The sequence below is a fragment of the Poeciliopsis prolifica genome, unplaced genomic scaffold (genome assembly GCF_027474105.1).
Source record: "Poeciliopsis prolifica strain line A6 unplaced genomic scaffold, Auburn_PproV2 SCAFFOLD089, whole genome shotgun sequence".
Lineage (NCBI taxonomy): Eukaryota > Metazoa > Chordata > Actinopteri > Cyprinodontiformes > Poeciliidae > Poeciliopsis > Poeciliopsis prolifica.
The window spans coordinates 1-137,500 of NW_026562464.1; the positions used below are offsets into that span (position 1 = coordinate 1).

Genomic DNA, 137,500 nt, shown 5'->3' on the forward strand with positions numbered 1-137,500 from the left:
AACCCTAACCCTAACCCTAACCCTAACCCTAACCTAACCCTAACCCTAACCCTAACCCTAACCCTAACCAACCCTAACCCTAACCCTAACCCTAACCCTAACCCTAACCCTAACCCCTTACCCTAACCCTAACCCTAACCCTACCCTACCCTACCCTAACCCTAACCCTAACCCTAACCCTAACCCTAACCCTAACCCTAACCCTAACCCTAACCCTAACCTTAACCCTAACCAACCCTACCCTAACCCTAACCCTAACCCTAACCCTAACCCTAACCCTAACCCTACCCTAACCCTACCCTAACCCTAAACCTAACCCTAAACCCTAACCCTAACCCTAACCTACCCTAACCCTAACCCTAACCCTAACCCTACCCTACCTAACCCTAACCCTAACCTAACCCTAACCCTACCCTAACCCTACCCTAACCCTAACCCTACCCTAACCCTAACCCTAACCCTACCCTACCCTAACCCTAACCCTAACCCTAACCCTACCCTAACCCTAACCTAACCTAACCCTAACCCTAACCCTACCCTAACCCTAACCCTAACCTAACCCTAACCCTAACCCTAACCCTAACCCTACCCTAACCCTAACCCTAACCCTAACCCTAACCCTAACCCTAACCCTAACCCTAACCCTAAAACCCTAACCCTAACCATAACACCTAACCCTAACCCTAACCCTAACCCTAAACCCTACCCTAACCCTAAACCCTAACCCTAACCTAACCCTAACCCTAACCCTAACCCTAACCCTAACCCTAACCCTAACCTAACCCTAACCCTACCCTAACCCTAACCCTAACCCTAACCCCCTAACCCTAACCCTAACCCAACTACCCTAACCCTAACCCTAACCCTAACCCTAACCCTAACCCCTAACCCCCTAACCCTAACCCTAACCCTAACCCTAACCCTAACCCTAACCCTAACCTAACCCTACCCTAACCCTAACCCTAACCAACCCTAACCCTAACCCTAACCTAACCCTAACCCTAACCCTAAACCCTAACCCTAACCCTAACCCTAACCCTAACCCTAACCCTAACCCTAACCCTAACCCTAACCCTACCCTAACCCTAACCCTACCCAACCCTAACCCTAACCCTAACCTACCCTAACCCCTAACCCTAACCCTAACCCTAACCCTAACCCTAACCCTAACCCTAACCCTAACCCTAACCCTAAACCCTAACCCTAACCCTAACCCTAACCCTAACCCTTACCCTAACCCTAACCCTAACCCAACCCTAACCTAACCCCCTAACCCTAACCCTAACCCTAACCCTAAACCCTAACCCTAACCCTAACCCTAACCCTAACCCTAACCCTAACCCTAACCTTACCCTAACCCTAACCCTAACCCTTACCCTAACCTACCCTACCCTAACCCTAACCCTACCCACCCTAACCCTAACCCTAACCCTAACCCTAACCCTAACCCTAACCCTAACCCTAACCCTAACCCTAACCCTAACCCTAACCCTAACCCTAACCCTAACCCTAACCCTAACCCACTCTAGTGAGGTTCCCCCAACAACCCCAACGTAAACACTTAGAGCAATTTCACCCATTTTTCAACTTGCTCCCACCCAAGTACATGACCTCTCCCCGCACTCAGGGCTTCGCCCTGAGCACGGGGAACCCGCTCCCGGCTCGATCCGACCTTCCTAGCCGGAGATGAAAATGAATGGGGGTCTATGGCAGCTATAGGAAGGGAGGGGCTAGGGCCACCAAACTCACAGGGAACCTGGGGGGGCCCATGGGGAGTCTACACACCGAGTTTGGTCCCCTGAGCACTTATGGTTTTTGAGTTATTGAGCGTGAGCACTTTTTTGAAATGAATGGTGTCTATGGCAGCTATGTCTTAGGAACCAGCCACTTCCACCAAATTCACAGGTACCTGGGGGACCTCCTGGGGATCCTCTGTGCCAAGTTTGGTCCACCTGGGACTTTTACTTTTTGAGTTATTGAGCGTGAGCACTTGAGATTTTGGCTATCATCCTATATCCTAACCCTAACCCTAACCCTACCCTAACCCTACCTAACCCTAACCCTAACCCTAACCCTAACCCTACCCTAAACCGATTTTCACACATCACCCCAGCACGCATATGACACATCCCCGCGCTCAGGGCTTCGCCCTGAGCACGGGAACCCCTCTCACGCCTCTCTACCACCCTCCCAACAACACACCATATCTCCAAAACACTCCACCCAGGACCACCTCCAGACACCTCAGCGGGCCCCGAAACGCACTCTAGTGAGGTTCCCCCAACAACCCCCAACGTAAACACTTAGAGCAATTTCACCCATTTTTCAACTTGCTCCCACCCAAGTACATGACCTCTCCCCGCACTCAGGGCTTCGCCCTGAGCACGGGGAACCCGCTCCGGCTCGATCCGACCTTCCTAGCCGGAGATGAAAAATGAATGGGGGTCTATGGCAGCTATAGGAAGGGGAGGGGCTAGGCCACCAAACTCACAGGAACCTGGGGGGCCCATGGGGAGTCTACACACCGAGTTTGGTCCCCTGAGCACTTATGGTTTTTGAGTATTGAGCGTGAGCACTTTTTTGAAATGAATGGGTGTCTATGGCAGCTATGTCTTAGGAACCAGCCACTTCCACCAAATTCACAGGGTACCTGGGGGACCTCCTGGGGATCCTCTGTGCCAAGTTTGGTCCACCTGGGACTTTTACTTTTTGAGTTATTGAGCGTGAGCACTTGAGATTTTTGGCTATCATCCTATATCCTAACCCTAACCCTAACCCTAACCCCTAACCCTAACCCTAACCCTAACCCTTACCCTAACCCTAAAATCCACGCTCGGCCTACCTACCATGGTCTCGGGGTCAAATTTTGACCGATTTTCACACATCACCCCAGCCACGCATATGACACATCCCCGCGCTCAGGGCTTCGCCCTGAGCACGGGAACCCCTCTCACGCCTCTCTACCACCCTCCCAACAACACACCATATCTCCAAAACACTCCACCCAGGACCACCTCCAGACACCTCAGCGGGCCCCGAAACGCACTCTAGTGAGGTTCCCCCAAAACCCCCAACGTAAACACTTAGAGCAATTTCACCCATTTTTCAACTTGCTCCCACCCAAGTACATGACCTCTCCCCGCACTCAGGCTTCGCCCTGAGCACGGGAACCCGCTCCCGGCTCGATCCGACCTTCCTAGCCGGAGATGAAAAATGAATGGGGGTCTATGGCAGCTATAGGAAGGGGAGGGGCTAGGGCCACCAAACTCACAGGGAACCTGGGGGGCCCATGGGGAGTCTACACACCGAGTTTGGTCCCCTGAGCACTTATGGTTTTTGAGTTATTGAGCGTGAGCACTTTTTTGAAATGAATGGGTGTCTATGGCAGCTATGTCTTAGGAACCAGCCACTTCCACCAAATTCACAGGGTACCTGGGGGACCTCCTGGGGATCCTCTGTGCCAAGTTTGGTCCACCTGGGACTTTTACTTTTTGAGTTATTGAGCGTGAGCACTTGAGATTTTTGGCTATCATCCTATATCCTAACCCTAACCCCTAACCCTAACCCCTAACCCTAACCCTAACCCTAACCCTAACCCTAACCCTAACCCTAACCCTACCCTAACCCTAACCCTACCCTAACCCTAACCCTACCCTAACCCTAACCCTAACCCTAAACCCTAACCCTAACCCTAACCCTACCCTAACCCTAACCCTAACCCTAACCCTACCCTAACCCTAACCCTAACCCTAACCCTAACCCTAACCCTAACCCTAACCCTACCCTTACCCTACCCTAACCCCTAACCCTAACCCTAACCCTAACCCTAACCCTAACCCTAACCTTACCCTAACCCTAACCCTAACCCTAACCCTACCCTAACCCTAACCCTAACCCTAACCTAACCCTAACCCTAACCCTAACCCTAACCCTAACCCTAACCCTAACCCTAACCCTAACCCTAACCCTAACCCTAGCCCCGAAACGCACTCTAGTGAGGTTCCCCCAACAACCCCCAACGTAAACACTTAGAGCAATTTCACCCATTTTTCAACTTGCTCCCACCCAAGTACATGACCTCTCCCCGCACTCAGGGCTTCGCCCTGAGCACGGGGGACGTGGTCCCGGGTCGCTACGACCTTCCTAGCCCGAGATATGACACTTTGAAAATCCACGCTCGGCCTACCTACCATGGTCTCGGGGTCAAATTTTGACCGATTTTCACACATCACCCAAGCCACGCATATGACACATCCCCGCGCTCAGGGCTTCGCCCTGAGCACGGGAACCCCTCTCACGCCTCTCTACCACCTCCCAACAACACACCATATCTCCAAAACACTCCACCCAGGACCACTCCAGACGCCTCAGCGAGCCCGAAACGCACTCTAGTGAGGTTCCCCCAACGACCCCCAACGTAAACACTTAGAGCAATTTCACCCATTTTTCAACTTGCTCCCACCCAAGTACATGACCTCTCCCCGCACTCAGGGCTTCGCCCTGAGCACGGGGAACCCGCTCCCGGCTCGATCCGACCTTCCTAGCCGGAGATGAAAATGAATGGGGGTCTATGGCAGCTATAGGAAGGGAGGGGCTAGGGCCCAAACTCACAGGGAACCTGGGGGGGCCCATGGGGAGTCTACACACCGAGTTTCAGCCAATGAACCCCTTCCGTTCGGGAGTTATTTTGAATGAACCGTTTTTTGAAATGAATGGGTGTCTATGGCAGCTATGTCTTAGGAACCAGCCACCTCAGCCAAACTCACAGGGTCCGTGGGGGACCTCCTGGGGATCCTCTGTGCCAAGTTTGGTCCACCTGGGACCTTTACTTTTGAGTTATTTTGAATGAACCACTTCGATTTTTTGGTTTTCATCCCTATATCCCTAACCCTAACCCTAACCCTAACCCTAACCCTAACCCTAACCCTAACCCTAACCCTAACCCCTAACCCTAACCCTAACCCTAACCCTAACCCTTACCCAACCCTAACCCTAACCCTAACCCTAACCCTAACCCTAACCCTCTCTACCACCCTCCCAACAACACACCATATCTCCAAAACACTCCACCCAGGACCACCTCCAGACGCCTCAGCGAGCCCCGAAACGCACTCTAGTGAGGTTCCCCCAACAACCCCAACGTAAACACTTAGAGCAATTTCACCCATTTTTCAACTTGCTCCCACCCAAGTACATGACCTCTCCCCGCACTCAGGGCTTCGCCCTGAGCACGGGGACGTGGTCCCGGTCGCTACGACTTCCTAGCCCGAGATATGACACTTTGAAAATCCCGCTCGGCCTACCTACCATGGTCTCGGGGTCAAATTTTGACCGATTTTCACACATCACCCCATCCACGCATATGACACATCCCCGCGCTCAGGGCTTCGCCCTGAGCACGGGAACCCCTCTCACGCCTCTCTACCACCCTCCCAACAACACACCATATCTCCAAAACACTCCACCCAGGACCACTCCAGACGCCTCAGCGAGCCCCGAAACGCACTCTAGTGAGGTTCCCCCAACAACCCAACGTAAACACTTAGAGCAATTTCACCCATTTTTCAACTTGCTCCCACCCAAGTACATGACCTCTCCCGCACTCAGGGCTTCGCCCTGAGCACGGGGAACCCGCTCCCGGCTCGATCCGACCTTCCTAGCCGGAGATATCACACTTTGAAAATCCAGGCTCGGCCTACCAACCATGGTCTCGGGGTCAAATTTTGACCGATTTTCACACATCACCCCATCCACGCATATGACACATCCCCGCGCTCAGGCTTCGCCCTGAGCACGGGAAGCCCTCTCACGCCTCTCTACCACCCTCCCAACAACACACCATATCTCCAAAACACTCCACCCAGGACCACCTCCAGACGCCTCCCCGCGCCCCGAAACGCACTCTAGTGAGGTTCCCCCAACACCCCCAACGTAAACACTTAGAGCAATTTCACCCATTTTTCAACTTGCTCCCACCCCAAGTACATGACTCTCCCCGCACTCAGGGCTTCGCCCTGAGCACGGGGAAACCCGCTCCCGGCTCGATCCGACCTTCCTAGCCGGAGATGAAAAATGAATGGGGGTCTATGGCAGCTATAGGAAGGGGAGGGGCTAGGGCCACCAAACTCACAGGGAACCTGGGGGGGCCCATGGGGAGTCTACACACCGAGTTTGGTCCCCTGAGCACTTATGGTTTTTGAGTTATTGAGCGTGAGCACTTTTTTGAAATGAATGGGTGTCTATGGCAGCTATGTCTTAGGAACCAGCCACTTCCACCAAATTCACAGGGTACCTGGGGGACCTCCTGGGGATCCTCTGTGCCAAGTTTGGTCCACCTGGGACTTTTACTTTTTGAGTTATTGAGTGAGCACTTGAGATTTTTGGCTATCATCCTATATCTAACCCTAACCCTAACCCAACCCTAACCCCAACCCCAACCCTAACCCCAACCCTAACCCTAACCCTAACCCTAACCCTACCCTAAAGTCCAAACCCTAAAGTCCAAACCCTAAAGTCCAAACCCTAAAGTCCAAACCCTAAAGTCCAAACCCTAAAGTCCAAACCCTAAAGTCCAAACCCTAAAGTCCAAACCCTAAAGTCCAAACCCTAAAGTCCAAACCCTAAAGTCCAAACCCTAAAGTCCAAACCCTAAAGTCCAAACCCTAAAGTCCAAACCCTAAAGTCCAAACCCTAAAGTCCAAACCCTAAAGTCCAAACCCTAAAGTCCAAACCCTAAAGTCCAAACCCTAAGTCCAACCCTAAAGTCCAAACCCTAAAGTCCAAACCCTAAAGTCCAAACCCTAAAGTCCAAACCCTAAAGTCCAAACCCTAAAGTCCAAACCCTAAAGTCCAAACCCTAAAGTCCAAACCCTAAAGTCCAAACCCTAAAGTCCAAACCCTAAAGTCCAAACCCTAAAGTCCAAACCCTAAAGTCCAAACCCTAAAGTCCAAACCCTAAAGTCCAAACCCTAAAGTCCAAACCCTAAAGTCCAAACCCTAAAGTCCAAACCCTAAAGTCCAAACCCTAAAGTCCAAACCCTAAAGTCCAAACCCTAAAGTCCAAACCCTAAAGTCCAAACCCTAAAGTCCAAACCCTAAAGTCCAAACCCTAAAGTCCAAACCCTAAAGTCCAAACCCTAAAGTCCAAACCCTAAAGTCCAAACCCTAAAGTCCAAACCCTAAAGTCCAAACCCTAAAGTCCAAACCCTAAAGTCCAAACCCTAAAGTCCAAACCCTAAAGTCCAAACCCTAAAGTCCAAACCCTAAAGTCCAAACCCTAAAGAAAGGTTTTCCCAGGCCCACCTATTCCTTAAAATTGATTAAGTTGAATGTATAAATTGATTTAGAAAAAAATTTCTAAATCAATTTATACATTCCACATATAATATACAAGCCATAATTTACATTTCTGTAGAGATTAATGTTATAAATCTCTACCCACTTGTGTTTAAAACCTTTAGCTAAGTTTTTAGCCATTTCATTTAGAAGTGCATAGAAATTGAACTTAACTTCCTATGAACAGGAATCCACATTTGGCATGTACTCCACAATGAAAAATTCTTCATGTAATTTTATGTCCTGCCACATTACAGCTAAATTTGCTAGAGGCAATTTGGCTAAGGTAAGAGAAGCACTTGATCCTGAATACTTTCTGGTGGGGAAAAAAAAGACATTCATTAAGTCATTTTTTTCCAGATTGGTGCATACCTTACTTAGTTTTAAAATTTAACCATTCATTTACAATGCTCCTTAAAATAATTTGCCAATTTGCAGAAATAAGGACTTTAAGATTTACAGTTAGCACTGGGAATTCTTTTTGCAAAAACTGTTACGATATAAATTGCTGCCTTTGTAAATGGTTACTTTCTGTCACTGAACTTTAAATTGACTTCTCAATTTAAAACTGAACTTTAAATTTAATTAAATTAAATATTGGGACTCTACTATATAGTAACATTTTATTTAAAAATCTACAAATATTTTTACTAGGTTTTTCCAGAGAACTACTCTTTAAAGAGATGGAGCTACTGGGGTTAAATAGTGACCAAAAAATTAACATTGAACGTGCCAGTTACAGATTTAAGATTACCAAAATGCACCGCAAAGATCTCTGTGGCACATGAAGAGCATCATGCTCTTTTTACATGGAAGCAGCTAAAAGTGTGTTGGCTGAGGTTGATAATTGACTTTTCAGAGTAAAAATTGGACCCTGCCATTTTACTCCAACAGAAAAAGTGTCCATTGAAGGCCAGATGCCCATATGTAAAAGGTGGAAAACTTCAACAATCCAATGCACAGTTAAAGGGCATCACAAAAATTAGGGTGCATTTTTATTTGCAAGATGCTCTTCTAACAGGAAGATTACAATTGTTACAAGGCTGTTTACACATAACTATAAGCATGATCCCATAAGTGGAAAGTTATGGGAAACCAAACCATCCAAAACATTTTAAGTAGGTTTGGAGTGAATAAAATTAAATGTCATAATATATTCAGAGATTAAAATTAACTGTTTAGGACAGCAGCAATGAAATTGGCTTAGAGAAATGTTACCCTTTAGGGAGATAGACATTAGCCTACCTGTTAGCAGTACTTTGAATAGGCCACATTGCTGAAAGAGTTACAGCTATACTGTGTATCGTTTTGGAGCTCAGAATAATCCTAATCTGAACAGACACTAAAGAGTTTTGGATTTCATTAATCAATTGTGTAACTGCTATCTTTTACATTTAAAATGAATGTCCTGATATGTTAATTTTTCTCATGTCTAAAGAATTTTATTTGGGCTGATTGGGACTTAACCCTGCAATAATAATCCATGCCATGCTAGAGCTCAGGTCATAGGAAGTTAAAGCTATGACTTTAAGCTGAAAATTTTCAGTAATTAAAATTCTTCTGCATTTCTAAGCTGTAGGACTGAATAGAGAATACTAGCTGGGGTGCATGTTGCTGTGTGTGTGTGGCTATTCCTCTAGAAGACTGGACTGCATTTAAGACTCCCGAGTCCTGGAGTCACCTTTCCCACGTGCTGTTCCTATAGGCGGAACCTGGGAAGGCTGATACGTACCGCGCCCCTGGTTTCAAAAACACACTGTCCGTTAACACCGCAAGGTGGAACCAGCATGCCCAGGAAGCAGAAGAGTTCTCCGTTGATTCTCTACTGGTTTGCATTGAAGCCTTGCAACCTGCAAGTTTACTGACTCACCTTAGCTTCCCAGTGCAGAGTGAACGGCACACCAGTAGATAGCAAGGTGTTGCTACCCAGTCATCTTTCCAGGGAAGAACCTGGACCAGCTGCAGACACCTGCTGGGATTCAAACCACCACCCCTGAAATGAGAGGAAAGAGCAATTCTAGTGCCATCATACACCGCAAGACCTCTAGAATGCTCAGTATATGTTGTTGAAAAGGGTTACATAATAACTTCAACAAAGAGAGGAGACTTACCCAATGCAACAAACAGGTGATTTTTGGAAAGAGCACTTCAACAATTCACAGCCATTTCTGACTCATGGTGCTGATTTTTTAAAAATATTTCAAAAGTCATCCTAATTTACCAAGTTTGAAAGAAAAGCTCATCCTGATCACAAGTGTATATGGTTTAGGGTTAGGGGTTGCAGCAAAAAAAAAGCTGATCTAGAAGCTAAAATCTGAAGGCCCACCATGCAATGTATTCTGGGTAATGCTGACAGAAATTTGTAAAGTCATTTCTAAAGTTCAGAATAGATTACCACATTTCTGGCACCTAGCAGAAATTCAGTAATTAGATTTGAAGTTGAGCTGTGATTTCTGTCTTAAAAATGGAGTTTGAAGAAAAATAAAATGAAATAAAAGAGATTTAAAAGAGCAAATTTTTAAAACCAAATTCCAGCCTTCAGGGCAGCATTGGGATAAAACGCCTTCATCCAACAAATTCTCAGACATGACATATAGCTGAGCTGTGGCTAATGTGAAAAAAGAAGCTAAAACATTATTTATGGCCTACTGGGAAACATGTGCAATGAGTGCCTGCAATAAGCCTTTGCATTATTTCAAGTATTTGGATGACATTTAGGGTATAGGGTTAGAATTCAGAGGAGGACTAACCTTAGCAGAGAGAAAAAAAGCAGCTAAAGAAAGTAGATGAATGACTGACTGTGCGCGTTCATAAGATTGTGAGTTTAATGTTGTTCACACAATTCTGTTTCAGTTGAAATATGAGTGTATTTAGTTGATTTATTAGTTTATCTCACTGTTTTGTATTTAAATGAAGCTATGCATAAGCAGCAGTTGAATAACATAAAAATGTTATTACTGACGTGTTCATATGTCAGTTATCATGTGGTTAATGTGATGATATTGAGTTCATAAGATAAGATTAAATAGCTTAAATACATAAATGTTCATGAATAATTTTGATCAGTCTGTAATGTAGGATCAAGTTAGGCTGAAGCAGCAGTATGGAAGAAAAAATAAATACTATCACCTGTAGGTGGCCAGATCAAGAACTCATACAGTTATTAGAGATTAATTTAAAAAGAAATGTCTTTATATTTGATGGCCAATTTTTCTTACAAATTAAGGGCACAGAAATGGGCAAGAAATTTGCACCGGCCTATGCAAATATTTTCAGGGCCAAGTGGAAGGCTGGAGCCCTTAGTACGTGCAGAAAGGCTCCTATGCACTACTACAGGTACCTGGATGACGTCTGGGGGGGTCTGGACTCATCCGGAAGCAAAACTTAAGGAATTCCTCCAGCACCTAAATGCACATAACCCATCCATCACAGTAAAGTCCACGACCAGCCTTAAAGCGGTCAATTTTCTGGACACCATAAAGGAGAAAAGTTTGACACAACACAAAATTGGATATTCAAGTTTTTATCACATCTACAGAGACACAAATAAAACCAGCTACCATCCGAGACACACTTATGCTGGTCTTATCAAATTACATCTTGTTGAATAGAATTTTAAGTTAGCACAATACTGCACAGGATAGTTTTGACACATATGAAATATAACATAGAAAGTTAAAGTACACTCCAGGTTCATATAAATTTAGATGAAACTAAAAACAACGGCTCAATCTCTGAAACGCAGATAAATTCTTAAAAGGAGGATCAGACAGAAAAAAAACAGAAAACACAGGCCTAGACTCCTTGGATCTCTTTAGACAGGGAATCTGTCTGCCAGGCAATTAACAAATTCCTGAGCATGGTTCAAAAGTTCACTAGGATCTTAAAACTTTTTATAAATAATTTTATCTATATTAGAATTAACTATATTTCTTTAAGTATGTTTTTAAATAGTTACTTATTAGATCCAAACTTATAGTCATTATTTAGCATTACATTTTGTGCAAGCTTGTTTAAAATACAAACTACTTCTTGTGGAAACAGTTTGAGGCAGAGATAACACTGCAGCTGCAATCATATATCAAACTGGACAGCGGCTGGTACGAGAAGGGTAGGCCGTATATCTGCTTTTGGGGCTCTTTAGCAGGAGGTGGTGAAATTAACATTAAGACAGCCCACACAAAGGAAAAGAACACACCTCCTAATGCATATATTTAAATGAGGAGAATACGCATTCTATAAATGATTTGTTTTACAGCAGAAGTTCGAATCGCTTGGTGCTGAGTGAGTGGTTCCCAAAAATGCATTTTTGAATCAGGTAATATTCTGTTTTGTCATTGGGTGTTGGCTTCATGATAATCTGGGTGTAAATGGTGGTCTGTTATTCTGTATGTATTTGTATTCACTTTTGGATAAAGTTATGGATATCTGAAATCTGACGTATGATTGCTCTTTTCTCTCTGCACACTTACACAGACACAGGAATTCGGGACAAAGAATTTATTAACGAGCTAAATCAAGTTATTCCTCTTTTTAATTCTTAACAATCTCCTCAGATTCCACAGAATTAGCACAGAAAACAGACTATGAGGAGGCAACTAGGATTCTGTTTTCTGCTTTTTGTAAGGGTTAGGTGGGTGGGGTTAGGGTTTCATCACCTATTCATCACCTATTCACCGATTCATCACCTATGATCACTACATTCTCCTCCTCAGTAGAAAATTTTGTGTATAACATCAAATAGAATTTTAATAAATTCTGATCTGATACATCTGCTTCAAAATTATAGAATAATTGCGGCTTACAAAATAAATATAAACCTGAGGGATTTTCTCATCCATGCTGAAGTAAGACCTTTAAATACACCAAAGGTCAAAGGTAAGGGTGGATTCTTCAAGCAGCTGCACTGGGTACAAAACAAATTTAACAACTGCCAAATCTGTAAGATCTATTATGTGGGTGAGGTGGGAAACAGCCTCCTTACCCGTTTCACTGAACATAGATATATAAAAAAATTTAAAAAACACACATGTACCCCTAGTGCAGCACTTCATACGCCATGGGTGGGATGCAGTTGTGGCTCTGGTGCTGGAATGCAACCCAGCCTGGTCCTCAGCCCAGAGGAGAAGGGCTGAAAGGCTGTGGATCCACACGCTGGACACACGGATCCCCAGGGATCTAAATGAGAAGTAGCTCCATGTGGGGCTCCATGTGGGGACTCCCTGCAGGACATGCCCGTACACCTGGGGGAGGGCAGAGGGTGAGGGGGAGAAGAAAAGAGAAAGGGGTTCAAACTCTTGTATCCCTGACCCTTGACCTTGAACCCAAACCCCAATTCTAACCCCCTAACCCATGGAGAACCGGCTCCCAGCTCCGATCCTACCATTGTGGAGAATATAAGTTTGGTTAGCATAACTTTAGAGATAGTCAACCTTTGCGCATATGAAATATTAAATGTAGCATGAACATTTAGAGTAGATTCTAAGTTAGGTAAATTTAGATAAAGATCCAAACTAAAAAAACAGTTGACTCTCTGAACTCACATATATTACTAAGTCTGGATAAATTACATAAATTACTGTGTCTGGATACTCCCCTTCAGACGGGGGAGTATCCAGACACAGAGTGTCTTGTCTCTTTTCAGGAGTCCAATTCTTTAGTGTTTGTTCAAGACTTCAGTAAAACACTAAAACTTTAAGAAAAGTCTTCTACAAGTATAATGAAATGTATTAAGATAGTTCCTTTAAGCATTAACAGCATGTTCTGAACTAGTTAGTCTCTAATCATACTATTTGCATGCATTTTATATTACTGAAATACAATAGAATTAGGAAACTATTTTACTTCTAAAATATTTCAGGTATTCTAAAAGAGCTTTTTTAAAAGTAGACAACCCTGAAGTTTTTAGAGCAAAACTCATAGTTATTATTTGGTATTGGATTTTTGTGCCAGTTTGTTTAAAATAGAAATCAGTTTCTTGTTGAATCACTGAGACAGGTCATAAATTCTGGTCTGGAATAAAAAGGAGGAGACTGGAACGGGACGACTCTAGTGGAGAATGACCTTTGTTCTCTCCATATTTTGGATTTTAACAGGTCTCAAGCAGGGTAATAAAATTAACATTAAACAGCCATACAAGGGGAGAACCCACCTTCTAATGGATATATTTAAATTAAGGGAATTCACATCCTCATAAAAAAGTCTGTTTTACAGCAGATCCTGAGAGCTGATAGCTGATATTCGATGAGTATGATTACCAGAGGTCACGAGGATGAATCCTATGCCCCCATTTAAATTGTACCTACCGGATCTTTGTTCAGTCTGGGAATGAATTGTCCAGAGGCATACATTGTCACGCACAAGCACGAATGGCTTTGTGAGCAAAACCAGAGGTAACTACAACATTCGAATCTATTGAAACTCCTCAGGGTACAGTACATACTATATATATATATATATATATATATATATATATATATATATATATATATATAGTATGTAATACTCTTGATTATCTAACATATTGGCTTCACCAAAAACAATAGGCTGCAGTGAGCAGATTAGCAGATTTCTAAGGAATGTTTATTTTGGGGGGGGGGGGTAACTGGACACTGGAAGGGGGGCGGGGGAAGTCATTGGGGTCATTAATCACTCATCAATCACTCCTCCGTTAAATTTTGACAGAAGGGTGTCTACATAGTTTTTTTGACATATGGGTGGATTTCATATCAGATATATGGGAGGATTCTAAGCACACAAACCTCTATTAAGACCCAACAAAACAAGTAAGACAATAACTCATAAATTGAACACTTTTCACACAATTAATAGCTATTATTTCTTTCTTTACAATTCAGCACCTTCATAAAACTCCCAAGCTTGCATATTTTACAACATATAAAATGAAACACAACATTCAAACCACATTTCTTATAGAAGGTACAGATGCACCAATGAGGAAGTATGTTATACTGCTGTGTGACAAAACAAACTTTGAACTAGCTTCCTCTTTCTTGGTAAACTGGACGCAACATATGTTTCTAAAAGCCTAAATTTTAAACAGCATGGTGCAACACCTGCTACCCTAGTCCTGCCCCACCGCTGCCTTTACAAAGCTGTTTGGTCCAAGAGTGTGTTTGACTTATTTCATCAAGATGAAGAAACTCGTTGTGTTTGCTGCTCTGCTTGTTTGCTGTTCTCAGCAAGGGAGACTTCCATGGGTAAGTGAGCCAGAAAACCTTCTTCTGACCATTGACTACACTGAGTTAGGCAAAATACTTTTATTTTTGCTTAATTTTTTTACCAGTGTGCAAGAAAGAAGGCACACAGAGCAAAGTCTGCTTTGTAATAATTATGAATGTGCACAATGTTGAAAACATTCAAGTAATAAGTAATATTGCTTCAAGATCAGAAATATACATTATTAAGCAAACATCAGTGGTGTTTTATTTTAATTCTGTTTGCACCAAAACAGAAGTTTAACTAATAATTTCAAGTAATTCAAAAGAAAATGCATTTTAAATTTTTAAGTGAAATATAATTGAGACATTTTTAAATCAGTGTGTTCTGGGTTGATTGGGCTACCACACTGTTATTTCCACTTAAAATTGCCAAAAAATATGCATAGACATATCTAGTTGGAAGCACATTATTAGAACCTCATGACTCAGCATTCTGAAGGAGGTTTGATAATTAGCTTGGTCTGCTCCTGAAGAAATGTAGGCTACTCCAAAACTCATCATGGGGGCCTACAGCCAACTCTTACTGCTGGTTATATTAAAGTCCATGTTTGCACAGTCAGAGACAGACAACTTGCTTTGTAGGAAAAACATGAAGCCAGAAAATAATCACAGAAGCTGTAGAAAAAGACTGGGTCTGGAATAATGTCCGTGGGATAGATGAGTCTAAAACAGAATGATTTTCATACAGAAACGGAGGACATGTTTGGTGGACATATTTACCCCTGACAGTAACCACATCAGTTGGTTACCATTTAAAAGTGTAAATAGTAACCAACTGATTTGCAAGAGAATAATTACTTGCAGGTGTACATCATGTATCCATATTATAGCTGGAAATAACCCAGTCTGTGGTCCAAGACAAAAAAGGCAGAATGACAAAACGGTGGTGCTATTTTTTCACCTCTTACCCTCGAGCTGCATTTCCATTCTATTTGTGTACTGTACTTTGTCAATATTCCGCTAATGTGAAGAAAACAAACTCTTTTGCGATTGCTATGTTTCTAAGTTTCTTGCCCACATGCCCACAGGAGATATCAGTAAAAGATTTTTATTGAAAAAACACAGATTAAGTGAGTAGAGAACAAAGGATTCCAGGGGAGGGCTCACGGTGAGGTCGGCACACTAAGGAGTAGCAGAAGAGATGGCAAGATCAGGGGTAATCGGAAATGGGAGATGTAAGACTAAATGAACTGAAACTACTTGAGAAAATTATGATCTCGGTCTGGGAGGGGAGACTGTGGGTTCGGGGTATAGGTTCACTATGTGAGTCTGATGAAGATCCAGGTTCCAGAAGCGGGGTTTGTTTGTGGAGGCTGTGGTGGAGGGTGGACAGGTAAGCTCAGACATAGAAGACGAAATGAGGAGCGGTCTGACAGTCAGGTGAATAATCCGGAAAGATGAGGATGGGACTCGGGCAAGCAGTGGGTTTGATCCATGGTGTCACAAGGAAAGGAAATACAGAATGGGGTCTTCTCGAGGAGGAAACTCGGCGTCACAAAAAATACATGAAGAGGGGAAAACAACAAGAATAATTACTTAGAGAATCTCTCAGTGAATACACAGAGGAAGCTCGCTTTGGGGGCTCAAGAGTACCATGTAGACTAACACTCAGATGACAAAGTACTGGTAGTCGGCTCCTCTTAAGCTCCAGGACTGATGAGATGATTAAACACTGGTGCACTAAACCATGGCACATTCCTCCAGGGAAAAGCACCCCTATGATGCCATCTGGTGAATAAGTGGTAAGAAGCAGAAAAGCCAAAGAAAACCCAAAACCCTGATTCCCAACAAAAACACAATTATAATCATGCATGAATACTTTTAAGTCAAGCGATTACCTCATCCTACCTGCAAAAACCTTTTAAAAATTGGTGTTTTAATGAAGCAAACTTAATTTCAAAATGTCAAATTGAGTAATTAATATAATATGGTTGATGGAAACACAGCTTCTGTATTTCTTGCATCCTTGCTCAGTCATTTGGATAACTCCAGGCAGTTCATCATGCATTTGTCCTTCATATTAAAAAAAACATCAGTTAATCATTGAGAAAATTGTATCTCAGTTTTCAAAGGTAGCTTTAATAAAGCCTGCACCATAATTTATGGAGGAAAAGTAAAAATGTTTTCCCAAAGCAAAATTTTCAGTTGTGATCTTGGGTGCTTGCAATTCACAAAGAAACAAAGATTAAAATGTTCATTTCATAAGTAATATTACTCTCTAAGAGTGGCACACAGTTTTTCAGGTAGTAGGGTTATGTTTATTTCACTACCTTCATATTGGGCTTTTATTGCCATAAAAGGCCATAAAAGCCCAATGTCAGAGCAGCTTGGCACAGATAAATGTTTTTTTCAGTATCTAACATCTGCAAAAGCAGAGCCACACAACTTACTTTTTCATGTGCTACCACCTCGATAAGTAACTTACTGGAATAATATCATTGTGTTTCTTTTGTAGGCATCAGGTTTTCCGGATTGTGCCGAAAGATGATGTCCAATTGGCCCTTGTCAGAGTTTTGGAAGACATATTGGATTTGGAGGTTATTTTGCAATTTAAACTATTCATTTGACAGTGGAAGTTAAAACAACACAGACTTATGCAGCATGTGAAACATCCGTGTGTTTTTACAGCTGGACTTCTGGAGACGGGTGACCCCTGTGGACATCAGAGTTCCCTCTCACAGCCTGCAGGTTGTCAAGAGTTACCTGGAGAATCACAGCATCAAGTACTTCACCATGATTAAAGACCTACAGGTGTGTTACAAAACTCAACAATATATAGTGTAGCCTTCTATAGGGTGAGGTTTGTGAAACCGCATTGGTGTTCCATCACACTCTTTGTTTCTGAGGCATCACTTAATCAGACAATGTTGCAGGCTTTGCTGGATGAGGAGCAGAGCCAAATGAAGTCCGCTGCTCTGGCTGGAAACACTGACAACTTTGACTACGCCAACTACCACACCCTCAGTGAGGTTAGTTTAAGTTAAAACACCTAGACAAAAATGTCTTCGTTATATGACAACTTGACATTAACCAAGACGTCATGATCTGACATAAGTTTGTTATAAAAGTATTACTGATTAAACTTTAAAAAATATGTAGCTTTATGTTATTAAAGCTAAAGTAGAATTAGTAATATTTTTATAACAAATTTATATCAGATCATAATTTTTGGTTAATGCCAAATTACAAATACATTTTGAATAATGTCAACTTTGTATTAAAAGTGTCATGATTTACCGAATGATACTTTATAACAACAGTCATTAATATTCATGAAGACTTGTTCGTGTTTATTACAAGTGTTATGACATGTTTATGATGGTGTTATGCCAGTCTTCTTCACAACCCGTCAAATAAAGTGTTACCATAATGAGTTTAATTTTTTACATTCGGAAGCTCATTACCTTTCACATTCCCAGAAAAGCCAGTTTTTAACATTTCTCTTACATTTGAAAAAATATGGTTTACTTATTTTGGCATAGCTCCAGTTTTACTTGCCCTATTAACACAATTTAAAACCTAATGTGTAGTTTATAATGTGCACTTCAAGCAAAAGTTGAAAGTGAGACTGGGGGAGGCGGAGTCTTGCTGCTGCAGCATCACAAATCAGACATGTTAAAAGATATGATGCCTCTGGACCCCCATGATTTAATGCATTGATACCCACGAATGAAAAATCGCTACTTTCCGAGGGGGAAATGTGTTTTTATAAATATATATAAATATTGTAGAATCGATATAATTATACATCCCTAGTTTTATGTCGCATAATAAAAATGGCACCAAAGATTCCAAAATTCAACTTCACAGTCAGGATGAATCTTTTTGACTTCCTTTCAGATCTACAGTTTCCAGGACATGCTAGGCTGAGAATCCAAAGTTGGTCAGCAAGACAGTGATCGGTCAGAGCTATGAGGGTCGTCTGCTTAATGTTCTCAAGGTAGAAGACGTTTCTGAAAATCTAGTCTCTTTCTAAACCAAACCATGACTTCAAATGGAAAAGGAAATCACACAACCAACCCATTTATCATTTGCACTTTGTTGTGCCTAAGTTCTTTCTCTTTCTTGTCTCTACAGTTCAGCACTGGTGGAAGCAACCGTCCTGCTATCTGGATCGACACTGGAATCCATGCCAGAGAATGGGTCACTCAGGCCAGTGGAATTGTGTTCGCCAAAAAGGTAGTTTGATACTTTACATTTTACACCTGTAAATGCTGTAATATTTATTTGTTGCTTTTTGTTTGCAGATTGTGACAGAATATGGAACAGACTCTGCTCTCACTGAAATTCTTAACAGAATGGATATTTTCTTAGAGATGGTGGTCAACCCTGATGGATACCACTTCACCCACACCAACGTGAGATGGGCACAGTTAAACATAAACCATAGGACACTGTTATTCTTAAAACTGAAAATATGCTTCTTTTTAGGAACTTTATCATTTCACTAACATGTGAGATCAGGTGCACATACGAGAACAACTAAAAAGAAAAAAAAAAAACATTTGATTTGTTTCCAGAACCGAATGTGGCGTAAGAACAGGAAGCAGAATCGGGGCTCCAGGTGTGTCGGTGTGGACCTAAACCGGAACTGGAATGCTGGGTTTGGAGGTAGAACTTTCTGTCCATAAGGAAAATTTAAACAATCGACGATGAGCAAAACTAAAAAGTTAATTGCTCTATAACAATATAACTATGGTTATAGTTTAGGTTTCAAACCTAAACTATAAAATTCAGCATAAGACATGGAAAATGGTGGTCAGTAAATCAAATGAACTTTCATTTTAATTCTTATTTATTTTATGAGTTATTCTTCTAACTCTAAATCTGTGCAACACTTTGATCAACTTTAATGTTGTGTAGTGTCTTATCAATAAATTGGTGTGACATTCCTTTCGACCTTGTAAATTCCAGGATGCATTCATTTACTTAATCCAATTTAATCCACGTAAAATAATTATCTCAAACTCTTTGTCTTTCCTTTTTTTGTACTCTGATGCTTAAAACATTTAGGACACGGTTCTAGCAACAATCCATGCTCAGAGATCTATCGTGGAACCAGGGCTCATTCTGAGGCTGAAGTCAAGTCCATTGTAAACTTTGTGAGGTCACACGGCAATATCAAGGCCTTCATCTCCATCCATTCCTACTCACAGATGCTTTTGTTCCCCTACGGATACACCAGGAAACCTGCCAAAGACCAAGCTGAGCTGGTAGAAATATTTCTGCTCCAGTCCTTTGCACAGAACTCTGTTATTCTTAATCAAACAAGAAACAAGAAAATTTAGAAGGTAAAATTTATATACCTTTGAAGCTCTTTTGTTTGGTAACTATGGTCAGTTTCATTCTGCAGGACCAAGTTGCTCAAAAGGCCGTCACTGCTCTGGCGTCCTTGTATGGCACCAGCTACAGATATGGCAGCATCATCACCACTATCTGTGAGTCCCCAAAGCATTTAGGCTCAGTAAACTTCATTGTGCATTTGCAAGAGATTATTTCCTCTTCAGCATGGTGTGCTGTTTGTAAAGTTACATCTTAAAAAATTAACAGCACTTTCTAAGTTTGGGGAAACAAAGCAGGAGTTCATTTTTCAAAGTCATATTTTCACTAAATATTTAACTCAGAAGCTAAATTGTTAGTACGAAAATTTAGCTTTTAAATTAAATATTTAGTTTACAGCTAAATACTTAATTTAGCTGTAGATGTCTAATTCTAGACTAAATTTTTAAGTCTGCGTAAATATTTGGCTAGCGATCTAAATACTTAGTTACAAAGCTAAGTATTTAGTTTGTAAAAAAAAGTTTGGCTTGGAAATTAAATATTTAGTTTACAAAATAAATATTTAGCTCAGACTTAAACATTCAATTGGAAATTAAATACTTATTTTACAAACTAAATACTTAGCCTCCTAACTAAATATTTGAAGACAAAATAGAATTTGAAATACTTAATCAAAAGATTCAGCTTGTGAATTAAGTATTTAATTTGAGATTCTAGTTTTTACAAATATCTGGATAACATGTTGACTTTGAAAAACAAACACCCACATTTGTTCCTCTATGACTGGCTAACAAAACCAAAACAGTGCAGTAAAAAAAATTTTCACTGTAATTTTACAAACAGATGTACACAACAATTCAGACTCACTTACAGCATAAAAGTACCTGTAGTGTTTTGGTGTATCAAAATAAATAATATAACCTCTTCTTGTTAAGCTAGTTTTCAGCAACATAACTTAATTTGGGTATTCAGAGGAAATCAGACAACAATTGTGTAAAGTACCTTTGTTTTCACTGCAGATCAATCTAGTGGAGGCTCCATCGACTGGACCTACAACCAGGGAATCAAGTACTCCTACACCTTTGAACTGAGGGACACCGGCCACTATGGCTTCATCCTTCCTGCCAATCAAATTGTTCCCACTGCCAATGAGACGTGGCTCGCTCTGAAGGTCATTATGGATCACACCTTCAAACCCTTACTAAAAGAACAGAGTGAAAGCCTTGAGGCCTTTGATGTAGTTCTATTTGTAAACATAAAACAAAGAAAATAAAAATGCAAACAGGATTATTGTTGTTTTATGTATGGAACAAGTACTGTGAAAGTGATTCTGCATTTTATATCTGGATTAGTTAAAAATATATAGACATGGATTTACATGTGTCATAATAAAAAAGTTGGTTTTCTATCACCTCAAGAACATTTCCAATATTGAAAGAGTGATGGCGCATAAAGATCTTGAGCAATTCATCCATCTGTTTATCTTCAGATAAAAAAGAGAACATTTATAAGTGTACTTCTAATGCCGTCATAATACAAATTTGACCTCAAAATACTGATTATAGTGTTGAACAGGGGAAAATGATTGTTTTCTTTTATGGTTTATTATTGCTTTTTTTGTTTGCTTTGCATGTATATTGTTTTGGGTTGTTGCTTTTCTTTTTCCTTTTCCCTTTTGACAATCCAAACACCCTGGACTGAAGGTGGTTGTCTCGGGAGGCGGGCGCACTAATTGGCCACCCAGACAGGTGTCAGCAGAGGCTGATTAGAGCCAAAATAAAGGGAGCTTGGCTGGGAAGAAGAGAGAGAACTGGTTCTGCAGCCACGGGAACTGACACACTGTGGGGAGCAGACGGAGCCCGCTCATCCGGCACAAGCCATCGGGAGTTTGGACAGACGGCCCAGTACAGAGAATCAGGGCAGAGGGTAACCTCTGCCCGCGCCTGTAAGTAAAGTTTCTTTCTGGTCGAACTGATCCTGCAGAAAGCTGGCAAAAAGCACGTCTTCCGACGGAGCAGTCAGGTGCAAGGTATTTTAATCAAAAGAGTCACAAGTAGTGGCACAATAAAAACTGTTCTTTATAAAATCCAATGTTCCATAAAAAAAAGGTCACCCGTTGAAGGCCACAGGTTGGGCTCCGCTTATTTTCTTGTTCGTGGGCGGTGATCTATGTGTAGCGCGCACTACAGCCGGCCGCACAGCGCTCCACCACCGCTCCACTCCTCGGCGTGCCACACCCCCTTACGTTTCGGTCCAACTAGAAGGAAAGAACAGGAAAGCGCCAGCATCCCCGCACCAGAACTCCGTCGGAAGACGTGCTTTTTGCCAGCTCTCTGCAGGATCAGTTCGACCAGAAAGAAACTTTACTTACAGGCGCGGGCAGAGGTTACCCTCTGCCCTGATTCTCTGTACTGGGCCGTCTGTCCAACTCCCGATGGCTTGTGCCGGATGAGCGGGCTCCGTCTGCTCCCCACAGCGTGTCAGTTCCCGTGGCTGCAGAACCAGTTCTCTCTCTTCTTCCCAGCCAAGCTCCCTTTATTTTGGCTCTAATCAGCCTCTGCTGACACCTGTCTGGGTGGCCAATTAGTGCGCCCCGCCTCCCGAGACAACCACCTTCAGTCCAGGGTGTTTGGATTGTCAAAAGGGGAAAAGGAAAAGAAAAGCAACCCAAAACAATATACATGCAAAGCAAACAAAAAAAGCAATAATAAACCATAAAAGAAAACAATCATTTTCCCCTGTTCAACATCCCCCCACACTTTACAATGACAGTCCCTGTCACTCATCTTCTGCTCTGTAGCGAGCAGGTGGTCGTCCTAGGTTTTGCTCTGGCAGAGCGCCGAGGTCCTAAAACCTCTTCCTGAAAAGGAGCTGAGGGGGTAAACATGACACCATAAAACGGGGGACTAATACAAGTCTCTGCCACACTCTCCTTGCTAGCTACCAGCTGGGGTTCGTCCTTTAAAGGCGTGATACAAAGTTTCAGTGCATTGCGGTGCAGCATCTTTTCACGGCCTCCCTTCCCTGGTGCACCTTGGGTGCCCAAGTACAAAGGGATTGAAAGTGAACTTAAATATGTGGACTGGAAAGAACAAGTGCATGGACTTTTAAATGCTCAAGAATTACAGAGGCAAGGAAAGTGGACATTTTAATAGGGGCTCTTGCTGGGGAAGCGAAGCAACAGGTTAATGTTTTAGATGAGGCTGAGCGAGACCAGGTCCGCAAGATTTTAAATCATTTGGACACATTGTATGGTGATAATACTCCAGTTGCTGTGTTAAGGTCACAATTTTATGGTTGCATTCAGAAACCTGATGAATCTGTAAAGTCTTTTACTTTAAGGTTGAGAGAACTGTGCCGCAGGTTGCGGCAGCGCAGCTCTGATGATGCACCTACGGATCCAAATTTATTGGACCAGATGCTACTTGGCCTGCGTGAAGGTCCCCTGTCTCACACACTCCGAGCCTATGTGCGACACAATCCTAGAGAGGACTTTGTCGCTGTTCACCGAGAGGCATTACAGCTCGAAGAGGAACATAATGGCTCACAAAGACTACAGAGTATGTGTTTTGCAGTAGGTGAGTCAACACAGAACCGATTGTCTGACTCCAACTGGAAAGAAGATTTCAAAAAAGAAATAATGCAGGATGTTAAAGAACAAATGAAAGATTTGGCAAAAGAAGTAATTAATGAGATCAGACCTTTTTTACAACAAAGTCAGGGAGCTGTTGCTGCTTCAGGGGTGTCAAGACCACCACAAAGACGGCCTGGGTATTCCCGTGGCTGGACCAGGGATGGACAACCTATCTGCAGGCAGTGTAAGCGGGCGGGGCATTTTGCCAGGGAGTGCCGAGCACCTGATGGGGAACAGCCAGCTTTAAACTAGGTAACCCTACTGCTGAGGCCCAAGCAGTGGGACTGGTTGTATAACAAATGACCAAGGGCCCACAGCACCCTTCATTGGTAAATGTCCTACCATAGAGTTATCTATGGGTGGAGTGAGAATGACAGCTTTGCTAGATACTGGTTCTCAAGTCACACTGGTGCAACAGCAAGTAATGGATTGTCATTTCCCACAAATGAAAAGTGACAGATCCTTGGTGTTCACATTAAAAGCTGCAAATGGCCTCACCACCATCCATACTCGGGGTATGCTATCATGGACTTTGAGGTTGAAGGGTTTAAAATACCCGAAAAAGGTGTTGTGATTGTAAAAGATGACTGTTCCACTCACCCACTTATTGTGGGGATGAATGTGATTGGTGCTTGTTGGGACACTGTTTTTAAAGGTGGAACGTCAGCTTTCTCCCTCAGAAGTGGAAGTCCCACCAGGTCTGGGAAGAAGCATTTACTATCTGCCAGAGGATTTCTGCTACTAAGATGGAAGGGGGTTCCCTAGGGTACGTTCGACCTGCATGCCGCCAAGGAATACAGGTACCCCCTAATAGTGAAATAATTATTTGGGGCCGTGCTCCTCAGAAGATGAGGTCCAGAAAGGGGTTGGTGTTGGTGGAGGCAATACCTGGATTGGAACAATGGGGGGTGGCAAGAACTTTGTCAGTGGTTGATCAGGGTCGGCTTCCTGTCAGAGTCTGTAACCCCCACTCGTACCCAATAAAAATAGGACGCTACGAGAAGTTAGGCCGACTGTATCAAGTGGAGGAGACTGAAATCCAGGGCACCGGCGACCTTAGTTTAAACTATGGGATCTGATGGAGTGGTTGAAGTTGGTGTAACAGAAGTTGGTGTAACAGAACAACAGCTGTGTTGCATCCCAACACAGCTGTTGGATGCAAGAACCCAACAGCTGTGAAGAGGTGAACAAACTCCTAACTTCTGTAGATTTAACCCCACAGCAGAAGGGGGAGCTCCAGGCCTTCCTGCAGAGGTGGAAAAAGGTGTTTTCTGTGGATGAAGAAGATATTGGCCGAACAGACTTGGTCCAGCATAGCATACACACAGGTAATGCAGCACCTATCAAAGAGAGTATCGACCCTTGCCTCCTTTAATGTACAAAGAAATGAAGACACTTCTGGCAGATATGCTGAATAAAGGAATTATCTGTGAGAGCAAGAGTCCATGGGCTGCACCTATCGTTCTAGTGAGGAAGAAAGATGGGAGCCTGCGGTTTTGTGTAGACTACAGGAAGCTTAATGCTGTCACTCATAAGGATGCTTTTCCCCTTCCTAGGATCGAGGAGACCTTGACATCTTTAACAAGAGCAGAATGGTTTTCAACGCTGGACTTGGCTAGCGGCTACTGGCAGGTGGAGATGGACCCCAAAGACCAAGAGAAGACTGCATTTACCACACCACTTGGCCTTTTGAGTTTGAACGCATGCCATTTGGGCTCTGTAATGCTCCTGCCACATTTCAGCGTTTAATGCAACAATGTTTAAGCGGCCAACTTACAGATTCTGCCTTGGTCTATTTGGATGACATCATTATATACTCACCAGACTTTTCCTCCCACTTGCAACACCTTGAAACTGTTTTCCGGAGACTTTGGCAGCATGGTCTGAAACTCAGATTGGACAAATGCAAGTTGTTTCAGTCTCAGGTAAAGTTTCTTGGCCACCTTGTGGACAAGAATGGGGTGAGACCTGACCCTGAAAAAATTAGTGCTGTTAAAAATTATCCTGTGCCAAGTACCATTCGCCAGGTAAGAGCTTTCCTGGGCCTGGCTGGGTATTATAGGAGGTTTGTCCCTGGTTTTGCCAAAATGGCCCGCCCTTTGAACTCTCTGTTGATTGGGATACCTGCTAATAAGAGGTCAGAGGTAAAGATTACTTGGACAGATGAGTGTCAAGAAGCATTCGAACGATTAAAGACTGCACTTACACAAGCCCCTGTTCTTGCTTATGCTGACTTCTCCCTACCATTTGTCCTTTACACTGATGCCAGTAAACAGGGCTTGGGTGCTGTCCTAGCCCAGGTGCAAGGTGGGAGAGAACATGTGATCGCCTATGCTAGTCGAAGTCTGCATCCTGCTGAAAGGAATGATGCAAATTACAGTTCATTCAAGCTGGAACTTTTGGCCTTAAAGTGGGCCATCACTGAAAAGTTTAAAGACTACCTGACGGGAGCCAAATTTACAGTTTTTACAGATAACAATCCAGTGGCACATCTTCAAACTGCCCACCTGGGGGCAACAGAACAACGCTGGGTAGTGCAGTTAGCCTCCTTCGATTTTATTGTGAAATATCGGCTGGGAAGGAAAATGTGAATGCTGACGCCTTGTCCAGATTTCCTGCAGACCTGCCATCAGAGGACCAAGCTGTCTATGTCACCAATGTAGCAGCTTCTTCAAATCCTCAGGAGGGTGGACTACAGACACAGGATTGGAAGATGGCTCAAGAGTTGGATGTGGACCTGAAAGTTGTGCAAAGGTATGTGAGACAGGGGACTCCACCCGAAGCACAAACCAGGAAGAACTTGTCAGTCATCACATGCAAGATTTTGAAACAGTGGGGGAAACTCGTACTCCAGGATGGTGTTGTTTGTCGAAAAGTAACAGACTGTAAAACTAATGAGACTTTTTTTCAAGTTGTATGCCCCACAAGTAAACGCAGAGAGGTGTGGGAGAAGTATCATCAAGCAACGGCCCATGCAGGAGTGGAGAGGACATTGTCCAGAATCCGTCAGTTCTTCTATTGGCCCAATATGGAGAAGGAGGTGCATCAGTTTCAGTTGGGCTGTGCTGCCTGTAGCTTGCAAAGCAGGGCGGAGCCTAAGGCCCCACTGCATCCTATACCAGTGTCTTACCCCCTTGAGGTTATAGGCCTAGATTTTCTTTCTCTAGGCAGGCCTACAGATAGGTACCAGAATATTTTGGTCATGACAGATTGGTTCACACGCTATTCGTGGGCTGTCCCAACAAAAGATCAAACTGCCCAGACAACAGTTCAGGTGCTGTGGTCACATGTGATACAGATATTTGGTTGTCCAGCTAGATTCCATACAGACAGAGGGCCAAATTTTGAGTCTGCTTTAATGCAAGAGCTTTGCAAGTGCTATGGTATCACTAAAGCAGGACCACTCCTTATCATCCGTCAGGGAACGGAAGTGTGGAGAGAATGAATCAAACTCTCCTGAATATGTTGCGGTCTCTTGGAGCAGAGAGACAACACAGGTGGCCAGAGTATTTACCTGAACTGTTGCAGGCTTACAACAATACTGTTCATGGCTCTACAGGTTACGCCCCTTCATTTTTGATGTTTGGCAGGCACCTGAGGCAGCCGGTGGATGTGAGTTTAGGAGTGGGACAACTCCAGCCTCAACATGACATGGGAGGATGGGTTAAAGACCATCATGCAAAGCTGTCCTTTGCTTATGAACTTGCTAAAAAACATATGGAAAAAGCTGCTTTTCATAGCAAGAAGCAATATGACAGGAAAGCGCAGGCCCTGCCTTTGGCACCGGGTGAGAGAGTGTGGGTGAGAGACAGAAATAGGAAAGGACAAGGTAAATTGCATCCAGGATGGCATGACGAGCCTCATGTTATCCTTGAGCAAGTAGGTGAAACAGGGGTGGTATATAAAGTGCAGCCAGAGAAGGGAGGCCGTGAAAAGATGCTGCACCGCAATGCACTGAAACTTTGTATCACGCCTTTAAAGGACGAACCCCAGCTGGTAGCTAGCAAGGAGAGTGTGGCAGAGACTTGTATTAGTCCCCCGTTTTATGGTGTCATGTTTACCCCCTCAGCTCCTTTTCAGGAAGAGGTTTTAGGACCTCGGCTCTGCCAGAGCAAACCTAGGACGACCACCTGCTCGCTACAGAGCAGAAGATGAGTGACAGGGACTGTCATTGTAAAAGTGTGGGGGGATGTTGAACAGGGGAAAATGATTGTTTTCTTTTATGGTTTATTATTGCTTTTTTTGTTTGCTTTGCATGTATATTGTTTTGGGTTGTTGCTTTTCTTTTTCCTTTTCCCCTTTTGACAATCCAAACACCCTGGACTGAAGGTGGTTGTCTCGGGAGGCGGGGCGCACTAATTGGCCACCCAGACAGGTGTCAGCAGAGGCTGATTAGAGCCAAATAAGGGAGCTTGGCTGGGAAGAAGAGAGAGAACTGGTTCTGCAGCCACGGGAACTGACACACTGTGGGGAGCAGACGGAGCCCGCTCATCCGGCACAAGCCATCGGGAGTTGGACAGACGGCCCAGTACAGAGAATCAGGGCAGAGGGTAACCTCTGCCCGCGCCTGTAAGTAAAGTTTCTTTCTGGTCGAACTGATCCTGCAGAGAGCTGGCAAAAAGCACGTCTTCCGACGGAGTTCTGGTGCGGGGATGCTGGCGCTTTCCTGTTCTTTCCTTCTAGTTGGACCGAAACGTAAGGGGGTGTGGCACGCCGAGGAGTGGAGCGGTGGTGGAGCGCTGTGCGGCCGGCTGTAGTGCGCGCTACATAGATCACCGCCACGAACAAGAAAATAAGCGGAGCCCAACCTGTGGCCTTCAACGGGTGACCTTTTTTTTATGGAACATTGGATTTTATAAAGAACAGTTTTTATTGTGCCACTACTTGTGACTCTTTTGATTAAAATACCTTGCACCTGACTGCTCCGCTGTTTGGGTTTTTCGAGTTGTTTGCTCCCCCTTGTGTCGAAGACGGACTGTGGGCCAATTTGGCCTAACAATAGTAATATAGCATTCACCTTGGCCATTTAGCTTTTTTCAACACTTCACTTTTATCTAAGTTCTGATCAGATATATTTTCAATCTCTTTCATAGGACATATGTCCGCATCCTCACTTCTGGTCTAAGTTATAGATATTTCTGTAAATAATTGTATACATTGTTTAGTTTTATAACACTTTGAGATGACAGTTAACTTTAGCTAAGCTTGATTCCTAATAAACGAGACGAGCATCGACTACAAGATGTTTTCCCAAGTAACATTTTTATGTATCAATTAACTATGTTATTTTATCATTCGAAGTGCCGTGATGGACCTCGGAAATGAGGATCTGGAGTGACTGAAGTGGTTTTCCCAGGTGGTTTTTGTTAGTTTATTTCATGATTTCTTCTTGTTCGAGTCAAGCTAATAAGTCTTTGAGCATAATAGATGGCGGTATTTACAGAATCTTTAAACAGCTAGCTCAGAAATTGACCCGTACTTCTTCCCTCCTCACGTGTTGATAAAATTACTTTGCATAAATTCACACCACATGATTTATGTCACTATGTCACAGCGTCTCCCCTTAAACTGCAGCAACATTAAAAACGTACAGAAGATTAGACGCTAACCAGTTTTTTTCAATACCATAATGCAATATTTGATATCTGTCTTTTATTACTTACTTACAAAGTGTATAAACATTACCCTTCTTACCTTGTTAAAAGTGCTTGCTGCAAATCCGTGGATACACCCGGGGCTGTCAGTCAACCCTAACCCTGACTGCTACAAGCCTGCTGCTTGAAAAGGTAAAACAATCACTTGATAGGGGGCAAATCACCGGTGCAATTTTCCTTGACTTGAAAAAGGCTTTTGATACAGTGAATCAATTTACTGATCTCAAGGCTTTCATCTTATCATTTCTCAGAACGATCATTGTCTTGGTTTCAATCATATTTGAAAGATCGTGAACAATATGTTGTCATTAATAAAAGTAAATATGTCTTCTGCAAAATAGCAGCAGGGATTCTACACGGAACTATCCTAGGTCCGGTCCTTTTTAGTCTATATGTTAACAGTCTTCCTGAAATTTGTCCTGAAGTTAACCTGCAAATGTATGCTGATGATACCATTGTTTACACATCAGACAAGAGTAGTATTGTAGTCAGTGAAAAACTTCAGAACAGCCTGCAGAGATTATCATCATGGCTAAATGATCCTTGCTTAACTCTCAATACAAAGAAAACAAAGTGTATTTGCTTTTCTATCAAGGAAGCATCATTACAGCCATTGAATATGCTGATTAATGGGAATCCTATTGAGCAAGTATCACAAGAAAAATATTTAGGAATAATTCTGGATGCCCAGTTAAATTTTAGGAGCCATGTTGATAAAATCAGCAAAACTATTAGATCAAATATAAACTGTTATAAAATTATTTTAAATTGTTTAACACTTCACTATACAGAGATGTTTCTGAACTCAATAATCCTCTCACATTTTTTGTATGGAGCTTCTGTCTGGTCTTCTATAAGTCAAACTATACTTAAACCATTAGCAAGTCTCTATAATCGGGCTTTAAAAGCTTATACTGCATCACAAGCTACAGAAAACATTTCATTGTGCAAAATGTGAATGTTTTAATATGAACAAACATTTATGTCTGAAAGGTGTAATGTCTCATTTCTCACCCTGGCTGAAGCAGGACTCTTACTTATAGCATGCATCTCATGAACAGCAATGTTTTCTTTTTTTTATTTTAATTGAGCAAATCACTTAAATTAAAAGCAAACGAATGAAAATTGCTGATGTAATTTGATTTTTTTAATAAGCCATGCAACTTTCTATGATCCCAGATTTATGATAATTGTGCGTGGCTACGCCGTGTACACTGATGATGCTCACAGTGGTCCTCAGTGTGCCCAGGAAGCTTGTGTGTATGCCCAGACACATGAACAATTAGAGATTAGAGGGAACATTGCTTGAGACCTTGGAGAAGGAAAGAGAAAAGTTATGGCTTTTGAACATGAACTTTGCTCAACTAAAATATTGGTTTACAATCAGGGGGATCCGATAATTAGATGAAAGCAGTGTAAACTGAGAAATGGAATGAAAAAAATAATACTTTAAGGAAATGCCTGCTCAAGAATTGCTTAATGCTGCATGTTCATGAAAAAAGGAACTTGAGAAACAGCTGCTGGTTATTGATCATATTACCCACATTGTCTTTTACAGCATAAGAGATGATGAAGATAACTCCTTTTTTTTGCTTGGAAATTATTCATATTTATGTCTAACTCACTAGTGTCAGGCAGCCTGACGGTGATAGTGTACCAGCACCTCACATGATCACATGTCAGACTTTTCTTTACTAAGAGACTAAATGTGCTTCTGCTTGGTTGGGAAAACTGCACAATCATTTCCTGAAAAGCTGTTTTCTCAACTCACTATTCAGTGACAAAAATGTCTAAAACAAATACAGAACGTCTGCTATTTAATGTGTAACTGGACATGCAGGTAGAAAAAAGAATTGCTTAAAAAACTGATAAAGATGTGAGAGAGAAAAGAAAAGTGGGAGTGTGTCTTTGCATTTGACACCTTGTCAGGACTATTTTAAAAACGCATACTATCTTGTGTGGGACCAGATGCTTCTTGTGGGATGTAGCAGTTGGTGTTTGGGGTTATCAGCTAGGGTTATAGTGAATTCACACAAAACGCATTATGCACATCAAAAAATTTATCCTAAGCATGTGCACTTTGAATGCAGAGTGCTTGACTTTAAAAAATATATATTTTATTGGCTCTAGTAGGCTTTATTTGATTGTAAATTGACAAAAAAGTGGGTAATGAAAGAAGGGGGAAGACATGCAGCAAAGGTCACCAAGCTGGGAATCAAACCTGCGACAGCCTACTTATGTAACCCCTGTCCCACCACAGCACCCACACTTGATATTTTGCTCTTGACCAGAGTGTCAAACTCCAGTCCTCGAGGGCAACTGTCCTGCAGTTTTTCAATGTGCCAGTCCTCAGACAGGGAAAAGGCTTCCAACACTCTCTACAAAGGGAGGAGTTGAAAGCGTTATGGCCACATTGGTTGGAAAACCTGTGTGTTACACTCTCCAGCTGCCATTTCTTAAACAAATAAATGAAAAAATTGAACTCCTGACCAAAGCAAGAGAGTCTTTGTCTGTCCCTTTTGAGGAGATGCCATCAGCTGAACTACATGTCACCATCAATGTGTGTTTATCATCAGATGAAGAGTATGCAAAAAGGCAGGAACCAGTGATCATGGCTACTCAGTATTTGTACACTGATGGAAACTCATTTGCAGTAGCATCTGTGTTTCTTCCCACACAACAGCTATCCTTTTACTGCCTTCCATGGGTCACACATGTATGTTGGTTTAAAGCTGATGACACACAATGGAGAGATACAGGCTAAAATGACATTCCTGTCACCTGCTCAGCAACTGTCTTACACAACACTTTTGCTCTCTCAACCTCATTTATTTATACTGATAGTCAATATGCATTTTCTACAGTTTTTCTTTTTGCTAAACAATGGCCACTAGTACAGGAAAACCTGTTACACATGCTACACTTTTGTTATCTCTGCTCCAAGCTATACTTTTGCCATCTATATTGGCCCTTCTCAAATGTGCTGCTTGTTAAATGCAAATTCGCTGCCAGAAGACCCTCTGTCTCCACAGGATCCCCAGGGGGTGGAACCAGGCGATTGGGCTTTCATCAAGGCCATTAAGAGACAGAGCTGAGCCAGCCCACGATGGGAGGGACCATTTCAAGTTCTGCTGACCACTCCCACTGCAGTCAAAGTCACTGAGAGACCATCTTGGATTCACCTCAGCCACTTTAAGTTGCAGAGAGTGTTGGAAGCCTAGGTAGGAGCAGTGGGAAAGTCCATCTACAAAGGGGTTTGGCTTTCTAGGGCCATTCGTCTCAAAGATGGTGAAGAAATCATCTAACCCCTGTTCTATAGAGTCCTAGGTAAATTCTGGCATCTCTGTAACCTAGAAAAAATGGGTTCTCCATGGAAATGGGGCCACTTTTGTGTTGTGGCTGCTGTGTGTGTGTGTGTGTTCTGTTTTTTCAGTTCAACCCCGCTGATTCATCTGGGGAAAAGGTGTGTCCACTTCATAGCTGTGAAGACCTGGCTAAGTCATCTTCCAGACGATCACCATGATAACATATGGCAGAGTTATGGAGATGTTGGCTAAAGAGAAGAACATGACTGACTGCTACGTCTGTTCGGTGATCCCAAAGTCAACCAAGAAACCTACACTGTATGTCAGTCCCATGAATAAGTCCCAGGCCACCTGCTTCGCCTCCTGTTCTCTGCATTTTATGCCTGTGACTCCAGACAACACTTCAGATGGAACCATCGTGATGAACAGGGTGTGCTCAGGTGTGACACCTCTCTTCACCTCCAGTAATGTTACTGGATATCCATCGAGAATGAAGGCTGTTTTGAAACCAGGGATGAAGCATCCAGTTTGTATTCATTCTCCTCCAGGAAACTGGACTGTTCAGGTAGGCCATGTATTTGGATGCCAGCAAAACATTACTGATTTATTTCCTAACTCTGTTTGTCCATCCCGTGCTGAGATTTCTATTCCATGTTCCACTTGGAGACCTCAAGGGAATTATCCCACTGAGGGCGGCTGGTTCCTGTGTGGAGGACACAATATCTATCCCTCTCTACCTGTGAACTGGTCAGGTACCTGTGCACCTGTGTTTGTGTCTGACCACACCATCATTGTCTCTACTGCAGCAGTGCAATCTCAACACCTACGGTGGAGAAGTACAAGGATTATTTTCGAATCCCATGATCCTATATGGGGCTCTAATGTTCCTAGTGAACACAAGCATTGGAGTACTGCGGGAAAGGTGGGACTGTCCCTTTTTCCCTGGGTTGGAGTAGGAAAATCCATGTTAATGATTGAGACACTGGACTACAGAATGAAGACTCTGGTAAATCTTACCATGGACCTGGAGGAAGGACAAAACCAACAACTTGGCGAAATGCATCTGATGGTTCTTCAAAACAGAATGGTGTTAGACATACTGACAGCTAGGCAAGGAGGTGTGTGTGTAATGATAGGAACGTCATGTTGTACCTATATTTCTGATGCCAATGAAACTCATGTTGATGAAGCGATGTCTGCCTTAAAATAATCTGCAACAGGCCATGTCACAAGATGCTGTTCCCTCACAATAAGGTTTTTTAGCTTGGCTCTCATCTGGGCCATAGTGGCATCTACTGCTGAAATTAATAATGCCTCTTTTTGTTATTCTTTTCTTGTTTTGTGTTTTTACTGCCTGTATAATCCCATGTTTAAAATCTATGATAGCTAAAACTGTTGGAAGTGTTATGTATCAACATCAACTTGTTGCTTTCATCATTGCTAGTAACTCTGATGTCTAATGTATGATGGATGCATTGAAAATGTGTTAGCAAGTGATGTATTCCTGATGTTTCTGTTAGACGTCATAATATGAAAAACAGTTCTCGAGTGATCCTGATGCAAAAAAGTGGCAAAATAACCCTTTACTGAAGTTTCACAAATCACAAACATGGTTTTAAATATTTTGCTACAGAGCAGAACAATTTAGTTCTGGTTTCATGAGTCTATGTGTTGTAGTTTTGTAGACTGTTGTACAAATACTGAACCAATAATGTGCCCAACTCTGTCTAAGGCATCTTGGGTTGTGGTGCAAATCAACGTTAAAAAGGCACATCGTTTGTGGATTTAGGATAACTACACCTAAAGCCCTAAATGCTTCACAAACACCAATGTTTCACAAAGTAAGCCTACGTTTTAATTCAACAACCATACCCCTAGACACACAACCGTTTCCATCTACAGAATAGCACACTTCGATGCAGAAGCATCTTTAATCCCTCCGCATCGATTAAAGATGCGGAAGGAAGTGAAAAAATTGTTGGAATCTCCCTTTAGCGATTTCCCAAATCGAAAGCTAGAATTGGAAGCCAACTTCAGCTTTGTTATGAGGATAAAGTCAACAGTGACACAGTGATACACAGTATTCAGCTACTGAATACTGTGTATCACTGTGCTTTAAGGTTTGTAACTGGTAGCAAACGTCTTACACGTCATTGTGAGTTGTATTCAAAAGCTGAATGGCCTCCTTTAAGCGTACGGACAAACAATTTATAGGAGCTATTTCTCCATTTTCAATTAAATCTTAGAATTTATAATATTTAGTTCAATTTGTTTAGGCTCATTTTCTAGTTTATTCATAATTAAAATTTTTGTTTAATTTGTTATTTGAAGATAGGTTCTTTGGTTAGTAATTCACTTAGTTGGTTAATTAATTTCAGTTTGGGACAGTTTATAAATAGGTGGATTTTAGGAAGGTCATTTTGCAGGTGGGTGGTCATAAGGCTTTTTGCCAGTCTATTCAGTCAGTCAGACAGTCTATCATCTTATAACTTGCTCAGTTTTGCCTGAGCTGTAGAATAAAACAAAGAACTGCATTTTTGGCTTTTTTGCTCTTTTTGGACTGCGTAAGCAAGAATCCACGGTGCATCATGGTGACTATTTGAGCTGAATTCACCGTTTGCTTTTGAAGTTGAGTTGTGGGACAAATAATCACTACACAATCACCTGATGATCCTGATTTATTAATCTCTATTCGGCTTTACTCCAGCATATTCTCTTACGTAAATCTGTTGTTTCCTTTTCTTTGCGATCTAATAACATTTTTCTTTTGCATGTTCTACGTGTTCGAACTGAACAGGGGAAGCAAGCATTCAGTGTTTGGCTCCTGCAGCGTGGAACCAGCTCCAGTCAGTGTAAATGACCTTATTAGTATTTTGTGTTTCCTCATTTAAAAACGAGTATTTGTTAACATAAGAATTTATGCTTTTATTTTGAAAGGGTTTTAAACGGAAGAGTGGTGAAGTGTGACGCCAACGTTAGACAATTAACTGACAATTAACTGCTGGTCATCGGGCAGAAAGAGAGAGCGCTCAGGTTGGAATAAAGCTAATAAAGGTGTGGTTCAGATTAGGTGTAGACAGTCAGTTGGTTGGCGCTTGGTTGATGGGGAACAAGGTGAGAGTTTTAATATGTAAATATATATTTAGTTTTACTGTAAATGTGTAATTTGCTTTGGGTGTGACGGTTGTGTTATTATACGGCACTAATATTCGTTGATTAACCGTTAATAGTTAATTTGTTGCACTTTATGACAGGTTTAATTACAGAATGTAAGAAAAATGATTTATATGTTAAAGTAAAATGTGAAAACAACACTGTTTGAGTTATTAATGTATTTTATTTGTATGTTCTGTAGCTCTTACGGTGTGTTCACATAAAAAGGCATTAAATAAACGTTGTGAACCATCAGTTTGAGAGACCATCCATTCAACCGGGACGCTACAGTCAGAACTCAAGATGTCAGAATTGATTTCATTGGATTTATTTCCATCGCTTCTTAAAACCAGGCAACAAGATTCAATTAAACAGTGTCACTGCTTTTAAATAGTTTTCTATTGTTTTACACTTGTGCATATGTATCAATTGGTTTTATTTTGTAACCAGGTTGCTGTGTGTTGCAGACTTCTGCCCAGGTCCCTCTTGAAAATGAGATCCAGATCTCAACCGGGTTTACCTGGATAAATAAAGAAAATAAAATCAAAAACAAAAACGGGAAAAACAGTTGCCCATTTAGTCTCCTCGTGACTCTTGTCGTATTTCAGTTTTTTTTTTTTTCTTGAAATAGTTTATATAAAAAAAGACAAAATATTGTCTCATGCTCTTCAAGGGAGGATTTATTTTCCAAAAATCTCATGTTAATATCTCTCTTTTTCTTATTTTATCTTTTATAAACTTTATTTATTACAATAAGCAACCATACAATTGTACTGTGGATATAACACAAAAATACAATAATAATAATTTACTAGGGGGAGCATAAAATAGAGCATGAAGACAAGAAAATTATAGTCAAAATAAATATGCATGAAGCATGTTAGTATCTCTCATGTACAAATGAAACACTACATTTACGCATGTATTGCGTGTGAGATGTAAATATTTAGTTTTACTTGGTGTTTGGTTGAGAAGTTTGCTCTGCTTAGCCAATCAGACAGACGGGCAAGTGTGAGGACCCATAGCTGCCTTTTCTTTCTGCCCGAATGTAATAAAGCGATAACCAGCTTAAAAGATTAATCTGTAGATTTTATAAATTTTTCTTGTAAAAATATTTAGTTGATATGTAATTTAGGTGAAGATATGTATATTGTTTCATACTATGTTACCGATTGTAAACATTTTTTTCACAGGCATTGAAAGAGAAAGTCTGTATCGGCTTCGATCACCCTCCCGTTGACATTTCTTACCAAACTTCGCTTGTAAGCACAACATGTTGGCGCTAGAGTGATGAGGTAACGAAGCAAAACAGAATACTGTAATTTCTAAAAGCTAGAAAGTTTTCTGGGGCCACAGAGAGGATGTCTCAGCTGCTAAGACTTCTCTCGGCGGCTGTTTTGCCTCTCTGCCGGGCCAGAGGAGCCCGAGGTCGCACACTGGGTTCAGTTAGCTTCGCGGTTCGGGTAGGTAACTGCTGACTGTTTCTCATTCTCTGCTGTCAACATCACTGTGACCCTTTCAGGGACGCTTCAGGAGTTGCATAGACACATTTTACTGTAATACAGCTAAATCGAAACATAATTTTGCGTAACAAAAACATCCCTGAATTGAACATGAGGCCAGATTTAGCAGATTTTCTAAAATCTTTTCTATTTTGTTCTACGATTCGACCTCCGCTGTTTTTTTTAAGCTCAAGTTTCACCTCACGTGTTTAAGCAACAGTTAAGATTTTGTTTTCATATCTATTCCATTATTATGTCGGAAACTGATGCTTTGTTCGGATATTGCTGTTTGATCAAAGGTTTTAAAACGATGCTGAAGTTGACATCTGATCAGCAGCTTCATATTCGGCACGAGACGAAAGGGCCATTTACCAAACCGAGGCAACGTTTGATTAGTTGGAGTTTCAAATCTAACACACGTAGAATGTTCAAACACGAGGCGGGTTGCATTACAATAACTATAAACGACATTAAACACAGTTTCTCATTATTTGAAAAACGTTAATTGTATTGTGAAAACAAAATGTGTAAATTCTATAACCTTTTAGCTATCAGACCACCTTTCATGGGTTCCTGCTAAAAATATCAACTAAATGTAGTTTTTTGAGGACGTCAAGTTAGCTGTGATTAGGATTGAATCATGGTGGAAACATTACATCATTCATTCAGAGATGCAGTCTCATGCTGTGAAACTGATGGCCACTAATAAGAAAAGGACCAACTCAATAATAAACTGAACTTGACCACATTGTTTAATTACCAGAATCAAATGATAATATAGCTGACTTTGAAACTGTTATAATTAGATGCTTTCTTTTATAACGTGAATTGAGATTACATTTGTTTGACAGTTGCATTTGTCACTATATCAACAAAATAAAGAAGTTGATGTAAATAGCTTTACAGATAGAAGCTGTTTCATGGAGAAGCTGTGTTACAGAAAGGTTAAAAGTTTAGTCTTCATAAAAAAGAAAACAAAGATGGCTTAGATAGTTTATGTCTTGTTAACAATTAAAACAGGTTAATACCAGAAAGGTGAATTAATCACTCTAAAGAGCAAAACCTGCTGAATATGCGTAACGTCCATTTTGCTTCTCCACTGATCAGTGGCATTAAGTGTCATTAGACTCTATTAAAGAATAGTTCTGGGACAACAGCAAACAATATTTTATTGTTTTATTTTATTGTCAGCTTTGCTTCTGCAGTCCAGAACTTATTCTAACTTATTTTGGATGAATGCCTGGATGAAAACATGAAAACAATTCTACATTAGAATGAAGGTTGCTAAAGGTTATTAAAACAATGACAGAGCAGATTTGTGGTGTCATCAAAGCACTATCCCGACCAAAACAAATATATTCTTTCCTCATACTGTGGAATCTGAAGGTGATTTTATCTGAGTCTGTGTGGTTCCTGTTGGTAGAGTCTTATAACTTTTTTTTTTTTTCAGGACTATAGTTTTTTCAGTCAAAGTCAAGCTAATTTCTCTTCTCGTCAAAGAACCTGGTTAGCTAAGCGACGCGTCTATTCTACTGAGCCAAAAGGTGAGAGCTGCTGGATATGATCATCTGCTCAAATAAAAGCTATTTCTTTTGATTTTTCTTTGAAACTTTTTGTGAAGCTATTTTATTGCTGTTATATGCAGTAATAAACCATTAGAAAAAAAGATTAGATGTGTGGGATAGGTATAGGGTAACATGTTTTTATGTTTTAATAATCCTTTATTGATATTTATAGATACACTTTCTATAAATAGTATGGAATGCATTGTTTTATGTTTTCAATGTAAAGTTGTGGAAAGGGCCTGCAGATGGAAATTAGCTCCAGACCTAAAACCTGTTACACCGCATCTTTTCATATATATATTTTTTTACTAATACTCCTATATGTGGTCCTTGTCAAATAAATCACTGTAACAAACCGGGAGCAGAATGCTCATAAGTTTTCTTTAAAGGGGGAGAATTATGTAAAATTGACTTTTTTGAGCTTTGTGTTATGTTATTCCCTCATCAAAACATACCTGGAGTGTTGCCTTGATCCTTTCATGCATGTTTGATCCTTTAATCTCCCATGGCAACCATTTTGCTCCTTTAGACTAGCCAGCAGCTTTAGCAAACACCTGGTAGAACAACTCATTTGCTACTTCTCAGTGCAACACTAGAAAAAAAAGTCATTAAAGGGTTAATAGAGGAGCCATGTTGTGATGATGTACTGAAGGTGAAGTTAGAGAAAAAGTCGAAGTTTCTTAAAGAGACAGAGGCCCAATTTCAAGGTGTTAAAGTACAAAGTCAAATTTCTCTTAAGTCATATTTGACACATGGAACATTCTTATAATAACTAAAGTTAACATAGTTACTTGATTGTGCTGCAAAAGGGCACTATGTACCACTGCTCCTTTAATCAGGTGACAGGATGTTGAGGTCTTTTTGCACGTAGCAGTAAAAGTCACTGCTGCATGTGACTTCTACATGTTTTCCTGTTCAAACATCCCTGTATATTGCACATTTTGAAGCTACATCTCATTTAAATTATTTCAATAGAATATATATTTTTATTGCAAAATCAGTCAATGCCATTTTATAACACATGAGGTTTTGCTGTGAAATATTTGTCGGCTCTTATATTTTAGCATTGCCAATCATGGAAAGAATTGCCTCTTAGTGGTGCAATAAATCTTCTTGTCTGCATTTCAGATGGAAAAGAAGGAACCAGCAGGAGATGGGGAGGACGACCAGGTGGAGGAAAGAGAGGAGGTGGAGGGAAAGACTGGTGGAATCGGATGCAAAAGGTTTGTCAGAGGAAAAATAGCAGTGAAGATCCAACAATAAAATTATAATATTTGTAAGGTTTACAAATAGCTTACAAAGGATAGATCATTGCAGAGTTCCTCCCTGTTGGTTAAGAGTAGCTTGAGGCTTGTATTCTACAGATGAAGTAGCACCTGCACAAGTCTTCCCTTCTGCATCTTAAAAAAAAGAAATTTTGCTTTGGAATCTAGTGAGAAAACTGTAAGATGTCAAACAATGTGTGTCTTGGGGGTTATTTATTTTTGCCTGTGCCAGTAACGGCCTCAGATCATCTTTAGTTGGTGCTGGATTTGTGTGTTTTCAGGGCGACTTCCCCTGGGATGAGAAGGATTTCCGCTACATGATGCTCACTGTTGCTGGAGTCAGCTCGGTGCTGCTCTACTTCTACTTCCGAGACACGGGCCGAGAGATCAGCTGGAAGGACTTTGTGCACCGCTACCTGGGCAGAGGCCTGGTGGAGCGGTTGGAGGTGGTTAACAAACAGTTTGTCAGAGTCATCCTGGTACCGGGAGCGGATGCTGAGGGGGTGAGGTGATGTTAAAGTCTATTAATGGTTGTTGCAACACAGCAAAAAATACATCAAAAATATTTCTCATCAATACCTTTGATTTAACATTGAACAGCCATCCTCTAGTTAACCTGCTTCTGTTTCAGACCGTTACATTCAGTCCTTTCTGTGTTCCTCAGAGTTATGTGTGGTTCAACATCGGCAGCGTTGATACATTTGAGAGGAATCTTGAGGCTGCACACATGGAACTAGCCCTGGAGCCGTCACACCGGACCGCGGTCATCTACAGCTCTGAGAGTGACGGGTGAACTTAACCCTTCTATACCCAAAGAACAAAGTTTGATCTTCACTATGGAGGAAAAAATGAGAATTACAATTTATTTGGTCAATTTAAAAAACAAAAAGATGATTCATTAAGTTTGAAGAATACTGGGCTGCAGAGGTAACGCTTCACATCAGCATGTCCACCTGAAAACGTCTTTAAAAAATGGATTTTATTTCAGTTATTCCTTCCATTAGTTGAACTGAATGTCAAGTCAAAATAAATACAAGTTGTAAAACAGGCTTGTCAAACAAAATGATTGTTCTTGGTGGGTTAACATCGCTATGGAGACACAGGAAGTACATCGTTGAAAAAAATTTCAACTTCCAGATTTTCCATATTTAAATCTTAAATTTGATCAATTGTAAATTTATAAAATACATATATCAAAACATAAATTGTAGCAATTTATCACCCATCCTACTATGAACATCAGCGCTGATGGTCATAAAGGTTGGAACAACTTATTATGAAAGTAAATTCAAGATTTGTCCCATTCCATCCACATGCAAAAATATACAGAAAACTTGTTCTTTCTGGGCTTTTTGTGTGATAGAGGACAAAGTAATATGAACAACAAAGTTGCTTTATATTCTGTGTATTGGTGAGTCAGCTGAGCAATAAACAGGTCTGATGAGATTTCTGTAACATCTCTGAATGTTTTGGTCACTTGAACAGTATTATTTTTAGATTTCATATTGCTACATTGAAATGTTACGATATAGTTCAGTAGATTTTGTTTTTCTTACATCCTTACAGCTCCTTCTTGATGAGCATAATTCCTACTCTTTGCTGATTGGCTTTCTGTTGTTCACACTCCGGCGTGGACCAATGGGAGGAGGGATTGGTGGGGGAAGGAGCCCCTTTAGCATGAGTGACTCAACAGCCAAGATGATGAAGGACAACATAGATGTCAAGTTCAAGGATGTGGCTGGCTGTGAGGAAGCTAAGCTGGAGATCTTGGAGTTTGTGAACTTCCTGAAAAACCCACAGCAGTACCAGGACCTGGGAGCCAAGATCCCCAAGGTGTGAGCAGCCAGGACTGTCAGAGGGGAAGTCCCCCGTCCTCGTTCTTTAGTTGGCTAACAGTCGGTTGATGAGTGTGTTTTCGCAGGGTGCCGTTCTGTCTGGACCTCCTGGCACAGGAAAGACTCTGCTGGCCAAAGCCACAGCAGGAGAGGCCAACGTCCCCTTCATCACAGTCAATGGCTCCGAGTTCCTGGAGATGTTTGTCGGGGTCGGTCCAGCAAGGGTGAGTGGAACAGGCCCCGTTGCTGTCCAGTGCAGTGCTTCTCAGAAAATGAGAGTTGAACTAACATGGCTTCTGTGAAGGTGAGGGACATGTTTGCCATGGCGAGGAAAAATGCACCATGCATCCTCTTTATAGATGAGATTGATGCTGTGGGGAGAAAGAGAGGAGGAGGAAACTTTGGGGGACAGAGTGAACAGGAGAACACGTTAAACCAGCTGCTGGTTGAGATGGACGGTACAGCCACATTCTACTTTAGAGGCTGCTGCATTTTTTTTTTCTGTTTTAAAATGTTGTTTTTTTGTTTCTCAGGTTTTAACACATCTACTAATGTAGTGGTCCTTGCTGGAACCAATAGGCCGGACATCCTGGACCCCGCTTTGATGAGACCAGGACGCTTTGACAGACAGATTTACATCGGTACACTCAGTCTTTCTGTTTACTGCAGCTTACAGTTTGTGTGGGATTCTGGTTAAACATCAGGCTGTTATGGAAAGCTGACATGTACCACCAGATCACTGAAAATATTCAAGGTGGTCTTCAGATTGTCTGCCTCAGAGGACATGTGTTGAAAGACCAATGTACAGATACTTGATGCAGATCACTGATGGTTTTTCCCTCCTCCTCTCAGGTCCTCCAGACATCAAAGGCAGGGCTTCCATCTTCAAAGTTCACCTGAGACCAATCAAACTGGATCCCAGTCTGGATAAGGATGCTCTAGCAAGGAAAATGGCAGCTGCCACACCAGGATTCACTGGTGTGTAACATCTACTTGATTTATGTGAAGCTTTAATTTATTGTTCTTAAGCTTTTGAATTACAGATGAAATTGAACTACTTTGCAATAGCTGTGAAGTAAATTTCTAAACGTTGGTCAAAGACTAATGTATAAAAATTGCATTCGTCAACATTATTGACAAATAGATTGATACATTCAATCCAATCTTAGATGATGCTTTGTATTTTTTTGTCAATGAATCAGGTGCTGACATTGCCAATGTGTGCAATGAAGCAGCATTGATAGCTGCCAGGCACCTGAGCCCCGCTGTCAACCCAAAGCACTTTGAGCAGGCAATCGATCGCGTCATCGGAGGTCAGTCACCAACTTTATCTGTGTTGCTAGCTTTTTTTCACATTGCCAGTGAAAACCTTGTCTTTTATGTCTTTTATCATGTAAAATAGGAAGAGCTAAGAGATGGACTGAAAAGAACATTTACTAGACAGTATATTTCATATTTATGTTTCACATTATCTGCCTGTGTTCAGGCCTGGAGAAGAAGACTCAGGTCCTGCAGCCGACAGAGAAGAAGACAGTAGCATATCATGAAGCCGGCCACGCCATCGTGGGCTGGTTTCTGCAGCATGCCGACCCGCTGCTCAAAGTATGGAGTCTGAACACGGCACAGTCACATCATGGCATCAAAATCAACTTCAAATTGTATACCAATATTAAATGAAGGCTGAGGAGTTTGTCATGAGTTTCTATTCAGAGTAAGCACAGACTGTTATAGACACCAAACTGAGCCTTTGCTCAATAATTAACTAGAAAGAAAATAAAACCATCAGAATCATCATCCAGCAATGCAAGGGTGATGCTGTTCTTCTTGTCATTAGAAAATCAGTTTTTCTGTGTCGCCATGCTGGAAAGCACTTAAAATGGATGCTATGGCTAGAAAAGTAGCGCACAAATTCAGCCTGTTTACCATTCGGTCTACTTCTATAAAGTTACTAGCAGAACATCTGATGGACTACTTGCTGCATGTAAGACCGTATGCTTTGGTGTTTCAACACACGTACACAGAACACTGGGTCTTAGAAAGAATGGGATTTATTTGTATGGGTCACAGAAGAACTCTTCAAACTATTAGCGTCCAAATAAACAGACAGGAGTAAACATAAACCACCCCCAAAACTTCATTTCATGCTAAAAAGCAGGAGCTGGTATTGGTCCTTGTTGAGCTCTTTTAAGAGATTCACCAAGTTTTTATTTTGCAAGTCCAGGTCTGGAAACCAAGGTATTATCTTGGTATTCTGCTAGAAATGGCTGCACCTGATCATCAGCTAATAGTTTTTAGTAGTCATGTCAAGTTTTATATTTGAATATAAAATCATATTTTATATTTCCAGATATGAAATATGCCTTCTGGACAGCAACAGTTGGACACATGTAATTCAGGAACAGAACCAGTGAAGGAGGAATTTGTTCTCTCTATGAAGTAGAGCTGGAGGTTTTACCGTGCTTACACCCAAGGGGCAAAAATATCTGGGTTAGTTTTTCCATGGTGGAGCAGATGTATCCAAATTCAAAGGCCTAGTTTCACATGAAAAGCTTTTACTTTGCACAGAGGATTGTCATGAATCCCTTGTGTAGTTTTGCAAACGTTGGTGTTGAGCACATGTGTTGTGTTGTAGGTCTGTGTGTAGATAGAGGATCTTCACAATATTCCAAGACAAAACAATTGATAGTGCCTCATGTAACTGCACAGTTGCTCCTACTGCAATGTATTTAAAGAGCCTTGTCTTGTTTTCAGGTGTCCATCATTCCACGGGGGAAGGGTTTGGGTTATGCTCAGTACCTGCCCAGAGAGCAGTACCTCTACACCAAAGAACAGCTGTTTGACAGAATGTGCATGATGCTGGGAGGGCGTGTGGCCGAGCAGGTCTTCTTTGGACGAATAACCACAGGAGCTCAGGATGACTTGAAGAAGGTCACACAGTCGGCCTATGCGCAGGTACACACACACACACACACACACCCCACACACACACACACACACACACACACACACACACACACCACACACACACACCACACACCCACACCCACACACACACACACACACACACACACACCCTTGCAGGGTACAAGTAATATGGAGGAAGGGGACTCTGTTGAGTTGTGACACTTCTCTCTGTTTGCTGATGTTCAGGTGGTGCAGTTTGGGATGAGTGACAAGGTCGGGCAGGTGTCGTTTGACCTTCCCCGGCAAGGTGAGATGGTACTGGAGAAGCCTTACAGCGAGGCGACAGCTGAACTCATTGATGAGGAGGTCAGAGGACTGGTGGACCGAGCGTATGACCGCACCCTGCAGCTGATCACCGACAAGAAGGACCTAGTGGACAAGGTGAGATGTTTATCAGGTGGCACAGGAGGGAGGTCATTGTTCCCTACGTTTAAAGAGGTAGGGACATAGTTTCATATTGTAGCTGTCAAGTTACTGTGTTAACTTCAGTTGTTAAGCACATGCTGTATGTATCAAACATAACTTAGAAGAAATTTGACACCTTGAAATTGGGCCTTTGTCTCTTTAAAAAGCTGACATTCTTCCTGATATTGCAGCTTCATCATGTTGTCACAATAAAGCTCCTTCATAATTCTCTTTACAACTGTTCTGAGTATTTGACTGACATGTAAGTCATAAGATGAGCTCGACAAACAAAATTACAGTAGGTGTTTGTTAATTGCTGCTGCTAGTCTGGAGGAGTTGATTAGGGTTAGGTTAGACAGGTGCTCTGTGAGGGACAGTAAAGCCTGGTGGGTTGCAAGGCTTATAGTACACTCGGCACCCTGGAATAACTACCAGCTGTTTAAAGACGTTGGAAAGCTTTAGAATTTTTACACTGAAGGGATTCTAATGCTCAGAAAGATAGTGTTGGTTTGCTCTTAGCTGGTTTGATTTTGAATATATGTTAGTGAACAGTTCTAAGTGAGGCTGAACCACTGGTTTAAATGTTCCCATTTCCTGATTGTATCAATGCTGCTACTCAGTGTAGACGTTTGTGGGTTGGACTGATACAGAGATTTACAGAGGTTGTCTTTGTCGTCGTGCTGAACCCACCTGTGGATTCCCACAGGTGGGTTGGTGTAATTTATTTGAGCTTTTTTGTTTATCCTTGGTGTCATCCTCAGGTAGGGAAGCGTTTGCTCGAGAAGGAGGTGCTAGACAAAGCAGACATGGTGGAGCTGCTGGGTCCTCGGCCATTCAAGGAGAAGTCAACCTACGAGGAGTTTGTAGAGGGGACAGGGAGCTTCGAGGAAGACACAAGCCTTCCAGATGGCCTCAGGGACTGGAACCAGCAGAGAGGGGAGTCGGAGGAGACAGATCCAACCCAGGACAGGCAGCAGGCGGTGTAAGATCTGAGGAATCTGGAGAAACTCATCCAGCTGGACAGAAATACATGAAGCTGCTGACTCTGAGTTTTGGTGCTTTATCAGAGGGCTGTGCTGCAGCTAACAGTCAACTATTTCTCTTCAGAGAGGAATGATCTTTACAGAGCCACAAGATTTCCCGGCTCTAGAGCCTGCAACATTTAACTACATTGGGACAGAACAGAGTGAACATAATGCTTTCTTTATTTCTTTTACAAAATGTCCTTCCTCCTGATAATGAGGAAGAAATACTCGACTCGAGGAATATTTATGTGGCCAAACAAGGCTGATATGTTTTTTTTAGAAACGAATCGGATGTTTTTTCATCAACCTGGTACAACTCGTCTCAACGTCCTGCTTCACAACAACACAGCAATTTTCATTTGTATTTTACCTGAGCTTGGACTTATCATAAGGATATTTAATGATATAAACTGTGCGATCACAGGTGCCTGTAGATTTTACATTCAGGTAGAACAGTCACATCACATTCTGCTCAGTAGATGAAACTTGCTTTATTCTGTGTTGTCTGTAGTTTCAGTGGTTTTCAAGGTGTAAAGGAACTTTGTTAACTTTGTTTTGGTTAATAAGGTTAACCAGAACTTAATCTTGTTGTGGTCAAGTTTAGTCTTTCTATCTTGAGCATCTTTAATGTCATCTTCAACTTTTAAATGCGATTGTGTTAAAGATGCCTGGATGCAGTTGGAAATGCAAAAGTTTCCTCACCTTGTTGCGACACATTCAACACATTCAGAGATGACATGTTTTTGTAGCATCTCAGATACAGTCACATTCTCACACTATGGCTGACTTTAACAAGGGTGGGAATCAGACTTGTGCTTTTGAGTTACTGCAGCTGGAAAAAATCTCTTGATCTTGAGGAGTTTAATTCTGTAGATTATTTGTACAGTAATGCTTGAAAGTTTGAACCACCCAAACATGGTCATTGTTTTTCGAAAGAAAAATCATGTGAAATTATCATCCAAATCTCAAATTGTAAAGCAGACCTTGCAAGAAAGATACATATTTTCATTATTTATTCAACAAAAGTATTTTATCTGTCAAAAACAGATACCTATTGGCCATTTGTAAATGATTTGTCTTACAGTGGATGGACGAAGATGGAATCTTTTAGAGATGGTTTCGTAGCTTTCCCCAGACTGATGAGCTGTCACTACCTTCGTCCTGATGTCCTCAGATGTCTCCTTTCCTCTCGGCATTGTCAATCTGTTCTTTATGCAGATTGACAATGCTAACCAACAGTGGTTTGGTTAGTTTTCCTCTTGCGTCTCAAAACGTTTCCCAATGATGTCTCATTTGATTGGTCTGCTCAGATTACTTGAGCACTCATGTGTTTCACCTGAGCCTTTTAGCTAATTGACCTTACCAGTTCAGCTGTGGTTCAATTACTTTAGTAGATGCTCTGATTCCAGGTTTTTGAAACATGTTTAAAGTGCACTGTCATGGCAACAGATCCAACATCTGGGTCATTCCTTAGACACTGGGAGTAAAGGACGCGTCCAAACCGTGAAATTCACAAAAATTCTTGATCTATAAAAAATGCAATTACAAAGACGACAATAAATCAGTTTTACAAGTCCTTTTTCCTTTGTTCCAAAAAAACCCCACAACTTATACAGTTAAAAACTGTATCAGGCTTTTCTAGGTAAAACTTATCTAAGCAATCTGTCGATATATGGCCCTACAGGAAGTAAGCCTTTCAAAATAAAACTAAATTTAACAATAAAAGTGGCCTGAACAAATATCAGTCTTCTTAACTAAATATGATTTAAAAAATCATACAAATAACTTAAATATGTACTATTTATGGCTTTAACATGCACCTTTATTTTCAAAAGATTTTTTCTTACGATGTAAATCTCAAGGCATATACAACATTACTGTATGAAAAGGCTACAAGAATGCTACATCTGAGTACAATGGCAACACACTCGCACGCTGAAGCTGCACTTCTTAAACCTGACCAGCAGGAGGCAACAACTTCCCTGGTATCAAGTCAGCTCAGGAGAGTTGGCTGCTGTTTCTGCTTCTAAATATTTTTGACTACTTATTTCAAAATATTCTAAATTGAATTAAACAAAATATTATGGATAAAGAAAAAAAACGTAATTATCCTACACACCGGTAGCAAAAAACAAACACACAATGCTTATTTAAAACTGACTACAGCAGAAAAATGCTTGGTGTTTTCTTGTCTTCTGGTGGTTTGATGGGTTTTTCCTGGTTTATTTCCACTGGAGGACCACTGAGAAAAGCAGAGATGCAGCAAAAAGACAAAGGGACACGAAGATGGTAGATGCTCCTCCACAGTCCTTAGCATCCTCCTGGTGCACCCAATCACACATTTTGTTAAAAATATTTGCTAAAACATACCAAGATTTTACCTACATAGTTGCTCAGCACTTAAAAATATAATCCTACAACAAAATTAACATGTTCATTTTCAGCGCTGACCTTTGGGTGGTAGGAGTGACAGGACTCTGGACGCCTTCGCACCTTCTGAGATTTCATCCTGTTGCACTTCACAGTTGCATTATGTTTATAGATATTAAGAAAAGCTTTGCACACACAGGGCCAGTGCTGACTAGATCTCAAGGCACGGCAGCTACTGACGAGACGATATCAGAGATTTCTCTCTTATTTATTTATTTTTTACTTTTTCAAAGGCCAGAACAGAACCTACATATGCATTTAGTTGGGAGCCATTTTGTTGAACAGCAGAAGGATATATTTAATTTCCTTTGGCTGCAGCAGGATGGGTCCAAACTGACGGGAGCAGTCACAGGTGGCTTGTGTCACAACCAGAACCAAGTTACTGTCAGGGACCTGCTGCACCACAAACATCCTGAAACATAAACAATGATGCCAAGTGAATTTAAAGCAACAAAGACCACAGTCAAGGCATTAAATTAAAAGCCACATTTCTTTTAAATCATATTTGATACATATATTATTCTTATAAAAACTGATAACACCATAGTAACTTGATTGTGCTATACAATAGCACACTGTATCTGGAAAATAGGTACTACTCCTTAAAAGCTGCTTCTTTTATTAGTATCATCTATATGCCACAAACCTTAATCGCCTTTATGTTGATTAAGATTAATAGGAGGCTGAAATGAATATCTGGATCATATATTGAATAAAGGTCTATTTCATTGCTTTTAAGGAATTTAATTTTTTGTATTTGAATGAAGTTATATCAGATTTCTTAAAAGCTTGAACAGTAATTGAATGCAAACTTCAGAAATTCAAAATCGGTGATGTTGATAAGGGAACAAAACAACGAGGCGTTTTTAGTTTTAAGCATATCTTTTTTTAACAAAGTGATTTTAATTATGTGTTTTACAGTTTAATAAACCATAGAAGAAAATAATATTATTAAAAAATATGTCACCTAGAAATGTTTGAACAGAGATGAGTAGAAGAAAAAAAAAAACTAAAGCTGATTATTATCCCACAATGCAGCCTCACTAAAGCCTGGACTAAGTGAAAAACCCAGCCATAATAATAATTCACAATTCAGTGGATTTCCCTTCAAAACTGTGTTGACAGACAACACATTGAACATGCATAAGCAAGATTATCAATAAAACCGTTAGCTCCTTTGAAAAAGCATTTCTGCAATAAACTAGCAAAGTTGAACTGCCTCCAAGTCCTTTATGGCTAGTAATAATCAAGTGAAGATGGCAATATGCTGCAAAAAAAATAAATCCTGAATTGTAAAATACCACAATTCCACAACACCTGCTATGAATGCAGGTGTTGTGCTGTATCAACAGCAGCATACGTAATATCTGAAGGCTCTCATACCATAACTCTATGTTACACTCTTATGATAATTTGTCTTCATTGTAGATTTGTTCTTGGATTCTTGGAGCCATTTTGCTCCAAGAAAATGGCTTCACAACTGTCGTCCCTGAAGTTCCAAATATTTAGAAATGGCTTTTCAAAGTCTGTTATTTTGTTTTTCATTTATTCTTAAATGTCACTAGATCAGCCTACTTCAGATGGGATCTATTTCAATAGTTTCTTGATTGTACAAGTAACCCTGTGTGTGTGTGTGTGTGTGTGTGTGTGTGTGTGTGTGTGTGTGTGTGTGTGTGTGTGTGTGTGTGTGTGTTTTTAACATCCTTACTTCTGACAGCGTCCACACTTAATGAGACTGTTGGCTTCCCTGACCGATGAGTCATACATGAAGCCGGGGTATGCAGTGTCACAGGGCTGCAGCGCATCCACTTTCTTTTGCTTATGAGCTGAAAATACAAAAGCACAACATGCAAAAGTTTACATTCCTGATCAGTTCAGATGAGATGGATTTAAAACAAGATTTTCTTCGTAGTTGTCCTAATACCACCACACACTCGGTCATGTTGTACTCACATGTGTGATAGCCAGCTTTGGCTGAATGCATGGAGAATGGTAGTGACCACACAGAGTGAGAAGATGGTGTTGGAAATGATGATGATGATGATGATGATGATGATGATGAAAATGAAACAGCGTGTTGCATTTGAAAATGAGAGATAAAGCTGTCAAATGACGAAACGTAGAGCAAAAATATCACATCTCCAGACATCATAATTATCACTCACAGTTTCAGAATGAGTTTGGTTTCTGGACAAAAAGAACTAATGAATGAAGCAGCACCTGTCATTAACTATGAACACTCTATTGAAATGATTCCAGAAGCAACAGATGAGCCTAACTGTACTGTAGCAAGACAACAAACAGCTGCTCACTCAGTCTCCTCCATATCTTACCGCGCCCCCATCGAGCATGGGGAAAAAAAAACTTTTTTATGCATTCCCTTGCAAAAGAAAATTTTGCAGGACCTATTGTGTTACGCTAAATAAGTTTTGAATTTTGTATACAGTCATAAATGTCAATTCAAAATTTCAAGTACGACATACATATAAAAGAGACTCAGTGAACACGATATATTTTTAACTCTTTGGTGCAAAAAAACTGAAAACTGATTTATTCATTGCATGTTTACAAAACAAGGTTAAAATGACTTAACTTCATGAATGTTTGTCAATAAATCCAATTCAAACAAAGGAAGTACAACACAATCATCAAAAGTACCAGAAATAATGAAAACTAATCTAATCTTTGATCTTGTTGACAAAATACAAATACAAGACAGGTTTCACTGAGTTTGGATGCAGACTCATCTAAATACTTTAGAGGAGCTTATTGCTCTAAAGCAGCTGGTTTTAGAGCATAAAGCAGCTCGAGATAATCACAGACATTGTGTTTCAAATTCAAAATAAAAATAAATAATAAAATCATTCCAATCGAGCCTAATAGAATGCAGTTCATTCAGGTTCTAATTATGAAAAAATTAGTTAAAAAATGTTTCTGTTTTAAGAAATCCAGCAGATTGCATCGAGTCATTGACTTTCTGCATTCACTCCTGGACGGAGCAACATCAGATAACGACCTGCATTATGTCAGTAACTTTGCAGCAATCCACCGACTGGTGGTTTGAGAATACACAGCACACACACACAAAAAACCACATTAGCTCTAATTCAGGAGTACCGTGTAGAAGTCAAAAATAAGACATTAATGACAGTTGTAGCTCTCTTAGAGGCTTCATCTAGAAGAGAAGCACATCTGAGATGAGTTATGAGATGGATTTAAAAGAAAAGTATGCTTATGCATTTACAGCAAAAGCTTGACCAGCACCTTTACAGGAGACCAAGCTAAACACTGAAAAACAGGATCTGCTTTATCATATTTTTCATGAAAGAAAACATTAAAACTGCCAGATCAGAAGTGGCTACAATGAAGAGTAACAGACAGAGAGAACAGGAAGCTTAAAGTTGAAATAACAGCAACTAAAGTTAATTTTGAGACGAGCGGAACATAGCAGATCCAGAAGAAGTGGTCAATTTGTCCTGTAGACTAGATCTGCAGGAGGACAAACTTACATAGCTACAAACGATAGCCTAAACTACTATAACCATCCTATAGCTACTATAGCCTAAGCTACAATGGAAAGTTTTACACTTAGTGTTAAAACAAGACAGGTTGTCTGTGTCACAGACTAAAACTGAGAGCTGGTTCCACAGCAGAGGAGTCTGAGAACTAAAGGATCTGACTCATATTCTACTTTTAATAATTATAGGAACCAGCAGTGAACCTGCAGTCTGAGAGCAAAGTGTTCTGTTAGGAATATATGGACCAATCAGGTCTCTGGTGTATGATGGAACAGTTGGTTATAAAGAGAATCTTATATTTTATTCTGGATTTAACAGGGAAACAATGAAGAGAAGCTAAAACAGAAGAACATAGAATAGAATTTTTTATTAAGAGAGCTTAATAACTGAGATTGATTACCTTATTAACGCCATCTTACCATCAACAAAGTAGTCAGAGTGCCAGAGACCACAGAAGTTGAAGTCCAGCACAAACCTAAAGGATAAAAAACAGTAGTTTGATTTACCAGGAGTCACTGATTGTAAACATTAAAATGCTGGGTTGGGACCCAAAAGTTGAAACTTTCTTTAGTACCAATGTTTAAGTGGTGGAAATCAGATCTGTAGTAATCACAGAGTATACAGCACTGATCCCCCATTACAGATACAGATTCAGATACTTACATCAAAGCGTTGGAGAAGACCCATCTCATCAAAGCCAAAATCATGTAGAACGGCTAAACAGGAGGAAGGAATTTTCAAAATTTCAAAAGAAAAATATATGTTGAACTACACACAATAATAAGAACAGTAATAATAAATGATTTCCTGTGATTCATTCTGATCTATGCTGTCAGAACTCTTTTATTTTATATCAAGTTGCAAAGTGTTCTAAGAGACTTACACTAAGCAAAGGTCTAGCACTGCTGGCATGATGGTGGCTGTTCTTGCACATAGCCTGGTAGTCAAACAGAGATACTCTGCAAATAGACATTCAGGTTGGGTTGAGGTTGGCAGCAGACAGAACGGCTCAGCTGAAAGGTGTCTGACAAAGTCCTACTTTTTAAACATTCCCATTTTGATCAGTGAAGCCATGACGGACCCATCCACCTCTCCAAAGAAACGACCAACCTGCAAAGAATATTGTGTTTTATTATACTCCCATTACATAAACATATAGAACTGTTCTATTTAAATTAATGTTAGCGGCTCAAAAACAAGTGCTTCATGTATCCTGTACATGTACACTGAACTGCTGTTCTGACTGGTTTCTGTCAGAATGTAAAAAATACAAATCAGAGCATAATAACGCAGAAGATTCAGTTTGGCGTTGTCACCCATAACAGTACATATGTAAAAAATGTGATTATGCTTGTGAAAAACAATGGAATACCATTGGGATGCAGGAGAGGTCATATTTTTCTTGTATATTAGAAGTTTGACAACATCAGCCTGTGAAATAATTTCCTGTTGCAGAACTCTTATAAAAGTCACCCTAAGTCACAAGTATAAATTAGAAGGAGTTAAATTAACCTATAGAAACAACAATTCAAGATAGATTTTCCTGAGAGCAGCCATGATGGGCAGATGGGGCTGTCAAAGGAAGCCTCTAAGTTTTTAGAGTTGGCCAGTAAGACCTTGTGTGATGTCACTACATGATTCTCTGGTCGTGCATTTCTTACACAGCCACAGACAGATTGGCCTGTTAACCCAGAGAACTTGCAGGACTTCATGAAGACCCTGAAGTCAAAGTGTCTACTTCTGTTGATGTTTCCCCTGGACAAGATGACGATCATCCTTTGTCTCTTTTGATTCGTCGTGCTTCATCCTGGACTCGTCTCGTCAGAGTGATGGGTTGGATTTTCAGATTTAAAACATTGCTTTTGCATCACAAAATAAACAAGACATATTTTCAGTCAGCATCTGAAACAACCCAGTTTGAAGGTGCTCATCATAGGGTTGAGCTACATACTGGATTTCTTTCATTGGATGCTGAGATGCAGATAAGTTCTGTCAGAAGGAAAGATATTCTGAATAAACCTCCTATCTCCAAAACGGAGACCCTAACCCTCTTCAAACCAAGGAGTGACATATACAAGTTAAATCCTGTTTTGGTGGATGATTTTGTTGGAGGACGTCTCAGAATCATGTCAGACATAATTCTGACATGATTTTAAACATCCTGTCATTGTAGCTAAAGATCTGCACATTGCTTATCTTATTCTCCAATATGTCTGATCTTTTCTGAAAGAGATGGATTAAAGAATATGTGCCTCAACTTTAACAGGGTAACCTCTGGGGTATGACTGACTGACTATGGATGGATTATTTTGAAAAAAAACTTTCATGGAGTATTTGAATGTAATGTCTCAATGTGAGTTTTGATGCAGCGCATATCTTAGGTTATGTTGTTGTATGAGTAATTATTACTGTGTAATGATGTAATAATTAGGGGCCGGAATGTTGTGGACAGGAGCAGCGCTGGATCACGTGGTGTTGTCAGTGATTATAGATCACCTGTTGCTCACCTGGGTGACGTTAGTGAGTGGGTGATGGGGAAGGTCTACTTTTTGCTGACCGCCTTAAGTTAGGATATCTTTGTCTTTAATCACTGTTTAATCTTATGGATCCATTTTTATGCTGCTTGGACACTGCTCTTCCTTGGATATTGTCCAAAATAAATCATCTAAATGCATCCTGGATTGCATTTTGATCAGCTGGCGCATCAACAAGGATTCCCCTATTCAGCTGCTCGGCAACTTTGTTTGACAGTCGCTAATAGTCTGTGTTTGTTCTCTGAAAATAAATTTCAGATCTATTTATAGAAAAATGTTTAATTCCTTCAGTTTTCTAGTTTCTAATTTTGAGGATGAATCACAGATATTTGGAGACCATAGTTAACATTTTTGCGACACAAACTTAAAATTCTCTGCTCAAGCCTTTTTTGCTTTTTGCTGGATCGCCATGTTCCCTTTCAATTTTCTCGGCTCTTGTTTATTCTTATTAGAAATTATGTAATTTCTCTACTGTAATAATGTTTGTTGTACCAGCAATATTCTATAGGCCTAATCTTTACAGAATGGTGGTGTAGCGCTCGGTAGATTCTTAGTGTTTCCACACCTGCCTGCAAAACTCAGAGCTCAGCAAACATGTCAAAGTAGCACTTTGTCATATGCTTAGTAATGCCACTGGGAATACAGTCAACATGCAAATGAAAAATGAGCTTCTTCTGTAGGTCACATTAGATCAGACTATTTCTGGGTAGTTGTATTTTCTACATTAGAACACCACTTCGCTGGTGAATCTAAACCTTAACAATTAAACCTTTTTTATTTATAAAAGGTTCAAATAGAATCATTATCTGTTTTGTACAGTACAACCGACGTGTTGGATGTGTGTGAATGTGGTGAAAGTATATTAATAGCAACTTGGAGGATTAATCCTCCAGCAGTTCGCTATGACTCTTAGCAGTTAATCCAGATCTCATGTGGACGTCAGATTTCTAATCCGTTTCTGTCTTCCACACAAACTCCTCTGGAACTTAAATTTTTACAAATCCTGTCCCACTCAGCCTCATAAAAAGTCTACTGACATAATTTAATAAGTCTAAAAACAGGCAACTTTGGTGCATCAAAACTGTTTGATGCATGAAAGAAATGCAAAATGTAAATGTAATAATTTCTATGTCATTATAATATTAAAAACACACAATTTCACCATGAAGTGATTTGTTTTTATAATAATATGTATTTGATAACGTATGTAGAAATAATTTTATGGATAAGAAGGAAAAGAAATTGCTCTTGGGGGCCCCTGGTGGCCGCGGTAGATACCGCACGCGTCGCTGGTAACATGAGCTGCAACGTGGAAAGCTCCGGTCAGAAGTTAAGTTACCAAAACTATGTCTCAAAAACGGACTTATTCTTCAGGGACAGAGAAAAGAAAGAGGAAAAATAGAAAAAAGTCAAGATAAAGGTTTGTTTTAATGTGTCTTGGTAACGTAATGTAATGTAAAAGATTAGTAAAGCTGCTAATGGAAAATTAGCTTGATAGCGACCAGGAATAGACAAATTTACGCTGGGGTCTTTGTGTTTGTATGAAACTGGGTTTAAACTTTCAATGAGTTGATTTTCATGGTTGGCTTAGTATATTTCTGAGGTATTTTGGCTTGAAAACGGCGTATTTCATAACGTTTGATAACAATAATTAAAACATCTCAATGTCGAGCAAAATGTCATTACTTCAGGCTACATGATGAGCTGCTACATGATAACATGATGAGCTGCTATATGATAACATGATGAGCTGCTATATGATAACATGATGAGCTGCTACATGATAACATGATGAGCTGCTATATAACATGATGAGCTGCTACATGATAACATGATGAGCTGCTACATGATAACATGATGAGCTGCTGCATGATAACATGATGGGCTGCTATATGATAACATGATGAGATGCTATATAACATGATGAGCTGCTACATGATAACATGATGAGCTGCTATATAACATGATAGGCTGCTACATGATAACATAATGAGCTGCTGCATGATAACATGATGGGCTGCTATATGATAACATGATGAGCTGCTGCATGATAACATGATGGCTGCTATATGATAACATGATGAGATGCTATATAACATGATGAGCTGCTACATGATAACATGATAAGATGCTATATAACATGATGAGCTGCTACATGATAACATGATGAGCTGCTACATGATAACATGATGAGCTGCTACATGATAACATGATGAGCTGCTATATGATAACATGATGAGCTGCTATATGATAACATGATGAGCTGCTACATGATAACATGATGAGCTGCTACATGATAACATGATGAGCTGCTATATGATAACATGATGAGCTGCTACATGATAACATGATGAGCTGCTATATGATAACATGATGAGCTGCTACATGATAACATGATGAGCTGCTACATGATAACATGATGAGCTGCTACATGATAACATGATGAGCTGCTACATGATAACATGATGAGCTGCTACATGATAACATGATGAGCTGCTATATGATAAATGATGAGCTGCTATATGATAACATGATGAGCTGCTACATGATAACATGATGAGCTGCTACATGATAACATGATGAGCTGCTATATGATAACATGATGAGCTGCTACATGATAACATGATGAGCTGCTACATGATAACATGATGAGCTGCTACATGATAACATGATGAGCTGCTACATGATAACATGTTGAGCTGCTACATGATAACATGATGAGCTGCTACATGATAACATGATGAGCTGCTACATGATAACATAATGAGCTGCTGCATGATAACATGATGAGCTGCTGCATGATAACATGATGAGCTGCTGCATGATAACATGATGAGCTGCTACATGATAACATGTTGAGCTGCTACATGATAACATGATGAGCTGCTACATGATAACATGATGAGCTGCTATATAACATGATGAGCTGCTGCATGATAACATGATGAGCTGCTACATGATAACATGTTGAGCTGCTACATGATAACATGATGAGCTGCTACATGATAACATGATGAGCTGCTACATGATAACATGATGAGCTGCTGCATGATAACATGATGAGCTGCTATATGATAACATGATGAGCTGCTACATGATAACATGATGAGCTGCTATATGATAACATGATGAGCTGCTACATGATAACATGATGAGCTGCTACATGATAACATGATGAGCTGCTACATGATAACATGTTGAGCTGCTACATGATAACATGATGAGCTGCTACATGATAACATGATGAGCTGCTACATGATAACATGATGAGCTGCTACATGATAACATGATGAGCTGCTGCATGATAACATGATGAGCTGCTACATGATAACATGATGAGCTGCTACATGATAACATGATGAGCTGCTATATAACATGATGAGCTGCTGCATGATAACATGTTGAGCTGCTACATGATAACATGATGAGCTGCTACATGATAACATGATGAGCTGCTACATGATAACATGATGAGCTGCTACATGATAACATGATGAGCTGCTACATGATAACATGATGAGCTGCTACATGATAACATGATGAGCTGCTATATAACATGATGAGCTGCTACATGATAACATGTTGAGCTGCTACATGATAACATGATGAGCTGCTACATGATAACATGATGAGCTGCTACATGATATAATGAGCTGCTGCATGATAACATGATGAGCTGCTGCATGATAACATGATGAGCTGCTGCATGATAACATGATGAGCTGCTACATGATAACATGTTGAGCTGCTACATGATAACATGATGAGCTGCTACATGATAACATGATGAGCTGCTATATAACATGATGAGCTGCTGCATGATAACATGATGAGCTGCTACATGATAACATGTTGAGCTGCTACATGATAACATGATGAGCTGCTACATGATAACATGATGAGCTGCTACATGATAACATGATGAGCTGCTGCATGATAACATGATGAGCTGCTACATGATAACATGATGAGCTGCTACATGATAACATGATGAGCTGCTATATGATAACATGATGAGCTGCTACATGATAACATGATGAGCTGCTACATGATAACATGATGAGCTGCTACATGATAACATGTTGAGCTGCTACATGATAACATGATGAGCTGCTACATGATAACATGATGAGCTGCTACATGATAACATGATGAGCTGCTACATGATAACATGATGAGCTGCTGCATGATAACATGATGAGCTGCTACATGATAACATGATGAGCTGCTACATGATAACATGATGAGCTGCTACATGATAACATGATGAGCTGCTATATAACATGATGAGCTGCTGCATGATAACATGTTGAGCTGCTACATGATAACATGATGAGCTGCTACATGATAACATGATGAGCTGCTACATGATAACATGATGAGCTGCTACATGATAACATGATGCTGCTATAACATGATGAGCTGCTGCATGATAACATGTTGAGCTGCTACATGATAACATGATGAGCTGCTACATGATAACATGATGAGCTGCTACATGATAACATGATGAGCTGCTACATGATAACATGTTGAGCTGCTACATGATAACATGATGAGCTGCTACATGATAACATGATGAGCTGCTACATGATAACATGATGAGCTGCTACATGATAACATGATGAGCTGCTATATAACATGATGAGCTGCTGCATGATAACATGTTGAGCTGCTACATAACATGATGAGCTGCTACATGATAACATGATGAGCTGCTACATGATAACATGATGAGCTGCTACATGATAACATGATGAGCTGCTACATGATAACATGATGAGTTGCTATATAACATGATGAGCTGCTGCATGATAACATGTTGAGCTGCTACATGATAACATGATGAGCTGCTACATGATAACATGATGAGCTGCTACATGATAACATGTTGAGCTGCTACATGATAACATGATGAGCTGCTACATGATAACATGAGAGCTGCTGCATGATAACATGATGAGCTGCTACATGATAACATGATGAGCTGCTACATGATACATGATGAGCTGCTATATAACATGATGAGCTGCTGCATGATAACATGTTGAGCTGCTACATGATAACATGATGAGCTGCTACATGATAACATGATGAGCTGCTACATGATAACATGATGAGCTGCTACATGATAACATGATGAGCTGCTACATGATAACATGATGAGCTGCTACATGATAACATGATGAGCTGCTATATAACATGATGAGCTGCTACATGATAACATGTTGAGCTGCTACATGATAACATGATGAGCTGCTACATGATAACATGATGAGCTGCTACATGATAACATAATGAGCTGCTGCATGATAACATGATGAGCTGCTGCATGATAAACATGATTAGCTGCTGCATGATAACATGATGAGCTGCTACATGATAACATGTTGAGCTGCTACATGATAACATGATGAGCTGCTACATGATAACATGATGAGCTGCTATATAACATGATGAGCTGCTGCATGATAACATGATGAGCTGCTACATGATAACATGTTGAGCTGCTACATGATAACATGATGAGCTGCTACATGATAACATGATGAGCTGCTACATGATAACATGATGAGCTGCTACATGATAACATGATGAGCTGCTGCATGATAACATGATGAGCTGCTACATGATAACATGATGAGCTGCTACATGATAACATGATGAGCTGCTATATGATAACATGATGAGCTGCTACATGATAACATGATGAGCTGCTACATGATAACATGATGAGCTGCTACATGATAACATGTTGAGCTGCTACATGATAACATGATGAGCTGCTACATGATAACATGATGAGCTGCTACATGATAACATGATGAGCTGCTACATGATAACATGATGAGCTGCTGCATGATAACATGATGAGCTGCTACATGATAACATGATGAGCTGCTACATGATAACATGATGAGCTGCTACATGATAACATGATGAGCTGCTATATAACATGATGAGCTGCTGCATGATAACATGTTGAGCTGCTACATGATAACATGATGAGCTGCTACATGATAACATGATGAGCTGCTACATGATAACATGATGAGCTGCTACATGATAACATGATGAGCTGCTACATGATAACATGATGAGCTGCTATATAACATGATGAGCTGCTGCATGATAACATGTTGAGCTGCTACATGATAACATGATGAGCTGCTACATGATAACATGATGAGCTGCTACATGATAACATGATGAGCTGCTACATGATAACATGATGAGCTGCTACATGATAACATGTTGAGCTGCTACATGATAACATGATGAGCTGCTACATGATAACATGATGAGCTGCTACATGATAACATGATGAGCTGCTACATGATAACATGATGAGCTGCTATATAACATGATGAGCTGCTGCATGATAACATGTTGAGCTGCTACATGATAACATGATGAGCTGCTACATGATAACATGATGAGCTGCTACATGATAACATGATGAGCTGCTACATGATAACATGATGAGCTGCTACATGATAACATGATGAGCTGCTATATAACATGATGAGCTGCTGCATGATAACATGTTGAGCTGCTACATGATAACATGATGAGCTGCTACATGATAACATGATGAGCTGCTACATGATAACATGATGAGCTGCTATGATAACATGTTGAGCTGCTACATGATAACATGATGAGCTGCTACATGATAACATGATGAGCTGCTACATGATAACATGATGAGCTGCTACATGATAACATGATGAGCTGCTACATGATAACATGTTGAGCTGCTGCATGATAACATGATGAGCTGCTACATGATAACATGTTGAGCTGCTACATGATAACATGATGAGCTGCTACATGATAACATGATGAGCTGCTACATGATAACATGTTGAGCTGCTACATGATAACATGATGAGCTGCTACATGATAACATGATGAGCTGCTACATGATAACTGATGAGCTGCTACATGATAACATGATGAGCTGCTATATAACATGATGAGCTGCTGCATGATAAAATGTTGAGCTGCTACATGATAACATGATGAGCTGCTACATGATAACATGATGAGCTGCTACATGATAACATGATGAGCTGCTACATGATAACATGATGAGCTGCTATATAACATGATGAGCTGCTACATGATAACATGTTGAGCTGCTACATGATAACATGATGAGCTGCTACATGATAACATGATGAGCTGCTACATGATAACATGATGAGCTGCTACATGATAACATGATGAGCTGCTACATGATAACATGATGAGCTGCTACATGATAACATGATGAGCTGCTATATAACATGATGAGCTGCTACATGATAACATGATGAGCTGCTACATGATAACATGATGAGCTGCTACATGATAACATGATGAGCTGCTCTATGCTGGTGTTGGGATTTGTTGTTTGCTGCTGAGCATAATCATTCATGTGGCTAAAACAAACATTATTTTTACATCAACTTCAAAGTTATGTGAAACTTCTGTTAAAATCATTTGAAGGCTCAGAAACAGTCCTGTACCGGTCCACATTCTCAATGAGAAAAACTCACCTGGTATAAATTACATTTTTAGTGATTGCAGTTTTGCGTAAGAGAAATGTATTTAATCAAATAATATGAATATGTGTGTATGATGTAGTCCATCTTAAGTTGAGCTGCACCGATTGCAGTTTTCTGGCCGATCTCTGGTTAATGGTCTTTAAAAAGCTCGGCCTGCTGATTTTGATTTTGGTTGACATTGATTTTTTTTTTGTATGAAATGTTGCTTAATGTAGCAAGAAAGTCGCTGAGTTGGCAACAGTGGAGTGAATATTGTTAACTGTAATCGTGCAGACCTGATTTAGTGGGCCAGTTTGTCAGTCACACCTCTCTCTGTATAGCAGAAAAGTGACAGAGGCTGATTTTTGAACCTTTGCTGTCGAAGATAAGATTAGGGGATAAGATCAGCTTCACATGTAAGTATCGGCCAATCATGATCCCCCAAAATTAAGGGAATTGGCGCCGAGATATCAGCTGGTCAATAAATCAGTTGGCCAATAAATGTATCCTATTATACATGTATATTATGTAAATAGCACCGCCAGAGATGCAATACGGTTATTGTAGGTGTGTGAATGGTCTAATGATCGCATTGCTGATTGCAGCCATCCACATTGTTAGCAGAACTAGAGGGCAGCAAAACCACATGATGCTTAGGGCTCCATGGAGGCTTGGGCCTGGCCTGCTCTTCAGTCTTGTCTGACGGACACATCATCATACAGTTTTTTGATCAGCTGGCTTGATGAATTTTCCCTGCATGGATATCAGCCATCAGACCTTTTTCAAATTGGTACCTCTCTATAACACTTCACCAAGGTCACATGATGCAAGCAGGTGCAACAGCTGCTGTAATCTCCTTAATGCAGCATAAACACGTGGGTTAAATCCTAATCTGCATTTAAATCCCATGAGCCATCCAGATGTTTTGATAAGACCATAAAATGATCCAAAGAGTCACAAAACCCTGACATTCCTTTCATCCAAAATAACAGTCAGAGAGATGAAGAGCAGTTTCACAGCTAAATCTGAATAATTATAAAAGATGCAGCTTTGGGATTCCAAGTAGCCTGGACCTATGGGTTTATAAATAAATAAAACTTAAATTAATTTCATAAAGACTTTGCTCAACACCATAAGGAAAAATATCTTTAAAAAGAATTTAATCAATATGTACCTTTTGCTTAATGCAGATCTTTGAAATACAATGCAGGACTACAAAGCATTGCAGATGAAACTGATGCATTTTATGACTTTATTCTTATGTTAGATTAAATCCCAAACTACTAAAGTCATTGGGAGAGTTTGGTAAAAAGTCATTTTATCAGCATGTTTCTTTTTACTGGAAGAAATATAAAACATCCGTTAAAAAATTAAAAAAACTAGTTGTTATTTGATAATTGCATTGAAAAATCAGCTGAATGGGAGTAACTATTTAAATGTAACAGATCCACATTGATGTGATTCCCACTTACTAGGAAAATTACAATATTAATAATAATCACAAGAAAGTCATCATGTTACTTTAAATGTTTTGTCATATTTAGGTGGGCTTCTATGTGTTGGCCTAGTCAGTGACATTGCAAATAAGAAAGATACTAAGACACTTTGAAATACCAACAGAGGAAAAACCTAAATAAATAAAAAAAAAACATATTGATCACAGTAATTTGTCAATATTGTCAATATTTGTCAATATTGTGATTTTATATTTTGCTTTCAAAGGTTTAGATTAAGAAATCAAAGGTTTAGATCAGGGGTGTCAAACTCCAGTCCTCAAGGTGTCCTGCAGTTTTTCAATGTGCCACAGGTATAAAACACAGGTATAAAATGGCTTAATTACCTCCTCCTTGTGTAGATCAGTTCTCCAGAGCCTTGCTAATCACCTAATTATTCTATTCAGGTGTTGCAGGACACCGACCTTTGAGGACTGAAGTTTGGTTTAGATTAAGAGATTAATAAATCCAATTTCTGATTACAATTTGGTTTTGGTGTAATTACATCTTTCCAAAAGTGTCCAGCATAAAAGTGATTGGTGTTTTGGAACTTTGCCAACTCTGGACAAAAAAAAAAAGAAAGTTGTTTGAAAATGATCAAAAACTGTGATTAGTGTTTAGATGCTGAAAATGAAATTGATGAAATTTGAGTTTAATGCAGTTACTATCTAGATACAAATGAGATATTGTTTTTATTTGAGTGTTGTATTGAATTTGTTACTCAAAGAATCAAAATAAACATTTCATTGCCTGGTTGACAATGAATCCAGAGTATTTGAAATAGTCTTCATATAGTGAAGACTATTTTAATGAACACAAAGCTGTTGTCTTTAAATTACTACATAAGACAAGATGTCGAAAGCTAACGTGAACTAAATAACTAAAAGGCTAATAAAGTCTCCATAATCAAAGTTGTATTAAAGAAGAACATTACAGTGTTTTAACTCCATTATGACCAAATGTATATGTAAGACTAATTTTGATTTTATGGCTGTAAAATTAAAGATTTCACACAGATAGGCACAAGATGTTACTTCCTTTTTAGCTGCTTTCATGTTTTAATTGTAAATAAAATATAACTTATCATTTATTACACAACTGTGGTGTTTGTGTAAAGCTACATCAAAGTTACAGCAAGAGCAGAATTGCCAGTGAAACTTACTTCATTTCTCTCTTTGGACAGCAGGATGAAGCCATTGTTGTCGACTAGGTAGCAACTCAGGTCCTGATAAAATATGAGAAAACTAATTCTTGTAGTTATTTGTTGTCAAAATTAAAGGGAATAGCTTTTGTGAAGAGCATGATATAAAAAGGCAAGTCATGTACTTACATCACTTTCACAGCTCAGAGGACACCCCCCATTTGAGCACTGAAAGCAAACGAAAGAAGGTCACTTTAGCTTGATGAGATTAGTAAAAATAATCAGAAAAAAACCTGTTTACTTACATCTGTGTCACTGGGCTAGAAGAAACACACACAAAGAAAAAGTGATGAAGACAAAAAAGCTACAGATTTAAATCCGTTCAACATTATCACGCTCCACACATCCTTCCTAGGGTGGGAATAATTTGAGGAAATGGGAAAACAAAAGTATTTTCTGATATCTTCATGTTTTGAGAATCTGGGCATTTTGATGTTGAATATAACATGAAAAAACAGAATCACTTGGCCAGGATCTATGGCATGAGTGACAATGAAATTTAACTATTTGAAATACAAAAAAATATATATATATATTAAAAGTTTCAGTTTGGAGAGTTGATGAAAAACAACACTGCAAGCCAGAAGCCAGTAAAGCTGATGATTCCAAACATTTCTTGTTACTCAAAATAGGCATTCCACTGAAGCCTGATCCTGAACCTTTACCTGCTGAACACAACAGGTAAAACACATCTAACAGGGATCTATTTTCATCAAATCCTTTGTCACCATAAATACATATCATCTGCATGTTATCTGCTCCATGCAGGAAATGTGAAGAAGAATCATGCATCCCGTGTAGGATGATTTATTTTAGTTAGAGATGAAGCAGCTTTGCGGTAAATAGTCGCTCCCACCCCTAATCAACAGAGCAAATCACTGATTTCACTACCTTCTTTTCACTTTTCCTTTATCTTATCTTCATGTTTGCACAGGTCTGGTTATGGTTAATTTAGGAATGTCTTCATTAATAACAATAAAAAGATAAATATTTTGATTGTATCTTCTATTTCATATTATCTTAACGTACCAAGTTCAAATATAAGTTAACATCTTGTTCCACGATTATCTTTCATTTTCCATTTTTGTGATCCAAACAGTTCAGAGCAGTGAACAGCAATACACTAAGCAGATAACTCCCCCTAACCCACCCCCCCCCACAAAAAAAACAAAAAAACAACAAAAAACAAACAAACATGTATGAGTCTTTTGGGGCTCTGTGAGCTATCTGCTGTCGCTCAACAGACATTTAGACTGAGTTTCAGTTTAATTGAGGACAGATACTACAGAATATATCCTTAGCTACAAAAAAAAAAAAACTGCTGGAAAAAACTATCTTTAGCTTGCTTTATTTTTATTATTGAATGTAAGTATCAGAAATTAAAAAGAATTTTTTCAAAACGTTAACATTGTGGAAAAGAGTCTTTGTTGTGTCAATAAGCACAGAAATGTTTAGTTCTACATAGTGCAACAAGTAGTCTATATGAAGATGTTTTTATGTTTACAGAATGATAATCTCAATTTATCACTTTTTCTCACAGATTGAGGATTATGCACCAAGGAACACAATAAAATAAGGAGGGTTCAATGGTACTGTGAGGTCTCTGTTAGGAGTGCACAGTTTCAGTTTTCTGGCCAATTACCAATTTTTAAATGCCTGAGCTGCTGAGAGAAATGTCGCTAAACACAGCAAGAAAATTACTGAGTTGATAACAGTGGTTTGGACATGACCTGGTAGGTCACGCTGTCAGTCAAACCTCTCTCACAGCAGAGCAGAAGAGAACAGTTGATTTGTAGACCTTTGTTGAGGTAGATAAGACCAGGTAGATAAGTATCAGCCAATCACCAATCGCCCAGAATTAAGGAAATCAAGGCTCGGCTGGCCAATTTATCGATGCACCCCTAATAAATATGAACGTCAGCAACGGACGGCACTTAAAAAAGAAAAAAGACGACTAACAGGCAGCATCATTCAGTTTATCAAACATCCCACAAAGTGCTCATGAGTGCTTTCATCTTGCATTCACCTGCTTGGCAATGGCCCAAAACCTTTTTTCCAGCCACTCCAAGGACATCTGTATCCCGATAGCTAAAAATAGGAGACACAAACACACACAGTGTAAGAACAGCTGCAGGACAAGGTGGAATCTGCAGAGGTAACACTTTGTTGTGTTTGCTGAAAAAGGACTAAGGGCAGGAAATCGAAATCGCTCAAGCCTTACCTCTGTACAAAGGATGGAGCTGTTAGCACTTTTGCTTACAGTGCCGTCTTTCTGCTTAGAAATGAGCATATACATGCGGATTCATGGCATGTATCCTACCATGGATTGGTAGGATACATGCATGTATAGCAGGTTTCTTCCCCCGCCCAAAAGCATTATGCCTACTGGCCTCTTGAGTTGCCATTAAGTGTGAGGGTGTGCATGTTTTTTTTGTCTATTTTTTTTGTGTCTCTAGGTTGCCCGGTGTTGGACCTGTGACCTGTCCAATGTGGACTCTTCTTTTCTCATAGGAATAGAAAATGGATGGTTGGATTTATGGAAATAGGATTTCAACCTTTGCTCAAATGCCTGTAAAGCTTTACTAATGTGTCCTGTTTCCCTCCATGATAAATACAGAAGCTGTCAGTCAAAAGTCCTGTATCTTCACTTTAGGTAGAGGTGGGACTCTATTAAAATTGCAGGATCTGTAAATAATTAATCATAATTAATCATGTTTTAATCAAACTATTACCAAAATAAGCAACATTTCAAATTAAAAGTCCCTTTTGTTGCTAAACTATTGAATAGACACATGAGCTCAACAGCAAAGATATTTAATATTTTTAATCTTTTATTTGCAAATGGAATGGTGTAAAGTGTTGCTGTACCCATTAGCGTACAAGTGTTTGAGGAACTCCTGATCATTCATGGAATGCTTTAGAATGTGAACTGTAGTGTTAGCATTAGCATTGGGGACATCTGTGCTGCTGCTACATGTTTAGCATTGAGATTCTATTTTAGCCTTGAAAAGCTTAAATACCAGGCTAACTGCTTTTAGCAAAACTTAAACACAGTGTTACAGAGTATTAGCAACTTCGTCACCAACGCTGTTGTTTCTAAACGTTGATTGTGCATCAGATTTATGGGCATACCAGAAACACGCAAATACAGAGGTTGTCAAAAAAAAAATAAAAAAAATAATTAAAAAAAATATATATATATATATATAATGGTTATGGTGTTGGTAGGGATCGTTCTCAATGCTGCATTCACATTCTCAATGAGACTTTCTGATGGTACTTCACTCAGCCGTTGTAATTGGCGCCGAGGAGGCCTGGTTGTCATTCGGTTCATGATTCTCTCTCTCAGGTCAGCAGCTGTCTCGTTCAGTTCTGATTCATTCATCGGGGCCGCATATCCCCTGTCTGGGTGGGGACTTGTAGTTAAGTGGCCACAGTTCCAGGTTCCTCCTTTTTGCCGTAGCATTTGTGTTGCACCTCATCAATCTCAAGTTGTGACAGCAATTGTCGTTTGCGGATGTTGGAACACTGAGCTACTAGTTGTTTAGTGCTTAGTGTTGACTGGGGATGTCAAAGTAACCATTCCTTCCCCAGTCTTTGCATGTAACCTCTCTGATTAGGGTTACTTGAGTAGTAGCATTCCAACAGATCCAAGTTTTCACCTCTTGCCCATTTCCATATTGTTCCAGTAGCCCATTTGTCATCAAGGTGCTCTGGTTCCCCAACACCTGGCACAGACCTTGTTTGTCTGAGTCTGCATGTTATGCATCTTAGAATCTCTCATGGTATGAGATAGGCAATAGCTCAAAGGGTCTTGCCTAAGGACACAGACTAGATTTGAAAAACTACCCTTGAAGCCAACTGCAAACTACTTGCACAAGTGTCCATCAAATGTGGCATATACCAAGGAGATGCTCTGTCCCTGCTACTGTTCTGCATAGGCCTGAACCCCCTCAGCCAAATTATCAAGACTGGATACGGATACAGACTCAAGAATGGGGCCAACATCAGTCACTTTCTCTACATGATGACATCAAGCTGTACGACAAGAGTGAGCGAGACATCGACTCACTGATCCACACCACCAGGATCTACAGCAAGGACATTGGATGTCATTCGGACTAGAGAAGTGTGGTCGGCTGATCACAAAGAGGGCGAAGGTCATCCGCACAGAAGGGGTCTCACTCCCAGAAGGAACAATAGCAGACATAGAGGACAGTTACAAGTACCTAGGTATACCACAAGCAAATGGCAACCTCGATGAGGTCACAAGGAAAGGAGCCACAGCTAAATACCTCCAACGAATAAGGCAGGTCCTGAGAAGCCAGCTCAATGGCAAGAACAAAATCTGTGCGATAAACAGCTATGCCTTGCCAGTAATCAGATACCCTGCAGGAATAATTAGCTGGCCAAGGAGGAGATAAAAGCCACAGATATTAAGACTAGAAAGCTACTAACCATGCATGGAGGGTTCCACCAAAAATCCAGCACCCTGAGACTGTACACGAGTCGCAAGGAAGGAGGCAGAGGACTAGTGAGTGTGAGAACCACTGTCCAGGACGAAACAACTAAGATCCATAGATACATCAGGGACAAAGCCTCAACAGACAATGTGCTCAGTGAATGTCTCAGACAACAGGGAACGGAGGTTGAGGTGCCAGAGATACCATCATGGGAGGACAAGCCCCTACATGGGATGTACCACCAGCAAATAACCCAAGTGGCTGATATCAGTAAATCCTACCAATGGCTGGAAAAAGCTGGACTCAAGGACAGCACAGAGGCCCTCATCCTGGCCGCCCAGGAACAGGCCCTAAACACCAGAGCAATAGAGGCCAGATCTACCACACCAGACAAGACCCAAGGTGTAGGTTGTGCAAGGAGGCCCCTGAGACAGTCCAGCACATAACAGCAGGGTGCAAGATACTGGCAGGGAAAGCATACATGGAACAACATAACCAAGTGGCAGGCATAGTGTACAGAAACATCTGTGCAGAATATGGACTGGAAACCCGAGATCAAAGTGGAAACACCCCCAAAGGTGGTGGAACGCCAGAGCTAAGATCCTGTGGGACTTCCAGATCCAGACAGATAAAAATGGTAATGGTGAACCAACCAGACATTGTCGTAGTGGATAAACATCAGAGGAAGCCGTTGTGGTAGATGTAGCAATACCAAGTGATTGCAACATCAGGAAAAAGGAGAAACTGGAGAAATACCAGGGCCTCAGGGAGGAACTGGAGAGGGCCTGGAAGGTGAAGACCACAGTGGTGCCTGTGGTCATCGGGGCCCTCGGGGCCCTCGGCAGTAACCCCCAAACTGGAGCAGTGGCTACAACAGATCCCAGGAACAACATCAGACATCTCAGTCCAGAAATGTGCAGCAGTCCTTGGCACAGCCAAGATACTGCAGGACCCTCAAGCTCCCAGGCCTCTGGTAGAGGACCCGAGCTCAGAGGATAAGAACCACCCGCGGTGGGTGAGAAGGCAATTTTTTTCAATAAAATGTCAATGTGTTAAAATCTATGCAGTTCTTTAATCAAAAGTAACCATGCTTTGTCCTGGTCCTAATTTTAAGTAATTTAGTTTTTGTGTAAGAGTCCAATCTACTGGTCATCTTTTGTGTTGCTGTTTGGTTCCCATTAATAAACTCATATTAGAGAGAGAAGGTTTAAATTCAACAGAGATGACCATATTTATTTCTTTTGGAAACTCCAAGTGAAAACTTTTAGGCCATTCGTAAAGAATGACCTTTTGGTCAATAAAGGACATTAGGTCATTAAATGTTCAAAGAAATGATGATGCTGATGATAACTCATCTGTAGTATAAAAATATTTCAGAATAGAAAACATTAGATTAGAAACTATTTTGGAAACTACATGGAGTTAAAATACCATGAAAGCTTTCCAAAACTTAGTCCTAAACCCAATAGCATAAAACCTAAAAGCAACACTTCTTATGAGGCCCAGGCTTTGGGAACAATAAGAAGGAAAACATAGTATCTGTTGAGAAATACTGTGGAGAACTCTGTGTGTGTGTGCAAGAACACATACGCATGCGCGCACACACACACACACACACACACACACACAGCAGCAGCAGCAGCAGCGCTGTGTGGCTTGTCTAGTTTCTGTTTCCTCTCTTCCTCTGGCAGGTTGCACGCTGGATGGAGAGCTCTGGCTGACCTAAGAAGCTGAGTGAGCCAGTGATGGCGATGAAGAGGAGGAGGCAATAATCATGGGTGGATGAACTGGACTCAATTTCAAATCCAGCTATAGATTCCTACTTTACAAAGAAGAGTAAGTTCAGGAAATCTTGACTCGTTGAGAGTCAAGATTTTTTCAAGTCAAAACCCTTTTTCCTTATAGCAGGTACCTCAGTGAAAAATGCAGATGAAAAAGAAGGAATGATTTATCTTTGCTGCCTCTCTCTGGAGGCTAAAAACCAAACAGACGGTGAGTGGCTTGACAGTTTTGTGCAGATTATGTATTTGCAATGACCTAAGTTGAGTTGTTCTTCTGGATGTTGTAAAATTCCAATGCTGCAATAAACCACACATAATATGGTAATCATAGTAACTTAATCTATTTCTTTTATCTTCATCAAGTTTGAAAACTGTTGAAAAAAACAACAGCTATATCTTAGTTTTCTAAACTTCTGTACAGTACAGACATTTTGCAGACGTGTGACAAATGTTAGTAATCCTGTTTGCTAAATAAAAACAGCAAAAGTCGGTTTGCTGATGTGAGTGGGGAAAGACGTAGGAGGTTCTGCAGAGATTTTACTTTCACCGCAGCTACTGCCTGACAAAGTAAGGTTTTACTGACTGAGAGAAAGACCTTCAGCGCTGAGCTTCTCTTTTTATTGATGTTCTGTAAAGGAGCAGCAGCATGACCCTGAGGATCAGCAAGCACATGTAACACACAGATATAGCAGCGTAGACTGTAATCCTCACAATGTTGGTGACATTGACTCATGTGATTTAAAGTAAAATGGTGCACCATTTTATCGCATTGTGTACATCTGTGTGTAAATGCATTAGCACGCTTTTTTCCCCTGCTCATCTCCGCCTCAGTCTGGATGCTGCAGTGTGTTGGTACTGCAGAACTTTTGCCCTGCTGTTTCTCTTGAGCTGTTTGAAAGGGAAGTTGCTGCATTGGAGCTCAGGGGAGCAGGGTGCTAGTGAAATAGCAATGTTATCTAAACACTGGAAGAAAGTGGAGAAATTGCACTGCATTTGAATTCCACGAAGAGGGTCCAACTCTGAAGAGTAAAACTTCCAATCATAAAGACAAACTGCCAGTTTTCATGAAACAAAATGCTACTTGTGCCTCCTGCCAAAACTCCAACTGTGTGAGCTTGAGTAAGACAACTGCGTCGTCTAGATCTGGGTCATTGCAACATTGTGGCATGACATGGATGTGGCAGCAGCGAGAGATATTTTCTATTCTTTTAGCTATCTTCAAATATTAGGTGTTGTGGTATAAAATAAAACTTTGGGAAAAGGGAAAACAAATCCAAAGGGCCACAAGTGACTAACGGCTTTCATAGGAGTAAAGCTACTGTGCATTTCAAGAATATTTAAAGAGTAAGTAGATGATTTAGAACTAATTTAGCCATTTAGTTCATAGTAGAAAATATCATATCTGTTCCAGTGAAAAATGGAAAAGTAAACATCCAATATTTTACGTAATATGACTGCATTGGAAACAATTATGTTGAATAAAATTTATTAGATTGGATGTAAATAATGAATTTGAAGGACCGGGCCAGGTGTTTGATCACCTGAACAGTGATCAACTGTTGTGTTAGCTATCTAAACTAGCTGCTGATGCCACAGCTGTTTCACTGGCACTCTAGTCTTCAGCAACAGCACAAACTTTTACTGGAACATTTGCAGGGCTGGTCTGGTTGGAGAAAAGTGCTGGTCAACTGATCGATGCTTGCTTTGCTACACCTATCAGATTAGTTCCAGCTCCATTGGGTCATCAGCCACTCAAACCAATCACGCTAAGCTCTGCCCGTTTCTCCTTGGTGTTCTCCTTCCATTAGCTCCTTCATCTCCTCCTTCATAATTTCTATATCTCTTGCCAGTCTTGTCTGCTTCCAGAAGTTAATGTTCCCATGCAACAGTATAACCCAGACAAAGACCTGAATCATTTGCATGTTTTTTGTGAAAGAAACTTTTGAGCTTTTTTCCTGTCTGACTGAAGTGAACCAGAAGCTTAACTGACATGACATGTTAGGCTACTTCTGGTTTTAAACAGTCCTTAGAATGAATTCAAATATACTGCTCAAAAAAATAAAGGGAACACTCAAATAACACATCCTAGATCTGAATGAATGAAATAAATATGAAAATAATTTCCTCTATTCCATTTGCACAACAGCAGGTGATATTGATTGTCTGTCAATCAGTGTTGCTTTCTAAGTGGACAGTTTGATTTCACACAAGTTTGATTTACTTGGAGTTATATAGTGTTGTTTGAGTGTTCCCTTTATTTTTTTGAGCAGTATATATTTTTTCTTCTAGAAGGTACAATTTACTGTCAAAAATGAGAACTTGAGTCAGTACTTTGCACACAGATATATCAATAGTCTAATGAAGCCACTTGGTTTCCTGAGTTGCAAGATGAGTGATGTACAAAACATACATGGTGCATGTACAAATCAGACAGTATTACTTTTATGTGGTGGGATGCAGGGGACTGATGGAGGATGACTGCAGTGGAGGTGGTGATTATTGGGCATGAGGTTGATGCTTTGTATTCATCCAGATTTGTTTACCCATTTTACAACATCAGTTGGTCATACTGATCATGCTGCTACAATCACCAAAAGTATTTACTTGTCTGCCTTCACCCTCATGCAAATATGTCATTTCAAACTTTAATCGATGATGGTTGTGCACCCCTGCATCAGCTCATCAAGGAAGACTTTTCACAAGATTTAGGAGTGTGTTTCATAACTACAGAAACAGATTTATAAGGATAGACACAGACATAGGATGAGGCTTGGCTTACAGCATCTACTCCACTAATAATGTATCAGAAAAAGATCAATGTAAGTCAAGTTCTTCCACACCAAACTCTTTCTTTGTCTTTATTATTTTGCTTTGTTCACTTGTTTTTCCCTTTTCCCTAGTTAACGTGGGGAAAGGAATGGGGCCAAACCTCAAATCATTGGGAGCATAAAACGTTCCAATGTATCTTAGCAAGAGTTCCTTTTAATTAAACTGAGAGCCTGAGACCAGCTCCTGTGAATCAATCCTACGCCATAATCCTCCCTTCAACAAATCTTAACATTTAACTCAACCGAGTCGAACGAGTACTGTTCTCCAGGGAACAGTCAAATTCATATTTGTCCATCATATCGTTGAACAGCAAGGCATGATTGAGAGAAAGTCTGCTGCTCAACAAACCAGTTCTCTACATCACCTTTTATTGCACCATTTAGACCCATCTGCTCGGCCATGGTGACAAGCAAGTCAAGTTAAATGAAGCTTTCCAGGCAACTGAAGGTTGTACGAAGTTTGACAGTTGGAATCCAACGAGTGTGTGACATTTGGGGACCTCAGTGCACTATGCTGTCAGTTACTAATTCAGCTCTGTATTTTTTTTCTGCCTTAGAAGCGAGTTGTTTCTAGTTACTTCAAATTTTTTTGTAATAGCATCAACATTTGACTATGAATTATTTAGTAGTGAGAAAACTCTTTACTGTAGTGAATCCACTAGTGACATCATACCATGGTGCAACAGCAATTTCTTAAACCCTTTGAGAGTGGCTCATTCTGCCACAAATATTATGAAAAGTATCCAGCATTCCAGATTTTATAAACCTGTGTCTATGGAAGTGATTGACTCACCTGAATGTGATACTTTGCAAACATGTTTGATGTTTTCCCCATCAAAAACTCATTTCTACTTCAATTTTATAGCCCTATTGTACTTTGACATTTTCTTAAATTACCTCTTCAAGTTGAATCTGGATGTCAGAGTTACCCGGCGCCAAGCAAGACCAGCCAAATGTAAACCAGCGCTTACAGCAGAGTTAATGCTGAAGACATGAGGAATGGACAGAATCACCATGGGAGTTTGGGTGAGTTTCTAGAAACCCACCCTTCACACTGTAGGAATGCAGTTGCTCCTTCTGTTGTTGTGCAACTCCAAACTAAGAACAAGTTTGTAAGAATTGTAATATCTCTGTCCACAGGAGCGTTTCTAAGAATGTTATTCATTTGTTCATGTCTTCTAGTCTACGAGGCTTCCACTGGAGTGGCGCTGGTTCTGTTGGGGCTTCTGGGCTCAGTCAGTGGCTGTCCTATTATCTGCACCTGCTACCACAACACAACTGACTGCTCTGCTGTGGGACTCGTCTCTCTGATGCCCATCCAAATGCAGTTAGGCTTGGATTCACTGGTGCTCCGTCTTTCTCAGAACAACCTGTCCTCCTTGGGTAGCAGACATGCTGAACCTCAGCAAGGTGGAGCTCCTGGATCTGTCCCACAATCATTTTCACAGCTTGCAGCCTCGAGCTTTCATTAGCCTGACGAGCCTTCAGTGGTTAAATCTCTCTTCTAACTACCTTGGTGTTATTGTAACAGCCTCTGACCTCCCTAACCGCACAGTGACTGGTCATGGACTGAATGGAAGTGTTGGTTTAAGCAAGGGGGTCTTCCAGGGATTATGGCAGCTGCAGGGGCTTGATCTGTCCTCTAATAGCCTTGTATTGCTGCCAAAAGGCCTCTTGGATGGGCTTCAGCGACTCACCTGGTTGTCCCTGGCTCTCAATCGGCTTAAGACCCTGGACAGAGTTACATTTGAGCCCCTAGTTAACCTCCGGCAGCTCCAGTTGGCTGGAAACCATTGGGAATGTGACTGCAAATTGGGGAATTTCAAGAATTGGATGGAGTGGTTAATTTACAGAGGTAAGCAGGTCAGCATGTCCAAAATAGGTGATGAAAGTAGTTTGATACAACATTGTCATGTCATTGTCACTATTAGCGACTGTTAAACAAAGTCGCCAAGCGGCTGAATAGGGGAATCCTTGTTGATGGGCCAGCTGATCAAAACGCAATCCAGGATGCATTTAGATAATTTATTTTTGTCAATATCCAAGGCAGAACAGTGTCCAAGCAGCATAAAATCAGATCCGTAAGATTAAACAGTGATTAAAGGCAAAAAAAAATAATCATCTTAACTGCATCCTGGATTGCATTTTGATCAGCTGGCGCGTCAACAAGGATTCCCTTATTCAGCCGCTGGGCGACTGTTTGACAGTCAGCAAAAATATTTGTCTGCAAAAAGTAGACCTTCCCCCATCACCCACTCACTAACGTCACCCAGGTGAGCAACAGGTGATCTATAATCACTAGTAACACCACGTGATCCAGCGCTGCTCCTGTCCACAACAGTCACGTACCTGTCCCTTTTGTTTTGCAGATGGGAAGGTAGACGTGATGCAGTGCAATCTCCCCAGGAACCTGAAGGGCAGGGACATCCGTAGCATTCCAGCAGAGATGTTCACTTACTGTGCAAGTCCAACCAATGATGTTGCATTTAATCAGGGCACTAAGCCTCCCTGCCCGCCAGGGCGGCTCAGCAGCACGGAGGAGTGTGTTCGGCAGCGACATAGGCAGTCAGCGTACGCAGAGCACATGGCACACAAATAGTGGCGGGAGTGGTGTTGCACAGTGTGCATCATGATGGCTGTTGCAGCAACTTACGGCTGTGTCTATGCCTCACTCATTGCTCGGTACCAGAGAAAGATGAAGAGCCGCGGGCAGCCTCTGATAGCCAAGTCTGGAACTGAGACTGACCTGGATGACGGCCCAGCTTTATCTACTGACACACCCAAAGATGGCTGTGACTTTGCGTATGGATATCGAATCAGCAGCTTCTGACATGCTGAGATCCAATTGTTATGGCATCTTTGCTCTTCAGTTCTCAAACAGTGTCTGCACGGAGAAACTCTGCAATTCTGCCACTGAGCTAAAACTCTTTGGGCATGGATTGATTGTGCAACTACTTTAACAAGTTAGACTAGGTGAAGTTTAAAAACTGTAGCACATTTCAAATGCATTGGTGTTTTTCATATGAAAATTTCATATGTACTGATTGGCACATCTTGGCATTCTAGTTTCTTTTTTTGTGTGTTTTCCTTTCTCTTTCAAAGTATCTCAGGACAAGATTGAAATGCACAACAATACAAATTAAATTAGTTTCCCACCAGTTGTGTCCGTTTAGTATTTGACAACTGGTAAAATTCTGTTAATTTTTCTATCATTCCTTCTCAGCACAGACAATGATATATGAGTGAATACAGCTTTAAGCTTTAACTTATCAACTGCGTGTAAATAATTAAAAGACTTTTGCTGTCACCTAGAGGAGAACTTCTGAATTACAAACCCCTTCTGTCAAGGTACATTTATGGCAACTCTTTAAGTATTAACTGTTGCATAAACATGTGAGGATGTCACATGACGAATCCTTAATAATCAAGGATTTCTCTGGAAGTTTTTTCTATTTTGAGGAATGAATTTGTTTGAAACATCACCTCAAACTCAGTTTTTATTACCAAAATGCAATATTTCTTAAGGTTATCCTGTTTTTAAAAGTAAACTTATGTTAGAAAATAAATTCACACCTGAAATCTGTGGATAAAAGTCAGTGGTAAATCCTTCCTGTGACAACTGTGTGATGTCTACTTGGATGGCATCCCAAATGGAAAACCGCCACCATTATAAGCGGAACACACACAAAGGTCACAGTGGTTCAAAACTGAAGCTGGTGACTTGGTGAACATGTTCAATTGATGAGTATTAGCATGAATTCATTCACTTTAATTAATTAGAAAAATGACTACAATTTATTTGGCAGTTTGTGCAAAAGACTGACTTGACACTGTCAGAAACATGTGACAAGAAGATGATGGCACCTTCATCAATGTTTACGACTGTTGTCATGACTTGTCATTCAGTCATTTCAATTTCATGCAAAATTGACACATTTAATGAACTTTTAATGCAAAATTGAATGCATGAAAAGTGTTATTATTTACCAAATGACACTTCCTGACAACAGTCAAACATTCATGAAGACTCCTTATGTACATAACAGATGTTATGTCACGTTTATGACATTGTCATGTCAGTCTTATGCACAACCCCCTCAAACAGTGTTATCAAAAAATTATACAGTGAGAACTGTTCAATTTGACATTTTTATTAAAATAAGACATTTTTTGTCAAAAGTGTTTTTTTTAGGCGATAATAAATAAATGAATGAATACTTTTGGCAAAAAAAATTGAGTCAGGACTTTTTTTTTGACAGTGGCCAAATGTTTTTTTTTTTTCCAGCAGGTCCACTTCAGATAACAGCTAATTGTTTCTGAATTTTAAAAAGCATTAATAGATATTAACATCAAATGTTTTTTATTTCCTTTAGCCTGATCAGTCCATATTGTTAGTGGTCAACACAAACCAGGCAACACCAGGAAGATGGAGATGTAATAGAGAAAATGTATTTGACACAACATTCTCCAGAAAGGTGATCAGGACTACAGCAGTGGCACTGACCTCCAGCCATGGCCGTTCTTTCTCCAGATGACACGGTGACAGCTGTTGTTGCAATAACATACTTCACTCCTGTCAGGAGAACAATCATTTTCAATAAACTCAGATTTACTGACTGGTTCATTTCAAAGAATAGAAACCAAATATGTGTGTTAGGGGATATGAGTGTAGACCTTTGTCATGAACAGCGTAGTATAAAAATCTCCCAGGAGTGTTTTCCACCGCCAGGCGGTACCAGAGGGGGAAATGATCGATGGTGAACAGATTGTCTTTGTCTGATGGAGTCAGGAATTTTCTGTAAGTGATAAATTTAACTTTAGATCAAATTTTACTTTGTTTGAACGACATAGAAAAAAATGATTTTGTTCAATATCACTTTCAACATCACTGAACATCAGATTTGTAACTCAGATAAAAGTACATCAGAATAAAAACCATGTATTTCTAATCTTTACTACATTGAAAGTGCATATTAAAAACAACCTTTCACTTGGCATTAAGCATACTTTAAGAAATGAAATGTCATGTTTTCAGTAGTTTTTAGAGGAAAATCCTTATAATTAACTGAAATTAGTTCAATGTATATGGTGTTTTATTTATTGAGCTGAACTACTGAAGTAAACACATTTTTTGATAATATTCTAATTTTTTGAGAGCCACCAGTATGATGTATCACCTACTTGTTCTGTTATGTAAGTGAGATTTACTTTCTGCTACAGAGACAGACTGTTCTCATCCTTACTTTGCCACTCTGGTCTCTGTTCCTGCATATCTCATTAACCTCATCAGACCCGAGCGAGTCCCAAGAAAAGCTGTCTCCACCCCCGACTCCACCCTGCAATACATTAGACAGGAATGACACGTACATATTTCTATCAGAGAACTTAAATTACTGTTACAGCAGCAGATTATCATAATCTCACCCCAGGTCTGAGATTATAGTCCAGTTGTGAACTCACACATGGTTCAGTTCCAGTGGTCTCACCTGTCATTAAGCATCACTGAGTTCCAATAAGCCTCCAGTGGGGCTGTTACTACAGCATCAAACAATATCTGCTGGAGCAACAATTCATCACCTAAAGCCAAAACACAGACGGAATCAAATACAAGAACGCCATTCGGCAAACGGAAAGCATTTCCTCAAATAATGTTAAGATGTTTTTGTGAAAAGGTCAAACCTACACTCCAGGTCAGGCTCCTTCCCCTGCAGGTACCTGATGACTGCTTGATGCTGGGTGTATTTTCGATCTGGGTCGATGTCTGTCTCACAGTAAGTCCTGTAGAAAAACGACTGTCAATTGGATAAACAAAGCAGGCCGTATTTGTTGATACCTACAGCTACCACTGGCGAATGAGAAGCAGAATGCTTCTACACTCACTTTGGATGGCTATGCTCAATACCGCACCCCAGGTCTGAGCTCATGTAGCTCAGGTTCTGTTCATGCAGGACGGATTTTCAGTGAGATCGGAACATTTTTTGTTGAGATCCAGCTGTTTGTTAATACGTCACCAGAGATCATTCTTTGAAAGCAGCTCTCACAATGGAATTTTCTGTAACACTCCCCACAGAGTGTTACTGTGATGTTATCAGTTGACATTCTACAGGTTATAAGATTTAAGCGTTCAATGTCGCCATCTAGTGGTGAAATTTATGTACATCACTTTAAGAGTCGAGCGTTAATGACGTCATTAGAAAGCAGACAGGTCAGGACAAGGCAACGCATGGTTTTCGCAGTAACACGGCTACTGTTATAACAGCTGGTCCAAGAAAGCACTGTCGGTATGTATAAGAGTTATGTTAATATTCGTTGTGGCGACCGAGTGTACTTGTGAGTGCTGTATTGGCCACTGCTGTGTATTATTCAAAGTTTGTATGTTTATTTCATAGTTTTACACTCCATCGATCTGGCTTCATTAAAGACTCAACGCAAGCGCTCCAGTCTGTGTGATTCCTTTGGAGAGGAGTTTAGCTGAGTGTCGACTCCGGCAAGGCGTTGGAGGTTGAGGACATGACAGTTACAGTGTAAGTGTGTGCGCCGCTGGTGCTTTAACACACATTTGCAGAACGCACAGCAGCCGGACAGTCAACATGCAGTAAACAAGACGATATAGAGAAAAGAGCATGGGCACTGAGAACAATTCAGTGCACATTATAATCATTTCTTAAACTATGTTTACGTTTTAATGTTAGGAAAGTAATTTGTTTAAATTGCTATTGTAGCAGCTCACTTAATGCCAAAAGTTCTTAAACAACTGTAATGCAAAATCATTTCCAACTTTAACATGCACATTATGTATTGAATATAAGCAGCCTAAAGTGGTCAGATTCATGAAAACCATTCAACACTGACATGATAACTGGACTGAAAAACATTCATTCCATATTTTCAGTAATTTTGTTTTAAATATATAAATGTAAACACCTATGTTGTGCCATTGCTGTAAAATGTAATTTGGAGTTGTTTTGGGAGTAATTTTAATAGCTGTTTGTCTGTCACTAAAAGGGTTAAAAGGTCTATAAATTCTTGAGATTTGCTCTAAATCTAGAGAAATTCAATTCAAACTCGCACTTGTATAAATTCATTACACACACAGATATTGTGTGTATGTCAAGTAGTTAGTTCTGTTAGCTTTGAAAAATATGAAACCCCAAAATTCAGTTTCTCAGAATATTATAATATTGCATAAGATCAATACAATACAATAAAACATATAAGTGAAGAAATAAAAGGTTTTCACGCTTTAATATATTTCTGTTTTCTTTCTCCTGGTTGGCAGCTCTAAAAATCTGAGGTTTGAAATCTATATATTTTATTTTAAGGTCATCTTATATATATCTATATCTATATATAGATATAGATATCTATTTCTATATAGATATCTATATCTATTGGATATAGATATCCAAAGCATATATATATATATATATATATGCTTTGGATATATATATATATATATATATATATATATATATATATATATATATATATATATATATATATGTGTCATTGCCATAGCATGTTTAGAACATGAATCATGTCAATAAACCAGAATAACATCAAAAACATTATTTCAGGAATTCAATTCAAACTCGCACTTTATAAATTCATTACACACACAGATATTGTGTGTATGTCAAGTAGTTAGTTCTGTTAGCTTTGAAAAATATGAAATATATATATATATATATATATATATATATATATATATATATATATATATATATATATATATATATATATGAGCTCATGTAGTCATACATGAGCTCATATATATATATATATATATATATTATATATATATATATATATATATATATATATATATATATATATATGAGCTCATGTAGCTCATACATGACACGTATATATATATATATATATATATATATATATATATATATATATATGAGCTCATGTATGAGCTACATGAGCTCATATATATATATATATATATATATATATATATATATATTTCATATTTTTCAAAGCTAACAGAACTAACTACTTGACATACACAATATCTGTGTGTGTAATGAATTTATACAAGTGCGAGTTTGAATTGAATTCCTGAAATAATGTTTTGATGTTATTCTGGTTTATTGACATGATTCATGTTCTAAACATGCTATGGGCAATGACACATATATATATATATATATATATATATATATATATATGAGCTACATGAGCTCATATATATATATATATATATATATATATATATATATATATATATATATATATATATATATATATGAGCTCATGTAGCTCATACATGACACGTATATATATATATATATATATATATATATATATATATATATATATGACACATATATATATATATATATATATGACACGTATATATATATATATATATATATATATATATATATATATATATATATATATATATATATATATATATATATATATATATATATATATATGTGTCATGTTATATATAACAGCCGAGTTCCTAAATGTCAGTTCACATTTCAGACTTACCACTCAGAGGCGATGTTGAGGTCAGGGGAGGTCATGTCATGCAGACCTGTATCGGAAAGTAAAAATATGTAAGTCAGAAAAATAAATCACAGGAAATGATATCAGTTGAAAATCATATTGTTATGTGTTGATGTTCATTCACTCTGCATTTATGACAGCATTCAAGAAAAGTGTCAGATAATTCAACTGAGTTCAACATATTGTTTCATTTCTTATAATGACAATTTACAATATTGCTGGTGTGCAGAACATAACCAAAAATCCTACCTTCTTCCACTGATACATTTCCTGTAACATCAGACTGCCGTGACCCTTGGTCAGCACCAGGCCAAAACTAATGGGTAAAACGGACAAAAGTAAACTTTATATCAAACAAACAACCACTAGATTCCACTCAAGTTATTGAAGAACACAAGCCACAAAAAGGATATTCATCTCATATTTATGGTGGATTTGAATCCACCATAAATATAAAACTTCTCTGCAGCATGACAAAATGAAAAGATGAACTGTGTTATACCTGAAAGGCGTTTCAGCAATGTCTGTGTAGAAGTAATTGTTGATGAGGTACATTGGTCTTTTCTGTTGGATAAAAACACATCTGATCATGCAATATTCAAAACAGAAATTGTAATTAAATTGCCCATAGCATGTTTAGAACATGAATCATGTCAATAAACCAGAATAACATCAAAACATTATTTCAGGAATTCAATTCAAACTCGCACTTGTATAAATTCATTACACACACAGATATTGTGTGTATGTCAAGTAGTTAGTTCTGTTAGCTTTGAAAAATATGAAACCCCAAAATTCAGTTTCTCAGAATATTATAATATTGCATAAGATCAATACAATACAATAAAACATATAAGTGAAGAAATAAAAGGTTTTCACGCTTTAATATATTTCTGTTTTTCTTTTCTCCTGGTTGGCAGCTCTAAAAATCTGAGGTTTGAAATCTATATATTTTATTTTAAGGTCATCTTATGGGGAAGATGGCCTTAAAATTTTTTAAGATCAATTCATATATATATATATATATATATATATATATATATATATAATATATATATATATATATTATATATATATATATATATATATATATATATACTGGAAACCCTGAGATCAAAGTGGGAAACACCCCCAAAGGTGGTGGAGAACACCAGAGCTAAGATCCTGTGGGACTTCCAGATCCAGACAGACAAAATGGTAATGGCGAACCAACCAGACATTGTCGTAGTGGATAAACAACAGAGGAAAACCGTTGTGGTAGATGTAACAATACCAAGCGACTGGAATATCAGGAAAAAGGAGCATGGGAAACTGGAGAAATACCAGGGCCTCAGGGAGGAACTGGAGAGAGCCTGGAAGGTGAAGACCACAGTGGTGCCTGTGGTCATCGGGGCCCTCGGGGCAGTAACCCCCAAACTGGATCAATGGCTACAACAGATCCCAGGAACAACATCAGACATCTCAGTCCAGAAATGTGCAGCAGTCCTTGGCACAGCCAAGATACTGCAGGACCCTCAAGCTCCCAGGCCTCTGGTAGAGGACCCGAGTTCAGAGGATAAGAACCACCCGCGGTGGGTGAGAAGGGAATTTTTTATCTTTATATATATATATATATATATATATATATATGTAATGTTATAGATAACCGTCCAAAGTGTGACGGTTGCGTGGTAGAAAAAAAAGCGAGGACAAGAAACTGGCATAAAAGCAACGAAACAAAAACTGACAAGCAACGATTGAAGCAGAAGCAGCCCTGATGAAGAACTGATTCCAGATATGTACAGTGAACATACATTTCAGTGTTAAAAATCATTTCTTATTGATCCAATTTAATATTGAATTTTACGATAAACTGAATTGTGGGTTAAGTCAACATGATTAGAATTGCTAATGTAAAAGAAACCTGTTTATTAATCTTCCAGTTTCTGGTGATTTCCCAGTCAGAATAATGTCACTGCTTCTCGTTTTTAGCTCCAGTTTTTCCAACGTGAGCAGAGTTACAACAACAGAACTGGTAAAACAGTCATTGTGGGTGAGCAGGAATCACCTACAGTTATCAATAGAACACATTTTAATTGACTACTGTCATCTCTAAGCAGGATGGTTTAAAAAGCTTTTGTTGTACAGAACTTTCTCACCCCTTTATCCACAGAGGCTCTGATGTTCAGGGTCATGCTGCCTGTCTGTCCTTTCACCATCGGCGTCCTCAGCTGTAGAAATAGAAATACAGATTAGACTAAATAGAAGTGAACGTTACCAAAGCACGACATCTGCATCCACATGAACAACTACTAAGCAAATATCTGTCTGTCAGTCAGTGACTCAACAACATCTCTTCACTTCACATATTATACAAACATATAACACTTTAAAATTGCAATAATAGTGCAAAAATATTCTTCACATAACTAAATCAGGTCCACAGACACAGTCTGTCAGGTCTTTCTTGTTGAATACATTCAGATTTAAATTGCAGCCATTTTAGTCTTAATCCTGGGTGTGTGTGCGTGTGTGTGCATGCGTGTGTGCGTGCGTGTGTGTGTTTACCGTCTCCTCTGTGTCCTCCCACTCCACCTCTGACAGATCCACACTGTTATAGTTTGGCTTTGGCTTCAGCTTCTTGCCATCTTTATACTGTAGGACAGAGGATCACTGTTACTGTGTATCTGAGCTGGAGTCCCTGCTAAAATATTCAAAGGGCTGGCCAGACTTTATTCACCCAGGACAGAAAATCAGGGTCAATTACATAATAAACTGCCTGACATGGACTGAGGAACCTCGTCTATGGCACCTGTTGATTGTGTAAAGATTTATTATGAAGAATTGATATATAAAAGTGACAGACCAAACATAAATTACTCTACTCTTGTGATAACTACATATGTGTATGTATATGTTATTGGGTTATGTTAATGTGTGGCATATGAGTTCACACATTCCTTTTCATTTCCTTCTTCTGTAGAATTTCTTCTACTTTTTAAAAATGCTTTGTGAATTCTTGAACTTTTTCCTTCTGAAATATTGTGTTATTGAAGAGCAGTACACAATATTGCTCTTCAGTAATAGCAGTACAGAACATTTGTTTGGTACTTTGTAATAAAAGAGAAAGCGTAACAAGGGATCTTCAGAGCGTTCAGTTTGCTGGGTTCTCTCCTTTTGCAAAAGCTTTCATAAAATTCACTTATGTTGTCTGTTTGTTCTTTTATTTAGATTCATAAATACCTATCATGTTTATGATAGGTATTTTCCATCATAAAATTGATCTAGTGAATGATATACAGGCATACTTTTGTTTCCATTGACTATAAGTTAATATAATCATTTTACATCCTTCTAGGATGGGTTAGGGTTAGGATCCTTCTGGATAAATGCGTCTCCTCATGTTCTGACTGTATTGAGTGTTGGAGTTTGTTGTCATGAATGTGCTTTGTCAGCATAAAGTAAGAAAGGAAGGCATAAATGATCTGCTTTTAGAAAAATAAAATAAAGACTTTGTCTGACCTGTTGTGGTCTTTGGCCACTAACTGGAGAGCATTTTAAGGTTGCCTTAAAGTCTGTTCTGTTGCTAAGCAGTGAGTGACAGTTTCTTACATCTTTCTATTTCTGGGCACTAAGTTTGGATTTAGTTTGATGCTCGGCAGCACTGCTTTATCCATCACTGTGTCAGAAAACAAAGTGTTATGAAGCTGAACTCACCAGAGGTCGGAGGTCAGGATGAGCAAGGATGTAACCATTGTTGTTGAGGAGGAAGGCATAGCCATGCGGTCCCAGCTAATAACACAGAACACTGCTTTCAGCTTTATTCACAAGTGTGTGAATAAAAGTCTTGAAAAGCTGGAGAAATGCAGAATACTCAGCCTCACTATGTATCTCGGCGCCAGTTTCATCACCTCCATGAGGGGAACATCAGTGCCAACCACACCCAGCAGGATGCCATGCGACAGCTGAAGACAGGAGAGTTTACACTTAAACATTATGTTTCAGTGATTCAGTTATTTCTTTCTCTGGTAATGTCAGTGTTTAAATGTCTTCTGTCAATATATGAATATTTTCAACTAAGAAAACTATTAACAAGATCGAAGCTGATTATTTGTTTCTATTCTGGATCGGATGTTGCTATAAATTTCAATGTGTGCAAAGCAATAAGTTAAACATCTTTTAACAATTTGTAACATTACCTTTCTTATTTATTTTATTCGCTGACAGTTTTAAACCTACTTTACATGATTTCTAATGTCCACATATTGTTTTTGTGTCTTTTATGTTTTTTATGTTAAACATGACAAAAAAGCTATTTTTTTCAGCCATGCAATAATGGTGTTAAAGTTCATTTATCAATTGTTCAGAAGGGTGATCCATTATAGTTTACACAGAAATATGGATTAAATATTGAACCGCTGATCAAATAAATATGAATCTGATTTTACAGAGAAAGTCATAGGGCGAGTTGTTGAACTGACCGTTTCCTTCTTCTTGCTGAAAACCGGCATGGCCACCGAAGTCATCAGCAGCAGACTCTGAGCTTTGGTGTAGAAAAGCTACAAGACAACACAACATGATTCCTGATTAATTCAACTGAGTTTATATATGTGCATTTTCGCAACAAGGCGTTTACAAAAAAATATTATTTCAGAGAGCAGAAAACTGATTGACCAGATAGCATCATGAAGCTGATTTCTTTTTAATAAAGGACATTTTAAATACATGATGACAACTCTGCCCATCCCAGCCAGTAGTGTCCTTACGTCACGTCAGTGTTATTCTGGTTATTTTAACCTGAGAGGGGAAACAAACTAAAAAATGCATTTTAATATACACAGTTGGTGGCGTAACTATTTGAAACAATTTTAATTATTCTAAAAGGTATAGTCCAGTATATATATAGAGGTGGACAATATGGCATAGAAACTCAATATAAGTATGTATCAGTGTTTTGCTGTAAATACTTGAGATACTGTCAAACTGATGATTTGACAGTTTAATGTCCTGTTTAATTCACAGTTTCTTCTTAAACTGTGAGTTGTGGTAGAAGACAATCCAGAGCGTCAGATATATTTTCTGCATTCCCAGATAAGTGGAAAGTAAATAAGTTCTTTTCAACAGAGGTTTGACTGAATGCTTAGAATTCAGATTGTGGGAACTTTACAAGCGGACAGTAACTTTTAACATAATAAGCATGTTGATAAAATATTTGGCTTCTACCATAATGGAAGAAATTAACTATGAGCACAAAGTTTGCAATAGTATAAAATATTTGGCCAGAACTGAGAAAAACAACTTGAAGAAATCAATATGACAGAAATGCTCAACATTCATCTCAGGAAAAAGCCTTTATCGTTTTTTTTATTTATTAATTTTTACCTCCTCTGTGTTGGGAAGCTGCCAGCAGGTTCATGGGAGAATGAGTCCAATTACAGTTTAAGGAAGCAGACAGATGGACATGAGGAAGATGAAAATGAAGATGATGAGCAATGTGCAACATGTTTGGGGAAAGGACACTGTGGACGGCTCAGCTTACCACCGTGTCCATATAGGCTTCTGTCCAGATGATGTCATGGTCATGGTTGATAACCATTGGTCGACTGAGCACATGCAAGTACTCCATGACATTCTCCTGAACGTCAGCCAGAGTTGAGATGTGTGTGTAGTAACCTGACAAAATCACAAGATCATAGTCTCTGTGACTGTACACACTCACAGAGTGCTAAGATCTAACAGCCATACACACATACACACACATGCACACACACTGGACTGACCCTTGTTGTTGCAAGCAATCCACTTGGTTTTTTGAGCAAATGTCATCTCTCTACCAATCAGGTAAGTGAACACTCTGACCTAAACAAAGAATAATGTTTATGGAAAGGTGTGTTTTATACAACGTTCATAAATTATGTTGTGCTGAAGATGTTTTCAACTTTGATATAGAATCATGCTCACATAAAAAGTACAGTTTTTATATACTTTTTATATACATAAAAGTACATAAAACGAGAAGGTTTAGGGAAAACACTTCATCCATAAAAATCCAGGTCAGTGAGCTTTTCTAAATGCCAACAATGTTTTTGCTCTGCTGGATGAGTTGGAAACCATGAGTGTACCTTTTATTGTCACAAACGTAGAACTTCATAAACATGATAAACATTTTCCTATTTTGCACATTATCAACATGAAGTTAGATGCATTTATGTGAAAGATCAACAGAAGTGAATAATTGTAAAGTAGAAAAGAAAATACATCATCTAACGTCTAAAAAAGAAATCTGAAAATCCATTCATTGATGTTCTGAAAAGGTAAAACATTAGTTATTTCAGACATCATACTGAAACAGCGCTTTAGGCACAGCATTAAGAAAACGCCATGCATCCAGAGGGGGTTAGGGTTAGGGGGTCACGGTCATTGCCCTATTACCAACTTTCAGCAAGAGTGGAGACAAGGGCAAATATAGAGCCTGGCATGCATGACCCTTTTACTGGAGGTTTCAGTGTGGGTTAGCTGGATGAACTTGGACAGTGGTGACACTGATTCCATGTGCAGTACATACCAAAACAGATCTTGGAATAGATAAAGCCCTAACCCCAATCCTGACCATCAAGTTTATGGAATGGTCCTGACCTCAAAACTGGGAAGATGTGCAGACAATTCTGTTTTAAAAATGTCGTCAGCCTAGTTTGGCAGAGGCAGCAGAGGAAGAGAATGAAGTCATGCAATCTGTGTTCCAAATAATGGGCAATTAAAGTCAGCGCAACAAGAATCTTGAAGAAATTTTAGATGACAATGCAAAGATGTTGCTCAGCTTGGGGGGAGGGGTTGTTTACATCATTTCAATTTTCATCAAGTTTCATAGTGTAGCTTCCATCATGATTTGAGTTGCCGCAATACATAGGTCATAGCCAAACATTAGCGATTGGGTAAAATCAGATTCAATCGTTTAAAACTTTAACAGAATTCAGGCCTCAATAGTTTCTCCAAAGCCTAAGGTCCAGTGAAGAGGAGAACAAGAGGCTGGTTTGTACCAGGCTCATGAACATCAGTCACTAGGGAAAGAAGGAAACCTTGATGCTAAAATCATATTGGTAAGAACATTATTGAATTCCTTCTTATTCCTTACCCTGCGCTCTGGCCAGTTAAATTCTTCAAACACAGACTCAAAGTCCTCCATGGCTCCATCTGTGATTAGCATGATGGCCTGGTTACACATGCTGCCCTGACCATTCATCCTCGCCTGTGGGCAAACATACAGATAGCAAAAAAAGATGATCAGTAAAACTCCTCCCCATATTCAAGGCATTCCTTTCTGAATGATTATTGAAAAACAGCTAAACTGACTTCCAACCCATTGTTCCAAAAATAAACAAACCTCATTTAGGATCTTAAAGGACTCCTTCATAGCATTCTTTATTTTTGCTTCTCCTTTAACATGCAGCTCCTCCACCAGCAGCTTAAAGTGCTGAAAGAGAAATGACACCATATGCAATACTTACAGAATTCTGGCCACATGGCAGAAACTGAGTTTCAGTTGTGATGGTAAAACACACATTTGTCACTACTGTTCTAACTTGTGCTCTTCTGTTTCATTCAGTCTGACATTTAGAGATGAAGACATTTTGTATGATAATCTTTATAATATTACAGTATTACTCTGATTGCACTGAACAGCTCCATGGGTCACTGCTATTCTGATGCTATTTTATAATCACAAAATCAATTCCGCCACCAGTTGGTATCAAAAAACCATCCAATGTGACATCATATGAGTATGGGTCAATTGTATATGAACCACTTTTACAATAGAAATAGACAAAATAGCATATAGCACTAACCTGAACCATAATGCTCTGTGGGAACGAGGCTAAGAGGCTACTAACCATAGTAACAGGCTTCCAGAAAAGGGAGTGAGTGGATTCTCTTCAGCTATTCCAGTTTCCTCCTATAATCTATATATAGACATCAGCTCAATTTGTCTCTCAAAGTGCTCAAATGACTGATGGTTTCTGTAAGCCTGGATGTTTGTCCCGTGTGTCTCTGAGTTGCCATTAGATGGACTGATGAGCTATCTAGGGTGTACCCTACCTTCCACCTATTTACCACTGGGAATGCCCCATCCCCTGGAGGTCAGATAACACTCTAACCTAGAGCCTAGAGCTTGACCTGGCATTAGAAACAGTCCATGAAACTGATCTTAGAAGTTGTGTGTGTGCGCACACTTGTGTGTGTTTGTTAAATGTCAGCTGACAACCATGCTCAGCTCTTTAAACTCTAAAGAAGATAATGATCTTACCTCCCTGTTGTCCAAGTCAGCCTGCACCAATGTTCCTCTGAAACATGGCTCCACGTATCGAACATAGTCAGTGTACTACAGAGAGACAGACACAAGAAAAAGTACATTCAGAAAGCATGTGTGAGACTACTTTCTGAAGGTAAGAAAATAGTCTCTTACATTCAGAGACTACTTTCTTTTTTATATATATACTTTATTTTTTAAAATCATTTTAGTAGTTTTCCAAGTACACATACATATGTTGAACAGTTAGACCCCCCTCTAACAAAAATTACAGAGCAACTAGTTTGAGAAGAAGTAGTTGATACTCAACGAAAACAAAAAGAAAAGAAAAGGCAGTTACATCAATCACACACCAGGGCGTCTTCCAGAGGAGACCTGGAGATCCCTCACAGAAAAACAACATTTGGCCAAACGGTTCTGTCAGTCAGAGGGAGTCACTTCTGGAACAGAGAGTCTTCCACCTATAGCATTTTTAAAAAACACCTGAAAATGTTTATTAAAACTTCCCAGACATGTCTTCATTTTAACTAACTTTTTACTGTTTTTTAGTGAATGTTTGTTAAATGTTTGTTAATTCTTGATTGTATGTTTATAATGTCTTTATGTTGTTTGGGTCTCCTTGTCTAGGACTACAGATGGAAATTAGCAATTATGCTGTAATCTGGCTCATTTACAGTCTGTACAGAAGTATTGATTGTTCATTAATGTGCACTGTCCTTGTATGATTTCATTTTAAATTAAATTAAAATGAAATCATACAGTTGGTGTCAGGCTCCGGTGACTGCTGTATTTCTTCCAGTACCTGTTATATTTAAAGTGGCAAGACTTAATGAAAAGGTCAGTCTCTGCATTGCATGAATTTCCTCAATTATGTCTTTCCATCCCGAACATGATGGTGGTTCCACAACAAGCCACCTGCGAGTTATAGCTTTCTTTGCAGCTGATAATAGTATTAACAGAAGATATCTATCAGACATCTTCAGTTCTTGGGGTAAATTACCAAGGAAAACCACAGGAAAAACACAGAATAAATTTAAATCCATTTTAGTATTGATTTATTTTATGACTTCCAACCAATAGGGTGCGATCTTAATACATTCCCAAAAAACATAAAAATGTCCTGCAGACACATTCCCTCAGTTCCTCCAGCATTTTGCCTTTTCAGCATCCTTACAATGTTTGTTTTTAATGTTAGGTGTAACAAAAAAAAAAAAACGCATCATACATTTCCAGAAAAATTCCTTCCACAGGACGGAACTGGATGTGTGAATTACAGAATTGCATATATTTAACTAAACATTATCAGTTATCAATATTTTGGCTTCTTTTTCCCATTTAACCTTAAGATATGTTGTATTACATTTCCTCTCCGTTTGTAGACATGTGTATAGTCTGGATTTTATTTCTTTTGAGTGGTTTTCCGTTGCTTGAATTTAATAGGATTTAAGTATACCCGTCTCGCCCTCCTCCAAAAGTTTTACACTTTTATTGTACTGATGTCTTAGATGAAGATAATTTTAAAAAAGTCTAATTTTTCCAGGTTATAGTTATCTTGAAGTTTGTTAAACTTAACTTCAAGTTAAAACTTTTTAATTCACTTTTGCTTGTAATTTCCCAGTAACTTGTTAAGCCTTTTTGTGACCACTGTGTAAATCTCTTATCCATTCTTGCATAGAGAAAATCTCTGTCATAAGCAGGCCATCTTAAAATTTGAGCACTTCTTTCAATCTTTACTTGCCTTAATATTTTATGCCATATGTCCAACGGTACTTTCAGCCATAATGGAATTAGGTCAGAATCTACATGTTTTTTAATAAAGAAATGATCTCAGAGCCAGAATTGTAGAGGTATGTCACTGTAGGACAGGTCTGTCTCTTTCCATTTAGCTTCACATGTTGGGTCACACCAACCAACTAATACTTTCATCTGTGCTGCTCTATAATAATCCTCTAGATGTGGTAAAACCCATCCACCACTTTCTCTTGATAGTTGTAATATTTGGAATTTTACTCTCGGTTTTTGTATAGTTCAGATAAAGTTTGAGATTATTCTGTCCCATTGTTGTCATTGTTTGTCAGGTACCTTTATGGGCAGAGCCTGAAAAAGATAAAGAATCCTTGGTAAAGGGTTCATCTTTATTATATCTATTCGATTGTGTAAGTTCATAGGTAACAAAGACCAATGCTGTCGCTCCAACTTAATCTTTGTTGTCAGTGGAATGTAATTGCATTCAAAAGGTTGGCTAACTGCAGGAATTTTAACTCCCAGATATTTTAGAGATTTATTGTGCTGGTTAAACCTGGATGTTTTCTGAATTCATGATGATGGTTGATAGTTAAATGAGAGAACTTGTGTTTTCTGTAGATTTGATTTATACCCTGAATAAGTGCCTTGTCTTGAGTAAGGGAAGAAGATTAGGTCGGCTGACTTCTGAGTAAGTTAGCGTTAGAGGCGTATCTTATGCACTGTGCCTTTAATGGTTACACCCATAATATTCTTGTGTTCTCTGATGGCCTGTGCTGGAGGCTCAATAAAAATGAATCTAATCTTGAATGCATCTGACAAGAATGAGAGAAAAAGGAGTATTTTTTTTATCTTGAGGGTGTAAGTTCCTCCATACATCTACCAACTTTAAGCATTCTTTTAATGTAGCCCATATTGCTTTTGTCTGAGCCTTTGTAATTTTGCTGGATGAGTCCAGAAAAGGATTTACGTGAATATTCTAGGCTCTCCTGCATATCAATATCCCAGATACGTCTGTTGCAATCATGTCAAAAATATTCCTAATGAATTAACTGTTTCTTATTTCTGGGTGGTCTGTACACATTATGGTCTCTCCATCCTTTGACCAGTCTACTTTCTGGTCCATTTCTGTCCACCACCAACTTTCTTAGTCCACCAGCATATAATATGCACAGGTGGCAGTATGCCCTGGGGGCTTTGAACGCACCACACAAGTGCTGGCATTTAATTGGTTGTGGCGCTCTTTGTATATAAAGGGCCCTCCCTCACCTGCCAACATGTGTTTCCGGTTTAGACCTCTGTTTGCTGTGCAACGTCAGCCGCGCACTGATGTGCGCTTGACTGATGCACGCTGATCAATGCTTCTTCTGGTAAGATGCTTCTCACATACTTACTGTTTGTTAGCCTAGCCTTAGCCTAGCCTAGCCTTAGCCTAGCCTTAGCTCAGCTTTAACTGTAGATCCAAGCGGCCCATGCAAACTGCCTGATCCTCCTCCCAGCCAGAGGCACAACACATAGAGCACTTGGTAAGTGAAAAGCTTTTTATCTGCATGCTTTTAGATTCGATGTTTGACATTTACGTTTGCTAAACGCTGCTGTTTGTCCTTGGGCGGCTGTTGCCCTGTTGCCCTGTTGCCCTGTGGTTCCTGGCTGGTGGTCCGCTGTTACTGTGGTTATCCGTCGTCGGCAGCCCACCTGTCGCTCTGGTTGCTGGCTTTCTGCCTGCCGTCCTGGTCAGCTTGAACCTGATTCCTGGTCAGCGTGAACCTGATTCCTGGTCAGCTTGAACCTGATTCCTGGTCAGCGTGAACCTGATTCCTGGTCAGCTTGAACCTGATTCCTGGTCAGCTTGAACCTGATTCCTGGTCAGCGTGAACCTGATTTGGTCAGCGTGAACCTGATTCCTGGTCAGCGTGAACCTGATTCCTGGTCAGCGTGAACCTGATTCCTGGTCAGCGTGAACCTGATTCCTGCCCCTTGTCCACTGTGGCTGGTTCGGACTGGTGACCAGTTTGGACGGATTCTGCTGGTGCCACTCTGTGTGGTGTCTGCTGCGGCAGGACCGATCCTTAATCGAACGATTACTGCTTGATTGGTTGTGGGACTGAACGATAAATATGAAACGAGGCATGTAATTTGAATATCTGTTTTATCTTGACAGGAAAGGCCAGTTGTGTTGGTGGTGGACTTTCCGGGTGGTGGTTGTTTTTTGATTTGTTGCACAATTTCTTAGTTTTGCTGCTTTGTTTTCTGTTTCTTTTTTATTTAGGTCACGACCCTGAACTGCACTGCCATCTTTGACTTGAGCCATCACTGTTATTTAAATGCAAGTGTTTTTAACATACTATATTTATTGATTAGAATTAAATGGTGTAATAAAATTATTGAATTTGGTGAGATTGTCTCAAGCCTCATCTGTAGCGGGCCTGTGTGCCTTAAAGGTAACTTTTTAAGAAGAATTATTACAATTTTATCTTGATTACAGTTATTTTGAATCATGCCGCTACCGTCACACATATGATATCAGAAGTATAAAGGAAGGGTTGATTGTCTGGAAATTTCATTTTAATGCTCTATAGCAATGGACCCCAAACCCCATGCCACGGCCCGGTACCGGTTCATGGACCAAATGGTACCGGGCCGCGCAAGAAATAATGAAATATATTTCCATGATATGTATTATGTGAGTCTGGAGGATCTTTTATTTTGAAAATCCTTTAACTGGATTCTCTCGGTTATGTCTTGCCGCCAACATTGAGCCACAAGCAGCAAAATGAGTCAGAATCAGATCAGATTCTTTGGAAAGTTTCTTTGGCCCAGAGAAAAGACAGGAGAATGGATTCATCCCGGTAGGTATTCCCACATTCCAAGCTCACTCTGCATGATATGGTGACCGGATGGATGTTAATGAAGCAATGAAGCTTCAAACTGCTTCTCCACGTAGAGACCAAGAAGCTCCCTGAGCATCAGCAACACTTCGGGTGTCTTTGTCTCTCATCACTCCCAGATGGGAGAAACAAGCTCAGGGCTCCCATTAGTCGTTATCGTGAGTTAAAATTTTCACCAAAGTAAAATGTTCGTTTGTGGCGCATCTGTATCTTATTTTGAAGGAATATATATATAAATGTTACCATGGTGACCGGAGTCAGAGCGTTAGGGCAGTGGTCGAGACGAGAGGAGAGGAGTAGAGCTTGTGCGTCTGGTTCACTCGGCACCATTTAAGGATTGTCGGCCGATTTTCCAAAGTCCAACATCATGGTGTATCAGCACAAAATTGAAGGATCAAATTTTCCCACCCCTTCTAACTAATACTATCTAGATTAGAGACACAAATTTAATTTGATGTCGGCGCTAGAAAAGATTAAATTTCTAGCTTTTTGCATTAGAAATGGCAAACCTTTGTCATGCTGTCCATTTTAAATAACAGACTTAAGGTCTTTCTTCAGTATTGATTTCAACAGAGGTATTTCATAATGAGTAATGTCAAACAGATCACCCCTTCTACAGTCAATCACTTGTTCAATAGTAGGGTCTGCCACAAAATTTTCAAAATTAAACTTCATCATGTTCAACTAAAAGATCCCAGACAAGTCCCCATTTATGAACTGTGGAGATTTAACAGTTATGTTACACCCTAAACTAACGGTGTGACATAAATAAAGAAAACGAGTGCAACTGAGTAAGAACATTTAAGCAATCACTTGCAAAGTAGCTTTGTATTTTGTGAATAAGCAGACTTGTTAAAAGTGCATCTCACTGCAATGACGTTGACAAAATCATTCTCTCCCAGTCCAGGATAGTGTTAATGGTGTGTTTGGCTATGGTCATCTTTAGTCCCTTCATGCTGCCGCTGATATCCACCATGATGATAATATCCTTGGGAGATGTAGCTGCCTGGATATACCTGTGAAACATTGGAGCAAAAGACACTTTTAGATCAATATCAGGAAACTAGAATTGATTATTTAAATAAAAAAGTATTGTCACATTTTTTTTCATGACACATTTTCATAGATCTAGCAGTGTCCTGGGTCTCAGGTGAAAAGTCGCTTTGTAGCGAATGTTCAGGGACATACAGTTCTCTGGTCTTATTTGGAGCGCATGAACAGTCACATATGGTGACTGAGCCATGAGGGCTGCGGTGACCTGGCTGAGGAACGGCTTAACGTCTTTTAGAGAGGATCACAGGTCCAGGTCGCCGTTCAGACTTCTCACATTCAGGGGAACCAGGTCTCGGTCTGACCAGAACTCTACAGAGCAGTTATTCCTGCTTGTTAAACCAGAGAATCTATTGCCTAAGAACCATTCAAAAGCCAAAATTCATTCTCGTGCCCTGGTGCCCTCCAGAGACACCAGGGCACGAAAGATAATAAGAAATCCAAAAAATGTGAAAATACACATCTAATATTGACGTCCGTGTGCTCTGAGAACTTCATAGAACTCACCAGTTTCTGTTTCTGCTGTCGAAGGCTACCACACCGTTGTTATCAGGAGTCCATTTAATACCTGGCAAAGGTAGTTTACAGTGATGAAGGTTGGGACAATAAAAAAGTAGTAATTTGATACCAATACTAAAATAATCACTTGAGACTCATATCACTGAAATCCTCTGCAACATGAGGTTAAAATATGGGGTGAAAATATTTTAACTTCCTTAATTAGGGCAAAAACAGTAAGGCACAGTTCTGTCTTAATTAATATATTTTCTAAAGAAAATAAATTACTTAAATGTGTCTTTTTTTAAATGGGAAACAACATAACGGTATAAATAAGTGCTAGCTGCTAATTGTTTTAATGTGCACTTCCATTTTCCTTTCAATAATACAAACATTACTACTGAGGGAAACAATGAATTATTCTGTGACATAACCACTTTTCAAAACAAACATGCATCTGGTGCATATAAGGGTGCAAATAGAGTATAGTTTTAGAAGAGCAAATATGTTGATGCATTCAGCTGCTGGCCTGTACAGTTTCTGTGATTCTAGAAATTTTGGTAAACATTTTCCTAATTTTTCTGCTCTATTTGCCAGGTTCACTCCAATGCCGTTACAACTAAAGTTTAAACTCAAGAATTATAGAGAGGGGCACACTAGTTTCTTTTGTAGCATCACAAATTTAGTAGCACATGAACATTTTTCTGCGTTAATTCGTTCCAGAACGGAGTGGAGGTTTGAATGATAAAAACAGAGAATTGTATAGTTAGAATGAAAAGTTAAGCATTTGAAAGTTGGCATCTGGAAATTGGAGAACTCAAATATGACTGGGCTGGCTGTGACCATGAAACTAGTACTTACACTAGTAACATTAACATGTCACCAGGGAGATTTAGTACTTCTCTGTTGCAGATACAGGAGCTTTACTGACATTTTTAAGTTAATCATGATTGTTGTGGTGTTTGCTTGTAGCATTCATTCATCTCATATGTGGCATCCTTCAAAATTTAGTTTATTTCCTGCCCATATGAAATCACCGCTAGCAATGCTTTTGTGGACATTGTCATCTAGAAAAGCTCCCTCAATGTTTTGGGATCTTCCTTAGGAAGACTTTGGTAAACCACCTGCTTCTCCTTCATATCCCAAGATCAAAATTAAAACATACAAGTAATTAAACATTCCTCTACATGTTCTCAGTATGAGATACTTAATAGTTCCTAGAAGTCTTCTGTGTTTTTTTCCCCACATTATTCTAGTTTCATTCTATGTACTGTTTTACGGTTGTCATGGTGGTTGCGGAGCACTGTGGTCAAATGCTGATGTTTTAAAAAGTGCTAAAAGATACATTTGGAAAACCTTTAAACAAACATATGTTTCAGAAAGAGCTTCTTTGAACCTGATGTGATAATCCCACATCTGAAACAGGCTCAAACAAACATAAAAGAAACTTATTGAAATAAATTTGCAGTTCATTATACTTAGAACCAGGAACATAAGAAAGGTTAAGATAAACTTACCAGGGTAGATTCTAAAGAAGCCATAGGAACTGCCAAAGTACTGCCAAGTAAGTGTGGGATCTCTCAGAAAGTTGTTAATGTAGACATCATTCAAAGCCTCTGAGTTGTAGATGGCATTAAGCAGTTTGGGATCTGCTTGGGAAAATGACAAAATTGTGAGAAAGATTTGGACAATTTTCCTTCCACAAGCAGTTGTGTGATGTGATCCTCCTAACGACCTTTATTGTAGACATTGGTGGGAACCTGGATGTTGCTTGAGTATTCACAGGCAAGTTGTTAAAATGTTCGTTTTCTTCAAGCGGAAACTCTCCACCCAAGTCCACATAGTTCCCGTCTTCATCCATTGTGTTGATCAGCATGGAGTTGTAATAATCAAACTGAGAGACACAGCAAAAGAAAATTCAACTCTTCTTTACCAATCACTACTACAAATTAAAAAAAAATGTGAAGGGTTTCCCAGAAGAATAAGATGTAGTTCATCTTTTGGTTAAATGACAAAAGAATAGCCATATCACCAAAGACACTGTTGTAGATAGAGTGCCATTTTCCTCCTACAGAGTTTTTTTGCTTTTTTATCACACTTTAATATTACTTGTCATCAAACAGACAAATATAGCATTCTGCTCTCAAACAAGGGGTTGCTAGTTTGATCAATCAATCAATCAAATTTTATTTGTATAGCACATTTCAGCTATAAGGCATTTCAAAGTGCTTTACATCATAAACACAAAACACAAAGGCATGCAACATAGATGGGTCTAGGATAGCTATGGTGCTATGTACTGGGACGTCTTCATAAGAACTGATGGGGAAAAAAACATTTTGATTTTGGAGATGTTAGTGAACCTCTGAACTTAATTCTGTGACACGACTTTCAACTCTACAAACATTCTTTAAAACCTTCTGCTATGCCAGATATAAAATTTTTTATAGAGAGAAGCCCTATGCTACTCCAAAAAAGATAGAAAAACCTGATATTGTTCAAAGCAAACACAACCAGCTTATAGTTTATGGGCCGATTACTTCTTCAGGTTGGGCCTAATTAGAATACATTACAAAAGTCAGATGGGAAACTTTAGATAAGATGAATACCAGCTCAAAAACACAAAGGGCATTGAGACTCTAGTTCTTCTATACAGAAAAAGATTCTATAGATTCTATTTGTTGCTATTTTTGTTGCAACCAGCAAAAATTGGTTATGTTAGTGGATTCACGTAGGATTTTTTTGTTTGGACTTCTTGCATTGGTTTTGACCTATTTTCCTCGCAGTGAGCTACAGCTGATGTAATCTAATTTCCGGTGTGAGCTGAAGTTGTAAAGCTCTTGTGTGTCGCAGCTCTGAACCAACGTGTTACCTCCAGTTCACTCACAGTCAGTGTTATTCATTATCTAACAGTGCAGGCTAATTATACCTCTGAGTAACAAATTCGATAGACACACACTCACACATGCCCTTTTCATCCACACCCACACACGGGTCACTTTTACCATTTAAATGGCACCACATTTTAAAGGAAAATGCTTTTGTGGGTTGAGTAGTAAATAGGTTTTTGTTTACATCAAAAATTTTCCAAGTTGATTCTGTCAAGTACAGCCTCTCCTCTCCTGCCACCTTATCATGGTCGAGGGGTTTAATTGTCCCAATGATCCTAAAAGCTATGCTGACTGGGACTTCATGCTCCTGGTAGGGTCACCCAAGGCAGACAGGTCCTAGGTGAGGAACCAGACCAAGCGCAGCCCGATTACCCCTGATGATGAACAATAACAATAGATCTAGAATTCCCTTGGCCGGTCACCAGGGACCCACTCTGGAGCCAGGCCTGGAGGTGGAGCACCATGGCGAGTGCCTCAGGCTGGAATTTTATCCAGGAGAAGTGAGGTGCGGAACTGTCCACTGACCACTACTTTGTGCTGAGTTGGCTCCAGTAGTGGGGGAGGATGCTGGTCAGACCTGGCAGGCCCCAAGATGTTGTGAAGGTCTGCTGGGAACATCTGGCAGAGTCTCCTGTGAGATAGAGCTTTAACTCCCATCTCCAGCAGAACTTTGAACATGTTCCAGGCCAGGAGGGGGACATTGAGTCTGAGTGGGTTGTATTCCAAGCCTCCATTTTCAAGGCGCCTTATCGGAGCTGTGGCCACAATGTTGTTGGTGCCTGTTGTGATGGCAACTCTTGAACCTGTTGGTGAACACTTCAGGCGAGGGATACTGTCAGGCTGAAGAAGGAGTCCTATTGGCTCTTTTTGGCCTGTAGGACTGCAGAAGCAGCTGATGGGTACCGGCGGTCAAAGCGGCGTGGGTGGTTGCTGAGGCAAAACTCAGGCATGGGAGTCGGAGAGGCCATGGAGAAAGATTTTCGCATGGCTCCAAGGCGATTCTGGTCTACCATTCGGTGTCTCAGGAGAGAGAAGCAGTACAGCATCAACCCTGTTTATGGTGGGGTAGGTGTGCTCTGACCTCAACTTGGGATATTGTGGGCCAGTGGGCAGAATACTTTAAAGGCCTCCTCAATCCCACAAACATGCCTTCCATTGAGGAATCGGGGCCTGGGGATTCTGGGTCGGGCTGTCCAATCTCTGGGGGCGAGATTGCCGAGGTGGTTAAAAAGCTCCACAGGGTGGATGTGACTTGTCCTGAGTTCCTTAAGGCTCTGGATGTTGTAGGGTTGTGTTGGCTGATGCAACTCTGCAGTATTGCCTGACAGTTGCCCTGGATTGGCAGAGTGGGGTGGTGGTCCTCCGGTTCAAAAAGGGGAACAGGATGGTATGTTCCAATTACAGGGGGGTTGCATGCTTAAGCCTCCCTGGCAAGACCTTCAGGGGTCCTGGAGAAGGGTCCGTCGGATAGTCGAACCTCAGATTCAGGAAGAGCAGTGTAGTTTTCGTCCCGGTTGCGGAACACTGGACCTGCTCTACACCCTGGAGGCTGTAGAGCAGGGTCCTGGAGGGTGCATGGGTGTTTGCCCAACCGATCTATATGTGCTTTGTGGGCTTGGAGAAGGCGTTCGACAGGCATATTGGTACAGTGTCTGCAGTGGAACAGACTCTGGTCTGTCATGGTGAAGAGAGAGCCGAGTCAAAAAGCGAAGCTCTTGATTTACTGGTTGAGCTACGTTTCTACCCTCATCTATGGTGATGAGCTTTGGGTCATCACCATATCAAGCCCTAGGAGTTCTATGAGTCGATCTCAGGGGTTCGGCAGAGGTCTTCACACAAGTGAAGCTGCTATTAGAATGGTTGGAACAACTATACAGTCATGATGACACACCCCGCTTGGCCGTCACTTGCTGCAGAGGATCACGTGACATTCCTTGGCCAATCAAATGGTGGTGGATACTAGCGGCCAAAATGGGTTGTCAGTGTAGAGAGTCTCAGCACTCCCTTAGAGATAGGGTGAGAAGCTCTGACATCTCAGAGTAGAGCTGCTGCTCTTTCATGTTCAGAGAAGCCAGTTGAGGCTCGGGCATCTGGTCAGGACGCCTCCCTGGTGAGGTGTTTTGGGGCACGTTCCACTGGGAGGAGGGCGCCGGGAAGACCTAGGACACGCTGGCGGGACTATGTTTCTCAGCTGGCTTGGGAATGCCTTAGGATTCCCCTGGAGGAGCTGGAAGAAGTGGCTGGGGAGAAGGAAGTCTGGGCATCCTTCCTGAAGCTGCTGCCCCCTTCGACCAGCGAGGTGAAAATGGATGAAAGAATAGATGGTGTGGTGTGGAGAGCAGCAACTAACTTGCCTGAAAAACAAGGTTTTTAGACAGACAGATGTGTGTGATAACGAAAAGGAGGATATACTGACCTGCAGTGAACTGTTGTATTCATGGTACAGGTCAGCATCTTCTGCAGACTCTGCTAACCTCTAGCAAGAAATAGACCAGACAAAATAATATTAAATTAAAACTAGACATTGGATGAACAATGTCTAGACCAGTGGTTCTTAACCTGGGTTCCATGGAGCCCTAGGAGTTCTATGAGTCGGTCTCAGGGTTCGGCGGAGCCTCTGCCGTGGAGGTAATGACACATTGTGTAAAGTCGTGATGACACGCCGCTTGGCCGTCACTTGCTGCAGAGGATCACGTGACATTCCTTGGCCAATCAGAACTGCGGGGAATTTAGTCCACGCAGTATTCAACGGCTGTCGTAGTTGGATGTCGTGTGGTTTCTTTCTCGATCTAATCATGTCGAGCAAAAAAGGAAAGTGATCGCACGAATATGTACAACGTGGATTCACATGCAACATGGATCCCATTCTGTATATAACAGAACAGGATGGGAGTCGGCGTCCCATCTGCATGATATGCAATGCCAAGTTGAGCAACTCTAGTCTCGCACCAGCAAAACTAAGGGAACACTTCTTGATGGAGATGGGAAAAGTAAAAAAGTATTTTGTGGATTCAAAACAACAAAAAACAAATACAATTTCAAATTGAAAAAATTTTGTTGTTAAAAAATATTAAATTCTTTTAAAAAATCCAAATGTACTTTTAATTCGTAAAATAGCTAAAAAAATAAAAAATGAATATATAATTATTTTTACATATATATATATATATTATTATTATTATTATTATTATTTATTTATTTATTTAGTTTTTTTTGTGGGCTGAAATTCTTTTATGAGGCCAAAATATTGTTTTGGGGCCAGAAGAAACTAATAGCGTAATTTGTTGTGAGTTCATGACTTGAAACTGGTGGATTTGGTACCTCAGAAAAGGTTAAGAACCACTGCTCTAGAACTTTTGTGGACAGAGACTAGAACAAAAGATTTGGTTTTGCACCACTGCTGGTTTCTATGTAGTTTGTGCTGGTCTCACCTGGAGAACCCTGTTTCACTTTAACTCTCCAGTGGTCTGGAACTGTTTCCCAGATACAAACCACCTTCAGTTTCTAACTCCCAACAGTTACTTTGATTTATTCATACAGCTGAAGTTATTGTGAAACAGCATGATGACTGAGACCCTTAACCTTTTCTAAACCTTTTAAGTGGCCTGATACAATCTGCTCATAACAAAGACCACAACCCACATATAGTTGTAACATAAAGCCCGTCTGCAAATAGATGCATTAACTCTTGTGTTTATCTTGGTCTGTCAGACCAAAATGACTTCTGTTTGTTTGTTGATCCACTTTTCTCCTCTTACTTTGGGAAGTTTTTCTTTTTAAATTAATTCTCTTGTGACCAACTACCTTCAAAACACAAAAATAAAGTTTATCTTTCTCGCTATTAGAATGATTGGAACAACTATACAGGATACAGACTTTAGACATTTTGATGCTGAATCAACAGAAATAAATGGGCTGCATTTACTTCCTGCCTTCCATCTGCATTGAGTGACCTCAGTGCTACGTCATCTGAAACCCAGCGACTGCATGAACCTTTGAAGAGTTTGACTTCTTCTGTTAATTAAATGCAGAAACTCCAATTAATTTGTAATTGATAGATTAATGCAGCACTGGCCTTCCCACAGAGAATGGAACTCTGCTGCCCCTGTTCCAAAAATGAGCTGGACAGACACAGGCAATAAAGTAAACTCATATGAAACCAAATTTTAATTTACTGCATTTGCTACATGTACAGTTCAGAATTGATTTATTTGATTTATGGTATGTGATTTTAATTGGCAGGCTTCCCATATGCCTCTGAATTTAAAATACCCAACATAAGAATGAAAACCTACATTGAGAATTGATACTCATAATGCAAATATAGAACTTTGAAACAGCCTTACAGAAACCCAGCAACTGGGTTTTGATAGTAAACTTGAGACTTTGATCAAACATTCAGCTAAATTTAACTTGTTCTGCCATTAACAAGAACAACTAGGTCTTTCAAACACTGTGCTTAAAGACTCTATTATAACCAAGGAGCAGTTTTCATTTTACCTTTACAGACTTCATCTTACTTCCCAACATTCGTTCGATTTCCTCAGAGTAGTCCCTCAGTAAGTCATCTCCATTCAGCTCCGTAATCTTGATAATGGATTCTACATCCTTAAGTTTCTGAAAAGAAAAGATCTGGTTTCAGTTTGAGCAGAAACAACAGAAGATAAGTTCAAAATACGTTAAGTTATGTTTGGTGTCAAATTATCCACCTGTACCATAATCTTGCTACCTGGACTATTTGTAGAAGACCCAACAAGTAATCCCAAAGAACTCTGGTTCAAACTATAAGGAAGATATGCTCAGCGATTAAAATAGTACAAATAGTTTGATGAAAGAACTTCAAGGTGATTAAGATGTTGAGAAAAAAATGCAGTTTCTTCATTCACTCTAGACTAAGTCCACACAAATTAGCCTTTGAAGCACATAGAAGGTAAATAAATTAGAAGTGCAAACTCCTGCCTTCATTTTTTTTGTTGAAATTTTAGGCTTGTGATTTTTGTGCCTTTCTCAATTCTGTAGCTTCTAAAACCCACAAACCAGTGATTTGATTTTGTGGGTTTTACACTACACCACATCTACGCTGCACAGATTTAAGTAATTGAAAATAAATGATTTGTCCAGTCTCACTGCCTTCTCACATTAAAATAACTGAATCTAATTAACTTCTAGCAGAAATCAGTTATGTAAGGATATATAGAGTTAAAATGATAAATACTTTGCACCACTTTGTGAACGATATCTTGGAACTCTTGCTTTTAATTCATATTTTTTTTATCTTGTCCACACTGAACAGTTAGAAGAGCGCTACAGACTGCATTGTTTACATTAAGTAAACATTTAATTCATCAAATACATAAACTGAAGTTAGGCTGCACAGTGGTGCAGTGGGTAGTGCTGTTGCCTTGCAGTAAGAAGGTCCTGGGTTCGATTCCCGGCCCGGGGTCTTTCTGCACGGAGTTTGCATGTTCTCCCTGTGCATGCTGGGTTCTCTCCGGGTTCTCCGGCTTCCTCCCACAGTCCAAAAACATGACTGTCAGGTTAATTGGTCTCTCTAAATTCTCCCTAGGTGTGTGTGTGTGTGTGTGTGTGTGTGTGTGTGTGCATGGTTGTTTGTCTTGTTTGTCTCTCTGTGTTGTCCTGCATCCTGGTGACCTGTCCAGGTGACCCCGCCTCTCGCCTGGAACACAGCTGGAGAGGAACCAGCAACTCCCGACCCCATTAGGGAGAAGGGTGATCAGAAAATGGATGGATGGATAAACTGAAGTTTATGTAACATTCCAAATAAATATCCATGTTTACTAAAAAAAAAAAACAAGTGTAAACAGTGACAAGAAAATGCTGAACATTCATGCTTTTATTCACATAAACATCAGTTCATATGTTGCACAAGTTTACTTCTTTTAAGTCTTCTTCTTCAAATGCAAAATCAATTTACTCAAGTAAGCACAGAATATTAGTCAAGTAAAATTAAAAAGTACAGTGCAGTAAAACCACTTATAAGTACACTATAGCTCCAAAACGTTCGTCAAGTAAATGTAACCAGAACTACCCACCACTGAGCAACAACAGAACTAGTTGCCTAAACTTGTTAACAAGCTTAAAGTGACATATTGCTTTGGATTAACAAACACAGCATGACATTACCTTCATTACTTATATTACTAGTCTCCACTTACCTCAACTTCTTGCTGTCACACTCAAATTTAGCCATGGAGCAACAATTGTTCTATTCTATTCTAACTGATTGGAGGTGACTATTTTAAACTTGAAAGATAAACAGGTTTTGTCTAAAAATAGACCAGGTCCTCCATCACAATCTACATGTGTGTTTGTGAGTGTAAAAATCTAGTAACACCTGGCCTTCTAAAATGTGACACCTTACTGTCATTTAAACCACTTTTTTCCACCTTTTTAAATGTATTTAATAATGCATTTTGTTATTTTTCTGCCACTGGGTTTCATTTACACTTGTTGGGTGTTCAGCTGATTCCCTCAAGATAATTCTTAACTCTGCCCTGTGACAGACTGGCAACCTGTCCAGGGTGCACCCCGCTTCTCGCCCAAAATGCTCGCTGGAGATATGCACCCCCAAAGGTGTGTGTAGAAAATGGATGGATGATTCTCAACTCCTGTATTGGATCATTCAAAAAGGGATTTTATGTTTGTCTAAGGGTGAGCTAATGAAGCAAATTTAGTGAAACATCAAATCATATCCATCTGTGAGATTTATAGCACGTCATTATTCTCTGTTTAAATCCTGTACAACTGTTTATAAATATTTATATCCAATATAGCACTTCTGGATAGATGCAAACTACATTTTGTTGCTTGTACATGTGACAGTGCAATGACAATCAAGTTGAATTCTATTCTATTCTATTTTACCTTCTGAAGTAGCAGAGAGCCAGAGAATTTGGTTGAAAAGTCTCGGAGCTGAAAAGAGAACACCGATGCCCACTGCTGCACCCTGGACAGAAGGTAGACATGCAGACAGAAGGATAGCATTGCTATGCAACAGAATCTGGACCATGTCTACTACATCACTGTGATTTATGACCCTCTTATTTGTGATTCTGCTTTATCAGGAGCCAATAACAACTTCATGGAGTTTCCTTTTACATTGGCTTTTGCGCTATGACTTTGAAACTAAATAGAAAGCATTCTGTAGTTATGCTGTTATGGGTTTCTGCTGATGGAAGACAAACTGACCACTTGTTACTCTAATACTTTCTTTCTTCCTTGGTATTTGGATTATTTGCTGTTAGTCAACAGCTGTCTGTATGTTTTCTCTGAGTTTCTTTTCTCTCGTCGAGTCTACATCTGGGCTGGTGTTCTCTTTGGCTGTGATACCTTCCTGGAAGCGGTCATCAACCGATATAATGCTGCCAACAACTTTATATTTTCCCTCTCCTTCTATTAACTTTATACTTTTCCTTATCATAAAAGTACTCGCACATCAGATCTTCTGTTTCTTCTTGTGCATCCTGCTCTTCTTCTCAAACCTCCAGCCAGTCATGGCAGCTGGTCGCTTGTACTGGGCTCGGTTCCGGTCCTGTTGGAGGTTTCTTCCTGCTGTCGATACTTACGGTACATGCTCAGTATGAAGGATTGTTGCAAAGTCAACAACACAATGCAAGCAATTGTCTGCTGTTGCTATGTGCTCAACACTCAATGCAGCCTCCTGGATTTCCTTTAATAGAAAACTTTTTAAACTAGTTTGAAAAATGAACTGACATCTATTGCAAGATACAAAAGTTATTGAATAGACATGAGTAGTTTTCTCAACTTATTTGGTACTTGGGAAACTATTGGCCTTTTTTAGTCAAAGTTATCAAATACTTCTACTACTGCACAACTGCAAATCATTTGTTTAATGGACAGAAATCAGTCATTTCACATTGTTTCAAATTTAATGATGACTCTTTGAGGTTGAAATGCCTCTGTACCATCACCTTAATCTGGACCTCCTTCCACAAATTTAGAGTCAGCAATATTACTCTAGACAAAGAAACTTGTTTGCTAAGAAACTTTTAAACTTGTTCAAGAGAAGTTAATTCATTTGATGAAAAACGCTGTACTTTATGGTGCTCCATTTTGTGTGACTGAGACGAGAGAATTAACATCCATGAGAAACAATACAAGGGGGAACTTACGTCTCTGGTGGGATCTTCATTTGAGCATCAGCCAGAATCCACAAGCAGAAACATCCCAGAATCCTCAGTAGGCTCCTTATTCCCAATGTTCCTATTTCCATTCTGTGCTCCCAAAGTTATTCCCAGTTCATATGTCTCATTGAATTAAGATTCAAAATAAAGTTCAAAGGAATAATCAGGAGTTTGAAGAAAATGTTTTCCTCATGCTTGCAAATAGAGGGTGCCAAGGTTTCTGCAGATTGACTTTTGACCTTTTATGGCTTCCGTACTATCTTGGGTAAACGTGTTCTTTAAGTGGCATCTTCTGTTAGCTCTGCTCCTTGTCAGGGAAAGAAGCAGTTCTTGCAGATCTCAGAGCCATCTGCAATGAACTGAATGGAAAAGGAAATGCCAGGATGTAGCACACACTGCGGAGAAACATCAGTTTTATCTGTCTTTGGCTTCTTCTGTTTTTTTTTTTTTGTTTGTTTATTTTCTTTTTCCTCCAATGGTTTCAGCTCCTCTCCATGGTTGCCAAATTCGCTGCACAATCCAGACAAAGGGAGAGAGAGAGAGAAAAGAAGGAGGAGGGAAAAGGATTGGTGAAAGGGATTGGATGAAGGCTCTGTTTTATCTAAGAGGATTAAAGCGATTGCTGGAGACAATCTTTCCAGCAACCAATCAGCTGCCAGCGAGGAGCAGCAGCACAGTGCCTAACACACTGACACACCCATGCAATTATCCGATTATGATCACACACACCTTAAGACTTCCTGGACCTAACTAAGTTGTTGTTGGTCTGACATGTAGGTATGAAATATCTTTGTTGGTTGAGAAGTAAAAAAAACACAGCTCAACATCGCAGGAATTCTCCTTCTTTCATAACTCTGTGAGCCTGTAATGTTATCAAAAAGTTCTCAACACAAACCAAATGTAACACATATTTAGTGTTTGTTTTTGGCTTTTTCTTAATACTTTATTACTATTCTATGTATGAAGAATTAAAATGCAAGAAAAATACCTTTGCATGTAGTTCAAATCTTTAAATGATGCTATATTTGTAACAATCTCCTGGCCTCCAAAGTACATTAGAAATATATCTCTCCAGACATCTTTCTTCTGCTGCATATTGTCTGTATAGATTTTGGCTGTAGAACCCGACAGTTCATTAATTGACTGGCTTTTCACTTTTATGTCTTTTATTTGGAGCAGAGCAGACACTTTCTTATCGTCTTTTACTATTTCCTATTGGCCTATCGTCCAAGAGAGCAAAAGCAGTCGCAGTCTGACGAAGATTATACAATATTCCACAAGCAGACATGAGAAAAACAAGTAAGAGTACAAAAATATTAGAACCAAAAATCCTGAGTGCAGAACTTCAACCTGGAGACTGTCCAAAACTCATCTAGACAAACATGTGCTTCCTGGGAAACCACAAAACATATTGTGAAAGAAAGCAGAGAAGAAAACAGTCCAGTTTATGTTGTGACATTATTAGATGGTGAATGGAGTAAAATAATCATTCATAGGAATATCTCACTATCCTGTCATTTGCTGATGGTGTTGACAAAATGATTAGATGATCTCCTTTGCATGTCACCAAGAATCCCATATATTTAAGTCAAGCTTGTGACGGAAGGGAACCACCTGCAGCATGCGGGACGGTGGCCCTGAGCACCAGAACTGAGAAAAAACTGAACTAAGGGCTAAAGATCCAAAGGAAAAACATAACCAAAAGAGACAAGTAAACAGACAAGCATGCCAAACTAAAGACAATATGCTCCTCACTACAGCTGTAGTAAGGAGGAGTATTCCATGTGGATTCCCCTTCAAAGCCAGACGACCTGCCTCAACACACATGCCGCACGATGAGAATGATTTTGTTGAGGTCAATAATCAAGTGGACGAGAGACATGAGGAAGGAGACCTCAGACATGGTCTCAAAATGTCTGACTGAGACTGAGATCCAGACAAAAGTCAGGGAGCAAAACAATCTTTAATACATCTGCAGACGGAGAGCAAAAATCCACTGCATTAGGCACAAATTAGGATCCGCTCTGAGGAACCAGAGTTGCATAGTTACTTTATTCATCTCTCTTTACTACCGAGGCGGAGACTCAATCTTCTAAGACCAAACAAAGGAGACAAAGGAAAACATACGGAACCTTGTATGCTCATTCACTGTAATGTCTATGGGATGTGAAAACTAAACACTCTATCTCCATAGAGGGAAGGTCAAACAGCCAGTTCCCAAATAACTGTCTGGGGAAGTTCAGCAACCCTGGAAACTTACTTCAGTAGACACATCTTGGTTCATTAGTTTGTACACCTTTCCCAGCTGCACAGAAAAACACCTTGACTGTGATTCAAAAAACATTACATTTATATGACACATAAAGGAACATCATTTAATACGAATAAAACTTCTTCACATCACTCATGCTTCTTCAGAGGATGATCAGGATGTGGAGCAGGTTCTTCAAGAACACGTCAAACAAAACCTTTGCATATGATAAATAGAAATAGTACTTTGCATTAATTTTCACTTACAGCTACAGTTAATCGAAAACTAATTGATTATTCACTTGGTACTAGAGTACAGATACAAGTAAGTCATTTTGGAGAAACAAGCTGCAAAAGTTCTGAGGACTGCTCTTGATTTTCTGGAGGTGATTGTGCAAAAGATGGATGCTTCACAAAATGAAGAACATCAGCGATAACTGTACACCCTCTTAACAACACCCTAAAAGTAACAGATACAACCTTGGATCAGGACTTTCTTAAGCTCTGAAGAAAGACAGGAGATCCCATTACACTTGTGAATTCAAAGCCGAGAAATGTTTTGCTGATTCATTAAAATAGTTCTTGTAACTTCATTCGGCTTAAAATATGAATCCCACTTAATGAGAAAACAACATTGTTTCACACAATGTTTGGTTTCAGCTGTTCATTATAAAGATACATTATGTAAAACCTCTTGGGGAGGTTTTTGGAAAAGGATATTTACACTTTTGTAAATGTTTTGCAAAAAAAAAGCTATTAAAGGTGAGAAAGTAATAGCATAAAGAAAATGTCTTTACAAGAAGCATGAGTACTACTCTTGTATTTATTCAAACAATCTTTAAGAACTGTGCTTGCAACAGTTTGACTTACCTGCATTTTGTAAAATCTACAAACTGAACCAGTCACATCATATGATAATCATAAAGCACAGTCCATAATGTTAACCAAATGAAGACTGTACTATATATTTCATATGAACATATTTCTCTTCCATTAGAATTTATCTGTCAAATTCAGAAATTCAAGTTTATTTTCAGAAGACTGTCACTTAAGCAACATTTCATATCTAAATATTCTCACAGAAAAGGGTCTGATGTTCAGACGTTGAAATGCCCCAGAGCGATATGTACAGATCTAATGGCAGAAAATCAAAGATTCCCATGAATAATTTATCACAGCCACTAGAATAACCACAAATTAATCAATAGAGCAAAGTGTCAGATAAGATCTGATTTGAAGGCAGAGGCCTGCTATGACTGACCGTTTTATATCAAGATACAATCTATGATGTCCTGACATTCTCAAAAGTTCTACAGAGAAAATCCTAAATTACTGCTAACAACCTCACAGGCTGACAGGGGTTTTACGTTACATTGGGAAATGCCAACATGCAAAAGGACTACAATTCTCTTCGGTATCCCATAAAAGATTTTCTCCATTGTAGCAACTCTTCAAAGTATGTATTCTTGGCTTTTTCAGACATTCATGTTCTCTCCAAATGATGAGTCAGTACTGCCCTCTGGTGACCAAATGTGTGAAATGCACCTACAGTCATGCGCTGGCACACTGCTGTTTGTTCACTTCCATCCTGTAGCGCTGGAGACAAAAGTTGAAGTCAACTTTGATTTATTCAAAGTGTTGAACAGCAAGTTTTTTTGAGACTCAGAGTTTTTTGGGTAACACTTTATTTGAAGGGTTGTGCATAAAATGGATATGACACCATCATGATATAACTGTTATGCACATAAAGAAGTCTTCATGAATGTTTGACTGTTGTCATGAAGTATCATTTGGTAAATATTGACGCTTTTCATGCAAAGTTGACCATTTTAATGGACTTTTAATGCAACTTTTCGTGCAACAATGGTGGTAGGAGATTGTCCCGCAATTGGTGGGTTGTTGGGTGTTTTCTCCTTCATTTATCTCTGTTGTGTCCTTTGGTAATTCACTTCACCCAACATGCCTTCTGGTGGTGGTCAGACATGTCCACTGGTGGTGCCAATGCATGTCAGCCTATGTCAGACTAGCCACTGTGGCTACTATCCAGTAGCTCACCATTAGATAGTTGAATGGGTGATTAACTGAATGTAGTGTGAAGAGCTTTGATAAATATCTATTCGAGGTCACATTTAGCATTCTTTCCAAGCAAAGAGTGCATTGGACTATTTACACATATTGAAGATTGATCTGTAAAATATAAAATGCTTCCTTGTTCTGTTCTTGTCTGTAGAGAATGTTGAATATGTTGAGCAGTGGACTTTCTCTGGTCTCATACAGCAAACAGCTGCAGAGTCTTCAAAACATATCGCCACATTAATGACTGTTGCTGTGTGTGTGGTTGTGTGTGTGTTGTGTGTGTGGTGTGTGTGTGTGTGTGTGTGGTTGTGTGTGTGTTGTGTGTGTGTGTGGTTGTGTGTGTGTGTGTGTGTGTGTGGTTGTGTGTGTGTGTGTGGTTGTGTGTGTGTGTGGTTGTGTGTGTGTGTGTGTGTGTGGTTGTGTGTGTGTGTGTGTGGTTGTGTGTGTGTGTGTGTGGTGTGTGTGTGTGTGTGTGTGTGTGTGTGTGGTTGTGTGTGTGTGTGGTTGTGTGTGTGTGTGTGTGTGGTTGTGTGTGTGGAGTGGGGGGGTGTCAAAAGGTGGGTTCATCCCTCTTCTATCCCAGGCTTAGCTGGCTTGGAACACAACAATGGCTGTATTGATGGACCTTTTCCCCCACGTGGCTTGGCATGGTCAGAGTTTTATGTAAGTGTTTCGGAATTATGTTGAAGATTTTGTGGAGGAGGGGACAGACCTTGAGCCCTGCAGCTGTTGCCTGGCACACTCCGGCCTTAGAGAGAACAGACAGCTCACATCAGTTCCAAGCATCCTGCTGTGGCCAATAGGGGGGTCTCTGTCATCGCTGGGCATCTGGAGAGGTGCAACGGGTAGTAGACCAGTGGACAGCGTCTCCTGAGCTTAGGCTCCTCCTGTCAGACTTCTGAGCTTCAGATCACCCAGCTGGCTTCTGCTTTTATTGCCCTTCATGGTGAATCGTGCCACGCTTTGAGTGTTGGGGTGTTTATATGCTTAACACAAAGCTGAGCTTGAAATATGCATATTTTTGGGGGCATCCTCCACTCTCAGAAAAACAGACCACAGACCATTTGACCTCAGACAGAAAAGCATCAAATGTCATGGATTGATCCATTGGATGGGGTCTTCTTTACAATCAAAGGGTAAAATGGGGCAGGAGATTGATGGGGGTAGGTTTGATGGGGAACCAGTGGGAGGGTCTTAGCGTTGTCAATCAACTCATTCACTCTGCTAAATGTGCCAATGGTGGAAAAACGACTTATCATTACAGGAAATGATAAGACACAAAACTTCAGCTATTTTACAAGATATTAACATTCATGAAAAAACCTCACATCCATTTTTATTAAAGCAGAAAGTACGGCAGCCACCATAAGAAAGGCTTACAGTGTTCAATTATGCTGCATAAACTGATCAGCACAGTATTGCGAGGAAAAGCAAAAGAAAAAAATCCCCATGCCCCCTGGGGGACTCCGTAGTGTTTTTTACGGAACAGGAAACAAAACACCATGTTGTAAAACAGCTTAAAATAAGAAATAACAAGCTGAGGAGGATTTGAGGTTTTTTCCTTAAACCTTAAAGTTTTGAGCCTAAAGTCATGGATAAAAACTTTATGTGTATAGTATATTTTTTGTCCTCCATAGCTGGAGCTGATCACAGATAAGCAGCAACAAAACCAGGAATAACATTTTGAGTTATTTACGCACTGAAAGTGTGGATTTGAAGATTTCTAAAGATTTGATATATGATCAAACTTCATAAACATAAAATTGAATTTCTTGTTTATCCAATGTTATTTTATCACATTTTCATTTGAAACATAAAATTATTGTATTAAAAGTACATGATATTCTTTTGTGAATGTAATAACCTCTGAAGTTCATTTTTTGGAGTGGTGGCGCTGCTCATCCCTCCTTCTCTCTCCCCGGCACTCTGCTGCGCTGCAGCTGGCACTGCCTGTTGTGAATGCTCTGATCACAGTGGATAAACTGCTTTCCAGTAATGGTGAGTCGTTTCTCCACCATTAGCACACTTAGCTGTGAGTACATGAGGGTGATTGACAGCGTTCAGACCCAGCTGGTTGTTTTTGGTCGGGTGCGGTGCATTTCTCCAGCCTGTAATAGCAGCTCGGGTGGAGATGGAGGGGAGCCATCTCTTCACAGATTATCTGTCACATCTTAGCAACAGTTTTAACAGATATGTATAAAAAAATCCAAAAAACACCTTTTTTAAGCAACTTTTCAAAAAAGGCTGTCCATTATTATTTTGCATTAACTCTATTTTATCCCTCAGCTTTGACTGTCAACAGGTATGACTGACAAAAGTCAGCTTTTGCCTGGTTTATGTTTATGTAATTAGACATTTTTTTCAGCTCTTCTCCCGTTTTCTAATAATGCTGTCAGTTTCTGTTTTGTGAGCCTTTGTCATGGAGTCAATGTTGAACTTTGGAGGGATGAATACAACATGTCAGATAATGTTTGCTTTCATCATGAAGAACGTCAGACACAAACATTCATTTTATTTTAGGTGTTATAGTTACGCGATGCAGTAAGTCAGCGCAGGTTACACCACAGCTCACCAATGTGGTCATTGTTGTAGTGCATCCATGCAACTGCAGCAGTGCAGGATCAGCTCTACATGCAGGTGGTATGGTGTGTACGGTAATCGTATTCTAAAAACGGTGAAACATCTGAAACTCACCCGGAAATTGAAACGTATTCCTGCAGACACAAATTCCTCTGATCATATAAGCAGGCCTGGAGTGATTTCTTTTCACTGGAATCTTTTTGGTGGAAGTTGTTATCGCTGAAGTAAGGACGTACCTCTGCTGGCTTCAAGATGTCCAATTATTCTCATGTCCTGCCACTCAGTTTCTGCTTGTTCTTTTGGGAGATGAACCTCTGACCAAGTCTCCAGCTGCCGCTAACAGATTTCCAATCAAGACTGAAAACAAGACAAGGTTGGATGGAAAAAAAACAAAAAAACACCAACAACTCAGAATAGGCCTGCTACAACAAGCAGCAGAAACGTCAAAACCAGTCAACTCATATAATGTGGAAAAACAACTGAAGACTTTCGTCAGGTTAGGCTGGACATTGCCTTCCTGTGTGGTTAAAATCTCTCTTTACAGACAGTCTGGGCTTTCTCTCATTTACTTGCATCCCCCCAGGAGATTTTCTACTGGACCAATCAGTGAATAGAAGGAGACGTTGTGAATGACAATGTTGATTTTCTGCACTGTTTTACAATAGTAGCCTGTCTGTGGCTTTAGCAATAACAGTAAAGGAAGTGAACAAAACTGTTCAGTCCGTGTTGGTCATGCTTCCAAATATTGAACTAACATTTAAAGTCGCCTTGTTCAAATTGATGCTTCTCACTTTGCAGTGGAGGATGGTTGTTTACAGTTCAGGCAATTTCCAATAAACTTCATAGTGTCAAACTGGCACACTGCATATGTGCCAGGCAACGTTATCAATTATGTAAAATTTCAAACCTCAGAGTCCAGGGAACAATTCTTTGTTCCCATAGTACTATGTAAAAAAACTCAAGCCATACATTCAGATGTTAATTGTGATAAAATCAGTTGTTTTACTCCTGATACGGAAATGCAAAAACAAATTTCTTGAATTTTTGCAGCCATCCAACTAAAGAGCAAGAAAAGGTAAAAAAAAAATTGTGACATATTGTGACATGAAAATTGATTTAGAGAGGAGAAAATCTTGCTTTTGGTCATTTAGGGCCTTTTTTAGGGAAGAAAAGGTATAAAAAGCTCTTGACGATGTCCTCTAAAGAAATAGTATTAGTTTGAAGCCGAGCCTTGATACCAGAACTTAAAGAGCTCTGTATGCAGAGTTTTGACATCTCTAGGGAAACACACACACATGGAAATAGTGCACAGCTTAATCCCTGTAAAACTGCAGTTTTAGTGCAATTCACAATGCAGCTGTTCACTGGTGGAAGAAGTGAGAAAATGTACAGCTGCAGGAACAAATGTCTCGAACCAAAGAAAGCAAGAACCAAGCCGGACTCCGGAACCTCAATACTTCAAATAGTTTATGAACCACACAGACACTGACACATGTGCAGCATGAACATGCACATACCACAGGCTGAATGAAGCAACATTATGTGGCTTTCAGACCAAACACAGCATGTGCTAAGGTCATCCTGTAAATTGGCAGCAAACTCTTTATTCCACATCAGTTTCATTCAAATCTGTTTTCAGTTGATGGCTGATTCTATGTAGAAAACTACAGTCCCAGCAGCTAGCATGGAGCATATGTTCCAAAGTAATACTTTACTACAGTTTCTGCAGATTCATTACTTCTAAAAATGGTTAAATGATTTTCTTTCTCATGTTTTATTTCCAACTCTATAAAAACAGTTTATCAAAATGCACGACAATTAAAATAGGTTAGTACTTAGTATGCCATTTAATAAAGAATGACCTGTTGCTCGCTTCAAAGAGCAAAAATGAGATTACACAATGGTTGTAGCCATACAGTCAGGGAACAGAATAACATTGCTGTCATTATCAGTAGCTCAATAAAAGTTCAAGTCAAATTGTCACAACTGTTGTATTTTTCTATGTATTTGTCTTGTAGTGATACATGGTTGTCTTTAAAAATCAAAACCCTAAAATATCAGGCATCTGTGCATCACGTAGTGACATCACGTAGTGACATCACGTAGTGACATCACGTAGTGACATCACGTAGTGACATCACGTAGTGACATCACGTAGTGACATCACGTAGTGACATCACGTAGTGACATCACGTAGTGAGGACTGAAAGCGCTGATGCCTCTCAGCCTAAAGGCTGAGGCCAGGTTCTGCCTTCTGGCCTTCAGCTCAGACTTAATTGGTACAAGAACTCCTTCATCCAATAATTTCTCTGTTTAATGCAAGACAAGGTAGCACGACTCATATCTGATTGTTAGGTTGATTGGTTGATTTCTATTACATTTAAGTTATTTCTGAATGAAATACCAGGACACCGAGGCCGCAGTTTGATGATCGACTTTTTCATCGTTTTGGATCTGTGGCCGCATGCCTTGGACACTCGGGTGAAGAGAGGTGTGGAGTTGTCCACACTGACCACTGCCTGGTGGTGAGTTGGTTCTGATGGTGGGGGAGGATGCCGGTCAGACCTGGCAGGCCCAAACTGATAACTTAAAGGGGTTTCTTAATGTTTTCTAGAGATGCATATATATAATTTTTTAAAGAGTGATATTAAGAAATCTCATCCTTTTCCACTGAAACAAGCTGTAGAGGAGAACTGGCCCCGTCATCCACTCTAATCTGACCTCAGACATGCAGATTGTGTATGCACAACACTGAGATTCTGATTCCATCCGACCTACACAGACGAAGATTAGCCAGAGCGCTGAAAGGGATCTGTTGTTTGAACTGAAAACAAAATGAAAACTAAACAAATCACAGGCTTCTCCCAGTTTTCTTTTTCATTTATATATGCTCATAAGAAAATAACAGACCTATTAGTGCTGAACTTCAGCCATAAATATCAAACAATTTATAGACCCAGATGGGAAGGATTATGCTGGTTTAAAGTCATTACCTTCACATCCTTTCCTTAAGCTTCCAATTCCCCTCAGCTGCATTGTAATACCCTACCATGGATCATTTTCCCATTTTAAACTCACTGTTTGCTTATTAATGCCGTAGCTTTTCTCTGCAGGGACAGAGAAAAGCCTCTACTCACGCATGCAAGATTGATGAGCTTGATTCATTGAAATTATGTCACAAACTGGTCTGGAAGCTTTGAAAATTCACTCAACAAAGTTGCCGTATGTCTTTTTGTAGGTGTTGGAATTTCTCATTTCTAGCTCTTTTGACGTGAAGAAAGCCAAGTTTCATGCTGGAAGTGGCTACCAAAAGTCAGATCAGACTTATAATGGGCTGTAACCTGAGATCACAAAGGGACTTAGGTTTTCCCACAACAGAGTCTTGATATGAATTAGATTTGTTGCCACCTGACACCTCCGACAGAACATCTGCACAGGATAATGAGAGGGGCCGGCAACTCTGCTGTGTGATATCAGCACTGCTGGAACACACATCAGTCGGCATTGATGGAACAGATCCACACAGCAGTGTAGTTCAAACTAGCAAACAATCAAAAATAATAAACATTTTTGTTTCGAAGTTTGGAGAATAAAAGAATATGTCTCATTTTACTCAAACATAAACAACGGGTTCGATTGCCGCATTTCTTCTATTTTTGCCTTTGTTCCTGTCCAGCTTCTTATGTCTAAAAGTCAGTAGCGTCTTCAGAAATGAAAGAAAATAAGGATTAACAGTAAGAGTGTTACGGGAAAGTAAGAAAAAAACTGTGGATATGCACGACTGGCCCGAATGAGAGCACACTTCCCCTAGACAGTGTGAGTTACTTTAACAAAAGCCCAGTGAAGTCAAACAGGACAGGTGTAAACTATCACTGTAGAAGAACCTTCAGCATCAACAGTGATGATGAACATTTCACTTTTGCCAAGAATCACTTCATTCACAGTTTAAAACTAAATTACTTCATATTTGTCATTAAAATTCATACTTGCAGTACAAGTCCAAATAATTCTCAATTCATTCGTTATGTTTTTTTTTTAACTAAATAAAACATACAGCAGTCACAAAACTCTCACCTTTAAGAGAAAATGTCACTAGTCATACAGCGCTAGTTTTTATGCTACTAGGGACCACTCTTAAATTCAAAGTTCACCAAAGAAGTTTACGTCACTCCTGAAACTGTTTCTACACAGATTAGCAGCAAGGATTTCATAATTCTTGCACATTGTTACAAAAGGAATGTTGACTGCAGTTTGTAGCTCCTGTTCCAGTCCAAAACATTGGTTGCTTATGTTCTGTGCCATCACACTCTGCCCTTGACATTGAGTGTTTTGCCTCTCAGTAATCTAACTGAGGTCAGCTCCTCCCCTTCCATCCATGTTGACCCCTCACAACAGCAGGCCTGAATTTACATTCTTCACCAATCCTTTAAGCTTTGCAACCAAGACACTCTCATCCCCTGATCAAAACAGACCTGTTGACACATCCAGCAAAGTCCCAATGCGCAGTTTGTTCTCATCAGTTCCTCTAATTGGCTTGCTGAAAGGAAAAACAATTCTTCAGAGGGTTAAGAGAAGGAGGAGATTCCCATTTGGCTAAAAACCTTGCTGCAGACTATCTTGCCCTGTACAACTTTATCAAAATACAAAAATAACTTCCTATTTAAGACCAGTAAGAAAATATACAGCAGTTCTCATGTCAACACTGTGGTGGTAATCTATAGCTTTAAAAAACGGGACTCTTTTAAGGCATACTGATGCACAAAAAACACACTTACATAATTTCACTGTCTGTTCATCTTTTGCAAACCCTTATTTTTGAAAGTATCTGGATTTCCAGTTTTCTGGATTTCCAGTGAAATACGTAGGTACTAAAAGTGTTCATTAATCCTCAAAAATACTTGCAAGTTGAAGGGTTTCTCAATCTGATTTTATTTCTAGCAATGACATTTAATCTTAAAAATGTACTTTAAAATTGCACCCATAGTAATTTCTCAAACACAATTAAGTTTGGCTTGCCCAGACATTGCCTTCATGTGCTATACCACTCAATTCTAAACCTCCCAAATATTGAATTAAGATTACTTGCCATCTGGCTCAACTCCACACTTCTATGTTTGCAGTGGAGGACGGATGTTTAAAGCACAGGAAATTTCCATGATGCTTCTTCGCATCAAACTGTCACTTGTATACAGTTTGTTAAACTTTAACAGAGTCCACGCCTGCAGGAAGCAACTGTTCCTTAACAACTGTGAGCCCAGACTCTGAAGCACAGAACAAGGAGATAGTTTATATCAGGGTACAGTTATTCCAGTAGATGACGATAGTTCAGTCAGGAAGATTCACAATCATCTCTTGTAAATGTAAGTTTGGATCTCAATGCGACAAAGAAAATACATTTGTCATTGTTTTTATTTCATAATAAGTTTAAAAAAGATTCACAGCTTTCTGAAAAGAACTCCTGGTATAAAGAACCACCATGAGGCATGAGCTGTTTGTTGGATGTCTAAGGCCTGACTGTCATAAAACTCATTCTAATCAATTACCGCATACATCTGCTATGTGTCCAACTGATCGTGTTTCCATCTCCCAGCACCTGTTATTGTCGTGATCACAACTCTCTGAACCCGCAGCCTGCTGAAAATCCACCGACTCAAAGTGGGCTCACAGTTGGCCTGACTACCAACAGAGCACACTCACACACAGTCGAACGTATCAGCTTACACAGTGGCATGCATGCCAACAGCTAACACACTCCTCTCCCCACAGTCTCGAGAAGTATGGCAGTTTATTTTCATGTTCCTTACAATTTCACACGTCTTTTTCCATCGAGGGTAAGAGGCTGATGGGTTTCATGGAACACCCAACACCTCTGTGCTTGATGATTCATTTGGCTCTTCCCTGTCCTTTTCACATACTTAAGAACAAACTGCGCTATTTAACCCTATAGCATTACAGCAAGAAGGTCCTGGGTTAGGATCCGTGAATTTGCATAATCTGCCTGCGCTCTGATGGGTTTTCTTCAAGTACTTCAGCTTCCTCAAACGGCTCATGAATTAAATCTGATCCAAAACAACTGCATACATTTTCAATACTATTGCAATATATATATATATATACACATACATACTGTGTTATCGATATATTTGTAAGTATTGCTCATACTTTAAACATGGTTTTACAGTGATGATGATGAAGGTGTGCTGCCAGAGGGGCAGCAGAGCCCGGTGCACAACGAGGTTTGCTCCAAGAAAGTAGATCTAACCTTTAAGTGTGTAGCAGAATGACAGTTGGACATTTCTCCCCAAAAGATCAATGAAGGACGATCCATTGAGGGTCTGTCCACTTGTCAAGAACAACTATCCTCATTAAAGAGTTGAAACACAACTGCGTTTCTTTCACTTGCAGGTCTTAAAAAAATACATCACATAAAATTCTGTTATTTGGGGAGTGACGGGTAAAATTTGAAAATGTTGAGGCATTTTGCATTTTTAACAACTTGGCGTGGAACAGGTCCTCATCCAGAACAACTTCATCAGGGCCTGGACAATTCTCACCTCTAATAGTGGCTATCAGTGTAAAGTTTACACAAGCCACTATAATATCACATGCAATTATTGGACTGTCTTGGAGTCTACAAAAGCCCTGGATCCTCATCGCTATGTTTGAGTTCCACGTTTGCTCGTTTTCTGCTGAGTCCTGTTGTGACGTCGCTGCTCTCCAGGCTCCGGTGAAGGGTCAGCAGGGTGAGGAGTAGCCTCTGTTCCAAAGAATGTTGCTGTTGTAATCTCCTAGGAGATATGTTTGACATTTTAATCTGGAATATGACGAAGACAGCTAGGGAAATCTAATGTCTATACACATACATCTCCATATGTGTATCTAAATATATGTCCTGATAAATAGAGATATTGATGATGGTCTTTATATGCCATCATCAATATTTAGAACTTATCACATATACAAACGGTACAAACAAAAAGGTTTCTCTAGTTTTAAGAAAGACACGACGTCCTTCATTCAGAGTCTTGCCACCAGGGGATGAACAGCTTTTCAAGTCAATAAAATTCTGTGTTGTGCCAATAATGCGGTAAAGGTGATAACATTTCCTTTTGATCAAGGTTGATTCTGGAATTCTCAGGAAAACCAAAAATCACCACTACTGGGCAGGGTTTTAGTGTAACATTCAAACCATAGAGAGCACCACAAAATAACAAAAAAAAGTGATTGACCAACTGAAAAAGATACGAGTTAAATCACAAGGGGAGGCGTTGCATCTGCTGCACACATCACACACACTGGGATATATTTCTGATGGTCTTGATTTTGATAATGAAGGTTGTATACTGTCTTAAATTGAATAAGGGAACGCCCACCACAAGATGATGTATGAATCTGGTCAGTCATTTTGTCCCAATAATCTTCGCTAATTTTAAAATCCAATTCCTGCTCCCATTTAGAAGAAATGTTTTTTGTTGAATGATTTCCCCAAGCAGCAATAAAAGTAAACTCAAAAAGATCCTCCCACGAATGTTTGGATATAAAAAAATGATATAGTTCAACAAATGTTCTATTTGATAAAAGGTTTTTTACACATAGAAGATTGTCAAAATTTGGAGCATAAACATTCACTGGATTGTTCATCCGGGTTCCCACAGCAAATAAGTATCTCCCATTCTTGCCTGAGATTATCTTATTAAAAAAAGATGTACAATATTCTTATTTAAAATTGCCATGCCTTTGGCTCTAGAATCAAATTTTGAATCCAATATGTGATATATGCATGGAGGTTTTAGTCTGTTTTGGTCTCAGATCCACAGATGAGTTTCTTGGGGAAAAAATGACATTGACATGACTAAATGTTTTAAATGGTTAAAAATCTGAAATCTTTTCACTGGACAGCTTAGGCCGTTCACATTCCAGGACAGGAATCTAACCTTTCCACTCATTGTACTGTAGTCAGAAGAAGAAAAAAAAATGAGAATATGAAAGGTTGGCAGGTTGTAATATCATGGTAAAAATAAAAAAAGATAAGAGGAGATGAATGCCACACTCACTCACAATAAACACCACACATGAAAAATAATTGGGAAAAAATTGGTGGCCTCCATGCCATTGCTCTGTCAAAATAAAAATGTTCTGAAAAAACAGCTCAGTATTTACACTTTTTAAGCCAACCAAGCTGACAAATTCAGTTATGAGAGGCTCTACGGGCGCGTACAGTTCATCACTTATCAAGGAGAAAGTTTTAATCCTATCAGTAAATATATTCAGTCTCCTTGTCCACTTCTTTCTTCTTATGTTTGTCTTTTCTTGTGAAACAAAATAAAACAAAGTTTGACATTTAAGCATCAGCCATTTCTATCATCAGTCTGTTATTCTCTACTTTAAGGTTTAATATTAACAGGAAGTTAAGACGGTGTTTGTGTAAACTTATCAGTTTTGTTCTTCAGCAGAAGTGTCAGTAGGTGGGAGGGAGGGATGGAGGGGACCCCAAGTGGCAGGAGTTCCTGTGAACAGCAGCGGTGGGCTTCACCAGGCAGGGGCAGATCAGGTTTTATTTATGAAGCTGGGATGCTGGTTGCTGGTACAGACAGGAGGGCCTTTACCTTGCTCATGGGGATAGGAAGTTGGTCATGGGGTCAGAAGTCGAGGGGGCGGGGAAAGCAGTTGTGAGGGAGCATGTTTGTGGGCATGGAGGGGGTTGGGGTCAACAGGTGGGACGCTGCTACTGAGGAGCCCCACCTGCCACGCCTGTCAGTCAGCGTACAGCCACAAGTGTGTATTTGCAGTGAGAAGGCCAAGTGTTTTTCTGAATGAGTTGAGAGTTGCACAGATTTGGACTGAGAAGTCAGACAAATGTACAACAAAGACGAGGCAAGTGATTCTTCATGGCTTCAAATATATTCTGCTAAGGTTTTCACTGTTGTTTCTGTGAGTGGAAGAATACATTTATGGACCATATTGTTACAATCATAATTTACTAATTCTTCTTAGTTTCTGTAAATGTTGAATCTTTTTTCAATTTCATAAAAATCCTGATTGCAAAAAACAAAACTGAGAATTGTTGAAAGACAAAGCATGAACACTTATGGTCCCGACTTTCCCCAGTTGATTAATATCTAGCTGGATGTCAGTCTCCCAGCATGTCTTGTAGTAAATCAATTGGACATTGTCTTCCTGTGTGTTGTGTGTGGACATGCATTTGCTGTGTTAGTGGCAAGTGCAGATAAGACGGCTGGTTATCCTGACAGTGGCAGTAAACTCAAAAACAACATGTTCTGAAAGACAAAGCTGCCATAGCGTGTGTGCAGTGTGTGGGCCTGTTTGACACTAGAACTGCTAAGCTTTTTAATTTTGGGGAAAAATAGCAAACTCTACTAAGTTGGCATAGATTTGTGCAGGCTTCCAGACCCATTGTCTGGTTATTGTTGTGCACATTTATCCACTGACTGATCTGCCAAATGGAAAGACAAAGCTTCACAATATTTGGAAAACACAAATCTGTATTATTTATAGAGAACTAGAGCAAAACATGCTAACACATCAGTCATGTGTTATCAATTTGTTAAACCAACATTTTTCTTTGTTTGGTATGTGTGATCTCTCCAAAAAAATAGCAAAATTGTCAAAGATGGGGAAAACACTTCACCTCTGTTCCAAGTTGATCTCTTCATCGTCTGTCTACATTTTGTTTCACATATTACTTTCTTGTTAAATATGCTAGAAGGTTTTGATGAATGCACTCCATTTCCATCTCCAGCAGTGGTATGTAAAATTGACATAATACACAATCATTTCATCTTTAATGTAAAGAAGCAAAGTAATGTCTGGAAATAACGATGCAAGAAGAAAATTATGGACAATCCTGTCCATCCTCTTTATACAGATAGTGATCTTTCCTGCCAGCAGTCATCACTATTTAAAATAACTGTTTGAAAACTTTGAATCAATGAGTTACAACAACATTTAATTTCCCTTTGGGATCATTGAAGTCTTTTTGAATTGGAATTGAATTGACACTTATTCATCTACAAGTTACAGTGCTCTGTGGAAAAAATCACTGCTCACATGGACGATTTTGAATGTGCTCTTGCAGAGCAGGTCCTCTTGCATTAGCATTTATACAAACCTTCTATGAAGGCTCATTTTCTGAGAATACAACTCCAACTTACACGTTAACCATGAGCATTGCTATATTCTCTAGCATGTGCTTAATGCAAACTTTCAAAAATAGCAAACTCAGCCTTTACTTTTATGTTACAGCAACAACGCCACAGAGTGACTTTCTTTTGCTGATGCATTTTTATTCTTTTCTGCATGTGTTGCACACTTAAATACGTCCATGTAATTGGTCTCTATTGTTGGACAGAGGTTGATGGGAAGAAAAGAAGTATGATCGGCACACAGGGATGGACACAGATGATTTTATTAAAGTTATAAGTGACAAACTTGTGACCAGATTTCAGTACAGATTAAATCAAACAATAAAGTGAGATAGAAAAATGCAAAGTATAAGATGATTTAGATAATTGTAGCATGAATGGTGACTATTGTAAAAGAAGTGGAAACATTTTGCCAAACGATGAATCAATGAAATAAGAAAAGTAACTGAATCAGATGAAGAAAGGAGAGAACTATTCAAAATGGAACTCCACAAGGAAGTGTATATAGATAGACCAATGCTTTTTAATACAATGATTAATGAAATCTTTAATAATATAGATTTCAGCATCAACAAAGCACTATTCAGATGAGTCATTATGGATGAGAGGTGGTAATATTAACAATCTTTAAAATAGAATGCAATTAGCAATAATAAAGTTGATAGATGGACACATGAATGGAGTCTCATTTGTCTGTTGAAAACACACAATATGCTCCAGTGGATCTTAGTTTAAATGGACAAACACTGAAGCAGGTGGTTATGAGGCACATAGGCCATGTTGGTGTAATAGTAGATGTAAATTAATATAGATTTCTGTGTTATTCACTCGTTATGCTCTTGGGGTTAGATCAGAAAGATTTGATAACTTTGGTTGTAAAAATAGTAATAAGGAGTTTGTGTTTAGATGGAGAAACCCGCTCCCTTTCTGAATCCAACAGCGATATGTAAAATATCAGGAATCTCTGCTATGTTTGACTCTGTTAATTTTCTTGGATAAATAAGATGATTCTGTATGAGCACTGTGCAGTGACAACACTTCTAATAGTTATTTTGTGTGACAGACTTTCAATTAAATGTTGTGGCATCAATCAACAAATCTCTTTCAATTGTTTTGCACCATAACAATACAATAAGGTACTTAGGTGTATGGTTTGATGTAAAACTCTCATTTAAGTTACATGTACAGAAGAACATTGATAAACGCAGTATATAATGTTTCAATTGGATCTGTGTTGGATTATGGATGCAATTAGTTGCTAATTCATTTTTATAAGAGTTAGTCAGGATCTAAGCTAAAGCACTCCGGATATGTTGTGGTTCTCTTAGAACCTCTGCAATCACTGCACTTCAGATGGAAACTGATAAAATACTATTGGACCTAAGGCCAATGAAACAGTCAGTACATGATTGGTTAAATTTACAAGGACATGAGAAAAATCAGACTATTAAACACGTATTCAGAGAATGCTGGGAATATGGTCACCATATTAGGAGTTTTGGATGGAAAGGCAATATCTATGCAGCTCATTTAGGGTTAGGATGCCGTTTGTCAGATTTTAAGCTGCCAATGAAACACCACCTTTCATCAACGCCACACTGTTATAGCATATTTTGTTCACCAGACGGCACCACTGAAAATTGACTACTGTTTTCCCAAGACTGGGCAAGAAATGCATTTTGGGACTTTTTGTTTTACAATACGAGAAACACCTGACTGCAGCAAACAGGAAGGGCGGAAACGGACCACTGTCCGTCTCATACCTTATTTGGAAACGGGACCATTGCACTCCGAAGTGAAGGGGAGTGCAACATTTCCTATGTTATTTGCGGTCTCCCATTTTATTTCGTTTGAAATCTGTGATGTATATTCATATTTAGGAAGGATTTTCACTCTCAGCATGTATTTGAACTTCTCTCTTTCATTTACTTCAGCCCAGCTCACAGTTTTTAACAACTTCTGTAGCTTTCAGTGTTCTTCTAAATCTGCTCCTTAGTCACCTCTTTTTGGGCCTGATACTGCCTCTAGTGGCATGGGGTGGTAACACAACTAATCTGATAAAACTTCACCGTTATCAGATGATAAATTTCACAAATTTTATGCCTTTAATGACTCTGATTCTGAACCAATCTCTAGAGCGCTCCTCTCTGAAGGCTTATACACATGGCCAGATAATTTCATACTCTGCACATGTGAGAAAATTGAGGAGGTCAAACATTCGGAAGCTCACTTCTGAGTTGGAATTGGTTGACCAATAGCTTGCATCTGTTGGTCCATCTGACAGTCATTCAAAGTGTCGCTTGGTCTTACAAACTGAGTTGGACCTCATCACAACAAATAAGGCAGAGCGTCTTTTGCTTCATTCTCATGCTAGGTACTACGAGTATGGCGACAAGCCCAGAAGATTTCTAGCTCACCAGTTCTGCCGTCAAACAGCTTCACGTTTTATACCCCATATTAAAGATTGATCCGGGGTTCTGCAGGAGGACTTGCTAACTATTAATTCGGTTTTTTCATGTTTTTATGAATCCCTATATAAATGTGAACTCCCACCAGATTTGACTGAGATGCATAAGTTTCTGGATGAGCTTCAGTTTCCCCCTTTAAACTCAGAATTGATTGATCATCTAGTATCTGATCTGACTGTTCAGGAGTTAAATACCACTTCGCAAAATATGCAAAATAAACCCAATGGGTTCCCAGTTGAGTTTTTTAAAGCATTCCAAGCCAAACGTATTGCATTGCTTCATTCTGTCTTTGTTGAGTCACTATCATTCGGTTCACTTCCCCCCTGACTAAGAGGAGCTTCTATCAGTGTTCTCTTAAAGAAGGACAAGGATCCCGACCTCTGTACCTCCTATAGGCCAATATCTTTAATGAATGTGGACTCAAAAATTATTGGAAAATCCCTGGCCCAGAGACTTGATCGAGTTCTCCCAAAAATGATCTCCAAGGAGCAGACTGGCTTCATCAAGGGGCGTCAACTGCATTATAATGTTCGCACCTTGCTAAATGTTGTTTATTTGACGGAGACTACAGTCGCACAGTTGAGGTTATCATATCAATTGATGCTGAAAAGGCATTTGATTGGGTTTACCTGTTGCTGTTTTAACTAAATTTGGAATTGGGAAAAATTTTACATCATGCGCCTTCTGAATACTCTGCCCTGTGCCAGTATTATCACCAATAACAACTGATCCAGATAGAGGTTGTAAACAGGGCTGTCCCCTGTCGCCCCTCTTGTTTGCACTTGCAATAGAGCCTTTGAGTATTTTTCTGAGAACCTCTCCTAGTGTTAGGAGTCATGCAAAACTAAGGCTATCATTTTATGCAGATGATATGCTTTTATATGTCACTGATCCAATAGGAATGTACCCCACTACTGTTAAGTTCTTTCACAGATTTGGTCAGTTCTCAGGGTATAAAGTTAATGTCGCCAAGAGCAAATGTTATCCTGTTAGCCAATTAGCGCTGCAGCTCTCCCAATCTGATAATCTTTTTAAGGTGTGCCCTTTGGGTTTTTGGTATCTTGGGGTCAACATAACCAGATCTTATGGTTAAGTCTTTGTACTCTGAAAATTTTCTCCCACTCTTTGTGGACATTAAAAAAGGACTTTCAAAAATGGGGGTCCCTCCACCCAATATGGTGGATGTTTGCAACCGATGTGGAAATTCACCATGCAATCTTGCACATATGTTTTTCACCTGCTCAGCCCTCACAAATTTCTGGAAAAATTACTTTCACACCATGTCAGTTGTATTTTCGAGAACTATTGATACTTCAGCCAATACTGGTATCTTTGGTCTTCCAGAGCAATACAGTCAATACTCTACAAGAGAGTTGGAAGTGATAGCTTTCACCTCTGTGATTGCAATGCGTCACTTTCTCCTTAACTGGAAATCAACGATAGCCTCATGCAGCACAATGTGGAGAAATGAGGTCATATCTTTTTTGAAAGTGGAGAAAATTAGATATTCAAAAACTGGAAACTTGAACAAATTCTACTCTAAATAGCAACCATTTATGGAGTTTGTTGCTTCAATGTAGAAATGTAAACCTCCTTGTACACCTGGCTTTCTCTCTTTTTCCCCGTTTTTCTTACTTATAAATTTTTACTTATTTTATTTATTTATTTATTATTATTGCGTGTGTAAGTATATATATCAATATAAATATATATATATATATATATATATATATATATATATATATATATATATATGTGTGTGTGTGTGTGTGTGTGTGTGAATGTGTATTGGAGGTGTTCTGTGTGTGTTCTTTGTTGCTGAAAACATGTATCGTAGAGTTATTGCGGATGTCGGGCCAGATGTGCCGAGTTCCGGGGAAGCAGGTTTCCTGCTGGCCATGGGCCGGATTGGCTCAATCTTTACTTTATGTACAAAGATGCTACCAGTATGCTCTGTCCCTGTAATACACAAATAAAATAAAATATATGTGGAAAAAATATATATATATCACAATGTAACTGAAATAAAGAACTGAAACAAAAAGTATTTTTTCTATAAATAAATGAAACATAATATCAATACTCATTTATTAAGGGTGGTCTCCATCTCAAAAACATATTAAAAGACATTGACCTTTTAGACTGTATGTTGGAATCTAACCAGGGAGTCTTCCATTCACCAGTAACATTATGGAGGAAGTGTGCTTTTCCTTTCTTCCTGAGAGGGACCCTTGCTGTTGTGCTGCCTGTGTGTGAATGTGTGCACGTGTGTGAGTGTGCATTTTGAAGGCCATGGGAGACCCAAGGGAGTCTCTCGTTGCAGGCCTGCAGACTGGCTGGCACCCTCAAAGTAGCTTCTTCATCCTGGAAACAGCTGTTGTCTCTGTGACGACACATTGAGCCAATAAGGATTGGGGTGGGGAAGGGTCTGGAGTTACATACGTGTGTGTTTGTGGGTTACATGATGTGAGTGTGTGTTGGTGGTCGTAAGAAGTGTAAATATTGAAGTAAGGCTATTGAGGAAACATGGCAAGATATGTCTGAAAAGGAGCTGCAGTTCTGTTCCAGTGAGTTTGATGGACTTTGAAGTCCAGTTTGACTTTTAATAGCTGTGCAGCGGTGTTTGTGATAGTCTCACAAGCCAGTTGGCTCTGTGCAGCAAACCATTCCTCCAGTCCAACTGAGGTAGAGGAAAAGGCTCCCCATCAGTCCAACAACAAGAAAATATAACTCTGGATCTGATTCCGCAGTGGAAGTCTGCTATGAAAATTCCCCTCTGGGATTAGAGCCAGGCCTTCCTACAGCAGCACAAAGACCTGTTCTATGTACTTTGACATCCAGTTGGTGAAATAATGCAATAAATCAATAAATCACAAATCATTCAATGTTTTCCTTCAGTTTCCCAGGTCACTTGAATTTTAGGATACATCAATTACAGATAACTCAATAAAGTGTCTAGGAACAGATGGCGTTTAAAGATTTTAAAACGCTTCATTGTCTCTTTAAAGTGTGGTTTATTGAAGAAGAATGAGAGAGATGCAATAGTAAGAGGCCATGGCATTTGTTCCTATGGAAGTGACCTACACCTTGATTATGTTTTGCCGTGCAAACTTGTGACCTTTACAGAGGGCAAAGTGCGGGTTTAATCAGAGCACAGTCATGGGATTAACTAAAACACACCTTCAGAAATTAGTCAAAGAGATAGAGGATGGCACACATATTGTTTTGTTCCTATATGATTTAAGGAATACTCTGCATGTTTCCCACCTTGTAAATTTACATCAATAATATGTAAATCCATAAATTGACCTGTTTGGTGGAGTTGTTGTAGAGAAAGCAGAAGAATCTCGCTGCATGTGAAGATTTAATAATAATGTGAAAGAGAATTAGAAAAATAAAAGTCCAAAGAAATCTCAAGGCAGGGATGAGATAAAGCTGGAATCAGGAATGGAACAATGTGGCTACAGGAGAATAAATGAATCAGCTTAGAACACAGAGAAATCTGGCAAGAAGTGACAGAAAAAGGCTTAAAAATACTGGGAGGGGATTGGTGGCACCAAAACAGCAGCTCATAGACCATGGACCTCTGGGAACTTGACCATAGTCACAAACTATGAAAAATGCAATAAGCCAGGAAGTAAGAACTGATAAAAAAAAAAGTCTCACTAAAAGGCAGAAAAACTCAAAACACAAGAACCAGAACTCAGACAAAACCAAACTCAAAATAACGGTTTCCATTTCTGTCCCAGGGACAAAAACCTTCTTAGAACAACTTTATCTTTATCTAAGTGAATATGGAGTCTCATCCACCTCTGCCTTCTGAAACACTAAATTCTTAGGAGTGGAAGAAAAATGGGGTCCACTGTAAAGTGGTTGGCTGTGATGCTTAAAAGTTGAACACTTTTGTACAGGCAGAAACCCTTTGACTTAGACTTACAAAATAGCTGCACTGTTTTGATTGGTTAAATTCTGTGTTTTTAATCAGTAGGCCTCAGTAAATATCACTTACCATTCCAAATCACATTCACATTTCCCCACAAATGTTTCTGATGAAGTGGTTTTTATTTGGAAAAAGTTCATCGATCTCCTGAAAAAACGTTAGCAACTTTTTTGGAAAGTAAGAAACAATATTATTGCTGTATTGGTTTTTACACAAAATTATTAAAGCTGTCTAACACCACAATTTCCCAAAATATTTCACAGACAGTTGATTTCTGTCAATAAGCTAAAATAACAAGGAATAACAAGGATTGCTTTTAATTCAGACCTTCTCTGAAAAGAAAACTCAGCAAAATCTTTCGAGATGGAGAGCTTTGAAAGCCCAAGTCTATTTCTTGGTCAGAAAGTCATATTTCAGTATTAAGGTGGCTCATGTCAGGGCCATATATGTCATTGCAGGGATTAGGATACAACAGTTGAGCAAACATCAGTCAAAGTATCACTTTCAGCCTGGATGTTGGTCTCACCTGAGGGTAAATAGGAGCAGCAAACCTGTTCAGGTGCTCAGGTATCCACCTAACTCATAAATGGTTCTGGAATTCTTATTTTATTCAAGGAGGCAAGAGTGTAAGAAGACCGTAATCTTATGATCTGTTTGGTGTGGGTGACGGTCTCACACAAAAGGTCAGCAAGTGGCAGACACAGTTTTAGAAAACTTTATTAGAAAAACAATAAAATAAGTAAGTAGGTGTAATTGGGAAACACAGCGGGGAAACCAGGAGGTCTGGGCAGCAGAGGGAGACAGGCAAGTTGTGGAATTTGAAGAAGAAAAATAATCGATTCTGGACTCTTACAGTTCTCATTGCAGGTTCTTCCAAGGCGCTGTCCATTGTCTTCCTGTGCAACTCCGCTCACAAAGAATTCTTCCTTCCAGCACAGTCTGGGCTTCTGACCCTTGACTCACATTGTCTCTAGTAAATTTTTTACCTGGACAATTGTGAACAGAAGGAGAAGTTGTGAATGATATCAGTTTTCTCCACTGTTTTTGAACTTTCGTTGCATGTAGTTTTACCAATAAGAACAGAGGAAGTGAACAAACAGTGTTGGTAATTAACCTTAACAACTGCCTCATTCAAATCAGCTCTTCTCTCTTTACAGTAGAGAATGGTTGTTTACAGTGCAGGCAATTTCTGGTAAGCTTTTTAGTATCATACTCTCACGTTGCATAAGTCATGGACAAGCATTAGTGACTTATTAAAATTTAAAACATCAAAAGAGTTCACGCCTCCAGGAAGCAATCATTCCTTAACAACCAAGAGTCCAAAATGGCTACCTCTCATGTTTGACTTGTGAAACATGAGAGGTAGCATGGATCCAAAGGCTCACGGAAACATGGAGATTCAGAGCTGGGGTTGTTTTCATCTGGAATTTGGGAGACAGTTTTCTGGACGTGGGTTTTAATGTGATTTTATGAGCTGAGAGTCAGACCTTTTGACCAGGTGTATACTGGAGTGATGGGGTTCTTTTCTGATCGGCGAAGTGGTGGGCAGTAAAGCAGTTACGCTGCAGGGATGCAATGTGACCAGATGTGCTTGCAGCTGCAGCTGTGATGATGGACCGAGGTAATGGAGAAGTCATTTTTATCTGTGGGGAAAAGTGGAGGTTGTGCACCACAAGGTACATACAGGAGCAGTGGCTTCACCTCTGCACCTGTCTACTTCTCACATTACATTTGATTAAACATTCTAGACTTGTATATCTGTATCAAACTAGATCTATTGCCCTGACAAAGTGCAGCATATGTTTACAGTGTTAGAGGTATGGGTCATAAATGATATAGTTAGAACACTTCAGCATTTTAACCAACTGGTTAGTAACCATCTGACAGGTTATCAACATTTATTTGGTAATATAGAAATCTGCAGTCCGAAACAGAAATGCAGTATACTGATGACTGATGGCCCTTATCCACGTGGTACATGAAGAGCGGACAATGAGGTTACAATCTTGCTGCAAGGTTTTTCTGCCTGTCTTGAAAATCTAAATGTCTTTCCCATCCCCTTTGACACTGTACACTTTCAAAGGAAGATTCACAAGTTTACATGGGACTTCTAGCTAGACCAGGGGTAGGCAACTCCAGGCCGCGAGAGCCGGTCTCCTGCAACTTTTAGATGTGTCTCTACTTCAACACACCTCAGTCTAATAATGGGATCATTAGCAGGACTCTGGAGAACTTGATTGCATTTAGGAAGTGATTCAGCTGTGTTGGACCAGGGAGACGTCTAAATGTTGCAGGAGACCGGCTCTCGAGGCCTGGAGTTGCCCACCCCTGAGCTAGACGGTGTACACTACCCATTAATTCTCAGTTTCATACTGAAAACAAACAAGGAAAAACAGTGTTGGCTTACAAGAAAAATAAAATTGAATTGGCCTGGCACAGTGCAGCCATTTTTAAAAAAAATCTGGCTCATCAACCAAATCTGTTATGCCAGAAAGAGAGAAGTCTCAGAAGTAGAACAATTGTAAAATTATTTTTGATGTTTCAAAAGGAAAGGGTATTCATTCTGCATACTTAACTGTTTTTTTCTGAAAGATTACTTCAAAAGCTAAATCACCAACCTATCCACTCATGAAAATCCCCACACATCAGCACATGCCTGCCTGCCAAACTCTGCCTCTAGCCAAACAGAGGTCCTTAAGGAACAGAAGGCCAGAGCAGGATAGATATACAAGTTCTAGAGCCCTCACAGAGATGAAACATGAGCTTGCGTTTTTCCAAAACAAAATTATGGAAGCGAAAAAAAAGCAGGGACGGTTGCGTGAGTGCCGAGGGTAACTGAGGAAGTTGAAGCAGTTAGCTGTCATCTCCATCAGCTTCTGTCACACTCTCTTCATTTCTCATAAACCTCAACATGGCCAGTTCCCTGAATACAAGCAGACAAACACAACAAGAAGGATTTTCTTGTCACATAAATATCAGAATATTTGCTTATAATCTAATTACTGATGTAATTTTTTTGTTCTTTTAAAAGGTCATTATAATGTAAAATCTACATTTTTTTAGGATTGATTTTATCCTAAGAAAAGGATAAGATGAACTCATAATTATGTTATATTATATAATATAATATGTTATATTATAATTATAACATGAGTAACATCAGGTTAGAATGTTATTCAATCATCAAAATCAAACCTTGAGTGTTGTTTGGATTCTTTTATGCATGTTTGAGGTTCAGTTCTAAGGTGTTGCAAAGTCAAATTTCTTTTGATTTATATTTGATCGAGGAAATATAGCACAACTTGATAGTGGTATGAAATGTGCATGGAAAATACATACTCTGTCTCAGAGCAGAACCAAAATGGTGTAAAACTCAACTTCACGTTCATAACGACATCTATGAAGAAAGACTACGTAACTATCACTCAACACTAAAACATGCAAGGGAGGCTTTCTTTGCAGATGTTATAAACAAAAACATGAACAATGCTGGAGCTTTATTTGCAACAGTTGACAGGCTCACAAACCCTCCTATGACGTTACCACCTGAATTCAATCTAATGCTGCCTGGAACAAGTCTTCCAGCTTCTTTTCAGAGAAAATTCAAAAATCAGAGGATTAATCTGCACATCAACTTCAAAGCCAGAACCATTGCTGTAACCAAACAAAACAAATACAGAAAAAATGACCCATTTTCAACTACTTAATTATAAAACCCTAGAAGAAATTATAAGTCAATTAAGTTCAAACTCCTGCTGTCTGGATGTCCTACCCACACATTTTTTTAAGAAAGTCCTGCCTGTTATTGTTACTCATCTGATCCAAATAGTAACTCATTGCTTACATCAGGTGTTTTCCCCCAGGCTTTGAAAACAGCAGTTATCAAACCACTGCTAAAAAAGAACAATCTGGACAAATCACTACTGCAGAATTACAGGCCGACCTCTGACCTCTGATTCATCAGCAAAGTTATTGAAAAAACCGTGTAAACACTTAAATAGTTTCCTCATGATGACCAACTGCTTTGACTCCTTCCAGTCTGGTTTTTGTGCTCACCACAGCACGGATACTGCCCTCGTAAAAGTGTTCAATGATATCCATATAAATATGGACTGTGGGAGAACCAGAGTGCTGGTTCTGTTGGACCTCAGTGCAGCTTTTGACATATTACTGAATTGACTGGAGAGTTGGGTCGGACTCTCTGGTTCGGTGCTCGACTGGTTTGAATCTTACATAAAGAACAGGGATTTCTTTGTTTCAACTGGAAACTTCTCAAAGAGGTCAAAGGTCACATGTGGGTACCGCAAGGTTCAATCCTAGGACCCCTCTTCTTTAATATTTATATTCTCCCACTAGCTCAGGTCATTACAGAAAATAATATTAGCTAACATAATTATGCCGATGATACTCAGCTCTACATTACAATGTCACCAGGTGACCTTTGACCCCATCCAATCACTGAATAAATGCTTGGAACAGATAAATGTGTGGATGTGCCAAAACTTTCTCCAGCTGAACAGAAACAAAACTGAAGTTATTATTTTTGTACCTAAAGAGGAATGATCTAGAGCTATAGATCCAGAGTCAATGCACAACTTCAGTTATTACAACTAAAAACTAACAATCAGCCTGAAACCTGGGAGGAGTGATGGACTCGGACCTGAACCTTGCGAGCCACATAAAGATGATTACAAAGTCGGCCTTCTATCACCTGAAGAACATCTCCAGGATTAGATGTTCTTCAGCCAGATCTAGAGAAACTCATCCATGCGTTTATCTTTAGTCGCATTGATTATTGTAACAGCGTCTTCACAGGCCTGTCCAACAAATCAATCCTCCAGCTGCAGCTGATCCAGAAGCTGCTGCTCCTGTTCTCACTAAAACCAGGAAGATAGAGACATAACAGCAGTTTTAAAGTCCCTCCACTGGCTTCTTGTAGCTCAAAGAATAGACTTTAAAATACTGTTGTTAGTTTATAAATCACTGAACGGTTTAGCACCACAATACATCAAAGATCTGCTGTTGTTGTATCAACCTTCCAGACTCTCAGGTTCTGGTTCTGGTTCTGGTTCTGGTTCTGCTCTGCATCCCCAGAACCAGAACCAAGAGAGGAGAAGCAGCTTTCAGTTTCAATGCACCAAAAATCTGGAGCAAACTTCCAGAACAAAGTAAAACAGCAGAAACCCTGACTTCCTTTCCTAAAAACACACCCTGTTAGGATTGTATTTGAAACGTAATCAATTAAAAATATAATGATGGAACAATGTATTATTTATTCTATGTGGCATGATGGTGTTTTTGTGTTTCTGATGTAAAGCACTTTGAAATGCCTTGCTGCTGAAATGTGCTATACAAATAAAATTTGATTTGATTTTGATTTGATAATATTTCCTCTTTAAGAGTCAGTGTCTTCTTCAGAAGTTTTCCTTTTGGTTTTGGTCAGTGGTTCTTGCTGTAGCGCCACCACAGGTGAGGGTGTAAAGAGGCTTTTCAAAGGGTGTGATTCATTTGATACTTTTGGATTTTGGTCAGACGTGAATGCCCACAGAAAACAATTGTTGTCAAAATAATGCAAAACTTTATTTAAACATGATGGAGCACAAAAATTTCTCACATTTTTTTGATCATGTTCATCATTTGTGATTTATAAAACAGTATAAAAATGGTTAATTGATTTTTATAAAAACATATAATGCAATGGAACGTCAGGCTACAAAGAGCAGAAGCCGGAGTGAGAGCTGTTCCTTTTCCTGGTGACGGATTGTTGGCAAACTGCAAGCAGTGATCCGGTTGTGAACTTGATGAATTTTATATTCTAAGTAGTAGTGGTGTCAAAGAGCCTACTACTGTTTGACGCCACTACTAAGAGTGCAGGGCCTTCTAACTGCATAAGCACAGAAACAAGAGTTTCTGTCTGACAGTGTGTGACTGGAGAGCAGTGTGGGCTGATAAGAAGCTGTCAGAACCAGACTGTTTCACTGAGCCAAAACAAATCTGTGCCCATAGACATTTCTGAGCTTTCTGGACTTTTT

General features: G+C 39.7%; 2 protein-coding genes and 2 pseudogenes across 2 annotated transcripts; 3 read left to right on the forward strand and 1 right to left on the reverse strand.

Moving 5' to 3' along the window:
* Positions 1 to 14,456: 14,456 nt before the first annotated feature.
* Positions 14,457 to 23,737, forward strand: LOC129353371 (carboxypeptidase A1-like). The gene is given in 15 exon segments (XM_055022667.1): positions 14,457 to 14,525; positions 14,527 to 14,555; positions 17,032 to 17,113; positions 17,205 to 17,327; positions 17,450 to 17,545; positions 18,417 to 18,439; positions 18,441 to 18,516; positions 18,654 to 18,755; positions 18,824 to 18,934; positions 19,097 to 19,187; positions 19,590 to 19,789; positions 19,930 to 20,014; positions 20,876 to 21,070; positions 23,220 to 23,416; positions 23,597 to 23,737. Coding segments are annotated over 15 exon segments (1,587 nt in total). The 5' UTR covers positions 14,457 to 14,489.
* Positions 23,738 to 36,838: 13,101 nt separating this feature from the next.
* Positions 36,839 to 47,736, forward strand: LOC129353372 (AFG3-like protein 1). The gene is given in 16 exon segments (XM_055022668.1): positions 36,839 to 37,065; positions 38,555 to 38,648; positions 39,798 to 39,892; positions 40,216 to 40,437; positions 40,599 to 40,723; positions 41,501 to 41,526; positions 41,529 to 41,767; positions 41,856 to 41,993; positions 42,074 to 42,227; positions 42,303 to 42,410; positions 42,622 to 42,747; positions 42,972 to 43,082; positions 43,256 to 43,371; positions 44,521 to 44,721; positions 44,920 to 45,114; positions 45,900 to 47,736. Coding segments are annotated over 16 exon segments (2,277 nt in total). The 5' UTR covers positions 36,839 to 36,963; the 3' UTR covers positions 46,125 to 47,736.
* A 647-nt stretch (positions 47,737 to 48,383) lies between these two features.
* LOC129353374 (voltage-dependent calcium channel subunit alpha-2/delta-4-like) lies at positions 48,384 to 108,536 on the reverse strand (annotated as a pseudogene).
* LOC129353373 (leucine-rich repeat and transmembrane domain-containing protein 2-like) lies at positions 74,719 to 76,936 on the forward strand (annotated as a pseudogene).
* Positions 108,537 to 137,500: the final 28,964 nt, after the last annotated feature.